The 144,179-nt window shown below is 40.0% G+C and overlaps 1 protein-coding gene across 1 annotated transcript; it reads right to left on the reverse strand.

Moving 5' to 3' along the window:
* Nucleotides 1-15,524: 15,524 nt before the first annotated feature.
* On the reverse strand, nt 15,525-102,092 carry PREP (prolyl endopeptidase). The gene is made up of 15 exons (XM_036380008.2): nt 101,907-102,092; nt 100,555-100,629; nt 96,584-96,717; nt 93,635-93,765; nt 89,981-90,190; nt 88,628-88,749; nt 80,088-80,193; nt 64,176-64,367; nt 55,532-55,729; nt 51,895-51,998; nt 31,566-31,702; nt 25,826-25,920; nt 22,637-22,768; nt 18,156-18,312; nt 15,525-17,381 (listed from the first exon to the last, which is right to left on the reverse strand). The coding sequence occupies exons 1-15, from the start codon at nt 101,949-101,951 to the stop codon at nt 17,087-17,089; spliced, it is 2,133 nt and encodes a 710-aa protein (XP_036235901.2). The 5' UTR covers nt 101,952-102,092; the 3' UTR covers nt 15,525-17,086.
* Between the last annotated feature and the right edge of the window lie 42,087 nt (nt 102,093-144,179).

Here is a 144,179-nt window from a genome sequence, read left to right on the forward strand (position 1 = left end):
ACTTCTTGATGTGGGTGACTTGTTCTGGAAATGAGTTCTGGACAATAAGTCATGTGGAAAATAATCTGTTTCCTCAGTGATAGATTCCCTGCATTGTCATTTCACCAAAGAAATTTTCTTGGCTGGAATAACAGCAATCCCTTTTGCTAGAGAATAATTGTTATAGCTTTTATAGATGAGCATCACCTTCTCAGACCTTCGTTCTTTGAAAATGTCAACAACAATTGAATAAGAAAAGGCTGGCTGTGCTGTCTACTGTAATTTCCAAAAGCTTTCAGCAAGGTCTTTCACCAGAAGCTTTTAAGGAAGCAAAGCAGCTGTGGGGCAAAAGGGAAAGTTCATGTGTGAATAAATAATTTATTAGAAGAAAGAAACCAAAGGGTGAGAGGAAATGGTCATTCTTCATGGTGAAGTGAGATTGTAAGGGGAGTCCTGCAAGAAATTCTTACTGGCACTTGTGCTTTTCAACACTGTCATACAGGACATGGAAGCAGGGTGAGGAGCAGGATTTGCTGAGAATATGAAGTTAATAATTTATTCTGGACAGCAAAGATGATTATGCAGACTTGCAGAAGGAGCCTGCTAGATTGAGTGGGCAATAAAATGACAGATGAAATTTGATGTAGACAAATATGAAGGTGGGGGAAAACCAATCCTGTTTTCAAATATAAAAAGATGGGTTGACTGCATCCCTCAACAGCAAAAGCTCTGGGCTGTGACAGATAATGGCACTAAAACTATTCATGCTTGTTATCAGTATGCAATCTAAGAAAAAGCAAGTATTAACAACTGACAGAAAAGAAAGAAAGAGAAAACTGGACATCATCATTACGCCATTTCATATGTCCATGATTTTTCATTCCTTCTATTCTGCATGCAGTTCTGATTTTTCTTCCTCAAAAGGGTGTAGAGATGCTGAAAAAGTTTCTGAAAAGAGCAACAAGGATGATCAAAAGTATGAAACTGCTTCTGTATGAGAAACAACAAGAGGAAGGGAGCAAAACAGTCTGAAAAAGAGTCAATGAAATAGCATGGAAGGGAGCCAGCTCAGAAGTTAATGAAGTCATGAAAAGCACTGAAGAGAGGATCAACAGAACACTCCTGGTAGAGGAATGGGGCACTGGCAGATGGAAGTAGTGGGAAACAGGTGCAGCTGACAGCACCAGAGGTTGTTCCACCCTCTGGTGTGTCCCTGGGCTCTGAGCTCCTGCTTTGGACATGGATGTCCAAGTTTGCATCTACTCAAGGGGCACAGACAAACTCATGGAAAAGAGCTTTTCTGAAGCTTACAGCATATTAGGAGTCACTTGCAGTCACAGCTAGAGACAAGGCACCACCTTAAGAACCTTTCTGGTCTTATGTTGCAATCAGCAGCTTTAAATGCTGAAAAAACAAAAAAGAAAAACAGATTTTTTTTAAGTTTTTTTTTTTTTTTTGCCTAGGTGAAGTGATTCCTGATCTGAAATTTGGAAACAGAAACCTTCAGTAAAAAGACAAATGCTGTTTGACCCTTAACATTTGAGCCTGCTGTTGCACCCTTCCAACTTATTTTCCTTCCTTGTCTGCACCAGATGTGAGCACTCATGGGGAATCCCTTATTTGAGTAAAAGCCATTTTTGTGGCCACTGTGTTCCCTGAACTTGTTTCTACCACTTGACTGTAGTACAATGCAATGTTACTAAAAGCATTCAGTTTTTCAATAAAGGTGGGATTCCTTTGGCCAAAGCCACATTAAACATGACACTGAATCAGCCTGGGAGCTACCAAAATATCACTATCACTTCAGCATTCCTGCCCAGCTCAGTGCACAGTGCTACCTATCCTTAAGAAATTAGCCAAGAAAATACAATTGTGTAAAAACTACTGAGCATGATTTCAAGCTGCACAGGAAAACAGAGAACACCATGAATAGCCACGAATTGGAGTAAAGCCATGCTTTTACTTAGAACTAAAGGCAACCTAGAGCTAACCATGAGTTGGTTAGACTAATTGCTAGGCTGTGTTTAACATTGTGTTTTAGCTGCCATTTGTTAGCCCCCTGCATTTCCTTTGTGAAGGAGAAGCTCCGGTCTGATCAATTCCTTTGCTGCTGACGATGGACGAGGGATTTTAGAAAGCGTCCCCAGGGTGCAGAGAGCCCTGCTGGGCTGTTTGCCTTCCTCCCAGAGGTTTCCTGTGGAAGGGTACAGTATAATTCTTTGGTTTTAGCAGTTAATTTGCATCTGCTGCTGTCTCTCATTTGTTATTCCTACTCCCCACGCCTGAGACTGTCATACTCTGTCCTTGGCATAATGGGTTTCAGTCAGTATGAAGTGTATGAAGTCATGAAGAGGATAATTAGCTTCTAAATTATGACAAGTGGGAGCAAATGAAGACTTAAAGCAAAGATATCAGTTCTCTGAGAAAAATACTAGAATGATATTAAATCAGATAAGAAATTACAGAAATTTGGAATAGGAGATAGAGACAAAATTGTTTATAATTAGCTTGTTGGGGTTTTTTTCTGTATAGACTCCACGTACTTTACACTATTTATTAAATAGACTAATGACTCCTCTGTGAAACAATCTCTTTGAAAACAGTCAGAAAACAGATCTCTTTGAAAACAGATCCCTTTTTGGGATCACTGCTGTATATACCATGCTGGGAATCCTGGCATGCTGCCTGGGAAGCTGCCCTCACCCGTGTTACACCTGGGATGACGCAGGTGTCCTCTCTGGTACCACACCCCAGGTGTGTTTTCCTGCAAGGGTTTGTGTGTCAGGTTTGTAAGACACGGCTGTTTAGGTATGGGCTAAACTCAGAACCTGCATTTGCATGTCCAAAAGATGACATTTAAGAAATTTGTACATTTAAATCTAGATGCTTGTATGATAGAATTAGAAATAATCCAAGTGAAGATTTCCAGTCTACCCTGAGCATTGCACGTGGGGGGTCTGCAGAGACAAAGCTTGGTGCCCAAATCCCTTTTGTGGAGCTCTGAGGCACATCAAAGCAGGTGTGGAGTACACAAGGCTTTTAACCAGGTGTAGGATAAGATCTCTAGTTCTGATCCAGTGAAATATATTTTCTCTATTCAACAGATCAATGCAGAAAACATGAGTTCAAAAACTCGAGCCACTTACCCACTTACCACTTGGAAGCCAATATATAGCAACTTCAGTTTTCAGGTCTTCAAAGCATTCGTGGATGGTTTGTACTGAAAAATGGGCGTATGAAATAAACTCTGACAGCAGAGGCAGCATCTGAATAGTTGAACTAAGCTGCCAATCTCTGAAGTAACTCCTAAACCACCATGAAGTCCTTACTCACACCAGTAGCCAGAAAGCTTTGCCCTAACAAAGTTTCAGATGCTGAGATCTTGCCCTTGAAAAGAGTTAAGTTGGTATCTCACTTTAATTCATTGTCATCTTGGGAGAAAAAACATTTGAAAATAACAAAATGCCGCCTGATAAAGACTGTATTCATATTTGTAGTTGCTGGACAGTTTCTATTTTTGAAGTTGAGTGAGTATAAATTCTGTATTTGTGGCAGCACAGTAGTACCAAAGCATATTTAAACACTTGGGCTGTAAAGTTATGAGTAATCTCCTCAGAACAGGGATATTGGTGTCAGAGATGTGGCTGGGCATCCTCTTTCTGCCCTGCTCTGGCAGAGAAGGTAAAAATAACTAAGTTTTTTTTTGGAGTGTGGCTAGTTCTTGGATGACTCAAGACTTTCCTTCAGAAGTGTATCAGCCTTACTGTCCATGTTGTGGACATAAAATGCACTGAAATGAGCTTAGGTAAGACTCCCATTATGGTCCTGATGGAAGAAGGTTGTTCAGTTTGGGATGCCCAAGGGCTCTCTCTGATGTCTCAGCAGGGCTGGCACACACCTCCCAAGGCCTGGGAAACCTGTAGGCTGAGGGAATGCTCAGGAGCATCTCAAGTGCCACCAGACATGTGTGGGCAACTGAACTGCTCCACTGGTGACACCCCATTGATCAGGCACTTCTTAGCAGTCACACATGAGCTCATCTGACACAAGGGCTATGCCAGACTTAATAGGCTACTTTTGCAGTGATCTTTTAAAGACATGTATATTTGTTGAGTTTTTTGTTTCTCTTTTTTTTTTCCTTAATTTTTTTTGTGCATCACAGAACTATAAGGCACACACACTTGCTAGCTGAATTACATTTTAACAGGGTTCCCTAGCAGACTTCATGAAGTCTCCATTCTCTGATTTGTTTATCTATAATCCTACCTTTTACTATTCCCATTCCCCCTGTTCTATTTATGAAAGAAAGTGTGCTGAAAACACTCTGGAGAAGTGTGAATCATTGTAGCTTGCTTGAATTTAATGAAGTTAGAAGAATTTTTATTAGGGAAGGATTTTGCCTTTTCATCTTCAGTTGTCATGGGTTTCTCCAGCTATCTCTGCTGTAAAACCCGAGGGGTGCAAACTTATATGATGAAACAGTATTGTGTAGTTCATTCAGATGGTTATGATTTATCTGTTCATTAGAAATCACAGATTTCTGTTCAGAATTGATTATGTTTAAAGATTCTGAGAAAAAGAAATTCTTTGTGATATTTTGATTAATTCTGCTATGATATGAAAGTCATCATGTGTCTTCCATAGAACACACTCCCATATTAGATGAAATAAAGACTTGGAGAGCAGTAATGGATGTGTGGTCCAAGAGTAACTGTACTGAAGTGGAAAAATATTCTTTGTGTAACAGAGGCATCACAGCCTTTAAGACATCATTTATCTGGGTACGTAAAATTGAAGAAAACTTTTTCCTTTCAGCATAATGGATTCTTGTCAGGAATTATGAAACACAATTTTTCTTTTTCAGGTTTTAACACATTGCTAAAGAATTGGAATTTTTTGCTTTTGACAGAGACAATAGGTAATAATTCACTGTGCATGAAAATAATACCAAGATTGGACAAATCTGCAAAAGACATTGTTAACAGAGCTGACAATAGCTGTTCATCTTTTTTTTTTTTTTTGCAGCTGGCAAACTAAAATATATTTTCCATTTCCCTCTGAAGATGTGTCTGTGAGATTCATTGCAGCACTATGATAAGCAGGCAAGAAGAAACTGAAAATGGGATGGTATAACCTGAATTGTCTGAAGGGCTTAAGACAAACCTTCCAGTAAGCTCCTCATACCTTTCTCTTGAGCACCTTTAAACTGAGCTCAGTGCACATGTGGCTCCCACTAAAGTTACTGGGAAACACAGCAGGAACAGCATCCCACAGTCCACTTTACTGCTGGAATCATTCCTGCCTTTCCCTGCACGTTCATGGCACCTGCAGCATCCCCAGAGCTCCTGACAGGAAAGGCAGCCCCTGATGGATGAGGTTGGGTGGGCACTGTTGGAAGGGAAGGGAAGGGAAGGGAAGGGAAGGGAAGGGAAGGGAAGGGAAGGGAAGGGAAGGGAAGGGAAGGGAAGGGAAGGGAAGGGAAGGGAAGGGAAGGAAGGGAAGGGAAGGGAAGGGAAGGGAAGGGAAGGGAAGGGAAGGGAAGGGAAGGGAAGGGAAGGGAAGGGAAGGGAAGGGAAGGGAAGGGAAGGGAAGGGAAGGGAAGGGAAGGGAAGGGAAGGGACCCAGGCCAGGAGGGTGCCTGGGCAGGCAGAGCCCTGGGGATGCTGCTGCTCCTGCCCTGCTCCTGCTGTGTCACTGAGAGCCAGGCTTCGTTTCCTGAACAATGGAAACCATGAAGGAGGTTGAAACCCACAGTTTCCCACCACTGTTTCAGACTTGTCCTCGAGGATCAGAGTTTTCCCCCCTGCCTCTGTCTGAGACTGTCAGAGTAACCAAAGCACAACACAGAAAGCAGAAAAGAAGAAAGCCCTTTCACTGGGCAGAAGCATTTAAAGATGAGATTTAAACCAAGGCAAAATCTTGCACCCAAATATGAATTTCTGAATACTAGAATGTAACTGCTGCAAAACCAATGGAGGACACATGGGGAAGTCTCTCTATCCAGCAGAACTGTCACTGCAGTTAAAGTAATAAGCAAGAGTCATTGATTTTGAATCAAGGCTGAGAAATAATCCCCCAAGTGCTGTTTTGAACTGGCAAGAATTTGGCAGGAGGCACTGATTAATGCTATTGTGCTCTAGCTCCTGTTGAGAGCTTATATGTTTTCAGCAACAATCTGGCAAAAAAAACCCAGAGGAGCAGCAGCAGACCTGTTCTTTGAAGAAACCTTATAAAAGTAAAGGTGGAACCACACCAAAAATCTCTCCAGACATATAACTGCTTTGGGGTAATGTAGGATTATTTAGAGCATGAAGGGCGGTGAACAACAATATGCTCAAACAGGACTCCATATTTTAGGACCACACAGTGATGTGTTCATGACACATTCAGTGAAGTGTTGGAAAAGAGTCTCACAAAATGTTGGTAAAATCAAGTAATTTCATTTTCTAATTTCCTCCCTTTTATAATAGATGTGCTTTTTCGCTTTTTTGCCTTTTTTTTTTTTCCTGGACAAATGACAATTTTTCTGGAATTAAATAAGAATTTCAGGACATGCGTTTCAGTGAGGAAAAAAACCAAACAGCAAGACATTGAACCCATTATATGTGAGTTTGACCAGAAAACTGAAAACCACATTTGCATAAATAGCAGAGGTGGAAAAGGGAAGTGAAAAGGCAGAGACTGCTGGCATCAATGTCAGTATCTACAGCACAGTCAGTTAAGTTAGAAGAGAGAAGGAAAAAGAATGATAGGATATCAGGTTAATTGTCAGTTGTCAAGCCAGTTTAAAATTAAATGTGAGTAGAACAAAGGATGTGTAGGTATTTAAAGGCATTGCTAGTAAGGAGCTGGCACCAGAAGCTTTGTTTTGTTTTGATTAGAAAGCAAAGAGCTCAGGAAACTCCTTGATAGCCCTTGCATGAATCCAAGTAGTAAGGGAGTAGTAGTAATGATCAGGTACATACATATTCCTTTGCATAAAACCATCTCTGAGCATTTTACCTGTGTCTCTCTTTCAAAACACTCATGGGCCAGCAAAGTCACCTCAGATCATCACAGGGGATGAAGACACAAGGACTGAGTACAGAAGGGCATTCCCTCGGCTGAAAAATCCCAGCAGTGGTAGGGTGTCACTTTCAGAGAACATGTGATCTTAATCTTTATAATCTTATTCCTTTTTAAATCTTAAATGGCTTCAGACTGCAGAGCTGGAAAGGGTGTAAGAATGAAGGGAAATATTTCCTTTTTACAACCACTTCCTCACTTGTCTCCCACCATCTTTCTAGTGTGAACAATCTTCAGGATGTGTCATGGAGACTTGAGAACCATGATGTTTGGAGGTTTTTTTCCCTTTGATTTAAACAGTAAATCGTACATGAAAGTGATTCGCTCCGGTTCAGAGAGGATTGTCCACACTTTTGTGGTAAGGCTCAGACTTCCCAGGACTTGAAGCGAGCAGGTGCAGCAGGGTCTCAGGCTGCCACCTCTCTGCTGCTCTCAGCAGGGCTGTGAGGAATGCCTGCAGGGCTCCCTAGGGTGTGCTGATGGCTTGGAGCCAGGTGGGGACTTCCTGGGGATGGGGCACAGCTCCCTGGCCTTGTCCCTTTGCCTCGTCCCTAACGTGTGTTCTGACCCACCCTGTCACTGAGGGTGGCTGAAGCAGTCCAGCTGGAGAAGGATTGTCCTTCTGGGATGTCCCTGCTGGCTATCCAGCACCGCTAGCAGTACGGGGGCACTGTCCCAGTCTCCGTGGTTCGGGACAGCACCTGAGGCAAAGCACTCTGTGCTATGACAGCAGCGTGACCTTGTGGCAGGACGTGGCTTGGCTTGTGGCTACAGTCAGCAGAAATAAGAGAGCGCTCTCCAGCTGTGGCGAATCCAGGTTTATTGGGTCCCAAGGGAAACCGACAGCCAAAGAGGACGAGGCAGGAGTTGCAACAGCTTATAAGGAGGGAGGGACACAGGGGAGGAGTCAGTCCTTGGACGAATAAGGTTTCAGAGGGGAGTGGGATACAAAAGATTGACTTAGGGAGAACACCAATGGGGATAACTTGAGGGTGGGGCCCCGGCCCCTGAGCCAATCACTCGACGCTCTAGCTGGAAGTTTCTAGAGAGTTCTAGAGAGAAGGGTGGGAGCACCGAGTGACGGACAGGGCATGGGGGAGGGATTTGAGAAAGGGTACATTGATCTCCAAGGCAACTGGGGAGGAGTTGGGATAACTGGCAGCACAAAGGAGGAAGGGAGAAGCAAGGCAGAACCATTACATGATAGGGGGAACAGAACAGTCCGACTTATACTGACACAACACAACATGTGGCTGTGATAATTAATGACCTGCAGTTCCCAGATTGCTCAAGGACTCAGTTAAATATAGGCGCAAAATTAGCAGTGGCAGAAGTACCCAAGTAAGGTATACTGAAATATCTCAACAGGTATTTGAGGGCTCTTTCATAGCATCTATGCTGCAACTTCACAATTACTCTAGTGTGAAAATTTCCCTGCTGTTTTTGGATCTGATCTGAAAGTTCATTGCCAAAATGGGAAGATTCACACAGATTGTTGTGCTTTGGATGAGGACTGCCTTCTGCTGCCAGTCATTTTTCAGCTTCCAGTACTGAAAGCCTTGTGTTGGGGGGATGGTGTTTCACTTTGAGGAATCCCCAGACTCCTCCGTTCTGTTGGATTTCGTTTGATTTAGATCTTGCTGGCTGTGTTTTCCTGAAATGAGAATAGGGAAATGCCAGACATACTATCTGTGTGCCTGCAGGAGATGCTGTAATGAAAACAGCACGGAATTTGCAGGAGGAGAAGCCCTGCATTGTCTTGGGGGCCCTGTGTCTCTGAGAGACAATTAGTGGGACAAGTGGCTGCTGTAGAGGTGAAATCACCATCAAGGCTGAAAGCTCTGCAAGCTTCCCATCTTCCAGTGTGGAAAGCATGCACAGGCAACATCTTTTCATTAGCAATTTCAAGGAATGAGATGGAGGAGATGCACAAGAGGTGGCAGCAGTCTGTGGGGACAGCTTGCCCTGGTGAAATAATGAGGGAAAGGAAAAAACAACAGAAGCTAAACCACAGCTAGTTCCAGCTAGAGGAGCTGATTAAACAGACCAGGAGGAAGTTCAGAGCAGCAGTATGTCTTGGGCATTACTTGTTTGTTAAGTAAGGACATCCAATTATCACAGAAGCAACTGGAGAGGTTTTTTCAGAGCCACAACTTATGTTCCAAAAGTGTTTCTTTAAAAATCAACAGCTGGAGTTTGCAACAGATGGTGAAAGCACAATGAAAGCAGGGATTACAACCAGAGGACAAAATAGGAATTTTAATGCTAGTACCAAACATTCCTGATGGGGGAGATTCAGTGGTCTGTGGATAATAAGCATCCTGTCACAGTCCCTGCTGCATCCCAGAACTGCCATTTGAGTGAAACAGTCCTTAGGAGGGCCATGTCTGTGGCAACCATATGTCACCCAAGGAGAACAGCTAGTCCTCAGAAACTGGCCCAAGGGATTTCTAAATTTCTAAAAAGTGATCTGGAACAGAAAGAAGAGAGAAAATGAAGCAAAACCCCAAGGAAAGGTCTCTCTCTGCATATGTGTGTGTGTTAGCCTGCAGCTTGTTTGTTTTGCCATAAGCTTTGTAGACATTCTCATATGCTGAAGCTCTGGGTAATTCAGAGTAGATAAAGTTAAAAGCAAGAAGGTGGAAGAGTGAAAAATTATCAGGTGCAATGTGATTAGGAAATATGAGAACACCTTTTGGAGCTCAAAGGTAAAGAAAAATAGGTATTCCTGTAACATGCAAAACAGTGTAGAGAGAATGGGATGGGAGAATGAGAAGGACAAAGCTGTGGCTGTAAGATATGGGCTCAGAGTCAATAGGAGGATCTGTGTCAGATAGGCTTTAGGTTTTTAAGTCTAAAGCTGTCATTCAGAAAACCCTGTCAGTTCATTGCTTCCCTCCAAAAATATCTCTCCTGCAGGCCAGAAATCGCTCTTGGTAGCCGGAGGTTTCTGCTCTGGCAAAGGCCTGACCTGAGCAGGACTTCTCCTCTGCACGGAATGGCAGGATGACAGGCCAGGCTTAGTTTCCTGCCAGCTTCATGCTTTACAGGACAGCAGGACAGCTGAAACAAATGAGCCAGTGGCAGAATTTTGGTAAGCTCTGTAGAACGTGGGGCTCCCCAGCTTTCCTTGCCTTGGCTGCTCCTGCTGGTCCAAGAGGTCTCCTTACTTGTGGCACCTCCCTTATCTATAGGTCTGTGTGTGTCCTGGGTTGGCAAGGCAGGGAGATCAGCTCCATGCTTCTCTTTCAGGGAGGAAAACCCCTGGGAAGCTGGTTTCTAAGCTAAACTGGTGCTTTCATCAAAATCTGTGCTGGAGATAAAGATGACATGTTCTCCCAAAAGGCTTGTGCAGCCTTTGAGGGCCTGACAGAAGAGTAATTAGCTCCCCTAGATGTCTGCTGTCATCCTGAACAGTGGAGAAAACCCACAAACAAGATGAGCAGGCTAAAAAACTTGGAAAAAAATAACTTTGAGTGCAGATGTTTAAAGGAAGAGAAAGTTAGCCTCTGTAATTTGGCAGTGATCAGGCACTCTGCTGAGGCAGGGCAGGTGATCCTGGACACCTCAAATTCCAAATTTATTTCCTGAGTCCCTATGTAAGCCCATTTTTCTCCACAGACAAGACCCAGGTCACAGAATCAAGCATCCAGAATCACTTAGGTTGGAAAAGACCTCTAATCTTTGACTGTTCACTACCTTGCCAACTACACCATAGCACTGAGTCCAGCTGTTTCTTGAACACCTCCAGGGATGGTGACTCCAACACTCCCCTGGGCAGTCCATTCCAATTCTTAACAACCCTTTTTGTGAAGAAATTGTTTCCCATGTCCAGTTTGAACCTCCCCTGGCACAGACTGAGGTAACAACCTCTGAGTTTTACCATGGCACCCATAGTAAAATGATTAATACCAGACTTCTTTCTTGAACCTTAATTCAGGAGAGGCATCTCCCACTAATCAGATCCTAACATGGAACAAGTATCAAAGATAATGAAAACAATCCAAATTCTCCAATGAAATGTTCTCAATAACTGTCTAACTCATTAGCTGGAAGCAATTTTGTGAATTTGGTACCCCTCCCCCTCATTTGACTTCCTCTGGCAATCACAGTGGCCCTGGAAGGCTCCACCAGGCAGGAAGAATGGGCAGCAGGCCCATGGCAGCAAACTATTTAATGACTGGGTTGTTGTGCAAGTGACTGTCATCTGTGAGAGGAGGATGTTTTCCAGTTTGTCCTTGGCAGCCAGAGCTTTGCTGAAGGATAACCATGTTGCAAAGACAGGGAATTTCAAGAACTGCTTTTGCTTTTCGGCATTTTGAGTGATGTGTGCTCTTATGAAGTTCAGATTTGGAGCCATACTTCTTGAAGCTCAAGGAGAGCTGAGCATCTCTAATTAGGAAAAGTAATCCCTTTAATTTCAAATAACAGCTGGAGGCTTGTTTACATACAGTCAACACAGAGGTTTCTCAAGATCTTAAATTTACAGGCAGTGATCATCTACTTTCACTCATTTCACTGTTTTGCTGTTATGTGAAGTTTTTCTAGTTCAGTCTGGGGAAAAGCAGCTTTGGGCTGACCTAATTGTGGCCTTTCAGTACCCTACAGGTAGGAAGCCTACAAGAAAGATGAAGAGAGACTTGTACAAGGGCATGTAGTGAGAGGACAAGGGGGAATGGCTTCAAAACAAAAGAGGGTAGGTTTAGATTAGATATTAGGAATAAACTCTTCATATGAGGGTCGTGAGGCACTGGAACAGGTCATCCAGAGAAGCTGTGAATGCCTCATTCTTTAGTGTTCAAGACCATGTTGGATGGGATCCTGAGCACCCTGGTCTAGAGTGGGAAGTGTCCCTGCCCAGAGCAGGGTAGCTGGAACTGGATGATCTTTAAGGTCCCTTCCAAACAAAACCATTCTGATTCTACCTGTGTCTACTCAGTGAAACACAAAAGGAAAGGTAACCCATTCAGGAGCTGAAGCTGGGGTCCCCTATCAGTGGTCTTAGGTCTATAGCTTTACACCACTTACAATGAAAACATGGTTTTAATGCTGAGAAGCTTTAACTAACCAAAAAGCAGTTTCAGCAGCAGAATGTTAATTCTGGACACTAAATACATGAAGTAGGAAGTATTTAACAGCTTGGCTCAACTACTGAAAGAAGTATCTGCACATACCTACATCACAAAGTTTGTTCTACTACAGCAGATCTTCCTCTGAAACAGCAGTCCTACCAGAAAACAACATATTTTGTTGTTTTGAAATGACACTGTTTCATTTGAAACAATCACAAGACAATAAGTATTGTTTATCTGCTTCTGTTACTCTTCCAAAGGATTCTGAAGAGTGAAATGCCCAAGCCCTTTATTCAGTTTCTTCCTCAGGAAGGAAACAACAGTCCAAGTCACAGCATTTTGTCACTTTGTGCATGACATACTCTTGTTGCACACTAGAAATGGCCTAAAATAATAAATCAGCATGGGTAACAGTTTTTCACCAGCTAAGCACTCCCCAAACTTGTAAAAATTTGCCTTAACTGGTATAAAACTAACTAATGAATAAACTCTCTGTTATTTAGTATGTTCATGGTAGTTAGCACTACCAAATACCTACTTAGGACACATCTTGCTTAAAACAGCATGTGTTCCCCCACCTTAGGAGCTTCAAGAATAGCAGCTCCTTCCTTTTTACACACAGAAGGCCTGGGAGGCATTGAAAGCAGTGCACAAACACAAATACCAGTTTTCTGAGCAGCATGTGGCCAGCTGGAAATGTTTAGTGAAGTCACCACACACTGACTCTTGCTATTCAGACTTTCAGCATTAAACTTCCACTGCAATGGGTAAGGGCATGAGCACCAAGTTTGTTCCTTGCCTCCCTTACTCCTGGTAACAAGGCAGAGGGATCAACAGAAAAGAGATTCTCACAAACACATTATTGCTTAGCTTTGGTTTTCAATGCTGAGTTTTCAGTTATTCTTATGGAAAATTAGGAGAAACAGTCAAATCACAGTCCTCCTATCCTAGTCCAGAATTTCAGTAAATTTCTGTGCCAGTAGCTAGTCCAGCTTCCATTGAGACTCTGTCACTAGGATTGCTCTCCCATGAATAAACTGAAGACATGAGCTTATTCAGAATTTTCTATTCATGGATAATGTTATCTTGAGGACACACTATAGTTATCTTCAGGGACATGAGAACTGGAAGGCTACCCCACATCACTCTCCTGCAAGAGCAAGCTAAAAAAAGCCTGAGCAATGCTTTTTTTTTTTTCTCCTTCTCTCCTGGCTTGTCTGAAGGCAGAAGTAATTAACACAAGGAAAAATGAACAAAGTCACCAAACCTGGCTGTTCAAACCAGTAGGACCTATCCAAATTCTGAGAGGTCTGTACAAAGAGACAATTACACAAAAGTGGTCTGCTAAAGATTTTTGAAGTAGAAGGGCTTGGCAGAAAATTGTCTGGTTGTTTATTAGCCTGGCTTCCAAGCCCCTCCCTTGGCCTTCCCCCTAAATCCTACTCAGCTTGGAAAACCCCTTTCACAGGAGAGACTGTCAGGAAGTCTATAAGCAGATCTTTAGGCAATCCTGAGGGGCAACCTCAGGCTAAAAATAAATAAATGACCTGGCAACATTGATCTTTGAAAGCTGCTGCTGGCTGTACTGAATCCAGAAGTGCTGCTGCTCATCTTTCTGCCTTCCTACAGACAGATGGCAAAGCAGAGCCAAGTCAAGAAAATCCTGCTCCAGAAGCCCTAGGTGCCAGGGACAGGTATCTATCTCCAAACTCCCTCTTCAGCACCCTTTATTCTTCCATACCCACAGGCCAGCTGCCCTCTTCCATCCCTAGACTACAGAGTGCAGCTCCCAGCTGAAATCAGTACATACACACACACACACACACACACACACATATATATATAAATATCTATATCTATCTGTCTTTTTTGCAGTTACCAAAATGTAAATCAACTCCAATGCAAAGGAATTCAAATCTCTCTCTCTCTGTAAAGAATATGAAGACTCTCAGCTTTTAAAAATACTTCTGACTTTTTTCACATAAATCAACTCTAATGCAAATGTACATTCATGGGAGGAAAGACAACTAAGATATCTTTACATCAGTTGTGAAGACTATTAGGAGAATTATGTAAAAAGTTCATTTATTTCTACATAAAACCAGATTTTTTTTTCATGCAACATAAGCCTCTTACAGGGCTTTTTGGGGGGGTTGGATCTTGGTGCAAAACATCAGTATTTATTTTTCTAAGGTGGTTTTGAAAAAGCAGATATTTGGGAGGTTACTTTGCCCAGCCTCTGAATTTTGCTTCACATACTGGAAATAGACACCATAAAACAAGATACAAGAGTATCTTCATAAAATAGTGTTTCCACTATAGAGAGAATAACCTTGAAACTAGACTAATAGAAATTTCATTATGTTTTATATAGCAGGAATGGTTTGGCTCTAGGTCTATTTAATCAAAACCCTGAAGGTTTAAATCCCACTATATTACAAGAGCATTACTTGCTCAGAGTTAATTACAGATTCCAGTTGAGTATGACCCTCTCTGCCTCAAAAGCAGCAACTCAGGTAACAGGACAGCTTTGCAACATCATTTTTTTGGCACCTGAATCCTGAATGTGGCACAGCTGATTAAGATCAAATAAATGTTGACATGATGACCCTGTTACAGAAACACAATGCCTTTCCAGTACTCTGGAACATTTACTTTGTGAGTGGTGTCTCCAGCAAGCAGCTCCACTTTCAGTACTTCTGATTGCCACTCAGAGATATGTTTGTTTTCAAAGTCCCCTGATTATGGGTCATCTGTCATGACACTGAGTCATTCAGGGAACTCAGCTTCAACAGAAAGCTTCAGAAGGAAAAGGAATTACTTTTAACCTGTGCCAGAAGTTTTGTGCTTGAGCAACCGGAGAACAAGGAAAAGCATTTTTAGGAACAGACCTAGAGATGACTGAGCTGGCTGTACTCAGGTATTTGCAATTCAATGCATGGACACAGTTCAGCTCTATTTCTTGAATGTCTGAGGACCATGTTTCCACACAGCCTATCCTGCAAAGCTCTGTATCAGAGGTGAACTGGGTCCTGCCCTCTTGACAGAAACCGTACATTCAATAGAAGGCTACATGCCACAACTATGAATATTTCCAATGGAGATGGCACAGCTTTATGTGCTTTGTTTCTGCCATGTGGGAAAGCTGTTGACAATTTCTAGATGATCAAAGAAAGCAGTTAATATACCTCTGGGAAAAGGGGGTGCTGAATCTGTACCCTGTCTTCACAGCCTGGAAGGAAAAACAATCAACCCTCCCTCAACTCTCTACTCTGATTGTTTAATTCATTGCTGTTTAATTCAATGCTGTGATCAGAGTGCAGAAGTTTACAGAGTATCTTGTAAACAACTCTAATGCCTGCGGATCCTAAATAAACCCCAGATCACATACAGGTTCTACATGTGGTATTTCATATGAAAGCAGAAATAATTTTTTATTTTCTCCTAAAATCAAATTAGCCATACCTAATAAGAGCCTGGAGAGGATGATCTTTCCTGGACTCCAGAGAGAATCAAAAGAAGTCAAGATCATGAGGGAAACACAGAGTGACTCTGGTACAAATTTATTTTAATTTTACTGCCCTTTAGACCATCGCCCTCTCTTTTCAATACCACTCCTTCCTCTTCCTGCACCAAGACATTGTTTGTTTAGAGATAAAACTCCTGAGCCCAAGGAGTAAGACAGTAAAAATACTGTCCTTAGGGTCTAAGTATGAATGTAATGACAAGCATGACTCTTGAAGATTACATCAGTTCATCCAGAAATGAGAAACACTTATGTTTTGTGGAGGGGCAGCAAGACTAATAATAGTTGATAGAATACTTTTTTTTTTCCCTGCAAAATCACACAGTAATTCCTGCAGTGCATCAGAGATTAAACAGCAGGCAAATACTCACATCTACACAGCTCTACAGCCTAGATAGGAAAAATGGCAGTTCAAATAATGTGCCTGTGTCAAATCATAGGGGAGTCTGACTATGAGCTCTTGCTGTTTTGCAGCCAAAATTAGGTTATATATGCATGTTCAGATTTTGCCTTGTTAGAGAATGTCCTGTGAGAATCATCAGAAAAAAATCTGAATAATCTGGACAAAGCTGTGGCTTTTGGTTGGAGTGGGGTTTTTTATTTTGTTTTGTGTTGGTTTATATTTTGTTCATTTATTTAAATCAGTGCCTGGCCTGGTCTACTCTTCTGTAGAAAGAGAAGACCAGGCACTGATTTAAATAAATGAATCAGTTAAGGAAATAATTTCATATGGGTTGTTGGAGAGTATCTGTATAGCTTGACTTAGATTACAGTGAGAATCTAAGATTTCATCAAGTTTTTCAGCCTCCAGTCTTCTCTTCTGTGCGGAAATAAATGGCAGAAGAGAATACTGGTGACATTTTGAAGTCTCTTTGGAAAGAAAGAACAATTTAGTAAAATCATTATTATAGACTGTAACACGTTTATGAACAGAATGTAATATAAGCTTTTTAATAATATTTGACGTAACTGGATTACCGTCTCTTCAGTTTTTCATGGTTATCACTGAACACCTTCAATTTACATTCTTAAATAAATTACTGAGTAAATAAAATATGCTCAGAGATCTTGTATGTGAACAGTACTTACATTTAATTACAAATGATCTGGATATGTTTATAGGTGAAATACATTAAAACTGTTTACAGGAAAGAAGCTCAAATAGCACTAATTTTGAAATCTAAATTTTCACAACAGTACTGAGAGTAGCTCAGCTATTTTTTTGAACATGCTTTTCAAAATGGAATTTGGAATGCAGTAGAAAAAAAAATCAAAGAAATGCCAAAAAGAGGGAAGCACAGAAGATGAAAACTCCATAGCAGGTTGGATCAATAAAATATTAAACTGTAGTTCTTAAATGTAAGTACTACACCATATTGTAGTGTGGCTGTTCTTAAATGTTAAAGCCCTTGTTTTCTAAAGGAGACAGTAATAAACATTTTTCCTATTCAATCCACTCAAGATTTAGACATCGTGCTACAAAGGCAAACATATCTGACACTTCTTCTATAACTTTAGCAGTTGGCTTTCCTGCTCCATGGCCAGCCTTGGTGTCAACATGGATGAGAAGTGGATTGGTTTGTTTACTGCTGCGGCCCACAATGTACTGCAGGGTAGCGATGAACTTCAGAGAATGCAGAGGGACCACACGGTCATCATGGTCTGCTGTGAGCAGCAGCGTGGAGGGATACTGGATGCCATCTTCTTCTGGCAGTTTGACATTGTGAAGTGGAGAGTACCTGAGAAAAACACACAAATGTTTCCATATCTTTTTCCTCAAGACCCAACAAGAAGGCCCTTTCCTACTGAAACCATCACAGTGGCGTTTGTTAGCACTCAGAATAGAAAAGTTCTCAGTTACATTAATCAGAATTGTGCTAGTGGCAACTGACATGCAATAGGGGCCACAGATCTCTGGCTCTGAAATGTGAAGAGAGTACATTTCTTTATTTCCAAGAGAGACACATCACAGCAATGTCCAAAATATCAGGAGAAGCCAGCAGGGAAACTGCAGGGAAACCTGTCAAGTCCATAGCAGGATCCATCCTGCCGGAAACAGGGAAATTGCAACACTCAACAGAAGCTGAGAAATTAATTAAGATCCTATTATGGTCTAGTGCCATTCAACTCCTACAAATAAATCCAACCCACATTGTATAATACAATTCACAATGGTGACTGCCTCTCCCTCATGGTAAAAAATACAATTTATGTAGTGGTCCACTTGAGAATATTCTGTTCTAATAGCCTAAAAGAGTCATTATTCAGAAAGAAAACCTTACAAACTGTTAAAAGCTGCTAGGAGAACAAGGTCTTTGAAAACAGGACCACTTGATTCAACAGGACTTTGAAGACAGTCTGGTTCAAAACCGACTTGTAAGGAAATGCTCAACTCCCCAAATCCAGTGTGGGAAATGAAGTAACCACTAGAACAGATATTGATCATGACAACTGGAAAGTGTTGAGCAGACCGTGCATTTTAACAACCACAGAAAGGATCTGAAGGCACTCACTTGCGCAGCCATTCGAACTGCTCCTTACAGTCGGAGCAGCCGTAGTCAGTGGTCCAGGCATGGCCGATGGTGTACTTGTGGAATTTGAGCATGTCCATCACTCCCACTTGGGCAATAGCACAGCCAAACAGGTCAGGGCGCTGATTGGCACAGGCAGCTTCAGTGGGAGAACAATTCCATTAGTATTCAGGTCTTAAAGAATCAAGTTCAACAGTAAAAGGTTCACTACTAGGTCATACTGGGAGTAGGCTGTCAGTGAATATGAAGCCAAATACAGTTTCAAGCAAAACCGTAAGCAAATGTACAAATAGATAAAAAACGTAACTCTGAAAAATGGTACGTTCAAAAGAACTTAAGAGCCATTTCTGTGCTCTTCAGACACCAAACATGTTGTTCTATGAAAAATGCCTTTCAAACCACCAAATTAGGACTGAAGGAGAAATGAACTTTTAAAGCAAGTGAGATTTTGAACTACTGAACTGAAGGTACCTAAACCATTCACTGTTTAAACTTTTAATATTAGTTTCAAGAAAGAAAAGGGCATAAAGGATCAAAAGCCCTCCATTTACTGATGAAAGTTGTCTTCCATAATTACTATGTAAACCCATAAGAAAAGAGTTTTGTTAAAAGCAGACTGTTACAAAATCAGTGCAACAATCTCAAATTAACAAAGTAAATTGCTGCTGTATTTTCTTGTTTTACGATTTTTATCTTCCTACAACTGGAAGGGACAATTTCTTTAAGCATAATGCTTGCCTTATATATTTTAAAAACAACTGCAGTAGGCCCATCAAGCTGAGTATTCAAGGTATAAGAGTGGCAAGTGGGAGATCTCTCCTGTAAATTATTATCTGATGTCATCTAGTTATGTCAGTTTTCTCTGAGCTGGAGTTAAGCCATCCTATAAAAAAGCCATCAAAACACACATCTCCTGTAAATACAACTGTTTCCTCTCTTACTGTTTATTCATTCAGTGTTTATCATAGCCTGTAAGTTCTTCAATTCCAATTCCTGTTTCTTGATTTAAACCTTTTCCTTGGTGATGTTACAAATTCCCCTGCCTTTTTTGAATTTTAAGAAACAAGAGCACTGAAATTTTCACTACTGCAAGGGATCCCAGAATCCCTTAATTAATTCAGAACTATTCACTGTGCATCCACATGTAGGTACGATCTTTCTGAAATTATTCTTATCTCGTTTTTGTCAATTGTGAAAATGGATTGATTATTGCCACTCTTTGCCTCCTGCTAACCATGACATTGCTGTGACATGACTTTGCGTCCAGCTCAGCAAGGACTTTCTTTCACAGCTTTTAAAAATCCAAGAATAGCTCCTCACCTAGATCACTGTTACAAGCCCCATATACAGCCTGACTCCTTCAGATAGCTCTAATACATTTGAAAGCTGCAACTTCAGCCTGCAGAATTCTTTCATTTATGTCAGCTATTATTTACTGGTATTCATTTATTAGCTTGCCCATTAGAGAAGTCAGATTTACTCATCTGCAGCTTGTGGATCACCATGAACCATTTAAAACTTGGCATTACACTTGCCCCCTTCTGTTCCTCAGATATTCAGGCTTAGTAGCCTGCAATTTCATATCAGAGTTCACTTAGGATCCTGCATGTGCACCATCTGGTCCTGGCAACAAACCACTTTTCATTGGATTGATTCATTCCAAAGCCTTTCCTGCTGATGCTTCAGCTGGAGTCAGCTCCCCAGAATATTCCCCATGAAGAGAGACCCGTGCAGGGAACACCCTCTCCTCAGGAGGGAACATCAATACAAACAGACCATTTAGTTGTTCTGCTTTGCAATTAATTTCCTTTAATGCTCCTTTTACATCTCACTAACCTGCAAGTCCCAGAGATCGTCTGGCCAGCTTCCTGCCTCTGATGAGCATAGAAAAATGTCATTGCTAATCTTAATACTGGAACCAATTTGCTCATCAGTCTCCTGTGGTCTGTCTGTCCCTGCCAAGAGCTTATACTACACCCTAGTTTCTTCATTTAAACATGATTTTTACTTTCTGAAAAATGAAATTTTACTTCTGGTCATCTCTGATATGTAACTATGCTAGATTTATGAGTAATTTCCATAGGTACATATAGTGCCTTAAAGAGATGCTATGTAAAAGATCTTTAGGTTTTAACCTAAAGATCAGATCCCTCCTCTTGAAGCTACTTTCTTTTATGAACATAAATTGTATTGCAGTAGGAACAAAAGCCAAAACAACTATCATAACATTTTATTTTAATACTCTTTATTTCAGAGTGTCTCTTGAAGCACTCTGTTGCTCAGGATTTTGGAAGAAATTGCTCCTTGCTAGTTCCTTACGTAGTTACTTCAGTGAGAAATCACCTATGGAGACACTCATCCATGCACACTACACCTTTTCAATTAGCCATAATAATAATTATATGCATTAATAAAGTGTAATCTGGAACACCAATTAATTTGTGAATTTTATGCCCCTGTACATAACTTTGAGTTTTAAAATTCACTATGAAAATAAGCCCTCAAAATGTCAGAACTGGTTTTGTCTAGGCAAACATGAGAGGTCAAACACTGCATTTGCAGGGAGGTTTTCAGCTCACAGCTGTGCTGCTCTGCTCAGCTTGGGGATCACACTGCAGGACAAGGAAGTCTTGTTTTGCAGTTGAATGAGGCAAGAGAAGCTCAGGGCTCTGCAGTCCTCAGAGTCACCTCCTGTTAGCCTGACTGAATGCAAACAGTATTTTGGAAGAGTGACAATACTCTCCCTTGTCAGCTTTTTCTTCAATCAACAAGAAGGTAGAAAATGTGGCAGTGGGTCTTTGAACCTACAGGATGAGTTATGATCTCTAATGTTGCATCAATAACTACTGCAAAATTTATTTTCGCTTTGATAAAAAAAGACCTTATAAGAATTTCCTGAATTCACCTAATTCTACTCAGTCAAGGAAAATCCCTATCTGGCTCATCAAGAGCATGGAAATCCTGCTTGACAGTAATCTACCAGTCAATTCAAGGGAAGGATTCTAACAAGATTTTTTAGAGGAGGGAGGCCTAGATTCCTGTCTCCCACCAGAATGATGTACTTCCTGCAGTTGCCACTTGCTTCCCCTTATTGACACAGGAGCCCAGCTGAATAGTTCAGCCAGTAACCCAGGGAGCTTTATTACTGAAGCTGGGTAGGATGAGTCTCATCCTGACTGAGCTGAAGTCCACATAACAATAAAGAAGTATTTATATATATATGTGTATAAATATATAGAATATATGTTCTATACATATAGAATATGTATAGAATATATATATATATATATAAATATATATATATATATATATATATATATAGAATATGTATAGAATATATATATATGCAATATATCAGAAGTTTAACTGCACTTCCAACTATGTATTTAGGCCCAACATAAAACTGACTTGTGCAATGTTTGCATTCCCAAATGGAGTACAAAGCCTCTAATCCTTTATCATATTCACCCATTTCTATTTTAAATGCACAAACACCTTCTGCCACTTGTTATTGAGAAGCATATAAGCAAAAACCAAAATACAACTTTACAAGTACTTGTTAATCAATCTTTAAAACAATCGCTTTTTAAAAATAATAATGCAGGTCTAGCCAAGATGGCTTAGACCAAAGATCCATATAATTCCAAATTCTGTTTCTCATGCTGGATGCTAATTCACTGAAAAATAGAATAAAATCAATAGAGTCAGGATACAGCAGCTAATAAATACAAAAAGAAGAGTGGGCCTAGGAAAACTGCTCATCTTCTATAATTCAGTGGTTTATGAACTTGAGGTGCCTTTTTTACCCCCTTCTCACATAAGTAGCTCAAATCTGTCATATGGTCACCTTTCATACTGCTTAAAAAAACGGCAAACAGACCCTGATACTATTACTTTGTGTCTCATTTTCCTTTCAAAATTGCACAAAAAATCACCTTCTTTTTTCTTCTGTTACTTTCAGATAAGGATCTTATTAGAAATAGATTTTGTAGCTCCTAGACTGCTCAGAATATGAGATCTGTGACAAGACTTCTGTTTAAGAGGCTATTAATTTTCTTGAATTTAAGAACACAGCAGTGAATTTTAAGTGAAAAAGTTGCATTTGTAACAGACCACACACAGTTTCCCAATGCTACATAAATTAATAGTTCAGTGGTTATTTTGTAATGGTTAACCTGAAGAAAGAAAGATAAAAATATGTTTTTTAAACTATTCTTACTTTCTGTGTGATTCTACCACAGGGTTAGCTCTTACCACACAAAACTGTGGGGCTTTTCCAGAGACTGCAGAATTCCAATGTCCTATGCAAACAGCAAATGAAGTAGTACTACTGTACATATTTATCACCTGGTATACATTACATTGACATTCTGACAACTTTTGACAAGAAGATCTCATCAATTTTGTTTGATTACTTTAATAAGCCCAGCACCAAATGTGGGAGATAGACAAGCAGTTCTTACCAACTAAGAGGCCCCCATTTGAGCCTCCATTAATAGTCAGCTTCTTTGGGGATGTGTAGCCTTCCTTGATGAGGTATTTGGCAGCACACTGAAAGTCATCAAAGCAATTTTGTTTGTTGGCCAAGATACCACCTAGCAAGGAAACAAAACAAGTAAGTTGATACCATAAAATCCTTTTGATACCATCTCTTCAGAAAAACACGTGTCCAAAAATACCTGGGAACAATTCCAGTTTCATGAACATTTTAATAATTGATGCTGCTCAGAAAAACAGCAAAAATGAAAGATTCTGTCAACACAGAGAGGCTATAAGATGGTTCTGTCAATACCTCTGATGCTTTCAGAAACCCTGAATAATACATACCTATACTGTGGAGTGAGTGCCAGGTAATGTTCCTAACCAGTGAAAGGAAAGCTAAAAGCTTTGCACAGCAAAATATATACAAAATGACCACAATACAACACACTTGAGGTTTAAGCTAATGGGACTTTTAACATCATTAAACTCAGTGACAGTTTCTTAAGGCAATAAAGATTCAGCTTATAAAATAGGCTATATAAAATAAGCACTTCTAATTTCCTGGATATATAATATGTGGATGGTAATTTACTTTTTTTTCCTATTAGCTGTTTTCAAACCAGATGATATAAAGCTATGGTCAAAAAGAGACTTCAGAGTTCCATCTTGCTTTGAAAATTTGTTAATTAATTTTCAATATGGAAATGCTCAAGATACTGCATCATGTTGAATGAAATTCCAAATATCATCATATGTATAAGGGAACAAATAATGACAGAAATTGTTGCTTCTTTTGACATCACTGATAAGACTTCTAGGTCTGAAAAAAAAAATTTGCAGGGTGGAATAGGGAAGGAAAAGGATGGTTTTCCCTACAATCTTTGAATTATTTTAATAGAAGAGTATCAGCTTAGAGAACTCACAGTTGTCCAAATCTTGCTTCTTTGGCAAGACACTAAAACTAGATCCTCCTCAAACATTATCATACCTAAAGACCATGGTAATCTCAGCCAATTAAATACTAGTAAGAATGGGAACTAGGAAGAAAATCCTTGCATTCCTGTGGCAAAGGCAGTGGCCCAGCCAGGCAAGTGGGGCTTATAGGATGCAGAAATGGAATCCAGTTTCTTCTACTTCCTTTAAAAGCTGGATGTTTATTCCAAGCTATTACCTAAGGTTCCCCCTATGGTCCAGAAACAGGACAATTAATTTTACCCTAAATTAAGTTAGATGAGCTATAGTCTTCAGATGTCTCTTTATCTCCATTCTCCATCAAGTGATCCTTAGACAACCAGTTTACAATGGTTTTGTAAAACCATTTAAAAAACCAAGAGTTTTGTAAAACCCTTGTTTCTATGTCACAGAAGTTTAGCAAAGTAAGTCTGACATTTAGTCATAAAGATCTGGTAGAACTGGAACCAGTACATTTGTAAGTTTTTGTGGTTTTGGTTTTTTTTAACAAATAAACAGACATACTGGGACAACAAAACTTACTCCTTGCTCAAAACACCAGGCTGGTGTAAGGTCAGAATCATATTTATAAAATTAAACCTAAGCAAAAAAAACTTCCTGTAATTGCTTCTGGAATTAAAAAAGAACAGATACATATTTTATTTCAAACTGCAATAAAAGACTTGGGTCAAAATCGAGCAGGAAATAGGTGCATCAAAGAAGCATTATCATATTAAAATGAATTTTATTAATATCTACTACAAATCAATCTCCAAATTAAAATTAATGAAGGATACTTCATCTTTAGCAATGATATCCTGTATCTGCAAGCACATACAGCTTCTATTTATGAAACTATTACATAATTAACTCAATTGTGAGGAAATGACCCAGACAAATAGTTACCACAGATGAAATAGTAAAATCAAGATGCAATGATCTGGAAATACCATTTTGTCTGATAAAAAGATATTATGGCTTACTGCCATGGCAAATTGCTAGATCACAAGCACCATTGTTTTGGTACATTTGCCTTGCTGACAACATTCCCAGCAACTTATGCACTAGATTCTTGGAATATGAGTAAAGTGTCACCATTAAATAAGGATAGGTATGTTCCTGAAATAAGAAGGACTTTTCCAAGCTTTTTCCCCTGCTGGAGGAATGTGGACAGTTGTCAACAATAAGGCAAGTGGACAAAGACAATTAAATAATTAAGACAAGATGGGAAAAACATGGACTGAAATACATCCAAACTGTTCAGAAAAGGGGAAAAGAGACTGACAGCTTTTCAGTGTTTGACTGGGTTTCCCTGTGGCATGACAGTCAGCTTAAAGAAAACCCTAAAAGGTCAAATGATTGCCTACAAGTTGGATCCCCCAAGAGTTTGGAGGGGATGATCTGAATGCGCTTCTGGAGCTGACGGTTTTCATATGAACTTCAATCACAGAACCATTTAGGCTGGAAAAGACCTTTAAGATCAAGTTCAACTGTTAACTCAGCACTGCCATGTCCCTAAGACACATCTATGTGTCTTTTAAATACCTCCAGGGATGGTGACTCAACCACTTCCATGGGCAGCCTGTTCTACTGCTTGAAAATCCTTTTGGTGAAGACATTTTTCCAGTCATATTCATCAAATATTTAAAAAAAAAGGTCTATTCATAAATGATGCAAAAACAATACAGAAGAGTTTATACTCTGAACTCAAGAGTTCACACCTTCCATAAAGTTCTGCAAATTTTTTTGTGTGTGCATGTTTGATAACAAGAGAGTCTAAATAGTCAGTGTTGTTGTCTTGGGGATTTAGAATTGGGAACCTGCAATAATGAAAGAGGTATGTGAAAGCAAGCCAGATCTTTTGCAATAGGCAGACTTTTTTATAAGATCAATTCAATATAAATAGCTGCATTTTCCTGTGTTTAACTCCAGGGAACTTGATATTGCTTAAAAAACCTCAATGATTTTGTTGGAAAATACTGTCTTTATAAAAACTGTTTTTAAGTAGGCTGCAAAAATAAAAATAATCTAATGAAAACTATCAAATTAACACTGGACAAAGTACAGATCTAACATGTAAGTACGGAAAAAAAATTAATTTTTTGCAGAATAAGTAAAATGCAAAAGGAGATGTGAACATGGGAGAAGGAGTGAAAAGAAAATGTTGCAATTTTCATTGCTAAGCCTGCAGTTTTGTTCCTGTGCTTTGACTGACTCACCTTTGTGCCAGGTCTCTCCATATTCGCCCCCGCCCCTGATGTTCGCCACTGCTAGAACTCCTCCCAGGTGTCGCACAAAAATAAGTCTTGACACGCTGAAAAAGCAAACAGATAAGAGGATTATTTTTATTTTCCAATTTTTATACACCTACCACTTCTCCAAAAATACTTTGAGGGAAAGATCTCTCCCAAAGTCAATGATGAATCTGTGAATTAAGTCCCTCTTGATGGCGAACCTGAGTAGTTAGAGGCTTTTTTGATGGTTATCCATGGAAATGAAACTCCCAGCAGCTTTGGGAGAAGAAGGAACCAGTGCTGGGCTGTTCTTCCTCCCTTAGTTCTGCTCTTTGAAGGAGAGTGGCCCGTGGTTTGGCCTAACAGATGACAACTCAGAATGTGTCACCATTTACAAAAATTATCTTCAAAGCCTGCAGTCTAGTCCAGTCTAGTCTGCAGACTAAAGTTATGCAGTACCTCTGGACCTCCAGAGCTTTCTGAATTGTTCCTCCTTTATGGGACCTCCACTTCTACAGAGAGGAAAGGAAGATTTAACCCAAAGGAAGAAATCAAAGAATTAAGACTTAAGATCAGCACTTGATTTTTGTTTATGAGCAGGCTAATTTCTGCTTAATTTACTTCTTTTGGACCTTTGCAATACTGTATTTGCAAAGAAAAATTCTGTATCTACCATTCCTTTGTGCCAGCAGTCAAGTCAGCAGCTGGACAATCCCATTCTTATTCATTTTCCTCTCACATTGCTAAATACAAAACAAATAGTATAACATAAAATTACAGGTTCTGCCTCCCCTACTATCTCCTGAAACTGTCTGAAAGCTAAAATAGCATATTTGTTTAAAATGCCAAATTGCAAAAGTATCAAACACATTACTATATTTTTTTTAATGGACTGAAGTAATCAAATTATATTTAACAATTTTAAAATGTTAACTGTTGATCTGTTGAGGCAGTATCTTAACATAGCAGAAGCTGCAGAAGGCCATCCACCCATCGCAAAGGAGACAAGTAAAATATTAACATTTAACCTCAACAAGTATTTTTCCCCCTCTAGTAGGTTTAAATTTCTTATTTACTTGAACTCTTTGCTCACCCAGAAACCACTGTCTGCAGAAAACAAATTTGTTCAACCACAAGGGCAAGGGCTGTGTCTTTTTACCTTTAAGTCCCATTGCTGTTTATCAGAAATGGTTTGAAAAATGGCAGTCTTACAGTGTGTCTCCTGTGGATGTAGTATCACAACAGGTGGAGTTTTCATACCTCCCAAAGCAATTACCTGTGTACTGGCACATGTTCTTGAGAGTATATATCAAGGAGGATGGAAATGAAAAGGAAAGCACAAAGATAACTGGTAAGAGATTTCTGCATTTTCATAACCATCAAAGGAAAAGCTTCCACCTAGGCTGGTTATCTGACCCATCATGTGGCTCAGGAGTCGTGAATTATCTCAGCTTCTGTAAAATGAATTCTTGAGACCATTCTGTGAACTGCATTTTCCTTAGACTGCTGTGACATGCTGATCAAATGCAAGATTGATATTCTATCAGCACATTGTGCAAAGGTCAGAGAGTATTACTGTGTCAAACTCCAGGCCTCTTAATTTCAACAGGTTGCTATGCAGCTAATGTGGTGTAACCTGACAGGAGGTTGCCTCATGAGACTGTGGCTTCTTAATGCTTCTTAATTTTTGTTATGTAGAGTCACAAAACCTCCCAAAATATTCTGCACTTCTTTTCCATGTCTACCTCAAACTTTGGAACTCTTGGTCCAAATTTACTTGATTCCCTAATAACCAGAAGTAGCAAGTAAGAATTAAAGGTAAGGTAAGAGCTTGCTTCCCAAACATACTGCCTGAGAATACTTAAAAAAAGAAAATATTCCACAACAGAGTCCATCCTCTTCCATCTGCTGAAAGAAACTGTGCCCATCTGAAGAATCATGGTGAGTCAGGACCCTAACTTGACCAATATTTTGAGTATTTGTAACAAACCTTCTCAAAGTTTTTCTCTTGAACTTTAAGTTCAAGGAACCAGGTTTTATAAGTATAAAATCCAAACTTACTATTTTTTAAAAAGTGAAAATTCCAAGTAATCAGACAGCACAAAGCTCAAGTTTCACACACAACCCTATTACTGCCTGCTGTGTTTTTCCAGGTGGATTCTTGCTTCCAGATTTGATTTCAAGTCAGCTTGGTGTCTGAGTCACAGCAAACTGCCCAGTCAGCCTGCATGGCTATGGAATGTCTCATTCTGCAAAACAAAGGCTGGCTTCCTGCCCTTCCCAACAGTCTCTGTAGCCTTTTGCTCATTATCCTTGCTCTTCCTTCTCTCCTGGAAACAGGGTAAAGGAAAGGGCAACAGGGTCAAGATGGAGTCAGTGGAGGAATCAGAAGACAGTTCCCACCATGGAGAGCTCCTTCCAGACCCTCTAATCACTCTTATGGAGCATAAAACAAGAAATAATAAATCAGATATTGTTTTTTTTTTTACAGTAGAGAACAATGTGAAGAGCAGTGCTTCACAGACCAAGAGCACCTCCCCAGAATTACCATCTGCTGTGAGGTATTAGAGTTGACAGAAAAATGCAGGCTAGTGCACAGGTGATGGGGAAGAAGTGCTGAGCCACTGGACTTGGTTGCTTTTTAAGCTTTTGTGGAGCTGAAGAGAGCAATAACAGAATAAGCAAAAGGAGTAATCCTCCACTCTGCACTGAGGGCTCACAGTCTCTCTTCCCTGCACCACCTCTTTGCTTAAAGGCTGGGAACAACCTGGCAGTGACAAGCAATTTCACAGTCTGCTGCACAGCCAGCTGTATTCCAGGATGACTTAGAAATTGCTTCTCCTGTACCCACGCGGGCACACGCACAACAGTGAAGGGAAACATGTTGGTTCCTACAGTGTAGTTAGCCAAATCTGAGGCATCAGTGGTGGGTTTGTGATGGCATTTCCCCAGCAGCTCTGCCAAGCCACTGGTATCAGCTCCATCAGCCTTCACTTGCACTTGCTATGTGGGCTGTATAATTAATGACAGTGCTCTAGCAAGCACCATCTCAAAATGCCACCAAATGCAGCTCCCCAGTCCAGAAAGGCATATGAAAAATGCATGCTTGCATTCAAAAATAAACCACTACTGTAACTGACTTAATGACTTTGGCCTAGCATTCCTGCAGTTATTTCTGGATCCTGTAACCTGTTGGTTTGTTTCTATTGCTTTCAGTGAAAAAGATTTTTTAAATTTTTGATATGAAAAGGAACACCAGTTTGTGAAGTAAGCAGAAATAAGTTCCCCAAACCAGAGAGCTGGCTCATGCTCATGGGTGTGAAATACCAGTAAGAAAATACTGTACAGGCTGGAAGACATACAGGACAGAATTGAACCACTGGAAAGAAGATGGAAGGCTTTGTGGAAAGTTTTAAGTAAAAAAGCCTAGGAGTATTTAGCCAGGAATTTTTTGTTTGTCTTTCTTTAAAGGTAAGCTGGCTCCTACTGGTTACATTTCCATGGCTACATCTCAGCTCAGAATCAGGTGAGTGATGTAGCAAGCCTCAGCCTTGGCCATCCTCTGGCTGCTTTCTAGCACTCATGCCTGTGGTCATAAAATAAAACAAAAACCAACCAACCAACCAAAAAAAAAAAACCGACAAAAAAAAACAACCCAAAAAACCCAAAAGCAAACAAAAAAATCCACCACCAAATCGTGGTGTTGGGCTGTGGATAGAACAGCACTTGGATTTGGGAACTCCTTGTGGAGTGCTGCAGAATGTAGTAACAGAGATGGAGTAAAACATTAGTGGAATCTGCCAGGTAAAGGTTGAACTGGACATCCTGCCTTTCTGACATAAATTCCCTCTTACAATTTCCTTTCCCTGATTTTTCCTCCCTACTTTCGGAACACATTTCCTCACCAAGTACTCAACTCTCAGGTTACTAGTCATAAACATGTATTTGAAGGCTTTGGCTTTTCTTTTTTTTCTTTTAGAAAGAGAAAGCTGAGAACTTTTATCTTGATATTACAAGGAAAGAGTAAGGAGGGAGGTGTGGCCAATCATGTTTTATTTACATTGGCAGTGGGATAATATATTTTGATTTGGAGGTCACTGATAGTTCTCTGTGCATTTACTTTTAAGGGACTGTTACAGATTCATATTCTTAATTTATGAACTGTATAATGAAGGTTTCACAGGGTTCAGGAAAATATAGGTCACTGCTCCTACCTCCCATCTTCCTCTCTTCTAAATGTCAGCTGCACCCTTTTGCTGCTGTTTGCTGGACTCCTACGAGAATCAATTTTTAGCTTGCCAAAATGGCAGAAACCCACCCACTCCGTTTTGCTGGGATAGTTTTCTGTCATTCTTGTGAGGTAAATCAGCTTAGCAAAGGATGCAGCAATCACCAGGGCCAATGGATGGGAGGTGGAAGTAGGGACTGTAAAATACCTTCTCCTTCTGCCAGCAACCAGCTCTCCAGTATGTGAAATTTTACCTTAAATCAATAGATATGTAATAGTCATTTTACATTCTTTAAAAATGAAAACATGGTAAGTTTTGTAACAGTTCTCAGCATCTACAATAAACTGTAATAAATCAGTGGTTAAACCTAAGTAAAAAAGAATTTTGAAACTATGCTAGTTATATAATTGTGTCTCTCAAGAACCACTGGAAATTAGAAGTGTAGCTTTACGAGGCAGACAAAAAGCTTACAAATAATCACAGAGTACAAGATGGGAGGTCCATTGTTAGACAATGTATTTGCTAAAAAGGACAAGAGAGTGTAAATGCTATTCAGAAATACAATCACAGGAAATAAGAAAGGCAAGCACTATAAAGGATTTCTTGAAATGTGCTAACTCTAAAGCAAGACTGGTAGCAGCTAAAGTTAATAGTATTGTTTTATAATAGATTATTTTTCTGTAGTGAGCTGCTCTTCTGCTTCCTGAAAAAACTGTTCTCTATTCAGCCCTTTCCATTTCTGCTTTCCTCTGCCTCATCTAGGAGCATTTCTTAAGTATTCAAGCACTGCCTCTTGGCAAGTCTATTCAAATTGCCTTGCTTAAGAAATCAGCCTTTTCTTTAAAGAGATCATCTATGCAATAAAGCTTATGGCTTTTGAGAGCTACAAAGCCTGATCTGAACACAGCATTTTTGGTTTACAATGTGTTGCTTTGCATTTGTGAGGACAGTATCATTCGTGTCTCAAGACACAATCCTCTTTCCTGATCATATGGGCCACAGAAGGATTTTGTTTCTGATGTAATCTCAAAAGAATAATATGAAAATGCAGCCAAATTTTAATTATTTATTTTAAGTTAGTCAAACACTTGATTTTCCATAATATTTAGACATAGGTAATTGTTTCACTTGGAATAAAGAAAATTTCCTATGGTATTAGTTCAGCAATGAGCTCAAATATTTCCTTAATATATTTGTCCATGTTTTTCTCTTGAACTCAGTGACAGAGCAAGAAGAGGTTAAGGTGTAACCCTAAGGGCAGGGTGACTGCTGTAAACCTCAGGACAGCAGAGCACTCCTCTGCTCTGACATAATTTCTTCTGTGAGCCTGGGTAAAACCCTCGAATTCTGAACTAACAAAGCAGACAAATGATGCCTGGTCAGCCCTTATGGCCCTCATCTTGCTTCTTAGGAACCTGAAATGCATCCTGTCAGATTCATGGTGACAGCTGCTAATACCAGATACTTCAGAAGAAGGTGTGGATCACCCTGCTTACCTGTAGCTTGGTGTAATCGATATGTTGAAGCCTCCATATCCATACAAGAAGGCAGGGTGAGAACCATCTAATTTAATTCCTTTCTTGTGAATAATAAACATTGGGATCTTAGTGCCATCTTTGCTAGGGTAGAAAACCTAAGACAATAGAAAAAGAAATACAAAATGCTCTTAGTGCTGTAACTTTCCACAAGTGCTGTTAACAACAATCAGAGGTGACCATTTCTATGGGGTTTGAGGGTAGAACCTTCCAAGCAACTTGCAGCAATTGCCCAGGTCAGGTTCAGTACTGGGCACCACCTGCTTGGTTGCTTAGCAGCTCTGGAAAATGTATCAAAAAGAGACAATACAAAGGGTGTGATGGTATCACCTTTAGGCACCTTATCCTTCAATTCTACACACAAGAGGGTTTAAGAAAATGTTACAAAAAGAATACAGCTCTCTTCAAGGGAAGACTGTCAAAACACAAGGGCTGCATGGTCCATCACATGTGAAAGGAGCAAAGACTGAGCTGGCACAGAGAACAAACAGAACTGAAACCAGATTTCCTGCACAGATGAATTTACCAAGGCAAGTCTGTATCCAGCAAAAGTGGACTAAGCATTGCCCACTCTTTCAGGTTGTCTCAGGGACACTTCAACCTTGTCAGGGTGGTAAGACAAGCCATGACAGAAACTTCTGTAGCACTTTGGTGCATTTTCAGACATTACTAGGCAACTAGAACCTTGCAGAATGCCCAGTCCATCAAATAAGATAACTGAACTGCTCACTGGCTTTCTTCCTGAAAGGAAACTAGCTCCCAAAACACAAAGTATCCACACAGCACACGCTTTCATACATCCTTCTATTGCTGCCACAGCACTGTGTGAAGTTGAAAGCTGAACCCCACGTACACAAACATACACTGCAATTGTTTAACACAGTTCCCACATCTTGTTTTGATGCATGTCTCTGCCTGCATACTCTAATTTGGGATCCACTGTGTTATATTGTGCCAATCAAGAAAAACACTGTGGCTGTGAATGCAGTTTGTTGCTTGTCCTAAAATTCTGGCTGATTCCTTTTCACTGCCTTGCTTTAACATCGCTGCAGCTTCGACTCAAATTAGAACAAAAATGTAGTAAATGAAGAATGACACATAATTTAGTTTCATGTTTACAATCTCTGCTTTTAAAGGAAATAGTCCTACAGTGATTTGTAAAGCACATGATCAACAGGTTCTATTTTTACAGCACAAGAACCTCATCAGTAATATGAACCTATGCAATGCATTTATTCTGAGCATTGCCTGTAATGTGAAACATGTAAATCCACATGGCTGAAAACAAAGTAATCTTATTTAATTTTAATTTAATCATTGCTAAAGAAATGTGAGAAATTTCAAATGAAATCACATCTCCAAAGGCTTTACCAAAATGTAATATAGACATATTACAGATAAAAATTCAGTATTTCACAGCACCCACAGTGGATGAAAAAAAAACAACAAAAAAACCAAATGCCTAAGGGTGTTTCTACACAGATAAAATCACTGTTGCCAACTGCCATAACTGTATCTTAACTGACAAAGTGCTTTTCAGAACAGTAGAGTATAATGGATTTTTACTTTAAATAGTTACTTGAACACTATAAACGAATAAAATAACTGATGAACAGAACTGCTGAGGCTGATGATGAGGATGTCCAGAGACTCTTCCCTAAAACATCATCTGTCAACTCCAGCCGTTGCTGGAAATTCTCAGGAAGCAAGCACCCAGCCCTTCTATATTTCCAGAAACTTACTGCAGCTGGCCAGTCCTTTCCTGATGATTAAAGTATGCCACTAATCTTACTGCTGGTTTCTGAATGAGGACTTTATCTTTTATATAACAACTCCCTGAAAACTGACTGCTGTAGGACTTTTACTGTCATCAGTTAAGATAAAATAACATACCATTAAATGAAATCTCAACAGAAAAAAAAAAGATACATGTCAAGCTCCATGGCATTGCTTAAATTTGCAATTTAAGGGTTTTTAGTACTATCTTTGCTAAAATAATTATTACCTCTTCCTCCAAGAACACAAGAGAGGGGGGACAGAAATCAATCCAGTGAGACACTAAGATATGTGAAGGCATTTAAGCTTCTCCAAATAGACTATTTTCAACAACTGATTCAATCTCACCTTTAAATTAGCTGTCATCTCTGAAGCAAGTCCAATGGTTTATTCATGTAACCAATAAAGGGATGTGCTTCTATCTCAAAGATTAAGGTAAACTGCAAAGGGCAAGCCCTAAAAAGGATTTCCCAAGATGGTGTTTCATGCCTAACTTTAGATGCTGTCAGCTTTTACAGTGCTAAATGCTCATAAAAGGGTACTACCTTTTCCTGTGTTATCACAGACAGGAGAGATCCACTTGTGCCAATCACATTATATTACTCATCGTTCATATAATTTCCAATAAGGTCTTAAGTCACTAAGGTCAGCATATATAAGAAGAGGACAAGTTAGGAAAATTAATTTGAAGGGAAAAGGATGGAGAAAAAAACTTCAGAAAGATTATTATGAATGCTGAAACTCACCATTCAAAGAGGGACATGCTAAAAATAAGTACCTTCAGCCTTTAGGAATGCAAGAGCAATGCTGTGTGGTTGACAGGGCACTCCTGCTGTGTGCAGCCCTTGGTGCTATTCCAGGACCACAGTGCTGGAGCAGCAGAGCAGCCCTGGAATAGTTGTAATTATCTGTCTCACATTAATGTCTCTGTGTCACATGGCAGAGGGGTCTCAGGGCCAGAAACACCTTCAAATTCAGATGGCAGAGCCTGAAGTATACATTCATAACTCCTAGTCTACTTATTGTGATGGAAGGAGAAAGCAACACTGTTTGCACAGTTACTCATTGCTACAAATTACATTAAAATTAAGCTGTATAAGCAAAATAGAGCCCAATCTTAATCATTCTTCTTTAGTGCATACATATGTATTTATAGAGTGGTGTGTTACTTTCTTTTGATTTTTAAACTTAGCATTTGAAAGCAATTTAGCTTTCGTATTCACCAGAAAAAGACAATGCATGTTTAGTCAAAGACAGTTCACAGAGTAAGCTTTACAAGCAAATGCAGTTAATAGCTCTGTGCTCTGGCTTGTAAATTTACTTAGGGGTTAAGCAGGATGAAGAAGTTCAATACATTCATTCCTGGGGAGGTCTTTGTCCTCCTAATAATCATCTGCTATAAATGTGCAGTATTTATATTAGGTGAATCTTCACTTAGGGAAGAGGGGAACTACCAGCAGGCATTGTAGACACAGACCTAAATTCAGAAAGGCTCAGTATTTATCCACCTCTGCCTCTGCAATGACAAGAAGCATCCTCTCCATCTCATGTCACCAGAGGCAAAACAAAGTATTTTAGAAAACCAAAAGGTCTGAAAAACAGATGCTGCAGATGAAGTTTTTCTTTCATTTATTTACAGAGGTAACATAGCCAGACACAGAAAGAAAAATAATTTTGGCAATCATCCAATATGCACTTCTCTTGTAAATATGAAATCAGTACCTTAGCATTTTAAAGAAATTGACACAATCATCCCAATAAATAAATAAAACTAATCTGCTGCACACTCACATTGTGCCACATAACTAAAAATACCTAAAATTACTGACATTGAATAGAAACTTCAATTTTTAAAAATTAAAAACCTCAGCAACTTCTGAGTATTTAGTTTTACATTTTCTCCCTTTCAGAACTATTTTATGTGTTTATATAATGGAGAGATCAAAAGATGTCTGTAATTATAATTGTTTGGGTAAGAAAAGCGCACCTGAACTCATCTTGCTTTTACAAAACCTAAAATCCTTCTACACAAAAACCAACCCCAAAAAATTCACCTTCTAAGGTAAGATTCAACACAGATTTTGAAATGCAGCTGTAAAACACAAATCCAGAATACTTTTGTTCATTTGGGTCTAATGTATATTTTTTTTGAACTGTGAACAGTATCTGAATGTTTACAAATCTTTTATTATTTGCCTGACTTTCTCATTAATGGCAAAGCATTAAAATCCAGTTAAAAAGTGATTAATTTGTCTTGTCAAGAAAGAGCTATGTCCTGTAGATAAAACATGAATTTTACACACTAGTAGAAACTTTAATTTCTGAGACTTGAAAACACCCCCTAAGTCACAGAAGGCTAATTATTCACAGGAAGCCAGTAGTTATTTTAATAATAGCTCTCCCAAATTCTCTTTCAAGATTAGGTATTACATACCAGGAAGAGCAATTGTTTCCATATCTGTGTGCGCTTGATTAAAAACAGGTAAGAATCACACTTGTCATGAATTGACATCCATTGTGTGAAATGCCAAAAAATTTTACAAAGAGCAACTAAAATGGCATATAAATCAAGCTGGAATGCTCCTTATTAAAAATTCATGTTCAATAATTTAGGTTGATTAACGCCACAACAATGCCTTTAAAATAATTTTTTTCCAATATGTCCTATACAGTTTTTCAGAGATAATTCCTTTTCATTTGAAACAAACACAGGATTTAGCAGTTTTGTGGGATTTAGCAATATTTTTCTACTTCTAGGTAAGAGCAGCTGCTCTCACACACTGCTGCAGCCACCACAAAACACACTGTTCAGTCCCAGCAACCCCTGGCACAGGGGCTACAAGGAAGGACTACTTGGAACTGAGTTTCAAACATCCAGTCTCACATAAAGTATTCCCCTTGTTAAGTAAAGATTTCTCATCAGACACCAACATTTATGTTTTGAGATTTGGGGAAGAAAAGTATAAGGAATTCATAGCAAATCACATAACATTGCTCACATTTTGCCAAATATCACAAATGCTTTGTTAAATGTTCACTGTTTTAAAAATCCCACACCAGTATCTTTGAAAGGTGACTGGGAACAGTAAACTTAGAGGAATAGTCCCTAGAGAAAGCCTTCCTTCACAGATGGTGGCATCCAAGTTTTCAAACCTATGTTTAGGTACAGAGATAACAGAGCCAGAACAATGCCACATAGCAACATCCCCCACTGACAAGGGCTAACACTGGCTGCTTCAGGAGGGCAAGTCACAAAGAGCAAGTCTGAACATGCAGTGCTGGCAGGCAGGGAAAAATCCTCTCTTGAGATGCCAGGGCAGAAAACTCTCTGATTCAAGCAGAATCATGTGCTGCCTTCCCCACCATCTGTCCACAGCCCATTCCATCCCTCATCACCTCTGATCTTACAAAACAGACACTAGTCTGGGGTTAAAGATCATTGTACATCACAAGCAAAACTCCCCATTTATTGCAGCAGTGGCATGGACCCAAGTGTAAGATCTGCAGTGGCCCCATAGGCAGCTCTGGCAGCCAGCCAATGGCCACACAAAACCAGCTCTTACTAAACACCAGTTTTTGTGTTCTTATATAGAACATGAATCACAAGTCAGGAAAAATAACAAAGAACTGTTACCACTACAGAGCAAATCCACAGGACCTGAGGTTTCCTTTCTTTAGAGGGGAATCCTCATCAATCTTCTTTAAGCCTCTTAAATTAGCTTCAAAGCAATTCTGTGTGGGTTGCAAAGCTTGCTTAACACTGAGCTGGAGAGGGGCCAAAGTAACTCAGTACAGTAAAAATTCATGCAGGTAAAACCCAAAAAGAAGGACACCCACCACAGACATTTGCAAAAGCACTATGAAAATAATCAAGAAACTGCTCAGAAGAAATTGTTTCACCACCCACCCACCCACCAGCACAAAAAGCAGACTCATGCTGACAGAGGCAAAGTGCCAGGAGATGGTCTCTTACAGGAAATGTCTCCTTGCTACTAGGTTCAGCTGCCTAACTGCAGGGAGGTATCTCACAGGGTGGTGGGAGGATGCAGAGGAAGACAAGAGAAAAATACAGGTGAAAGATGGGAAATCCTGCAAGACTGTCATGACAGAAACTGCTTTTAAATCACTCTTCTATATAAGTTAAAGCCCCTTACATAAAGCATTAGTTGTAATGGGATCCAGTGAGACCCCCACACACCCTGTACCTCTGTAGAGAGGCTTCTTGCCTCTTCTGTTTATCCTCTGCCCCTTTCAGTGCAATCTCAGAGCTTCCTGCAGCAGAATAATTTAAATCTGCCAAGTACAGTTATTCCTCTTCTTTCATCAATGTGTCTTGAAGATGACTTAGTGTACAGTGAAGAGACAGACAGATATGAGACAGATAAATTTACCTTTTCATTTGAATATACACTCTTGTCATGTTAAACAGAAAAATGTCCCAGGGGTCTTTGTAAGTTACAGTCTCTTTTCTGAATTACCTCTGTGCTCATGCATTCAGGAAATGTACTACTGTGAAGTAGTATAGCATGAGACAAACCAAGGGGTGTCTTGATGGAAGTAGCACACCATTATGAATAAAATCATAAGTAACAGCTGCTGGCTAGTCCATTTTCTTTCATTAAATCAAGCTTTACTTCACTCAGTAAACTGCTCTGACAAGAGACAACTCACTGCAGTACTGTGTAGGCATTAGAAAATAAACACTACTCATTTTTACCATGCTGGAAATCAGTTCAAATTGTAATGAGAAACACTCCAAGAACAAAAACATAGATGCAACTTACCATGGGGTAAGCAAGAGGAAGAACTGACTTTTTGCAAGCTACTTCACAATAACTATTTTGATTTATGGTTTTCTGATGTGCTGACACACCTAATCTGACACACTGTGAGATGAGAGAGATGCATTCACTCAGAGTAGCCAGTAACTAGCTAACTAACTAACATTCACTAGTAACTAGTAACTAGAATTAGTAACTAATTCACCTTCCCTGGTTTTGACTCCATCTTGCTTCAAACTTTCTTGGCCATCTCAACATAGCCTCACTGCTGAGTGTTTACAAGCTTCAGGAAAATGACACCACTACTGCTGGATTTTCTCCCTAATGTTGGAGCATCTGCACAGTTCAGGTGCTCAAATTTCACCTGTAAGCTCATACCCAAAAAATTCTTGCACAGAGAAAATTCAATCTTAAAAATGGAGATGTCAAGTGTCAGCTTGTATCAAAGCCTCAAGAGGATCCATGCATTTGCTTACATGGCCAAGAAGCTTTGTTCATGACTTTCAATGGCCAGGCAACTTCAGAGGGCTCTTCTCTCTCTTCCTTAGAGAACCATACCAAGGTTTAATGATGTCAAGTTGGGTACCCAAAATCAGAAGCACTATCAATCACTAAACACCTACAAAAATTCTGCATGTGGCTAGTAGAATATTAAAAAAAATCATTAATGCTTTTTAGTTTGAAAGAAAAGAGAAATCTTCTACACCAGACAATGCATGTTTCAAAATCAGTTCCAAATCACTTTCCTGTGAATATTTATTCTGAAGTACCAACTGAAATAAACAGGTCATTAAAAGTACTGTGAAGCAGTTCCATATGCATTTTCTCACTCAAGTTACAGCTACAATAATTTACTTTCTGAGATAAACTTGAATTTCAAGTTACTCATTTGCACCCCTACATGAATAAAAAACCCCAAAATGGCAGAAGGGGAAAAAAAAATCCCTTGAGAATGGTCAGGGAAAAACTAAAGTCCTGTAAAATACTTGAGGTGCTATCTTAGAAAAAATAATTCTAAGGTTCAGATGGTATTGATTTCAAGCTTCCTGTGGAGACAGTACTATTGTTTTCAGATTTGTAGCAGTCATTTGTACAATGAAGAAAAATCACTCTGTGAGTAGCAAGAAGCAGAAGAGAAGCATGAGTTTTCATTCATTGTTGTAATAATGCTTAGGGAAAAAATGATTCCAAGTCTAATATAAAGCAACCCAGCAAAAATTCCAACTGATGGTATAGTTTCCAGACAGATGTCAGAACTAAGACTTTGAAGGGACTTCATACCAGGAACACCAAGGAGTGTGATGAAGCACCCTTGTAGTACTCTTGGAGCAGGGCAGAGAAAAACAAGCAACAAAAGAGGAACATTTTTTTTAAGCCCTAAGACTAAGGACAGTTTGCAGCAATCTTTTGTTTCTTAGGTAAAACATGAACAAGACAGCAAAAGCCAATAAACTTGTATCATAATCCACAACTAATATTCAACTCTCAATAATCAACAGATCAAATTTCTAATGACACCAGATCAACTAGAATGAGCACTATCAGTTCAAAAACCACCACTAAGCAGAAAGAAAAAGTCAGGGATGTCCTTACTGGTGAAATATGACTCTGTGATTTCAGGCATTATGCTTTGAAGCATTTCTGCATCCAGACTATTTTTAGCTGTTAGCAGGGATCTCTGTACACTGGTTCTTTCAAGAATAATTGACAAATTTGATGAAGAGCAAGCAGTTCAGGGAGTTGCCAGGGAGAATTTATGTAGCAATTTTTCCCTGTCTGTGAGAATAGAAGCTGGAACTAAGGAAATCATCTCTTTCTTTATACCCTTCATCTACACAGTTGAAACACTAGTTACTGTGAACAATAATAGTTCTTAGAGGCTCCCCATGTCCCATAAATCTCCTGTGAGATAACTCAAGGACAGAGAAGAAATAATTAATCTAAGGGAAGATAATATTTTATCAGTACCTCTGAGCAGTGTTGATAAAATAAAATCAACTGCTAAATGAAGATGCAAACTAGCTTATCATTAATAAAATTGCACACTGATGAATTTGTGCTGCATCATAAGCAGACAAAAGCCCAGAGAAAATGAGTGATTTAAATGTTTTTTGGGGAGAAAGTGAACTGAAAAAGAACTATCTACCTTTATTTTCCTTTAAAAAATGTTCTTTCAGAATTCACCAAGATTTTGTGATTTTAAGTTTTTACTACTTCAGTTCTTATACTGAGGACAAATAAGAGAGGTCTGCAGAACAATTCCACTCATGTGTTCCACTTAACACCATTTTGCAACTTTGCATCTCTGGATACTTATCAAAGCACTTCTATGTTTAGCTTGCCTTTTCAGGAGTGATTCCAATTTAAGAAAAAACAACCCACCAAATCTGTTGACAAAGCATTGACTAAGCTTTTTAAGCTCTGCCTTGTTGTTACTAGTGCAATTTTTTTCTGTGTTTGGTATAAATGGAGTAAATGGAGACTCTGCCCTTCAAAGTGGTCAGCAACACCAGTGCATTACTAAGAGGTGTGATTGTGCCATCTAATACTGAGTAGAGGTTCTCCAAAATCTCCTCATTGATATTAAGCAGAAATTATTTTCCCAGTATAAACTGAACTGCTCCTAATATTATATGATCATCCTGGTTCATATGCATCCTTTTCTAAGGTAATCATGCTCACAGTGAATGCAAGAGCTGTAACTTTAGGTTACAAGACTCACTATAATTTGCTTTCTTCTTCCCCTTCCAATAGCAGAGTCTGCTCCAAGTAGTGGCCACACAGAATAATTTTTCAGAGGTTTTCATCTTCCATATGTCTATGTAAGGTCTCACCAACATCTGACATTCTTGTTTTCCACTCTCAACTCTGTTAACCTGCTTTCCACCATGATGATGAATGTTAATTAACTACAAGAAAAACCCTAATCTACCAAGCAGTTTTGACCCTGGATGAAGACAGCAAGTATAATTTTATTGGGCTGCAGTGATTATGTGTGTCCATATATATCAAGAGTTTATCTGCATTTTTAGCAGTTCTAATTTGGTTTTGTCTCCTTTAGGTAGGTAATGCATAGCTATCATTATCAATCTTCCAAATGTAATTTATTTCTCTGTTCTGCTTCAAGCTGTGGCTGGTAAGGGCCCTGTGCTGCATTTCCATGCTGCCCAGCACACTGTTGAATGTGGCCTATGATTAAGACTCTTAAGTCCTGCAATAACCAAGCAAATAAAGGAGCAACAACCTTCTCATTTGTTCTCTGCCAGCTGCCCTACCTCCTTAAACCTCTTTGTAACAGTTGCATGCCAAACCCAATAAATAACTGCATAAACTAGTTATGAACTTGTGTGTGCCTGGAGGCCTGCAACTCTGAAACACAAACCTGCCAGCTCTGCCAGAGCCACTGCTATTCTGAAAACACTCCAGTTCCCCAGCTGCCTACAGAGACACTATTGAGAATGAGAGATGCATCCACTGTAAAGTATTTAAATGGGAGTATGGAGCTGTGGTGAAGCTTAACTGCTAACAGGAAACACGGAGACACTGCAGAAAAGACGGGACAAGGGAGTCCTTTTTGGAAGGAGCAACAAAGAAGCCAAAACTACCCTGAAATAGTAAAATGCAATCCAGCAAGGCCAGAAATACAACATACTATATAACCTGACAGATGCAATCACATAAAGAACAGTGAACAACTCACTAAAAAGTAATTTAGAAAAGTATCTTGGAGATGTAGACATGCCAAACTGAACCTGAACAATGAATTGTTAGGGAAAAGGCAAACCCTACATGAGGACATATAAACCAAAGTCTCACTCCCAAGGTGTAATGAAGTAACCCCTCCTGTTGCATTCACATTTGCAAAGCCTCAGCTGGAGTGCTGTGTCCAGCTGAAACCATGGCACACCATATGCTGAGCATCTAAACAGATTCCAGGAAGAGGATGCAGAGTGATAGGAGGCCAGGAAATACAATCCACTAGAGAAACTGAACAGAGTGCAGATTTTTCTTCTGTTTGATTGTTTTTAGTCAAAAGGAAAATAAAATTGAGGGACACAGTGACAGTCTCTAAATCTGCAGAAGTTGGCTGTAACCTGAAGAGAACCAATTGCCTTCCATGGCAGTGAGGGACACAAAGCAATGCATTTCAAGCTCAAGAAGGAATTCAGGCAGAGACCTTTAGATGGTGTACCCCTATTCCCTGCAAAAGCTTTTTAACAGGAGAACCTGGGACAGATTGCCTAGGGAGTGTGAAGGCTTTTAAACACAAGGCAGACAGAAACCAGGCAGGAACTGGTACAGGCAGAAGTGACCTGCCACAGTGCCCATGACAGCTCAGTCATGCCCATGTCACCACCACATCCAAACACATTCAGGCATGGTCGTTTCTTCTTTTTCCCAGTCTTTTTGCCCCTTGTTTATTACAGCAGCTCTGCTACAGGTTTTTCTGTTCAGCACAGCTGTTGGGCAGTAGAAGTTGGTTCCTCTCTTCTTGCAGGTAAAGCCAGTATCCTACCTCCTGGGACTCCAACAGATGAGCTCTGAGATTGTTCTTACACAGATTTTATGTGATTTCAAGAAGAGAACCTTCAAAAGCAGAACAGACTCTAAAACAGAACAAGTGCCTCCCTTCTCACAGCCTTTTGCCTTTTCATATAACTATGAAACTGAGAAATGTGAAGGCCATCCAGGGAGTTTATACACTTAACAAAATTGACAGGAACAGCTGGTGAGAAGAGAGATATTCAAAAATCCACCACTTGCATTACAGATCTTGAGAAAATGGTTAAAAAATTTAAGTATTAAACATTTACATGTTAAAACCAAAGAAAACATTTTTAAAACTTGCCCATATGTATAACACAGATGTGCAAACACCTATTAACAGAGTGCCCAACATTTTATTTTCAAGTAATATGAGCCTCACTAACAAATAAATTACTATAGTTGCTACTGTTCTGGAAATTTGTTCAAATTTAAACACTGTCCTGTGGCACAGACAGATACATACCTGGGTATGTAACTCCTACTAAGAATAAATCCCCTTCCTAGGAAACCTAATGACTATTAAATGCACTTACATGACACTACTAGTACAGGACTGAAAAATACAACCAGAAAAGTCTGGTTTTCCAGGAGGCCTACTAAAGGCAGCCAGTGTGCCTCCCTGCTAGGGCAGTGGCTCGAATGCTGACCTATGCCAGTGATGACTGACAACTGCAATCATCTAATGATCTTTTGCCAGCTGAATAAAACTAATGATTGTGGTCCCAGAGCAATCTGTCCTCAATACAGCATTATCATCACAATTAAACCCCACCCCACCAGCCAGGCTCCATGAGGCAAAATGATGGGTGGGCAGATGGATAGAAATATTCCCATTCTGCAGAGGAGCATTCCCATTCTGCAGAGGAGCATTCTCATTCTGAACAATGCTGGCATGCCAAAGTCTGACATTTATCTTCTTAGTGAGAAAAGGGGCAGCTATCACTTTTTTCTTTCAGTAGAGGACTATTTCCCATTTTTATGACTACTTGGTTTAAGCAGGAATTAAACAGCTATAAAGAGGCTTTAGAGCATTTTTTTCTGTGGAACTATTCTGTGTTTGACCCTCTATCATGGATGGTATTGGCCATTCAATCTGCACTATACAAGACACACAAACACTGTCATGATCAAGACTGTGTGCTGTCAGCCTTTATTACTATTAGACATATCAAGAGGGGGGCTTTTTATTGATGTTGAAGTTCTCTGAACTATTTGTGCAAGATTTTAATAACCACCTTGATTAGGTTTTCAATCCACATCTGAAAACTCAACTCTGAGGATCAGCAAACCACTGCCATTAGAACAGCAAACCATATCCCGAGAGCAACACCTCATCACTGTGAAGCCATGGACAAATTTCATCCTGAATGTTCCTGTTCCTGTAGAATGAAGTTAATAATATTCACTACCTTTGAGAAATAACACTGATAAGCCTATACAAATGGGAGAAGAAAAGTTGGAAGTAGATTCCCACTGAGGAACATTAAACAGAATTCTTACTTACCCTGTGAGTAAGAGAGTTAATTAAAATAGCAATGTGTTCATGCTTAATTAGTGGAGGTGAGTTCAATCAGAGAAGTGAATATGAAAGTTCCAGGAACAACAAAAGGGAAGAAATTCTTCAGTCACTTTTTAGAAGGAAGACAAACCCCAAGTATTTTTACTACAACATTATCATTTTAATATCTCTGTATCAGCAAAGAATCTACCTACTGAGGTTCCTGAAGACCTCAACACATGTGTTTATTTAAGGTGTCGGAGTGAATGACTTTTTAAATCTTTTTGATGGCAAAGGTATTTTCTTATTTACTGTAAAAATCAAAACTATTTTTTATTTACAATCAACAGTGCAATCATTTGAGACATGTGAGGCAATCCTTTAAGCTCCACAACAATTCCTTAAGTTCTTGTTTAAAACTCCTGGGTGCAAAGAGGAATTCAATTCACCATAAACACTATGTTTAACGCTTACAGGTCTGTCAGTCTGTGCTATTTCACCTCATGTTTTGGGGAATTCTGAGAGAGTGTGGAATGCAGCTTGGGATTAAGTAAGCCAACTAACATCTCCCTTCACTAGAAAAGTGGAAAACAAACCACTGCAAGTTCAAATAAAAGTTCTACTGAGTAAGGTGCAGGAATAGTCTTTCATAAGGAGCTTTAGTTCAGCTACTAAGCAATCACTTCTCTTGCATGCTTGAAACAAATGAACATTTTTATAAAGTCTAGAGCATGATGGTTCTACAGATGCTTCCATTTTAAGAAGCTCTCCAGCTCCCTACACACTCAACAGAAAAATCAACAATTTACAATTAAAAGCTTGGAACTATTGAATCTCAAAGCCTATATGACAATACAAATGAACACAGAGAGTATTTAAAAAATATTTTAGTATTATTTTCACATTGTGTAGTTAGTAGTGTACTAATTCTTCCTAAGAGAAGTTTTTCACTTGCCTGCATCCCAAACCACATTTCCATTGTTCTGCATTCTGCTGAACAAAAGCTCCCAACTTCCTAACTATGCATCAATTCCCAGGGTATATAACAAGGGACAGAACAAATCCACACATTAGGACCTCAAAATAGGATTTGAACTGGATTGGTGAAGAAAGCAATGCAAAGTCTATCACTTCATCCTCTTATTTGGAATAGAGAGATGTGGTTCCTACTCTAGATACCTGAGGAATATCTGAACTGCATTTGATGGAGCTACTTAAATTATAATGGATGTAGAGCCAACTGCTATTCTGCTACTCCAGCATATGGATTTCAAAGCTCGAGAGCATTTAAGGTCATCATGAAATCATATCTTGATACTCTATCTAGATGTAAAGTCCTAAATTCTGACAATTTCCTTCCTTAAAAAGGAGTGTAATGTGGCTGCAAATATTTGACATATTTAATATACAATCTCTTGGCTTTCAAGAACTACCAGGGCCTTTAAACTAGAGCACTACATTTTCAGTGTTTCAGTGTTTCTTCACTGACCTCCAATTAGAAGAGGTAATGGCAGACTAATGTGGTGTTTGTAACAATCACATGCCAAGGCTCTAAGATACTATATTCCACTATATTCCACTGGCAACTGGCCAGTGCTGTCACAGTTGTCACTGTGATTTTGTTGATGTCCTCCAGAGTGAGACTGGTGCCTTGGTGCCAAAGCACTAAGTGAGATCAGAGCCAAAGCCTTCAATCTCCTTCCTGGGAGCTCTGAAAGAAGTGGCTCAAAGCTTATTGCCCCTCTGCAAGAGAGCAGGTGTCTGCCATACTGTGGCAAGCACTAAAACTGTGGTGTTTGTCACATTCCTTCTTCCCACCAATATTTCACAGAATCACAGAATATGCTCAGTTGGAAAGGACCCACAAGCATCAAGTCCAGCTCCTAGCCCTGCAGAGGACAATCCCCAAGAGCCACACCACGTGCCTGAAAGTATTGTCCAAAGCTTCTTGAACTCATTTTCTTCCTTACTGCAATACAAAACCTCAAGGAAATAAAAGGAATAAATAGAAACAAACAACAATAAGCAACTTGTTTTCCCCAAGCATTAATTCTATCCTCCCATCCCATGAGATCAAGGCAGGATTCAAACCCCAAATACTGTGAGAAAAAAGAAAGTCCAACTCTTCAAAAATCAACCCCTTTTTGGTTGTGATGGATTCTTAGGAGAGGGATGAAAATTCTGCCAAAATTACTTATTCCTCTGTAGAAAAGGGGAAACTTATTTGTCTCTGCTCAGAATCAGTTGCAAGTACATGCCTTCAGTTCTCTGGTATGAGAGTGCTTTGTCTCAGCAGATAAATTTAAATGATCTTATAACTTACAATGATCTATTAATATAGAAAGCCACACTTGGGTTGTGGTCAGTGGGGCTGGCATTAGGGCTGGTGCTGCCTAACACCTTTGTCAGCAAAATGAACAGCAGATTGAGAGTATCCTCAGCAAGTTTGCTGGCACCAAGCTGTGGACGTGCTGGAAGGAAGGGTTGTTAACTAGAGGGACCTTGGCAGGCTTGAGAGGTGGGACTGTGTGAACCCCCTGAAGTTCAACAAGGCCAAGTGCAAATTCCTGCACTTGGACTGACACAATCCCAAGCACAAATACAGGCTCGGTAGAAGTGGACTGAGAGCAGCCCTGAGGAGAAATACTTGGGGTGTTGGCTGACCAGACACTCCATGTGTCCCAGGCAATGTGCACTCACAGCTCAGAAAGCCAATTGTGTCCAGGGCTGCATCCAAAGAAGCACGGCCAGCAGGTCACCCCTCTGCTGAGGCCCCACCTGGAGCACTGCATCCAGCTCTGGGGTGCCCAGCACAGGGACACTGCCATGTCAGAGAAGGCCAGAGGGGACACACAAAGATGATCAGAGGGCTGGAGCACCCCTCCTATGAAGACAGGCTGAGAAAGTTGGGGTTGCTCAGGAGAAGGCTCTGGGGTAGCCTAATTGTGGCTTTCCAGTACCTAAGAGGGACCTATAAAAGAACTGGAGAGGAACTTTTTACAAGGGCATATTGCAATAGAAGAAAGGAAATGGGCTTAAACTGCAGGAGGGAAAGTGTAGATGAGAAATTATGAATAAATCCTTTAGTGTGAGGGTGGTGAGACACTGGAACAGGCTGCCCAGGGCAGATGTGGATGCATGATCCTTGGGGCCAGGATGGATGGGACTTTGAGCAACCTGGTCTAGCAGAAATGTCTCTGCCCATGGCAGTGGGGCTGGAACTAGATGATCTCTGAAATCCCTTTCAACTCAAACCATTCTTTGATTCTATGACATATATGTGGGTAAGGGGGAAAAAACTATGTTAAGACAATCTCTATAACCACACTGAAAAAACCAGAGATAATTATAGTATCAGCTCATGCATTGCTCAGCAGGTTGAGCTTACTACAGTTTTCAGAGGACACTGCCTTCCTCTGTTATTTTTATATTAATGAGGGAATCTAATGCTCATGGAATGATACCACCAGCAACAGCAAGATCCAGGAATAGCATGGGCAGGTGCTGTGCACAAGTTTCTCTGCCAGTCAGTCTCAAGCCTGACTCATCTTCTCTGAGTGTTGTATTTTCCTGAAGCAGAGATTAATCACTGTGCCAAACTGTATGGTGTAAAGTTCCACTTGGAATGAGAATGACTGTAGACAAATATTCCCTATCAATGCCTCATAACTTGAAATCAGTACTGCAATGGCTTGGTGATGGCAGTGAAAGTGAGCAAGAAAAGAATATAGTTCGCATGAAAATTACTTCATCTGCAAAAGTAATTTTTGCAAAAGAAAGGTGGAAATTCCTTCCAGCACAAACAGAAATGTATTTTTTAAGACCTGTGCTTCTTGCATCTGGGCTGCAATATCTAAACCACAGCTGCTTTTTTAATCAAACTAAGTTGTAAAACCAAGCTCTATTATGAATTTCACCTTTTGCAAGAGCTAATCCAAAGTGCATCTGTCAATAGCAACATCTATTTTTGGTTCATCTCAAAGTATTTTAAGTATTGGAGGGTATTCAAAGAATGGTAAAAGGAGCCAATCAACATTTTTATTGCTGCAATTTTAACACTTAAAAGCCTACACATCAGCCTAAAAGTAGGTGTGCTGTGAGCCACACCAGAAGACTGTTTATCCATGATTAAGTGTCACTGTGAGGTGCTAACATGGAGAGGTATATAAGAACATAGTTGGCAACTATACAGAGATAAAATACTTTTATTTAAATAAAATGCTTTTATTTAAAGCAACAGTTGAGTTATTAACACAGTAAACATCTTAGGGCAAGTGCTGTTTTTAAGCTCCTATAAAAGTGTTTTTTCCTTCTGTAAAGCCCATCCCAGGCTACTTCCTGAAAAAGTCTGTCATTGTGATAGATGGAAGTACACAGGGAAGAAAAAACAAATTTAAGAAGTGCTTGGCAGAGAAGGAGTAATTAATACAACCTAATGTATCATTTAACAAAAGCAGCGAGGATAAATGTTTGATGTGTGGCAAGCATTTTAAACAGTTTGACTTTGTTATGAAGGTCACAGAGTCTTTCAAGGTACAATACAACTAGACTGTACTTGCAGGGTGTCACATGGAGCCAATAACTTACAAACATGCTCCCACCCTGGTGCAGAAGTCAGGTGTGTTGAAACAGCTCTCCCTTTAGTGCAAGTTGGCTAATTTGCTCTTAGTTTGGGCTGTAAAAGGATAAGATCTTAGCCCTAGGTACAAAAAAAGCAGCAGCCCTATCACAAATTTTCTTAGTGTAGTGAACTTTATTACTAGTCTACCGTTGCACTTTGCAACATATGCCAAATACTGTAGATTGGATTTGAAAGACCAAAAAACAGGCACTGTGGCAATTTTCCAATTGCCATTAATTCAGGTTTCATATACACATGACACCTTACATTTTAGTTCAAATCTTGACCCTGTTATATTCAAAGACTTTTGAAGAAGAACTCATTACAGTTTCATACATGCTACACAGCAAAGCTGGGAAGACATTTATTAGTAGGTATTTCTTCAGGTATATGAGAATAAAGAAAGAACCTTGGCAGGAGACCTGCCCTTCATTAAGGACATGGATTAGGACAGTCAGCAACATTATCCTCTACTACTTCACAATTCTGATGGAAATTAAAATTAATTAATAGATTCTGAAGCATTGTTTACTCTCCTATAATAATCAGGGTTTGCCTACTTTAGTATATTTCTTGCATTCTTATTTTAGATTTTTTTCACAGTTCCCTGCAATGTTGTCTGTGTTTTGAAATGGCTATGCATTCATTTAGGTTGACAGCCTTTTATACCCTGCTTTGATACCCTTCCATGCCCTTTCTCTCCTACAAGCAGAAGCACCATCAAGGCTCTAAGTGGGACCACACAAATGGAAACAAAGACTGGAGTCCATCTGACCTGTGTAGCACTGACAGGCTCAGTTACTACAAACTTGAGCAGGCAGTCCCAGCCCTGGCCTTGACAAACAGCCTTTTTCACAGCTCAGCTGAGATTTCTCCATGGATCTGAACGAAACATATCAAAAACTAATTTCCAAGAGGTGCCAAATTGAGATCATTGTTGGTATAAGGCAAAACTGGATGACTGGTGAGCCAAGAGTGCTCTTCAGAAGCACTGATCCCAGTGTAACTACACAGGTCACGTCTCCCTAGAGCTGGAACTGAGCAGAAGCCAAGTAAGGAGAAATCCAGAAACAGTGATACTGACTTCCACCACATTACAGCCTAGCAGTGAATCTCTGCCAGTGCTTTACAAAGTGAAGGTTTCCAAGGGCATAGCAACAGCATGCTTCCTCCTTGAAATGATTTGTAGTACTGTTCTACTTTACCTTAATTTAGCATGCTATTGATTTAAGTGTAAAACGAGATTTTATTTTTCCAGACATTTATTATATAAAATTTGATTTACTAGAAGAATACATTATTTCTAATTTACAGCAACTTCTTCTATACCCTTTTTAATTACATGGGTATTCGTGTTTCATTATTATCCTTCTGGGTTGGATGGCAGCATTACAATTGTACCAAGTTCTTTCCTAAGAGAATGCAGTTTTCTTTTTCTGATCCAGCTCACTCTGCCCTAAAGTTATCCTGAGGAAGACCCTTAATGAATTTGAGTGAAGCAGCAGAAATGCATTCTCTGTGGGAACATTTCAGCAAATTGTTCTCTACCACACTCTTACTTCTGTCTGGAGATGCAGAGACAAACAGATGGGGCTGTTTACAACCACCTCATGTACACATACTACTGCCTTTACGCTTTTAGAAAATGTGCCTTGGCATGTGTCAAAATTAACAATAAGATATTAAAAGAAGTATCTAATCTATTTTCAAAGACTCCAAGCCATGCTGTCACATGGCATTATGTTGCTTACCTTCTACACAATTTCACCTTTTTGCAGGCTAAGCTTATTTAAGTTCCACTTTTGGCACTAGACTTTGTTATGCCTTTGTCTATAGAAAGAAAAAGCCTCTATTCCATTCTTACTCTTAGTCAAAAGATGGAAGCATCCTACATATAAAAAAATGAATCCACCCTCCAATATTTATTCTATAAATTGCAGGTCTTAAACATGCTAAACATTCCAATATAATGACTGTTTTTCTAGAGCCCTAATTGTCGTGAACGGCGGAGGAATTGCAGCACACAATATGCGTGGATGACAAATCCTCCCGTTTATTGAAAACTCACACATATTTATATTGGTGTTAATGAAGCTTATACATATTGCAAAAGCTGAGCTCATTATTGGTTAAAGCACACTTAGATCAACCACACCTACTTCTATCTTCTAATGATTATTTTGTTTCTATTTTGCATTCTTCTAGCTTCTCTACCTAAGATATCTACATTTTCTGGCAAGCAATTTTCTCCCCCATCTTCCCGTTTCAGCGAAGGTCACTATGACCTTTGTCAGTGATTAGACACTGGTTGCATAATCCCCAGCTTGTTTCCCCTATCCTTATCCATCGGTATCACATCGAAGTGGCCTTTCTCAGCTAACCAATTATCCAAAAAGCTCTCTACACCTAATGATTTCAGTTGAGTCACTATCACTGGATGTTTTTAAAAGACAAACAGATGGGCACTTAGTGACACGTTTGATGATGGACTTGGCAATATTATGGTTGGATTTGCTCTTAAAAGGTCCTTTTCAACCTAAATAATTCTATGATTTCAACGAATTTCCATGAACTCTCTCTACAAGTTCCATACCTGTCTTAAAAGTCCTGACCAGGGTATAGTACTTTATCAGGGTCTTACCAAAGCTGTGTTTAGTAAAAAGATCATTTACTACTTAAAATATGTATTTTGTATAATCTTTTTAGTAACAATACTTGTTATGAGGTCAAAGCAGTTGTCTATGAAGAACTCTGTATTCTCCTGAACCTGTTCCATATAATCTGTAGTTAACACTGTTTTCCACTGAAGTAATTTCTCTTAACTTTATAAACCTTAAATTTAGCTAATTCTTATACACCTTTATTAGGTGTAATAGGCACCTCCAAAGGAGTCTCCACGCTACGACACTGAGATACTTGTCTGAGCCTTTAGAGCATCTACAGTAGTATCCAGTTCAAAACCAAAGCATAGCTCTAAAGGAAGCCTCCTCTCCAATAGCTAAGTCCAGTTGTCTTGAGCTCTTGCATAGGTGATTAGAGCAAGACAGCAGAGTTCATGCTTATTACCTGAATTGTCTGGTAAACTGAAGGATCAAATCCTTTAACAGTCACTTCTCGGAAAACTCTTGGCTCCAGTTCCTCTTTGGTCAGATCACAGTGATATATAATACCTAAAATACAGAACACAATGCAAGCTTGTCAGTTTAGTATACATCCATCATTAAAAAGATGCCAGTTTAGGCACTGTGATGGAGTCAGGAAAGGGAAAGGTAACTCAGCAGGGTGAAAATCAGTAGTTTTGGACACATTTTTTCATTTATTATACAATTTAACACTTACATATTTATGCATTTCATCTAGGGAGGGTGCAAAGGCTTTCTGTGCAGAAAGAGTAATTCTCACCACTCACACAAAGCTGGGGGGGGGGTTAAGTAAAAGAGGGGAAAAAACCATTCACATCAAGTTAGAAAGGACTTATTAAGAACAATAATGTTAGAAGAAAGAAATGTAAAATCAAATTTAAAATGCTCCCTTTTACATCCACCAGACTGAGAATAAATATATCAAGAATTTCACTCAGGTCAACAATTTTCTCCTTATGGTAAGATATTTGAAATTAAAATTCAAATGGCCCAGATAACAGAAAGAGCTAAACATCCACTTGAAATTGTGGCAGACTAGCACAGGTTACCTATAGAACTGAACAAAATCTGGTCTTGAGTAGCTTTTCTTACATCTTGATTCTGCAAGTTTGAAGAAAACTTCACTTGAGTTGTATGTATGATTTCCAAAGGATTGTGCCCAGGAGAAAACTTATGTCTATAAATAGTATAGAACTTCTAGGTTGCAGCAGAGGCCAAATCACAGGGAATGCAGCTATCTAGACACTACACAGATGTGTAATTAACCAAGAATAATTTTGCATTTAACTATAAAACAGATTTCCTGTCATTCAACCCTTGTAACATTTGAGTATGTGTCATACAACGTGACTATCATGTTTGCACACTGGTTAACATACTAAAAAATCCTAATATTCATGCCTGTACTACAGATACATGTGATGCATAAACTAACTTGAGTGTTAATTATTCTTTGTTTTTCTCCTTTACAACAAGCTGGTCCCTGCAAAATTTGGAACATATATGAGGGAAAATAACACTAAAATGTATGGCAGTAAGCACTGGACTGGGATCCTCAATGTAATAAAATCAACCAAGGTGGACAGGACTTGATTGAAATCCTGATGTATTGTGTGTATTATAGATACATTCAGGAAATAGAAGTAATTACTACAGAGATTTTAACTATAAAATTCATACAGACTAAAGCATGGAATAATGAGGAAACTTGTTTGATACCAAGGAATTGCCTCTTGAAGTTAGTCTTATAGACTGGAAAATCAGGAAGATAGATATTGGTAAACAAATGCAGATGTAAACAAACATTTCTAGCATTTGATAAAGCCTTTTCCTATAACAGCGAATTACCAGGGGACTAAAGTAGGACTATCCTAGTTTGCTGGGATTTTTTTTTATTTATCACAAAATGACATAGCAAATCTAATCAGGTTGATAGGTCCAAACCAGCATTAAGGCAGCATTTTCCTTAAAGATCAGGATCCAGAAAATCATGTGGAAGTGCCCTCCAGGCAGCAACAGCAGAGCAGCTGTTTGACACACAGGCAGCTGCCCAAGCTGGACAAATGTACTGGCAAACACTGCACACAGAGCAGGCAGAATTCCCACATCTTAGCAAACCACATGATGAAGAATAAGCAGTCACAGACTGCACTTCCAGAGCAAATCAACCTAATGTTACACTAACATGCAATTCAACCCTGTGCTACTGCATCTCTTGTTCTGTTGTATTTTTAGTGTCACAGCAGTTAATCTAAAAAACCATTATAGTATTTTTAACTATTTTGCTGGGTACTAAATAAATGTAAAATGCCAGTGGTCACCTAAGCATCAGACCAGACTGGACAGCAGGGATAGCCATATTTCTCAGGGAATAACAGAAATTATTTTATGGTGTGAGCATATATGGGTTTAGAACTCCTTTACTCATTATTTCATATGTATGGTTATTATTACTTTTGTTGTAGGTATTAAACAAGAGTATGTTAATTTGTTTCTCATTTGAAAAAAAAAGAATAGTCCAACCTAATACAGGTGCAAATTATATTGATAGTAAAGTAGGAATATTTAGGTTAACCAAGGATCAGCCCCATACCTTTTGTATGATTATTCCACTGATGAGGTGAAGAGAGGTTGCACACAAACTAAAATAAACCTACCTAAAAATTACCTCTCTGATCTGCTTTTCTCATTCTTTCCTTACCCTCATACGTCTACCCACATTTCTCACCTCCCCTTTTTCTTCCAGATTCCAGGTCACCCTGCCCCAGTTAAGAGAGCTATGCTATAGTGAATTCTTTGTAGATGCTAAGGAAATCAATGAAAAGGAGAAAAATAATCTGCCTAAGCAACCAGCAGGCAGTGAGAGCAGCTATTGGTGGCCAGCTGGAAAGCCACAGGCTAAAACAGGTCTGGGCTCTTCCCCTACAGATTTTTAGCAGCTGCAGAGACTCTACTGGATCAACTGAGACGAATGGTGCAGGCCTGTAAAACTGGCAACTTCTGGCCCACAATGTGGGCAGCTCAACTATGAACCATCAAGCTGGACAAAGTTAGAGATAAATGCAAGAGTGTCCACAAGCTACTCTCCAGCTGCAATGGCTGCAACAATCTGCATGTTGTTTAAAAGAGGAACTGAAAATAGATGGTATTTCTGTTTATGTAAACAGTAAGACAATAGGCAATTCATACACTTCTTATTTGCTACGATCGAAACCTAATTTTGATAATTTGACATAATCCTTTCTAGCAAAACCAGCAAACTTATCTGAACTATTTTACAGCCATTTTGCAATGTAATGTTGCTGTGCTCTGACTGAAACAAGCAAAAACATAGGTCAGATGCTACAAGCACATTTATGATACAAAACCTTGGAAGGAGATAAAGATGCTGAAACCTATCTGCCCTTTCATATTTGAATCCCATCTTGTATTAGGTATTGATTGTTTGGGCCATAAACAAAGAAAAAAAAGAGTGAACAGTAAATACATTTTCTTGTCATGTACTAGGTTGACAATTGTGTAGAAACTCCCTTCCTATGCAAAATCCTAGAATATTTACTGTTTTGCCACACCTGTATTATGTAATGCTTTGGACAGCTCCAGCTTTGCAGGACTGTACAAAGATGATTCCTACAGCAATCCAACAACACCAAATACTGTAAGGACAGACAGTAAGGATGCTCAAATAAGGCTATGCATAAATGAATCATAAAACTATCAGAAACAATTTCTGTGACTTTTATTAATGTTCTTTAAAATTGTGATTAAAAATCACATTAAACACATTAACATTTATCTTTTACTGAGGTGTTCACCTTCTGTCTTGGTGTATGAAGCAAGAACTGTGAGAATACTACAATTTTATCTCCAGTACACGTCAGTCTTTACTCTTAATGAAGGTGTCTCAAATACTAGCAGGCATATTATTTAGGCTTGATGAATCAAAGACTGATACATTTTATGTGCACAATCACTGCTAATATGGGTGGAAACTACAAAAAAATGAGAAAGACACTGTTCTCGGGAAAAGGAACAATAACATGAGACAAAAAAAATCTTACCTGGAGATAAAAAGGAAGTAAACTGGTAGAATATTTCAGTGTCCTTCTTTTGGCCACTATATCCCACAATACTACCAACTTCTAGGGGAAAAGTCTTGAGATGCGCACCAGTGGCTAGGTCATGAAGCTGCAGGATATTCTTCACATCATGCAGGTAGCACAAAACCAGGAAATTGGACTTCACACAAGCAACCCATTCTGCACAGCATGGAAAAGAAAAACAAAGCCACAGAAAATACAATTTAAAAAAGTAAGAAAGAAAACAATCAGACATACTCTGATCCTATGCATTTAGCATACCTAAATGCATGCAGCAAAATTTTTGACACACACTGCCTTTAACTTTTAAATCTTTGTAAATGAACCCAAAGTAAAGTCTGACATTCTCTGGAAATGCATTAACCATGCTGCTTAAAGTTAATTTATGCAGACACAGGAATAAAGAATTGCTTAATCAATATGCTTATGCATTTAGGATATTTATAGATCAATACTGCTCTTAAATATCACAGATTTCAATGCATAACCCAAGCAAAACATTTATCTTTGCCAGCAATACTTATGGAAAGTAATGAAAATCAAAACAATCATTATGATTTATACTCAAACTAAACTCATAAGGAAAAAAGACATGATCCTGTATTGCACATTGAGGTATAGAACCTAGATGTTACTATTGCTCTTGGTTCTATTGCTGAAGTAATCAGGAGACTATTCTTGCAAGCAAGCCCTACTGGGTGCAAGAAAAGGGTTATTCTGGGGTGATAGTCTCATCATGCCATTAAAAAAAGCCCACGTGCTTATTCAAACATAGCAACTAATGTTGCTAAACAGCATTCTTGAGACTGTAAGGTAACAGGAGCAGGATGCAGCACAGTGAATTCAATCCTGAAGGATCCAGGACCAAATCCCTCTGCAGAGGTTCATTGCCTTCATGTCTCTCCTGGCAGTCCTAGTTCTAGTCCCACTGTGTCTGTGCAGCTGTGCAGGAATGAGAGATTCTGCTCACAGAACTTCTCCCATCCTGAGTCTGTTCCTTGGAATAACTACTAGACATATGTGAACCTTTATTTCATGGCATGCCAATTTTTCAATTGGACTAAAAACGACTTAAAATAAAATATCTGGTCTGTCATTTCTAAAAATCTCTGTGGTTCTGACTATCTCACTTCAATCTCCATCTCTATAGCCCATAAAGTGTAGAAACTCTTTGGAGCTCCAGTTCATCCATGATCTATAATGTAACATACTCTTTCCTGTCTCCTGTGTCATTGGCTTTAGATCTCTAGTGACAAGTCTATTTATTTACTCATACAGACAGGAGAAAGATTAAAACATCTTAATCTTGCTCAATATTTCTGCCATTTAAGAAATTATTTTGCAACAAAAGTATTTTAATTTCTCATTAATTCACAAATTGAATACAAGCAAGACAAAATACAAGCAAAGTTAAAAATCAAAGAAAGTATCCTGAAGGAGGTAATGTGGGACATTTTTATTTTAGATGAGGAGGTGATTCTTATTCTCTTCCAAGTATATATACACAACTTCTTCTCTGACAATGCAGACTGGAAATCTAAATCATGGGCAAAATACCAGTGTTGGAAAATGTTTTTTTTTATCTGCTGGAAGCAAAGAATTAGGAGAGGAACCAAATGAGGAAGAAAATTTAGATAGGACAGACAGAGGTACACTGTAATGCCAAAGTAGCACTGTGAGATGGAGAGTTTAATGCAACAACATTGGAGGAAAAAATCTTAGAGCATAAGCATATAAAAATTGATGGAATTTCAGTTTTATGCCATTTTATGTTATTCACATCTTAACAGTTTTTTCTAGTTTCCTCAATGTCCTATAAAACCAAATAATTTGAATTCAAAGAGCTGTAAAGAAGACAGTCTTATAAATGCATCTTTGCATATTCAAATTCCACAATAAAAGTTCCAAGTTGTACGTTGTGCCCCTTCCATTAAGGGTAACAAGTTTTTGGAACTGAAGGTCAAAACTCGTTATTCTGAAAGCATCATTTATGCTTTCATATAGAGTTCAGGTCTCTCATGAACCCCTAGAGCTCAAAGACTTTCAAATCCTCAATCCTTTAGCTTGTTTCTGAAGGACCACTGAAATGTAATACTTGTCTTTCTAGGCATGTGAAATGATGTTTCATAAATACCTAAATAAAGCTTTACTACTCCCCTCTTCCCAACTGCTACCATTCATATTTTTTTTACCCTCAAACTTTCCAACACCCTCATGAGCTTCTAGTCTAAATTTGGGAATTTTCTAACCAAAGCTCCAGAGAGAACACTAACTGAAATTTTAGCCATGACCTGAAATAATAAGGTACAGCATAACATAACACTGTTTATAAATTAGTAATAGATGTGTAATTTTAGCTCTAGGGTGGCTAAAATTTCTTAAGTGAGGCTGGAGAACATAATAAACATTGCAAGTTAATAGTTCTATTCAATTACATATTTTGAAATAGAGAATCACTCTTGGCTGTATACACAAAGAGAATATGTAGTAATTTAAAATATTTTTTACACTGTCACTGCACAAATTTTCCAACATTTTTATGTGGTTTATGAAATTCATACAAAATATGAATTTAAAAGTTAGCATCCCAACAGCAACACACCTTTTTTGCATGCAGAATTATTGTCTCTGCATGCAAAAAAGAATCCCATGAACTCCACTAATATTCTTTACTAGATCAACTTCAAATGTATATAATATATAGATTTGCCTCAAGAAAAATATTTAAGATATTTTTATTTTAAAATTATGTTGTGGTGATGCTTTAATTCCTCACTAATTATTTGATTAAACAATTCAGTTTAATGGATTTTTTCTTTAAGAGCCGATGTTAATTATTACTTTGACTTATATATTTATGAAGAGGTACTACTCTTTTTATTAGAAAGATTCAATTGCTCAGGAGAAAGGCTGCTGGCTTATGTGGGGATTTCTGTTACTAAGGAACTTGCCTAGGAAGCAGCAGTATCAACTCTCCATCACCTCTTTGGTTTACAAATTAGATGCTCTCAGGTGGAGATAACAGATGAGAAGCCAATGCAAAATGTTTTTAAGACATTCCATGAAATTTAGGAACACAGCTTCTGAGTACAGTACCTGTATTATAACTGGGTTTGGTGCATTGCTAACTGCCTCCAAAACTTACAGTAATGGCAGCTACAAAGAAACGCAAAAATCAAAATAGAGCAAAACATTGAACCAGACTTGAAAGACCAGAAGTAAAAGAAGACACTAAGAACCAACACTTATATACACAGCAAGCTAAAACAATACTGAATTATTAACAAGAGCTATTTTTTGACTGCAAGCTCTAAGCTGAGTCTCTGTTATTCCCATGCTCAGCACTGAGAACCACAGATACTGTTGGGTGCATTGCATTAGCAGCCAACGTTTTGGTTTTGCTCGTGCAGTGCAGGATGCATCCTGCATGCCTCTGTATTTCCTAGAAACTTTTAAGACTGTGTGACTTCGAATCTCCTGTCTAAGCCTGACACCATTGCTGTAGGCACCCTTTATAGACAAATGGGGAGAAGAAATAAGCACCTTTAGAGTGCAAATGAACCATTTATTTTGGATACCCCATTCTGGGATACTGTGAGTTGCTTGCTGAGCACTTTCATATACACAAGTGATGGTTTTTAAAAACCTAACTATCCAAAACCTCTCCAATGTATAGGTCAATTTATGTTCAGTTAATACCAATGAACAGAGCAGTTACTCTCTGGGATACACCTAAATTTATCAACCTACCGACTTCCAACATCCATCAGGCACAGGATTTATACTTCTACACAATAAACACTAAGAGGTTGCCTTCTCCAACCTGAGCATCTTGCTTCAGGCATCAGAGAGAGATGAACATAGTTGGAGGCAGTCCTAAGTAGTGAAAGCAGGTGTGAAGAGTTATCCTTGGTACTGGCCAGTTCTCTCTGAAGAGTACAGTGACCACTTTGGTGAGGATAATATGTTACATACAATTCTTCAATAGCTAAATTTGAGCTAGAGGAGATATAATTCTTAACAAGGCCTAGAAAACTGAGCTCAACTGTGTCGAGAACTTCTAGTTCAACCTTCCAGAAATTCACATACTGCTACTTTCCAAAAACTCTTTTTAAAATTTTGACAGCTGTCACTAATCACAAAGCTGCTAGCTGCAATGCTGCTATGAACAATTTTTTGAAACTGTTTCAGTGAAAAAAGGGGTTGAATCCTCACACTAAACATCTGTGCCACTAACCTTAGTGACTTAAAACAGTTTTGACCTTTCCTTTCTGCAGCACTACCACGGCATGTTAAGTGTCTGAATGTACAAACATGCTTTGACAGATGCAGGCTGAAATGCTGATGGAGAACAGCCCACACTAGAGGAGCCAAGCAGCCACAGAGCTTCAGCAGGAATTGCTGAGTTACTCGATAAGGCTGTGCTTATGTGTCCACTCAACACATATATTGTTGAGTGAGAATAATTAATGTATTGCAATGGATGCCAAATCTGTAGCTGCAAGACAGACCTGGAATGTCATGGTGGTTTTTTTGGTCATCACAGACAGTGACCAAAAACTTCAGTATCTCTGCAGATTAACAGATACCAATGCTGACCTCAACTACAATGACCTGTAACCATTACTCAAGGCTACTTACAATTAAACTTGCAGGTAAAGCATGAGCAATTTACAGAATAAAACATGAATAATTCTGAAATGTGTAGGTAAATGTTGACAAGCCCTCACAATATAAAGCATGTATCTTCTCACTGAGACCCCATCCTCAGTGGCAGCCTGCTATGTTAAAGTTAATGGGAAAGCTTCAACCAATTTCGACAAGTCAAGGATTTGGTGCTCCTTCCAGACTTTCCCTCCTGGCTTCACTATGGTACTAAAACACGAATTTCAGCTGCAGTAACTCCCCTCCCCATCTCCCACACATTTATGAATTAGTTAGCAGGTTAAAGGTATAAAGAAAAATACTATTTTCCACTTGGGAATTGTAGCTGAGGCAAGGGAAGCATTTTACTTGCACTGAGTTTAGGTGTGCAGATGTGTACAAGGTACAGGGAGCACTGCTAGCTTTGCCTCTGCTTGTTAAATGGCCAACTGAGATTCAAGGAACTGTTCAAGATCCTCTCCTCATCTACAACACATTCAGGAATTTGTCTTATTCCTCAGCTCTCCTTACACAGGAGAGCTATTTTGTTTTTCATTGCCAGAGGGAAAGGGCTGGAAAGTAACTGCTGCCCTCCAGTTGCCCTGCTCTAGCAGTACTGAGCATCCTGGGTGCAATGAGGGGTGCCACAGTTCTCAAAATAAATCATTTAACCTTCTAAACCCAGCAGGTCTATCCTGTGCCTTAGAACTAGGGTTGCAGGTCTGTTACTGTCAGTCTGCATTTATAGTGTCATAGCTGCCTTTCAATTCTTGCAGCTATGTGGTCATTTAAAGCACAAGTTCAATGTCAGATGTGAATCTCTCCTGTGGTTTGATTTCAGACTCCCTGAAAATTAAAACTAACACTTGATAAACAAACTCCAAAGGGAAGGAAATTAGCCTCATCACACTACAATATGCTCTGAGGTGCCCTCTTCAATTTCCTTTCAAAATAGCTGTCATTTATTTCTTCCCCTCAGCTCACAGAGTAGAGATCTAAATTTACCTCATCCCTGTGTAAAATCCCTGCTGACAGTTGTAAAATGAAGTGCATGTACAACTTCACTGCAGCAACATGCTTGATTTTTCCCCTTATTTCCCAAATTATCTCACTTATAAACAGTTCTTGAAAAAGAAAGGGTCAAAGCCAATAGAAAAGTCTATCTTAAAGAATGTGTTGAGGAAACCAAATGACATTCACACCATCATATAGGCATGTGTCTTTATTTCTTGGTTAGATTGTATTAGCTGTAGCATCTTTCTACGAATACAATAACACTTTGTGGAACATCTCTTTATGCCAGTCATGGACACTGGTAGAGATTCTTAATTCTCAATCATGAATTTATTATTTGTCAATAAATCTATTTCTGTAACTGCAGCTTTCATGAAATTGAATCTAAGTTAAGATGCAGAAATGAATAGGCTATGTCTTCCAGGTAGGTCATACCAGAGCAGGATCCATATATCCCAATAAAACAGATTTGTGACCTAGGGTATCGCTAATTATAATGCTTGTGAAGAAATACTAATACAGCTAAATTACATCTTGTTAAAGTCACTCCCACACATAAGTAAAAAGCAGTAATACCCATTTACCCTCTGAATCACTGCTGCCTTAGCTTTTGCAGAAGGAGCTTCATTACACTGTCATCTCTTTATCAACCAAATCAAAGTCACTTGACTCCAAGGTTTCCAAGAACGAATTATTAACTGTCATCGCTACAATTATGTCTTCCTTAAGAAAACTTGTAATGATTAAAAGAGCCTGACATGGAGACTGGCTTGCTTGCTCGCTATATCAAGTGAAGGAGTGAAGTTTTTTATTTATTCAGGACTACAACTTCTTGAACATGATAGAACTCCTATATCTTGATGCTAAGATAAAACATTAATCTGCAAGTGTCTGTAACAAAGAAGCAACTGAAGAATTTAAATTTACTTTTCTGTAAGATCTACTATAGATTTATTAAGATCTACTTAAAACTCAGACTCTTGCATTTGTTACTTCAATCCAATTTCTTTACATATTGCCCCAAAAAGCTATAGAGGGAAGTAGACATATGATTGCCTGTTCTGGCTTCACATTCAATGACAGTAAAAGATAAATGACACACAACATATTCCTGAAAGTCACCCTGATGGCTTTATATGACAGATTATGTTTGCTTTCAACTATTTAAGAGCTGAATGCCTGTTGGGTTTACAGTCTAAAGGCCAGTGTCCTCAGCAAACGCATTCATCTGAGCTTTCAGCTTTTTTAGTGCAGTTCTTGTTAATTCTGTACTGTCAAGGCTGTCATGTATAAGCCATTAAATGAATGTTGCATGCATTAATTTTTTTTTTGTTTGTGCATGAACATGAACTCATCACGACTCTGCCTTTAGAATGAAACCAAAATGGAGTTGAGCCAAATACCACCGTGTAGGAAAGAGCAGATCTGGCATTTATCTTACTGGAAGGAATAGATAATCAGTGCTTACAGAGCCGCTGGTCAAAGCTCCTTTGGCTGCCTAGACCACTCTCCATGTAAATCCACACATGGCAACCACATTTCATGTCAGTCACAGGTTCCTATCCCATTCTGTTTATACACTCACCACATCAATTCTTCAATTTGGTCCCACTTTATAAACTGCTGTCCCTCATAACTTAAGCATGGCTGAACACACTGCCAGTGAATTTGCACATGACCAAAATAAAGACTTGGAAGCAATTTTTCACTTACATCTATTACAAATTCTCTGCTTAGGACTTGAAACATATTTCATTTAAGATGTAGGTTGCTCCTGATTCAAATAGTTCCCAATCTTAAGAAAAGATTTGTGGCTCACCAAACTCTAATTTGCTACATTTCCATTCACTAAAATTCTCTCAACATTCTAGACCCCAGTCATTTGCAACATCACTACAATTCTGGATATGTTTAGAATAAACATTTATGTCACACTGGGGACATCTAGTCTGGGGCAGAAATCACACAGGACACATTGTGAACTGCAGAGAGAAATAAAGATTTTTTTAAGTGACAAAAGCCTTATGCTCACTTTGAAATGTAGTAAAATAGGTGTGTCTCAGTGAGGAAAGACAGAAGGTACACTATATGTACATATGAAATCAGATACACAAAGAGAATTCTACTCATTCTACAAAGCAGCTCTTCACTGGAAAAGTAGCAAACATGAAGGAATTTGTACAAAAATTGATTAATAAGAAATTCAGAGTATTTTTCAATAACTAATTTGCTAGTCAGATAAATCATAATTATACCTTGTACTGTATGGAGAGCAAACTACATAAATGTACACGAGGTATCTGTCAAAATCAGGTTCTTCTGCATTATCTGAAACTAATTCTAAGCTTTCACAGAACTTTCTGCAAAATGATAGGATTAAAAAATACACCTTTATTTTGATTATATCAAAACCAAACCTTCATGTTTTGAACTTACTTCTATACTTTAAGAATTCCATGCCCTTACACTTTCCTGAGGCTTTTTTTTTTCAAGTATTGTTTACTCCTCTTATTCCAGGAACAAAAGAAATCCTGTCTCAAATTCTGACCAATTCTGTTCAAAGCATGCTGCAGTACTGCCAGATTTGCTCTTTCCCTTCTTTCTGCTTACAAAGTCCCTCTTGTTGTAATCACTGACTATCTAGTAAGCATTTATTTCACTGACATGAAGCAGGAAAATACTTTCCCCTCATTTCCTACAAACACCAAATTAAAACAAGGACAGATGAAGCAACTTCACTAGGGCCACACAGGACGTTGGAGAGAGAGAGAAAGAGATGTTCTGAATCGCTTGTATCTCAGCAAGTCTTTTAAATTGCAAATCCTAACCAAAGTTTAAACACAGAAAAAAAGCAAGAGGGTCTGTAAAAGATCATTCAACAGACTAATTACTGAATTAATTTGGAAAAAGCAGAACCTAATGTCTTTAACTTGACATGAACTCTTACCTAGAACATCTTTTTCATGTTCAGGGACGAGAACTTTCCATTTGGATTCCTCTGGATCACTGAAGTCAATGTTGATTAACCGATAATTTGGAGAGTGGCGGTTTGTCTTGAAAGTGAACACTGTTCCTTCATTGGTCACATACTCGTACTCAGCCTCAAAGTTATCTATCAGCTTCACCCACTGAAGGATTCCTGTCAGATCAAACACAGAATGTCAATTACTCAAACAAAACCTTCCAACGACGGAGGGCAAGGCCTCCCTGACAATTGCTGTGGGCTCTTTCTTGAACAATGGTGGCGACCAGAAGCAGTACAGTTAGGGAAAGGCCAGAATGTGTACCAGGTATTAAGGACTTCCAAAGACTGCTCCAGATCAATAGGCTGCAGTGGAAAAATGCCAGGTCACAGATGTGTTAAGATGACTGGTTTGGAGGATTTCTAGCAAAATACTGACAGAATTATGGCTTATGTTTCACCACTTTCCTAAGGGGCTTCTGGAGAGCTCAGATGTTTGCCAAGCAATGCTCCTACCACAGTGGCTGCTGTGAAGCCAATGCCACAGAGCACATCAGGTTCAAGGGAGTTCACAAGTGCCCCCTTCCACAGTCTTAGAATGAAGGGCTGCAGCTGAGTTGAAAGACTGCACTAAGCTTTCAAGTGCACTTTTATTTTTAACAGCTTTTCTAAAATTACTATTTAATTATAAAGAAATGTTTGGGGATTTTAGTTCCTGCAAAAAAATTTACTTTGAATGGAAAGTTTTCCATTCTCCTTAAAAGCCCAGAACTTCCCGCAGAATAGAAATGATGCTATTGGAACGAGTACAATAAACTTCAACATGAGGAATTTCTCTTTCAACTCAGGAACAACATTCCTGAAATGCTGTTCTGCAGAAATTTGTCACCATCAAAGGACAACTACATTTAGGAAAAACATATGGGTTTCTGAAGAAAGAAACTGCATTCTGCCTATCAATCTCTTAGAATACCACACTCACTAAAAGAAGCAGACTTCTCTCAAAAATGAATTGCCTCAGTTTCAGACTGTGGTACAGAGTGGGTAGTATTGACTCAACCTGAAGATGGGATTTTAAGAATCCACTGCTTTTTATTCACATTTTCCTGTTTTGCAATAGGTTGAGAGGCTAGTAGGAAGAAAAAGCAGCAAGGTTAGGTAAGATATGTGATGTATTTGCTATATGTACAACTCAGCTATCATCCAAACTTACTATTGGCAAGCATCATACATTAGCTATGCTGAAAAATCAGAATCCTTATTGAGATGTGAAACTAAAGCTCTTATATCTTAAAATAACATTTAGTGCACTGTCTGCTCCTTTCCTAAAGCTACAGGTTGGGTTTTTGCTTTTAAGTATAAAGAAATAAACTGTTCATAAATCTGTTTGTGAAACTCTGTAATGCAGTGTTTGTATCAATAAAAAAAGCATTTCAGCTTATTTTATAATATTAAAAACTGAGCAAGGAGATCATAGCCAAGCTGTAATTACTGTAAATTAAAAAAAAAAGAAAAGAATAATTGAGGAAGCAGTGAGATGACCTAGGTCATTTTAAACCCATTAGATGTAATAACAGAGTATAGTCACGGCCTGGTACATTCATAAAGTTTGTATCTCTTAATTGCCATTTTGGTTTAAAGGAAACTTCCCTGTCTCTTCATGCAAAGTGATTAAATTCCACTTTGTGTACTGCTGTAGTATGGACTTTCCACACAATCCAGTCAATTTAGTATCCTGAGTGAATACACTGCCCCTTAAATTTGATTTTTATTGAGATCCAAAGTTTAGCCCTTCCCAAGAGATTTCATGTTGAAGAAAAATCCTGCTAAGTCACTGCAGTTGCTGTGAGTTCCACAGAAAAAACCTGCTTTGATGCCCAGTAAAAACAAAGCAAATCCATCCTGCAGCAAACCCTAATAAACACCATGAAAACATTTCAAGATCCCAAGTCACATGGCATTTTAGTAAATAAAAACTTTAACTGCAGAGTAACACCATAACAATACTGGTATCTGACAGAATGAAACCATCATACCTGAAGTACAAGACTTCATAAAAAGAAATTTCCAGGCTGTTGAAAAAACACACTTTTTTAATGGCAAATGTGAACAATAGTTGTAGTCTCCATGAGTGCAACAGAACTTGGATTCCATGAAAAAAAGGACAATAATGTGACACTAGGGATTTACATTGCTTCCTTGCAACTCATTCATCCACTCCCAAATGAGCAGCTAGTAAATAAGTGAGAGGGTTGATGCTCTGCAGGGGTACACTTAGTTGTCATTATACAAAAACAAGAGCATCCATCTTAGTAAAGTGGCTTTTATGTAGTCCTTAGAAGACAAATATTGCAGTTGAATTACCTCTTAACCACTATCTTACTGAAGTGGTTAAATACACCAACATCTAATCCAGGATCAGAGGCAACTAGAGGCAGCCCTTACATCAGACACATCATTGCTGCACAGGGCATGTGCCACAGTTCTCGGTGAGAGGAACAAATCCTTCGCAATGACACAGGTATCAGCCATAACAGGATGCTTCTTCATGCTTGGTTGCAGGTGACCTAGCTGTGGCTGTGACTGAAAGGGACATTCTAGCATTGCTTCAGATCCTCCTGCTTAGCCTTCTCCTTTGGGCTAGAAATAACCTGATGACAAACACAGGCACTAACATGGCTGAAAAGTGATGGGGACAGAAATCATTTCTCCCCAGGTCATGCCAGTGGTAACACAAAGAAGGGACAGGCCCATACTACAGCCCACTAGAATGGCACTGCCCCCATGTCAAGAACTCTGGCCTTGCCCCTCAGTAACAAAAGAACAGTATGTCTGTAAGTTATCACTTCAAAAAGTACTTGAAAAACAAGGTGAAGGACAGACATTCAGTCCATTCTTCATAAAAAGGAGAGAAGAGTTGAAGAACTGGATCTTGATAAGGCATTCAAACGTTTAACCACCAGCCCACTGAGAACATGTGTCTTTGAGAAGAATCACTGAGAAGTGGCATTTGGATAGTCTAAGGCTACTCTTAACACCTGAAATGCTGAAGACTTCAGTTTAATCCACATAAGCACACAATGAGATAGATTTATTATATACAGGAAAAGCATCACAGTTTCCTGTACACTGCTGCTATACCCTAAATCTTTATCCTGCCAGTCCTTCTATTAAAATACATTGCTGAAAAGATACAGATGGTTTTGCCTGTATGTTTTATACCAATCAGTTATTCATCATCACATAAGTGCATTACAATAGGAACTGCAGGTAGAATTCAGTAGACACTAAAGCCATGCCACACAACAGAAAATCATAATCCTACAGAGCTAGGCTTCTGCAAAAAACAAAAGCCACATTCAGTGTTACAGACAGAATTTTTAAACTAAGTTCTTGATCCATAGAAGATCAAAAGAGAAATTTTTTCAGTAAGCATCACAGAATAAACCCTCAATCTTGTACTGGCCTTGAACATAGTAAAATATTCCATGGTCTGCTGAGAGCTCCGGGTGATGAAGCAGGTCTGTGAATGACAACAACTACAGGAGAAGGAAAAGATAATTTGAACAAATTGGTCAGAGCATGAATTATCACAAGGTCTTGTTACCAACCCTCTTTATACAGAAAGGAGTAGCTGAGAGTCTCTGTCAATCACTTCACAAAATGTTCTTGATACTTCTGTATTTCATCTTTCACAGAAAGGCCAAACAATCAATTAATGGCAAATAACCTCCTGCCTGTGCCTACTGGAGAGACAGGGTTTAATGTTAGGGCTATCTGATACTGGGAAAAAAAGTTTTCAAAAGGCAAACACTTGCATTTGGCTTTTTTCATGTGCTCTAACAGTCAAAATTATCAGGTGAAGATATAAATGCTCATCTCCATAAATCCCATTCTGTCTCGTCATTTTTTGCAAGACAGCTTTTCTACAAATGGGGCAGTGCTGAGAAAGCTCAGGAAATGAACCAGGAGGCTTGGCTCATAACAGCAGGACAGGTTTTCTAACCCAAAGAATGATACCACATTTTATTACAGTACACACATTAAGTAAATAAATTTCTACCTACAGAAAGATCATGATTTTTTAACTCCTAGATTTTCATAGAATCACAGAATGGTTTGGGTTGGAAGGGATCTTAAAAGCCATCTGGTTCCAACCACCCTGCCATGGGGATAGGGTCATGTTCCATTAGACCAGGTGCTTAAAGCCCTGTCCAACCCAGGTTTGAAAACCCCCAGGGATGGGGCATCCACCTCTCTAGGCAGCCTTTTACAGCGTTTCACAGTGCTAATCCACAGTAGGTTTTACATTCAGTAGAAGACAGATAATCTCATGGTGTACAGCATCCATCAGATTGGAAGAGACTATTTCAGGGCCCCTGTGGCATGTTCATAACATATTCTGGGAACTGAATGGCAGAGTCCTTCACTCAGACATCTACTTCCACATCAAAATCTAATTTCTTCTTGAATCATGCAAGACTCAGCTTGCTCCCAAGCCCCTGCTCTGAGCAAGGCAGCTAGGGAAAAGAACTCAAGGTTTTTTCCCTCTTTTTTCTTCAAAGACACAAATATTTAATTGTCTCACTTTGATCTCCAAAGGCCAGAGATATTTTCAAACAATTTGGACTTTCTTTAAAAGCAAGATCTCTCTATGTCTTGGGACCTGACTTCACCTATAAACATCTGAGGGAGGAAATACTGTAAAGGAGATATTAAGATGTTCTTAAAGGAATGCAACTTTTGTATTTGTATTGAGAGGGTACAACTCATCTTGCAGATGATGGATGACAGCTACTCAATGATCATGGAAAGTTAATGTATTTGCCATCTAAAATATAAATAAATGGAAGGGAGCAATCTTCATTCCTTTGAGTTAAAAAGTTCAGACGTGTCAAGTTATATTCAAAGATTAATCCAGAAGAAAGAAATCAAGCACTTTTATGAACAGACATTTCTCAATCACCTTCAAGGCTCCAATTTTACTTCCACTGGGATAATCACTCAAAAGACAGGAGAAGAGAATAGATGATTGATTTTGAGAGAGTTATAGCTCATGCCCTCAGACAGCAGAACACAGCAACTGAAAAGCAGGCATCAAAGCTAATCTCTCTCCTTCACACTACACTTTCTCTAATACAAACAGATGAAAGCACAAATACCTCATCTAAAAAATAACTTCATTATGAATACTATTTACCCTGGTGGTGTTCAAAGCCAGTTTGAATAAAGCTTTGAGTAACCTGGTCTAAAGGGAGCTGCCCCTGCCTATGGCAGGTAGGGTTGGGACTGATGATCTTTAAGGTCCATTCCAACCCCTCAACATTCTATGATTCAGTGATTTAGAAATGTAATGTCCAGGCAGAGAGCAGCAACATGAAGATGTCCTTGCTCAAATTAGCAGCAAGCTATTTAATTTCATAGAATAGCTTGCATTTGAAAGGTCCTTTAAAGTCATCCATGCCAATCCCCATGCAATGAGCAGAGACATCTTCAACTAGATCCAGTTGCTCAAAGCTCCATCCCACCTGAATTTAAATGTTTTCAGGAATGGGGCATCCATCACCTCTTTGTGATGTGGCAACCTGTTCAAATGTTTTAACACATTCCTTGTAAAAATCTCCTTTCTTTTGTCTAACCTAAACCCTTTTTAAAGCTTAAAGCCATTACTATTTTTTGTATGGGAACAAGGCCTGCTAAAAGTTTGTCCCCGCCCTTCTTACAGACTCCCTTGAAGTTGTGAGGCAGCAGCAAGGTTTCCCTGAAGCCTTCTCTTCTCCAGGCTGAACAACCACAGCTCTTTCAGCCTTTCCTCATAGGAGAGGTGCTCCAGTCTTTTGATCTTCATCGTGGTCCTCCTCTGGGCCCACTCCAAGAGGTCAATGTCCTCTCTGTGCTGGGGTCCCCAGAGCTGGATGCAGTGTTCCAGATGTCTCATGAGAGCACAGCTGAGGCACAGAAACCCCTCCCTCATCCTGCTGCCCTTGCTGCTTTGGATGCAGCCTAGCATACAACTGGCTATCTGGGCTGTGAGTGCACATTGCTGGGTCATGTCCAGCCTCTCATCCACCAACACCAAGTCCTTCTCAGACCCAGCAGGGGCTGCTCTCAACCCCTTCATCCTGCAGCTTGCCTTGATAAAGGGGGTTATCCCAACACAGGTGCAGCACCTTGCACTTGACCTGATGGAACTTCATGAGGTTCCCATGAGTCCATTCCTTGAGCTTGTCCAGATCCATCTGTACAATATCCTGTCCTTCAGGAACGAAGCACACTCAGCTTGGTGAGGTCTGCAGGCTGGCTGAAGGTGCACTCGATCCCATTGCTGTCCAGCACTGCTCCCACTCTGGGACCCCTGAGCACCCATTGGACCAGAGACACTCATCACCCCTGACCATTGGGACACTGAGCTGTTGACCCTTGGGATGTGATCATCCACAAATACCTCATCCACCCCAAAATCCACCCATCAAAGTCCTATCTTTCCAATTTAGAGATAATATGGTAGGAGATCACATCAAAGGTCTTACAGAAATTCAAATAGATGACACCCTGTAGTGCTTTTTTTGTCCCTAATTTTATTTATTTTTACTGCCAATAATTTCCCTCCAAAAATAAATACACATAAAGTATGTATTTATACCTATATTTATGCATAATAAATTAAAAAAATACAGTGAAAGCAAAACTCTAAAATTGACATTTAAGGGATATGAAATGTTTTTCTTAAACACTCATTGATCCTTCCACAAATTTTTCAAGACAACTAATTTATTTCTCCCCATTTGTTAGGATACAAGAGCCTTGTTTTGATACTCATTTTTAAAACTTTTTTTTTAAAGTTACTTCAATCACAGAAAAGTTTTTCAAAACATGGAAGAGTATTCTTCCTCTCACCACATTCCACTTTCTAGCTGATGTCTACTGTCTCTTGTTCATTTTCATTACAAAGGTTTTGACCCACTATTTCAGGCTACACAGCACATACTGACTCATCCCTTTGATGTTACTGTATATAGCATTGTTCATTGCTTATTTATTTATTAAGAGAGCCCGATAAATTGCAATACTAAACTAAAACACAAAAGGCCAAACAAGCCTTTTTTCAACACTGAAGTGGACAAACATTAACTTTTTCCACCTGCCCTCAAGTCATATACATGCTTTTTTAGTGTGGGGGAAAAAAAGCCCAGCATTCTAAACACAGAAAGAAAATTTTAAAAAAATTCTGACTGATAGCCTTGCTCTTAAATTCTTTCTTGCAACCCTTCCCTGCCAGTCTAACACAAAGCAATTCCAGCTGACAATGACTAAGCAATTCCAGCTGAAAATGAATAAGCTGTGAACTTCTGTGTTTGCTCCATTTTTATCACATCTTTTCAAGCCAGTGGTTCTCAAGTATTTTTCTAGCTCCTATTCCTGTACATGTGTCCTCTCACCACCTCACACTGTTCCCACCAGACACAAACCACCAACCTCCAAGCAGCCCAGGACCCAAGCACAAGAGCCCCTATCACTGTTCTCTCTCCAGAAAACTCCTGTACCTCCTATTTAAAACAAATCTGTGTTTAGCTTCCTTTCCAATCCAACAACTCAGGTGTGCTTTCCAATTAGCCAACCCTCTCAGCTTTTTGCATTCCAGAAATCACTGCAGGTTTTCATTAAGGCTATGTTTCTACACACCCAAAGGCTATGAGAAGAGCCACCTCTTCTGCTCCCCGTGCTGGTTTATATCCCTTCTTTTTTCCCCTCTGCACTCATGCTTCAGGTCCCCTAGGAAGAGCAAAGTGGGGCTCTGGCCAGAGTTCTGAGTCAGTAACTCATAAAACAGTTCTATAGTGTTCACAAGAGGATCCTGATTTTTTCATTAGGCTTCCCAGCTGCGACCACAATACAAAATAAAGAAAAAGGTCAATACCAAGGACAACTTCAAGAAGACCAATAGACTAGGTCACGCTGGTCTATGTTCATAGCCAAGGGTGATTAAACAGCTTTCATTTATTTCTTGTTTCACACCAACAGATTGGTGCTAAATTCCTTCTTCGTAGCACCAAATCACATATTCAAAAGAGTAAAGAGTCAAGGCTGACAATCTAATAAAAAAGAAACAAACAATCTCATTTCTCAAGAAAAGGGAAAAACAAAATTATTACCAGGCACAGGAGCATGAAGAGACATGCTACATAAATAACTGCACTGTTTTTGTGGTTTGTTTGGTGGTTTTTTTGGTTGGTTGGATGTTTTGGTTTTTGGGATTTTTTTTTGGTAAGGTGTACAACAAAGTTTGCTAATTAATAATTGCTTGATTACTGTGTATCCAGCTGTTTGGCTACTATGAGGCATTTTCAGGTATATCAAGAACAGTTAAGCAAAGTGATTATTGAAAGAAGTTTTCTTGTTTGACTGGTTCAACAACAAACAAACCTGAGTGCTGTCTGTCTTGTGGAAGCCAAGTTTGATAAAATAACTACCAAAAATTGTGTCTTACAGTGCTCAGCTACTGGATAAATATGTGGGTTTTTTAAGAAATACTTAGCATTAGATCACTTTTAACTGTTTGTTACAGGAGCCAAGAGTTGAAAAGCCTATGAGCAGCTTAGCAAGGTAAGTAGGGAAATCTGGAGTACTGAATGAGGGAATAACCTTCTGGTCATGAACCCACAGTGCTGTCCTTCCTGACCCAGCAGGCACTGCACCCCTGCTACTGATTCATAAGGCAAAATTAAACTTTATCAGTTGGCAGACAGAGTGGTCAAATCCAGACAAAAATCCCATAATTTTGTCCCTGATCTTTCTAAACCTCACCCCACAAGGAACTAAAGAGGAAGAACAAAGCACAAAGGGAAGAGTTATCCATATCCACAGTTACTTGAAACAGAGTACAGCAAGGGAGTTACCCCAAAAGCTTAAAGAGCAGCCAGCTGTCTGCTCCCAGGGGGTCTTCTTACAGCACTGTCTTGCCACAATACTGTGAATTATGACCTCAGGTCTTGAGAAATAGAGTATTTGTAAAATACTGATATGAGATAAAAATATTTTTAAAGGTGTGTTTGGTTAAGTTAGTTGTAAATATAAAATTCCAATTGGTAAACCTGGTCATTTCTAACACAAAGAGCTTTGTCACAAAAACTGGACTGGGTTACTCTGGTGGGTTTCACAAAACTCCTATGGTAGTAGGGGAGGAAGGGAAACAATATCTCCCCAAATCTCTTATCTTTTCAGACTAATTTAAAATCTCCATTAAATGAAGCTATTACATATTTGTCATAGCTTACTTAGCACAGTGATTTTCTATTCTAAAAAGGAGCATTCTTGGCACAAGTAGCTCACAATGGCCTCCTTAAAAACCTGAACATTTGAAGAGGAAAATGACTCAGTCTGTATACAGTAGAAACCCTGTGAAGAGGGGGAAGGAAAGCATGAAGAACATTTTAGCTAATCTGGGAGACAGAAAAGATGCTCAGATGCTTCCTGTACCATTCATGGAAAGAAACAGAAACACTGTTGTGTAGATTATCTTCTGAGGACAACAATCTGACAAGGAATATCACAGGAGACTGCACGGCCAATTTGATTGGTCTACAGCTGTTGACAAAAATATCGTGACACAGTAAAGGGGGAAGATTATTGATGCACCTAAATTTTTAGATGCAGAAATAGACAAGTTGAATCCTTTTAAGTCTCCTGAACATTTAGAAATAGTCTACTCTCATTTATTAGATGTGATCTCCATTCAGCGACTAAGATGATTTCCCACACAACACAGGACAAGTTAACATCTGTTGACTCACAGCCTGAGAAATGCATCAACAATCTATGAATGCACAGGACACAACTTCCTTCAGTACAACAAAACTAATATAATGTTCTCTCTTCCAGAGAGTCTTTGATGACATCATTATCATCTCACTTATTATTTAAAATATGCAAAAAGAAGCAACAACTCATGCTGTGCAGGAAGGTAATGAAATGCATTAACTCAAGATTACTAAAGCAATAATTAAGTGGCAAATATCGGACAAACCATGTTTCATAAAAAGATAAATTGTGAGAAAGTTAAACCAGAGGTTTCCTCTTCCTCAAAGCAATTTACTTTAGATTGTTAGCAAAATCATTCTGTTGTATCTCTTGATGATTCTTGTGGAACAATCCCTTTTAGTGTCTTGGATTGAAAAGGTGCAAGTTTACTTTTTTATTTGTATTGTCTAGACAGACAGCAAAAATGGGACAGGCATGTAATTGAGCATAAATATAGAAGAAGTTCACAATTTAAGAAGGCAAAAAAAAAGGGTTGTACAGCTTTGCTTTATCAACTGAATGAGCTTATCTGGTTGGATTAAGATTTTCAAAACAGCCACAAACTGTTGAGTTTAATTTGAAATTTAAAAAGGAAATATTTTCTTGCTATAAAAACGTGCCATATATAAATAAGAGTAAAAATGGAAGATTACACGTTCCTTTCACCTACTGGGGAAAGAAATATCTGAGATCCTGCAAGCTTGTTATGGGCTATATTGTGTTGCTTGATGAATCCCACAGTAGCTGACTCACCCCGAATTCACAGCCATCTTCCAAGTTCTAGTTGGCAGATATTTATTAACCACTTTTTATTTCCACACATGAAACACACTGTTTAATTTTGCACTCCTGTTTCTTCTTTCTTTTCCCAAGATGGATACCCCCCCTTTTCAATCTGCTTCCCCACTCTACCCTGCAAATTTAAGCAAAATAATTCAACCAGCTACCGTGCTCTTTGAGGGAAAAGGCCTCTTTTTGTCTCTCAGACAGACAAAATGAACTTTATTCTGAGCAAGAAAAGTCTCCTAACACATGGGTAGAAATATTTTTTAAAAATTGTGCCACATCTCTTACCTACAGTAAGTTAGAAGCAAAGCCCACAAATCAGCTAGCCAACCTTAATTCTAACAATCCTTAAGTAGAGCACATTTACTTATTCTAAACTATGATCTTACAATACAAATAAACTCAGAAGTATGAGAAAGTTGCTGACACCAGACTTGAAATATTTAATGAGCATATAATTTCATGTCCAGCTGTGTGCAGAAGTAGACTAGTTCAGCTAAATCAAACAAGTCCCCAAAAATGAAAATAATGAAAAACTCTATCAATAAAGTCTATAGATGAAAGAGAAGACTTAATTTTTATTTGATCATATGAAATCTGCCACATACCAACCACTATATATCCTGTGCAATGTTGCCAGATTGCATGAAGTTTTCAAAATCTTTTTCTTCAGTCTCAGTGAAATGAGAAAATTATAAAAAACAATCACTGTTTCTAAATAAGCTGTACATCATACTATCAAAAGGATCCAAACTATGAATCACTTCATGGAAACACAAATGGCTTTCACTGAATCCAAGAGCCTCAACTTAGAAACCACAATATTGCTATCGAGTACAAGAAGAGCCAGTACCAGGTAACTAGCCTATAAAATACCTATACAGGAATAGTTTATTATTGTGATTCCTTCATAGTTGAGGGAAGTCCTAATCTTTGTTTTGCTCCATCCAGACAAGGGAAGTCAGGTCTGCCTATTTATCCTCGCTGCTACAGCCAGGATGCTGCTACAGAGTGATACAGTCAGTACATTGAGCACAGGAGCTTCTATGAGCATTGTGTGCCTTTAGTCCATAAATACATACATGTGCATTTATCTTGACCTGCTGCTCAAACAGGACTTAATTCTGATGTATCATAGAAATTAAACAGTATAAAGGACACTTCTATAACCAGCCTCTGTGGGATTTTCAAGGACAAGTCCAAACACTGGAAGTGATATAAGGACCATGGATATAAGAGGTCTATTACAGAAGGAAGGATAAAAAAGAAGAGGGAGACAGAACAACCTAAGTGCAAAATTACTACAAGACTGTTTGTAGTACCAGCTCTGTCCTTTCATTTCTGAGCTACATTCCATATATTAGGTCCTTTCCCTTGATTACTAGCTCTGTTACTTTTTTCCTCGCCATTACAAAACCATAGTCCTGCCTCTTAACAGAACTTTTCCTTGGTCAATTAATTTCAACAATTCAGGAAGCAGTGTAGTCAATATCACTTTAATAAGGTGCTAAAAACAAAAGTAACTAAGAATTCAATTGTCATTTCCAGCTTTCAGTTGCAAAATCAGACTTATTTGCACCTCTGCCTACAGCAAGCATCTCCAGGATGCAAAAGCATTTTGACTGAATTAAGCAGAGCCTCTCCAATATTATTTCACTTTTTCTTTATGGTTACTAAATTGAAGCTTCACTGTAAAATCACTCTGTCCTTAAAACATCATCTATATCAGATGTGTTATCTGCTAGATCCTAGACTACCTATAATATCATCCATTTTCTTTCATTTTTCAGCTTCCCTCATTCCCCCTTTGCCAGTCAGTACAATTTCTGAAATAACCAATACTCACTCAGATAGTCCTGAAACTAGTTCTCTTTTTTCTGACAGCTTCTTCACAAACATCTGTGTCTTAATCAGTTAATTTTCTCCCTCCCCTCAACTTTGTACATTTTTTTCAGATTTCCTGCTTTAATTTTTTCAAGTTGCTTTCAGTTTTGAGGTATTTCTCTTTTCTTTTTCTCCCTTTAATCTTAGAAGCATGTGAGCCACAAGCCACTTTTTGCAACCAGCAAAGGGGTCCAAATCTGTCCAGAGATACTTGTATTTCACATGGACTGAATCATCCTGAGGGAGCACAGGAGAGCAGGAGCCTCAGCTAATGGTCCAAACAGGTACATTCAGTCCATCACCTTATCACACTTACAGTCTGGAGGTGATTCTCACTTTACCTCCAACACAGAATTTGGCAGCAAGAAGAGTCCTTCACTACAGCACAAGGTAAGAAAATTCATTAATCATCTCATCCACTTTAGATCTCAAGCCAGTCAGTGATGTAACAGCTGATGGATGAACATGTGGCTTAGACTAACTTAGCCTTATTATTACATACCCAATAGCCCATTCAAGAAGATGGGTTTACAAATTTAAAACCTAACAGAATTACTCCACTTGTCCACCCTATGGGTCCTTTAAATCATACACCTCCCTATCAGCCAACATTACTTGCCTACAATATTACAATGCATTTCCCTATTTATTTAACACTCTTCCCTGTTAGACTTTATTTCAACTCTGAGAGCACACTTGTCTAACACACTGTGAATTGATCTATGACTTAGAGATGGCACTTCTGAGAAAAATCAGAATAAAAACAGGTTGTTTAAGGAACTCTATAGAAATGTAGCTATGCTTGTAACTGTTCCTTTTAATCCACAGATGGGTTCTGAAACTTCATCATCTCAGGTCACCACAACCTCCCAGTGATGACAAAGCCCTGCTGAACACCATAATGATCCAAATAAACAGATGTACAGGAAGGGTGCATCTTAAAAGTCCTCTTAAGTGAGTACACAGAGTCTTGTATGCAACAAAGAGACACAAGTCTCTGAACACTGGAAACAGCAGAACCTAGTGGTGTATGGGTTTGTATAAAGTCATTTGACATTCTAACTTAATTATATCAAGATTCAGCATAAACAGAGTGTCATCCAAGAATTCACACAGGAGAGAGCTGTTATGAATATCAAAGTTGGAAGACAAATCTTCATTGGCTTTCTTATCTCTGAGAATCCACAAGGGAGAGAACTTTGCCTGAAAGTGGCTCAAGTCTAAGATGATAAAAATTTCTTCTGAAGCATTCTCCACATCTGAGGAATCCATAAGGGTGTCCATTTGAGTGAGTCTTCAAGGTATAACAAGATGAAATTTATGCCACAAGCTTATGGTCTCACGTCTGCCTGGCCAGCTGACCTTGCACACACTCTTGTTAGGCTTGGACCACTGGGACTCCTGCTTTTCCATTACCACTGATTGCATTTGGGAGCCAATGCTTCCAAAAGCAAAGTGGGATTAAGCATCTCTTATTTCCACAGAAAGCAGGCCACAAATAAGGAACAGGAGACATACACATTCTTATCCATACACATCCAAGAGAAAAATCAATGATTTGGCAGCAATTATAGGTTACCCCATTCTGTTGTCCACTGGATTAAGCAAGGCAAAGGGATCCTTGCAGGTTAGACAACCCAGTAAGCAGAGCTTTAAACTAGAAAAAACAGGAGAAAGTGATTTCCTCAACAAGTAAGGAAGACGTGGCTGGGGTAGGCAAGCCAAGGGCCTGGGTGGTAAGAATGAAAGAACACAGCAATCCACAAAACAGAGCTGAAGTGGAGTCTCTCCAAGCATGGCCATGTAAAGAAGGAAGTGCCAGCAGAACAGCCTCATGGAGAAAGCTCTCAAAATTGTACTGAGGAACCAGCACACTTGGGTGCCTGCCTGAACTGTCTCTACACTGATGCACACAACATGGGAACAAACAGGAGGAGTTAGAAGTCCACGTGCAGTTTCTGGACTATGACCTCAATGGGAAAATGGAGACATGGTGGGATAGCTCACAGGAATGCTGTGCTACCAAGGACAGGTAAAGGTTGTTTAGTAAGGATAGGTTGGCAAGGTGAGGAGGTGAGTTCTCTTTTATGTGAAAGAACAGCTGGAGTTTGTGGAGTTCTGCCTTGGGACAGTTCAGGAGATGGTAAGTAGCTCATAGGTTAATCTTAACAGGCAGACTAGCATGGGTACTACTGCAGTGGTAAATACTACTATGTGCTATAGAGCACATAGTAGTCTACTGTATGTAGTAGTACATGCTATCAACTTCCTGAGTAGGAAGAAGTAGATGATGCCTTCTTCAGACAGCTGGAAGATGACTCATGTTCACAGGCCATGCTCCTTACAGTGGAAGTTCTAGCCACTGTGATGCCTTCTGTGTGGAAGGACAATGTAATCTAGGGCTCAAGCAATCTAGAATGGAGCCAAAGAAAGAAAGGTGCCCTGCCTGACCGGGTATGTACAAATAACGAAGAATTGGCTGTGCAATTCTGTGGAAGTTGCTGGCAGCCTTGGCTGATGTTTGGCTGTAGACAAGTCAGTAATAGTGTCCCCTCCTTAGCCTGAAATATGCTGTTAATAAACAAGAGAACAAGTTTCTTGAGATCCAATATTCAACAAAGAGCACCTGCAGTGTTTATTCTGTTTCTGAAGTTTCCGAAGAGAGAAGCTGCAAGAATCAAAAAAGCTAAGTTGTGTTCTATGCAAAACACACATTGAGGAATACCCTTCCATAATCCAATACTCTGGAAATACAAAACTACCAATCAGTAAACCAGCTAACTATGCCAACAATTAACAACAGCCATATGGTGGAAAGTGCCATACTTTCAGCTCACACCATTGTGACTACAAAGCCTAATACACAAAAGCCAAAGGCTACTCCAACTAGAAGGCAAGAAAGAGCATTTCAGGAGAGCACATTTGAAATATGAGTTGATACTTCTACTGTAACAACAATGGTGCTACCAAATCACACTGGAGGATTTTTATTTCCTAGCACTATACATAGAAAAAAAATGTTATCTATAAGTTAGTCACTTTTTGTAAAAAAGTGCTATCAGTGCTTGAAGGGAGATACATGAAATTTTTAAAATACAAAACAAGTTTTTAAATGGAAAAGTATTAGTGGTGTAGAATGAAATTGAACATACACTGGTACAGCTGCTTATACTATACCAACTTTTCCTTGTGACCTTTTAAACAAACTACAGAATGAAGAATGGAGTTTTTCATCTATTGATACATAACAGAAAATGGAATGCTAGCAGTGCTTATTTTATCTAATTTCTGCATGAAGGTGGTTAAGCAATACATGTATTTCAATATATATATGTATTTCAATATATATATATTTTTTTCATTCAAACATAAAGTATTTCAAATTTTATATTGCCTTAAAAGGAAGCAAGCTTACAAAGCAACACATACCTGATATACCCTGAGACTCCTTCTGTAGATCACAGTACCACAGTCTGTTCACTGGATCACAGCCTTCCCTGATAGACAGCAAGACATATCGACCATCATCCGACACCTGGAAGAAGTAACAGAAAAATCAAAGACAATTCACCCTCTGGAAAAGAGAATTCCAACTTGAAAAAGTTCACACATGCAGAAAAATCTAGTGCTGCTGTTAAAAGAACACTACAAGCTATAACCACATTATAAATTATCTGATGAAGCTTCTTGGTTCGCTTTTGCACATGCATGTACACACACAACAGAATTTCTGAAATGGTGTCTGCTAGTACAGAAAGTCATCAATTAATCCTTCTTGCTACTCAGGCTTTGCAAACATATATTTCTTGACAAAGCTTTTGAAATTGCAAATCCAACAAGAAAAGGCAGAAAGTAACAAGAAGTCTTAAAGTCTCCTTCTCCTGACTGAGCTGTTTCGACTATATTCCAAAATTACCAAATTTTGATGTTTTATTAACAGAGCTGACAGAGAAGGCTGTCTACTGTCCACATTCTTATATGACCATATCTAATGGGAATTTAAGGTCACAAAATACAAATCTGGGTTCTGGACATTTTCCACTTGGTACTAAATGCAGCTTCAAAACAATTCTTATATTGTAATTACTTCTTAGATACATTTCAGTTTATATTTGTAAAATTGGTTATGCAAAATATCTATAGAATGAGTTGTGCAAAATAAATTTCAAAATAATTAAGTTTTAATTATACTGCTATTCCAATAGAGCCACAATCTTAAGGACACAAGAAAGGGACCTAGTAGAATAGAAACAAATCTCAGTGTATGAAAATTAATTAAAAAAACCCAACAACCAAACACTCCTTGAAACAAAAACAATCCCCAAATGCAGGTTTCCAAATCGTATTTTTACAGGCATTTTGTTATGATCTAATTATACCACAAAAAAAAGCCCGTACAGCCTAAAGCTCACAAGACAAATAGAAAAGAACACCTTTTCTAGAAAAGATTCCTACTGTAGCCAAAAACCCACTCCCTTATATGAAACAGCAAAGCCATCTTTTACAGGGCACCCTGCACCTAGAAACAAGTATATCTAAAAATGGAAACTAAGATTAGGTGATCTTTCTTGAAAGATACATCTTCAGTGGTTTTAGGTAAGCAATAATTGCAGGTGTAAATTTTAATTAAGACAATGATTGCAATATACTGCTTAAACATCTGTCCATACTTGTGAAAGTACCAAGTTCCCTTCACTTCCTCACCAACTGAAAAAACATAACAAATAATTTTAAGTTATATTTAAACATAGAGATTTCAGTTATATTCAAGAGTATGTCACACAAAACTCTTTTAGTCACGGTCAGAACCCACATAAATTTATTCTTTGACTCTGTGAGTGAAACAGTTAAGAGAAGACTGATAACTTTACCCAAGAAAGAACAGAGATGTGCAAATTTCTGATGTTGCAAGGGCAATTCAGGATCTCTGATGACAGCAAATCTGAGTACATCTAATTTTTCCTTCCATATTCCCAGCTGGACTAGTTAAGAGTTGATAGCAGTTTATGTTTAATTTGAAGTAAGAACTCCCAAAGCATCTTGCTTGTGGGATACCAATTAAGTGTGTCTCTATCACTAAAGCTATTCTTATACCAGTGAGTTCTACAACCCAAAGGATTTTGACAGAAACAGGACAAGATGGTTGACTGCAGCATGCTAAAATGTTCAGTATTATACTGCAGATTTAGATATCTACACTGCAAAGTTACAGTTTGATGAGCAATCTTGGCAGCAGCATCACCTTATGCAGTCTCCACCTCTAGCTCTTCCTACTGCTATCATTGCTTGTGTCCATGTAAATTCAATCCCCATGTCATGCCAGTACAAGCATCCACCATTTGTGGATCAGTTCAAGGAACTGATCCAACTGATAAAATGGCATGTTCAACAACAACAAAAAAATTTAAACCTACAAGAACCAGAAAAGAAGAAAGAATCCAAAAGAACAAAACATCCAAACAAACAAAACAAAGAATCCAGGAGGGGAAGGAGAAAGAAAGAGGAAAAATACTTAAACAATCCACAATAAAAAAACCAAAGAAGAATAAAAGAAGCCCCTCTGCCAGATTAGTATCTCAATCAGTTCACTGTTCAGTTGCACAAATGGCCAAGCTAACACACAGCACCAAACAGCTGGAAACATGAATAACAGGGGTAGAGATTGCTTAAGGCAGCTCAGATTGCAGCACTGATGAATCACAGCCCAAATGCCACTGACCCTACACTGTAAACAGACAAGAGTCTGGGTTTCAGGACAGCAAAAGGAAATAGGATTTACCAACTATCATTTGAATTATTCTTACACTGCTACATCATCTTCATGAGCTGAGCTGCAATCCCTGCTCTTGGCTCACAAATTTATGAACTGAAATTTCATGCTAGTACCTCACTCAAATCTCAGAATGCATTCATGGTTCAGCATAAGGGGGACAGCTGCAATGTCAGACCTGATTTCCCACATTTAGGATGAAAAGGAAACATCTCAAAAATTTCTGAGAGAGATCTGGAATGCCAGTCAGTGCACATTTCCCTCATTAAAATAATTACTATCATTTCAAACAACACCCACTGGTAGAAGGTAAGTAGGCTATAAAGCAATTGCACCTCTTAAAACAACATTTAGTATCTGTCAAAACAGGACAGAAGAAATCCTGTAGCCTTGCAACTGGAGCTTTTGAAAACCTTCAGCATAACAATGATTTTACTGGCATAACACAGCACTAATCCCTAACACAGCACCAGTAAAGGAAGGATTATTTCAAAGAACTGATGTTGGCATGTAGCTCTTAGTTTCATTACTACTGTCATTCAGTCAGTTGGCAATTTTGAGTTTGTTAGACCTACTATTTCTCAAATATTTATTGTGACCATCATTACACCATACAAACATAAACAACACTATCACTAAGACAGCTGTACTCCTAAGTACTATTTTATCTAGTCTTTCAGGCATCAAAACCTTCACATTCTCCTTTATAGTATAGTTCTGGTTTATACTGGAGTGTTTTCTCTGGGCTGTTTCTCTGCCTAGTGGTTTCAATGCTACCTGTTCTCTCCATTTTGATGAACAGTAACCACTGCTAAGACAAACATTAAGAGAAGAACCTGTAACTTCAATATATCAATGAACACCAAAATAAAAAAATCATATGAAGTCTAATCAGTAAAAACAGTCTAACTACTCAAATCTCATCTTTGTTACAAAATACAACTAATTCATTATACAAGCCATATAAAGAACTGCAAAGGGTTATGAGAATCCACAGCAAAAACAAAGTGAAATATTTTGTCTAGCAGCAGCAGATTTCAGACCAAAAACTCATACATAATTGAACAAACAACAACAAAAAAGAATAACCATGAGAAAGCTGTTGAGTTTTTAGACTTCCTGGCTTTATGTATTACTCAACTAAAATGTCAATATGAGAGATAGTAGAGTGCTCTACTTTCAAGTCATGTGCATAATAACAGTGAATATTAATGCAAGTTCTGTGAATGCTACCTGAACAGTCACAATTGCCAGGTTCAGGATAAGGAAGAGCTCTCTATATTCAGTTCACAAAGAGGGGCCCTTAGAGTACATTGTATTCTATTAAGGCAACTATATACACACATCATTCCTTTATAGATAATAAAAGTTTTACTACCTTTGCCCTTTTTTATTATCAAAGTGGAAAAAATCTAATCACTGTGTCATTTGTTTCTGCGTAACAAGGTACTGAAAATAAAATAAATAAAATTCCGTTATTAGATCCTATGCCTGTGTTGAGAAAAAGAAAAACTCTCTTCTTAACTGCAGGCATTAACACTATGGTAATCTACAACCTGATCTGCATCTGCAGTTATTTCAAAAACTACAGCTCCTCATGCACTGGTGCCCTTTGCGTATGAAACTGAACAATTGTCACTGCTATCTAATGCATTTCCAATGAAGCACAGCAAATGAATCACGTACCAAAAAAAAAAAAAAGCAAAGCTCAAAAAAATCACAGACAGAATCAAAGCTTTCCAACAGTGCTAAAAGGTCAAATTACTAACTGTAATGTATCCAGCCATGAAAGATCAGATCATCCAGAAAAAGAAAGATGTGCGGCAATAAAGATGCAACTGTGCAATGCATGGAACTAAAAACTCACTGCATCAATAAGCTGGATTTTAACACTGCTAGAATTTTCACTATATACTATGGATGTAACAGCTTAAAACCACCCAGAGAGACTGAATAGATTTTTTTTAAAATACTTATTTAGGAATGTACCCAGTCACCACAATAAAACAGATTAATGACAGCAGTTACTTCCTTAACTTTAGATATATGCTGCACAAAGACTTTTGCATAACACCACTAACCCTGGATATGACTCTACTAAGAATTTACATGCAAGAAACCTTTCACTTGCTGCAGAAATGACCTCTTTTGTTATTTATGAGTATTTTTAAGCTTTTAATCAGATGAACAAACAAAAATATTAAGCACAAAAATCCACAAAGCATGTTGGTTCTACAGAGAGAAAAAAAAATTACTGTAAAATTTGCTAAAATATTTGGCAAGTAAAGAGCAATCACACTGAACAGCCTCAAGTGTTCTACAGATGTGCACATGTGCCTGTGCTGCAAGGATCTGCCTGCATGATGACAAAGAACTCCCACAGTAGTCCCCTAGCCTTTCAAATTCCACTTTTATTATCTGACATTTATTAGAAAAATCAAAGCTATTTTCTTTCCTAGAATAGGAAACTCTTTTGTAAAGAGTTGTGGGTTTTTGTGGGGTTTTTATGGAGTTGTGGGGTGTTGTACTGGCTTGTTGTTTTTTTAATGAAGGGAACATACAGCTATGTTCTGATATTATCTTTGCAGCGGTGCCAGAAAATCACTGAAGCTTGCAAATAGCTCATATCACATTTTATGTTCTTGCAGTCTTTTGAGATGCTGAGGATTGGGGCACAAACTCCCTCTCACAAAGCAACCTCCAGGGACTGCCTGCACAATCCAGGCCACCTGAAGCTGCTACTCTCAGGCTGTAAAGGTGCTGCTTTGTTTTCTGTTTGCAGAGTACCGCTTTCAGAATCAAGCAGATTTCAGAAGCCCTAATGATGAGTGATCACAGGAAAGCAAAATTTCAGGATGAGGTCCAGCAGAATCTCCTTCCTACATTCTGAGGCAAAGGCCTGACACTTTATGCAGGATGTGGACACGGTTATATGCAAACAACATTCTGATGTGGTCTGTCCACCCACTCCCCAGGTTAGAAAACTTGCTCTGGGCATTAATTCAAATCTCTTATTCCAGCTGGGTTTTTGTTCCTGGATTTTAGATACAATGTGCTGGTAAAACCAGCACTTCTATTCTCATCATATCCTTTTGAGCCTCTGCGACCTTTGGGGTTGAAGGAGCCACACCAACGGCAGAGAAAGGGATTTTGACCCTAGATCATCACAGCAATATGCACACACATATTTACATGCATTCTCTTTCCTAAGTCTAGCACAGAACAGAATCAGTAGCCTTTTGGGGTGACAAACATCACACAGAATATTTACTGCAGCTTTCAGCTTGCTTTTGAGCAATGAAAGCACCAAAGCATCTGGAACCTGGCTATGTAAGAAATTATCAGCCCCCACAGTCCCACATGCAGCCATGATTACCTGCCTCTTTCTTACAAGTAAAATTCTCTGGGCCTACTGCCAAGGCTGCAGGAAGACATTCATACTAGTCTTCTATTCAAGATTCATTCTTGATTAAGACAGTGTAAGGCTTTAGAACAATTCCCACAGCCCTGTTTTACCCAGCAGTGTGTCTCACTTGAGTGAACTGGCAATGTTTTCAGCCCTCCATGCTGCTCACTCTTCCCTAGTGGATGCTTCTATGTTGCTGCAGTGAAACCACTATAGCCAGCACACATCTGGCACAGCCTGCTCCTCTGTGCTCTCAATTTCATGTGCAAGATCATCTGCCTGGTTTAGAACCACTGATGTTAACTAATAGCTCTAAATATAAAATGAAGAATTAAAAAAAAAATTGTAAATTCAGAGACAGTAGACAGTGTTTGTTAGAAAACATGAAAAATTGTACTTATTTTACTGCTGGCAGAATTGGGATAGGAGGGTTCCTCTCACCCACTCCTTTCTGTTCTGTTTACTTTCCTGCTGGTACCACAGGGACTTCTTGCACTACCAACTGTGAAAGACTGTTATATAACTTATTGTTTAACTTTGAGAATAACAGTCTGTCTGTGAAAGAGAGATATGTTCAGTCAGTCTGGAAAAGAAGCAAGAAAATGCCACTTAAAACAGAAAAGCATAGGAAGCTCCCGTTTTCCCAGAATACCTATGACATTGCCAAGGCTTTAAAAATCTTCATACCAGACTGCCCTCTGCTGGGCTGTTATTCAATTAAATTCTATCCCTGCTCTTCACAAATCTCCCAGAAATGCTTATGCTTTTTCTAGACTAATGAAAAGATTTTCAAAACTTACATATCTGACTAAAAAAAACAGATTTTTTTTTCCCTCAGAAACAATCAATTCAAGTGAAGAGCTGGAAATGCATCTGTATTTCTCTGCCAACACCATTTTCAGCACCACAGATTTTGTTTAAATCGAGCATACTTGGGGTTGGTGTTGAATGTATAATAAGGAAAAGCACCCTGAAGCTATTTGCTTGCATACTGTCTTGTAAAAATATTAAGCTGACAAAATTTTATACAACCCTCTTTTGTCCTTATGAATGACCTAGTTTCCTATCTCCATTGAGAATACACACCACTCTGACTCCCTACAGTGCACCTGAGATTATTTTTTCTGAAATATCATGGCAACATTATTAATTCTGCAGTCTCTGAAGAATTTCCTTGTCAGGTGCTTTTCACTTGCAAGTGAGGTATTTCTCTTCCTTGACTTTGGTTGCAAGACCTGCAAATTCTGTTCAAACCTAGGTATGAAAGTTCAACTCTCCCTCCACCATGGAGAAAGGTTTGGTACTAGAACACCTACACTACAAATCAACTGTTTTCATGGAAGCTTATGTAAAAACATAATGTCTCCAGTTAGCAGCACTAGCAAAGCTGGTAAAATAATTTTTTTTTTATCTGACAAACACATGAAAACATGCATTTTGTAACATGCTGCATTGTGCAAAGTTGTACTTTAAAACCTATAGCAGCATCTTAGTATCAAGGAAATATATTCAGGATAGCACCAAACAGCCATATAATTTGATTTTGACTAACAATATTTTAATTTTTCCCCCACTACTTTGTGGTCTTCCACTTTCTTAGACACTTAGAAAAAGCTGACCAGAAAACTTATTGAAATGGCCTGCAAAGATTTTTGATCCATTGCACAAGGACGAAACAACATTTTGCAATTGCACTGTTTTGGTTTGGGTTTTGTTGTTTGTTTTTTTTTTAACTGCAGAATATTTTTCTCCTGACCATTAAAAGTACCTTTGTTTTCTGTCAGCCTACAGTAAAGACAGCCCTAACATTTCCATGGGTTAATATGTTGAAACGTGACACAAACTGATGATTTTTCAAAAGAGATTCTTGCAGAGGAAAGTATTTGCAGGAACTGATCACCCCAAACCAGGCTAAAACCACTTCATATTCATCAAAAGCATCAGACAAAAAAGAGACCAATATAGAAACAAAATGTACTCATCAAACATAGTAGGCAAGAGAGTACAAATTATTACAAGTATTCATCCACAGAGAAAACGTCTGTTCCCTGATAAATAGAATGACCATTACTACATTCCAGCAGCACTTCAAATAAGGGCACTCAACTGCACATTGCCAAATCTAATATGGGGAATAAAACACATTCATTACAAAAGGTTTACTGGGATTTTGCACCATTAGTAGTTCAATAAAATAAGCTAAGGAAATAAATTCCATTTCCAACAACACAGTCTGTACCATATGTGTGCTGATAAAACTCATAGGGAAATTTAGAGTTCCCCAATTATACACAGAGTATTAACAGATTTTCTTAATCTGTGTATCTCTGTTCCTCAATTAAGCAGAACAGATAAATTTATTTTTCAGGGAAGACATTGCAAAATTAAATATAACCAAATAAACATAAGGCAAGGAATGAACAGACACTGGATATTAGAATAAGCTTTTTGTGCCAGAAGTACAAGCTGGGGCTAGACACTGACCAAGAAGAAACAAGAACAGTTACACACTGTCCATCAAATTATCTTCTCTGTCTTGGAATTTGTATCAGGAAGAATGACCTCAGTGTCAATAATCAGGCTGGAGGAGTAATTTCTTATTGTCATTGCAGGCTGAAGGCAGTCTTATTTTCAGGAATTCTTAATCAATGATTCTTAGTTCAATTGTCAACTCTACAACACTAATAAAAAGTGTTCTTTTAACAAAATGTTTTGAAATTAATATCCACTATCAGCTGTTAGAATCTGAAAAACAGAATATGATAATGGTAAGGTGCAGGATATTTACCATACCTCAGCTCCACCCATCCATTTTGGTTCATCAGGAAATTCAGCACATAGGATATCGTCTGACTGGTTAGTTCCTAATACGTGATAATACAGCTTTTGATGCAGATTAGTGGAGGTCTCAGTACCTAGTGAAATGCAGATATTTAAACCAGTAAGTTCTCAAAGAAATGCAACAATCATATGAAACCCTTAGAAATTTGTGTATCCCTTTGTATATGAAAGAGAAATTCAGAAGAGAGGACTAGGAATGGTTCCAAGCTACAACCACTCCCCTCCAAACAAACACCATCCTACTAAACAAGATAAAACTTCATGCTGGAAACCTGTTTCAAAAGTAACCCTTTCCTTTTATTGTTGATAATAAATCTTCACCTTTGAAGAAGGTATAATTTCAAGCTTTGCTTTCTAGAAATAAAAGCAAGCAAAGAGGAGAAAACCAAGAATCCTTGCCACTCTCTAATGACATTTTCCTTTCCATTTCACCCAGTGCAATTAAGGGGAGATTTACTGCTAATTACACTCTAGAAACTTTCATGCTTCCATTTGCTGAAAATATAAAAGTGATGTATTTTAAAGCACTGTATGAGGTGCCACTTGATTTAATTTTTTTAAAAATTTCATTCTTGCAATATTTTCCAACACTTCAGCTTTTGAACTACAAACAGGAGGTAAAAAAAACCTCAACACAACAAGGTTGGTGTCTATATTGCCAGTCTGGCAAAATTATAGCCTTCAAAAGCAAATACAGAGGTAAAATTCAGGCTCTCTCCAGTTTAATGAAGAGCACATCTCCAGAAGAAACTTTCAGTAGCTCTGCCTTATAATAAAAGCTGCTAAATTCCTTCCCCAATGATGCTCCTCTGCAATTTATTCCACTTTGTGTGGTGCTCCTTGAATTTTGCTAGCATAAACATTTTGTTTTGCTTTGCTGTGAACCACACATGAATTAATCTGTTTGAACAAGAGAAACCTTATGCCTCACATTGCTACTCATCAGGTCAATCTCCCAAAGTAGTTTATCTATGCCCACACAAATCCATTAGGGGAAAGATCTAAGTAAGCTTCCAGCAGGCATCAAATTCTAATCAACACCACCAACAATATGGAACCTAAGTAAATCGTCCCAGAGGAAAAGAAAGGGAGCAGCAAACTTTGAGAAAAAGAGGGGCAGGCAGACAAAACGTGATTCACACTAACTGAACATAGGCTTACATACAAGACATAATTTGATCTCTAATTGCAGAACCAATACAGCCACTTGTTTCAATATAGATTTGTAGAGCTAATTGTTGCACCAATTCACTGCAAAAGTGATTTTGCTTCCACAGAGCATGCAATTAGAATGGTCATACCTACCATCACTTTTCCCATCTTGCTGTGGGTAGCAGTTATAGAACATGCCTTTTCCATCATGGGTCCATGCCATGCAACTGAATTTAACTCTCTCCAGTGTATCTGGGAGATCCTCAGGACCTTCTACTTTCATAAACTTAATAGTAATCCAATCAGAGCCACTAGAACTCAGGCCATATGCAAAGTATTCACCATCTTCACTGAATGCATAACCTAGGAAATCAGAAACAAACAAAATGAAGAGAGATTAAATTGGGATACTAGTTAAAAAAACTGTTCACCAAACACTAAGAGAAGGTTTATTTTCTAAAAACACTGCAAGACACTACATCTGCTATCACTTAGGAGTCACACCACTTTGTCCAACTCTGTGGAATTCTCAATTAATTTGCAGATCCAAGTTTAGGCACAGATACTCAGTAAGTGTATCCATATTCAGTAACGTAAGTTGTGCCAAACCAATTATGGTTTGAATCATATTTCTTCTACTGCTTGCCCTAAGCTTGGCAGGAAGAGCTAGAAAATTAAAATAGGCGGAGAACTTGAGTGAAATTTTAAGAGAAACAGTACCAAAGAAGCTAACAAAGATGCAAGCTGTATATTGAAATAGTGTAAATACCACTTAAAAAATGGAGTCACTGAAAACTAGACCCTTTAAAACCCCGAAAACTGAAGTAACTGGGAAACCACTAGCATGCAAATGGTTAATTACCAGTATTCTCAGCAAAAGACCTGTGATATATATTTCACTTTATCCAAACAGTGATAAGACAATAAGACAATAAAGAGCTTCCATTTTAGTTGATGAAGATCAAATTCATGCTTGCAAATCAAGTCAAGCGAAGAGACTGAATTATCACAGGCCTGTACAGACCTGAAAGCATCTACCAAAAAACAACCTAAGAAAAAGTTGCATTTCACAGACATGGCAGTTTTGAGAGGCACCACTGTGCCAGCCCAATATATTCTCTCCTGTAGGAATTTAAGAGTGGCAATTCTGATTCAGAACACAATTCCATCTAGTTGTCCTCAGGAGTAACCACAATGTGATACCTACACAAGTAAGAACAACCACATAATCATGGAATGGTTTGGTTGGAAGGGATCTTAAAAATCATCTAGTTCCTACCCTCCTGCTGTAGACAGGGACACCTTCCACAAGACAAAGGTTGCTCAAAGCTCTGTCTAACCTGGCTTTGAACACTTTCAGATACGGGACATCGACAACTTCTCCAGGCAACCTGTTCCAGGGCCTCATCACCTTCACAATAAGTAATTTTTTCATAAGATCTAATCTAAACCTATTCTCTTTCAGTTTAAAACCATTCTCCCTTGTCCTATCACTACATGCCCTTGTAAAAAGTCCCTCTCCAGCTTTCTTGTAGGCCCCCTTTGGGTACAGGAAAGCTACTAGAGGGTCATGCCACAGCTTTCTCTTTTTCAGCCTGAATAATCTCAGCTCTCTCAGCCCTTCATCATAGGTGAGGTGCTTCAGGCCTCTAATCTTTTCATGGCCCTCTTCTGGATTCCCTCCAACAGGTCCTAGAGTGGGGGCCTAGATGCAGTGCTCCAGGCAGAGTCTCACAGGAGCCCAGTGGAGGGGCAGAATCCCATCCCTAGCCCTGCTGGCCCCACAGCTTTGGATGCAGCCCAGGATTAAATCACTTTCTGGGCTGCAAGCTCACATTGCTGGCTCATGTCCAGCCTCTCATCCACCAGGACCCCAACTCCTTGGTAGCAAGGATGCTCTCAATCTCTTCATTCCCCAGCCTGTGCTGATACTGTGCAATGCAAGCACAAGAACAAAACGCGGGAACAAATGCAAGAAGAATGCAAGCACATGTAGTATTTCCCTCAAATATTCTTATCACCTCCAACCATATTTAGTTTAGCAGACTCCTTTTCCATGCAGTAGCTGGCTAATACTCCTGAATGTTTCCCTTCTCCTTGATTATGTTCAGTTTGCTTTTTTCCACCAACACCATCCGTTGGTAAGGGGTTCTACAGATCTACTTCATGCAGCATGAACCATCACCTTCTTCTGTTTGCTTGGGACCTGACTCCCACTACTTTCATTTGATATTCCCTTCATTCTTGTAATAGAAAATTGACTAATCAACCCTTATTCCTTCTCTCCATCCTATTGCATGCCACAAATGATTCTGCAGACCTCTAACATCCTTGCTAAACTGTCCCTTTTCCAAGCTGATTAATCCAGGCACACTCAGTTTTTCCTTTGATTGTTCCTATTGCCCTCCTCCAACCTGTATTTCAGAGCGCCTTTCAGGCTGAGGAGACTGGGACTTGTTTTAGTGTTCAATGTATAAACTCCTGGGTTGCTAATGTAATGGTGCCTCCTTGTTCTGTTCTCTATTTCATATAATCACAGAATCATGAAGGCTGGAAAAGACCTCCATGAGATCAACCTTGGACTGATCACCACCTTGTCAACTAAATCTCAGCACTGAGTGCCACACTGAGTTTTTCTTGAATGCTTCCAAGGAGAAATTTCTTCCTGATGAATAAATTGGTATTTGATGTCCTTGTTTGGCTTCTACCAAGAACCAAGTTAACATTTTCATGGAATTATGTGTTACACATTGTTCCCAAGAGATCATCATGAGCTCCAGAGTTCACTCCATCCATTCCTCCATAAATGAAGTTAGGATTGTTTATCCCCTGTGCATCGCTTAATTTATCTGCACAAAGACTTTTACCTGTTAATTTATTGCCCACTTAAATTATTATTAAGGTCTTCCTGCAACTCTTCAGTCATGCTTCAACCAGGAGTAACTTTGTACTGTCACCAAACTATGCTACCTCACTGCTCACTCCTTTTTCTAGTATGTTCAGCAGATGAACACTGCAAATCCTAGCACAGTCCTTGGCAGGACTTTACTTGACAGCCATTCAGTTCTTCCTTTCCTTGCCCTTAAATCAATTATTAATCAACACCGGGAGTTTTCCCTCTTGTTACACAGCTGTTGGTTTTCTAAGTGCATTTGGAAGGAGACTATGCCTTAAGACTTCTAGAAATTCTAGAAGTTCTAGAAAATTCTAGAGATTATATGAATGCAATATACACAGATTAAGGCAGGGCTTCACCATAAAGAAAGTCATATTGATTCTTTTCAGCTAGGTCACTTTTAGAGAAACATTCACTAATTCTGACGGCTGTTTTTATTAACTGTCCTTGAACAGACTTAGAGGACTTCTAGGTCCAAGAGTCTGCTTCTAAAAATGAGCAAGTAGGGAGTGAAAATTGACAGCTAAGAGAAGTTACAGCCTTAGTGAACACAAACAATTTTGTGATCATAGAAGTTAATGCTATGTTCCTTCACAGTCTCTAACTTGTTGGCTTGTGTTAAAGCTTCAAAATACAATTTTAAGAGAACTAATCAATATAAAAACAAACTTTTTTTCCTTGCTATGGACAGCCTCAAGAGCTGCTCATATTTCACTGGAAACCTGTTACAGAGTTGTGAAAAAAAGCATTGGGAAACTGAACCAAGTTAATTGTGGATACAACGTAGATTTAGAAATGTTCTTCTGAAACGCCCTATAAATCCACATAGGGCTACTGTAATTACTTAGAATAAATTTTCAGCTTCTGCTGAAGACTGAGACTTACTCAGCAGGAACTGCTGTCTCACTAACCTCGTAAGGCCACTGTGCCATCATCAGAAAGCTTATTTGGATCAAGAAAAACTTTGGCATCGGCATCCAAGGAATCTTGTACATATAAAACTCGCTGATTCTGGAGCCCGGTATTGTAGAAGTGGAAATACCTAAACAGAACACAAGAGGGAAAAAATAAGTAGGAAGAACTCTGATTTTCAGTTAGGCAAGCACAAAATAACTTGTATGAAGTTGTCATTAAGTGAATAAAAGACAGATCAACAGGTTAGGGAAACACAAGTTTTACAGCAGAGTAGGAGTCATGGCTAGGATGGATCCAAAATATCCTTTAAAAATAAAAGTTGCATTTGCCACAGTGCATTTCAAAGAATTCTAAGTATACTACAAACTCCACATAACTGTCTTTGTTAAACAACTCTGGCAGCTGCAGCATTTCTCTGTTACAAGCACTGGCACAGGTTCCCACCCCTTATGTTCTCAGCTTTTTCATTCATACAGCTGCTTTCAGTCCATGCTAGCTGACAGACTTATGTTCAAATCAAATAGAACCAAAACTGTTTCAATGTCCTTAGAAATGTGTGTTTGAAAAAGTTGTAGGAACAGACAATTAAAGAGCTGTCTTTAGTGAGTGATACTCTTCATCATTCTAAGACACATCCTATGACACCACAGAGCTCACAGAAATCAACACCCATCTTCACAGTACTTTACTATTCAAACACATGTCTTAAAAAACCAGGCAGCAGCTTTGCTGGGGGAACAGGAGAATTTACAGAGCAACATTCAAATCTAAATATAAGTTCATCTATTCCCTAAGACTGACAAGTACTTGGGTACAAACATGGGAACCTGGTAAAGTCAGAAGGGGAAAATATACTCACAAGGGCTTGGTTAACAATATCACCTAGTAATACGTTCAAGTAATAACAATAATGTTCAGCAAGTGCAAAACTGAAAGATTAAAAGAAATAGAAGAAAAAGAAAAGTAATTTTCTATTTGATCAGCCATTTTCTTGCCAATTTCATTTCTGCAATGCTGGGCAACAAGCTGGGAAGCAAAAGTCAAGCAATGAGACAGACACAGCACCTCCCTGGGCACCCTTCCTCTCTGCAGACTCCACAGAACAACTCTTCAGACACTGTCCTTCAGCAGCTATCCTTCATCAGAAAACCAGAGTGGGGAAATTTAAGGATTTCTAAGTGTCATGAGCAGTTCAGAAAATTCTTCAAATATAATAGTTCCTTTCCCCACACCTTACTAACTGTTATTTAAACTGGTAGAGACTTCTTGATCACCTCAAACACCACAACATAGGGCTTTTCTATTATATTTGAACTGCTCTGATTTAAATCCAGCACATGCCAAGAAATAGAGTATCCCTCAGAAAGACTAAAAAAATATCTATTAAAGTTGAAGTAAAGTGTCATGAATTACAAGCACATCAAGCTCTTGGCACAAATGTTCTTCCTGGAGGACAGTCAGTTGCATTAAATTAAGAATTTGTACCTGTTAGCAGAGACTGTATTTATCACTGCCAGCCCTTCTGCAACATTAAGCCTTAATAGCACTGAAGGTAACAACATCCTGACATGCTTGCACTGCACAGGGAGAATGGGTCAGAGAATCCAGAGCAGACACTGACCAGACCTGGTCACCTGCTACATCTGCATGAGCATCACATACAAACTAACAAGCTTTGCCTGACTCACTCAGTTAGGCATGCTTCCCCAGCAGGGAGCTGTTTAGGCAGCACTGTCCTAAGCAGCTCCACTGCCTCTGGGCTTAAACCTCACACTTCTATACACTGACATGTTGTGCCACATCCATGACGATTAAAATTCACATTAAATCCACCAACAGCTTGGGTTCACTCCCCCCCATATACCTTCAACAACCCCCACACAATACAGAATTTGCCTCTCTTGGTAATAAGTATCAGTGCCTTCCTCACAGCACAGATCACTAAAACAAATCCCTCTCAATATCTGTATAGAAATCTTAAGGCAACAAGATATCCTCTCTTTCTCATTATCTGTAGATTATGGTGAACACATGTATGACATACCTGGGTGCCCACTCCACAAGGACAAAACAAATTGAAAATATTGAAAAATATTATCTGTGTTTCCCATGATTAAGAGTGGCTGGTTGTTTGCACTACCTCTTTTTTAACTGCTAGAACAATCTTTAGATGTAGTTAAGTCCCTTTACTCCCTTTCTCTAGAAGCTTGCTAACGTTTCTAAAAGAAGTCACATTAAATTCAGTAGAAGCTGCAGTCTCCAAATCTTGGGTAAGACACAGAAACACCATTTCTTCACCTAGCCACAGATTTAAAACAGGGATATGAGTAGGTAAGGCACTGGAATATAGCAAGATTTCTTTGTTTCTAAGAAAACAGATCTTTTTCCATCAGTTGCTTTAAGTCCTCCAAGTGATTTTTCCTATATACCCTGCAGCTACAGGAGCAGTTTTTCACAAGGGAATTCCTACTGCTTTTCACTGGCTATGACTAAACAAAAAAAGCCTACCAGCTGCTCAATGAATGACCAGTGTAAGAGCAGGGTTCTAGCAAATATGTGGAACAAAACACACATGATGGGCTTATGCTGTTTTTGGACAACATGCCTTTAACTATACTGATAGTGATCAAGCCTTTCTGAAAGGAACTCCTCAAAGCTTTTCTTTTACAATAATTATTCTACAAAATTGTCTGAGTTCTGATAAACTCACAAATTCTTCTTATGAAAGAAAAGACAATAAAAGAAGAAGATAATATGATTGGGAACTGGGGAGAGTGAAGCAACTTTTGCTCTGCATCATGCAACCACACATGCTAACACTGGCTTAGTTTTCTTACTTCGCAACTCTAAGAAAATAAACACAAATATAATTTGTTTTCCTAATTAATAGTTGCTTCTGACTTGCTTCACATTGATCACCACCTCCAAAGACATTCCTCACATACCTTTTTCCTTTCTTGAAGTGGCAGCTGTACTTAGGATAATCATAGAGTTCAGTCATTCGTTCCTTGAACAGTCCTCTAACAGGACACTGCTCGAGAAAGGGTACTGTGAGCTTGTTCTGAGCCTCCACAAATGCCTGAAAGAAAACAACCAAAAAATATAAACTCAAGCAGAAATGCCTATTTTCTACAGAAAACATTTTCAGAAGCAATGCACCACAGATATCTTTCCCCCATATAGATTATGCAGTGTCACACCTGAAGAATCTTACATGCTTATTTGCATTATGCCACAATTCTTTAATAGGGCTCAATTTATATCTTGAATAATGACTCTCAAGGGCATACACTGGAATAACCAGCCAACAGACAAGACAGTCCTGCCTTTCCCCTTAAAAAAACCCAAAACAATTACCAAAGAAAACCTTAGCAAACAAAAACCCAAACAAATACACAAAAAAAATCCCCAAAACTTAAGGTAACAATCTCCAAAAGCACACTATGCATTCAAAAACTCTCATATTTGCCTAAATGACAAATATTGCCCACAGACTGCACTATTATTTCAGGAGCTGGGAAGAGCTTTAAGATGACACAAAATTGCCATCTGCATCATCTGTTCATATTATTAACATAACACACAGAATTAGTCCCAGTCAGTATTTCATGATAAGCCCAAAGTACTGCTCAAAGATCAGTTCTTAGGAAAAAAATACTAATCTCTGCAAACTCTGGGAAGTCTAGTTTCTTTAGAACACTCCAGCTCCCATCATAAACACTTATGGACAGTGATCAAAACCATTACCACTCCAGATGTTTGTTGCATGCATGGAAAACCTGGTGCTCTGTTGGTGTTTCATCATCCCTATTTATAGCATGGTACATTAACCTAAAATTAATACCTAAGCATCTTAAGGTGAATCACAGCTGCCAACAAGCAGACGTGCAGGCTTTTCTGTCTCTAACATGAAAGTTTTTCTGTCTCTAACATGAAGCAGGTAGGAGAGGACACTGTGTGTGGCTGTAACTCACAGCCAAATGTTGCAGTGGCAGCTGCAGTGTCACCCTTGACCTCTAGCTCCTCACCTCCAGCACAAAATCCCATCCACTCATCCCTTGCTTACACGGGGCTCTTTTCCAGGAGAGGGTTTGAAAGAGCCTATTGTTTCTACCTGTTCTGAATCTGTTACAGGCAATCAGATCAATGCATTCTAACATCTGAGTTACACCTTCATTGCAGGGCATGACCCACAGGAACAGCAGGGCTACAATCCACATTGCACAACTTGTGCTCCACAGATCTTCAGAAAAGCCAGTGGCTGTACAGGCAGAGTACCTGGCACACACTTACCAGCTGCTATCAGTGTTTGGTTGTGTATTAATTCTTCAGGTGACATGCACAGCACATCCCATTGGTAAGTCATGCAGCCTCCACATTGTATCACTATAACTGTCCCCCCATCAGATGGTGAAAGAACTTAATCAAATCTACCCAAAATTATGTGTATCTGAATTGGTTTCTCTAAATGGAAACATGTGAATTTCAAAGACTACATGCACAAAAACATGGACTGTGGATCCTATACAAATAAACTAACTTCTCCCAGTCCTGTGACATTTTCAGAGAAACAGTTGATTTTAAAAACATGTGTAAGACCATCTAGTGTACTGGACAGCCAAAAGCACTTTCTAGTTAGATGCAGGGAACAGAAACTGGCACACAGCTTTGTCTCATCCATCTATAACATGACCAAAATGACAACATTGCTGCAAGGGTATACTGGAACTGTGTGTTACCCACTTTTAACTGCACAGACACATCTTACCACATCTGCTTTCATTGGTGATATTTAGAGAAACACAGACTTTTCCTTACAAGCATTTGTTGCCCAAGAGCATGCTTACAGACTAATTATTACGCTCACAACTTATCACTCGTAATTTTGCTTTTATAGGAACTTAATGTATTTTTCTCATTTCCAATTAGTATGCACCAAAGATTCCTACATTATTTGTAAATGGAATGCCACAGCTGCATGAACAAGGAGCAAGGAATTACAGATTTTTCAAAGAGTTTTGTGGAGAAGAATACAGTCCACTTTGGAAACTTTCTGTTTCCACACTTTTGAGCGTGAAGTTACACTCATGTTCAAAAAGCAATACATAATTGAAATATTGCTCTAGATAAAGTACAAGAATGTATGTCAGCAGAAACTCTCACAGTAAACAACTCCACCCACCACGCTGAGCTAAAGAGATGCCCCCCAGGCTACAGGTCTGACAGTAACTGTACACCTTCATGAACCTAGAGAGAAAGATTTTTATTGTACCTGTCGGTATCTGCAATGTATCATAAGCCTTGAACCAGGGCAGACTTTGCTAGCAGCAGAAAGTAAAGAGTAAGGGTCCAAGTAAAGCAACTTCTTATGGCTGCTTTGGAAGCTAAGGTAATTTGAAAAGCAAAACAATTTTTAAAGCATTGTACTACCAGTAGATATGGTCTACTTGAGGCTGAAGTGTCTGGCCATTAAGTAGGCCAACTGTGATTCTAAAACAACAGTCAAACTAAATTCCATCTAAGAAACACATGCCCCAAATTCTTTTTAACCATGCTTTTCTACAACCTATCACCTTTCTACATTCTACTAAGCTACTCTATCAACATAACTGTTCCACTGACAGTATATACTTCCATGCAAAAGCCTCAGAACAGAAACTGTTTAAATGTGTCTTTGTTATTACTCTGCAAAGCATTTACAGTTCATATATATATTCAGCCAAAGGTAGCTCAGTGAACTCCTACAAGAGAGCACATACCTTTCCTAAGTGTTACAAAGAAAATTAATTAGAGTTCTTGTGACTTCCAAGGGCAATTGGAAAATTTATCAAAACATGAACAAAACACTGGTCTATTATCAAATCCATTTAATTGTAGATTTGAGAGCTTCAGTTCTAGTACTAATTCAAATACACACATGTTCAGAACAGTACAACCCAACCCCACATGATCTCTGCTTTTTCATCACTTGTCCATCCCTCATGTCTGGAACAAGCTCAGCATTACTGCCTACACTGTCAGTGAGTTAAGGTACTGTACATGACTAAAATAGCAGCAAAAGGCTTTGCTGTAGTTTAAAAGTGATCTTATTTCCCACAAAGCGTTACAACAAACCAAGAAGTTGAAAGTCCAACTAAGCCAAAGCCAAGACAGCAGTGAAAGTGCGGTGTTGCAGTTGTGGCTTATGTCATTACCAGAAGCATTTCACCAGGGCAGCACATTTCAGCTGTGCCAGGGATGTTTCCTCAATCTGTCTTAGACATCAACGGCCAAACAGCAGCAGACCGTGAACGCACATTCTGCACTTCCTTTCCATAAAGTGAGATAGGAACTTCCCCACCTGACCACAGATTCATTTTTATTACATTATATACCTTACATATCTGGAGGAGGGAGTTTGGTTACCTTCCATATCTGGAGGAGTTGGTTTGTGTGCTTGGGTGCCCTTGACTGGTCCAACCAAGCACACACAGGAGAAAAAAAAGATAATGTTTCTCTTCAGTATGACACCACCACCTTGAACATTCAAACTGGCCAAGAAAAATGGGGGCAAGATAATCATGGGTTTAGTTTTAAAAATTCTGTGATCTAAGTTATACTAAGTATTCCAGACTTTCATAGAACCATAGAATGGTTTGGGTAGGAAAGGACCTTGAAGATCCTTTAGTTCAATGCCATGGGCTGGGACATTTGCCAGTAAACCAGGCTGCTCAAAGCCCCATTCAACCTTTCCTCCATTAAAACACAATAATGGCATTGCTGTTGGTGCCATGAAATACCACATGAACTACACCTTTGTTTACTATGCAAGTTTTCAAAATGTATTGGCAGGTTCTTCAGAAGCAGAGTACCAGTGCATCTGGTCTATAAAAGAGAAGCATGTGAAAGCAGCCATTCCTATGCAAAGAAGGGTTACCTTCGTCTCCTCACTGTCGGGATCTTCGAGCCAGCAGTACGGATCGCTGATTTTACATCCATGGTAATCCGACACCTGAATTTATAAAAGACAGTAATTTAAAAAAATACATGCACACAAGCAGACTCTATCCATCAAGGAGTGATAGTCAGCATGAGGAAGGGCATTTGGAGTTTCACAAAAGCATACACTGCTAAGGAGCAAAGACAGAACCAACACATTGCTCCCAGGTGAGTTACAAGTATTACCACTCTTTGCTGATACACCACAGCAGCAGGTAGTTCTCAGAAAAAAACACAGAGCACCAGAAAAATGGTGAAATGCACATAAATTCCTTCCACAAGATAGATTAATAAGCAAAAAAGAAACCCCACCAATCAAACCGAGACCCTTAAGGTTTTCAAGCCAAACTATAAAACCCGATTACTGGATATACCCAAGGTATGGTTCCTGGTTACACAAACCATCTCTGGTTTAGCCCTCCCTACTACTGTTGTCCACAAATATGTCCATAATGTGTATATATATAAATCGTTATTTTAGAAAAGCAAAAGCCCACCCCCAAAACAACAAACAAAACAAATAAACCACAGAAGATTAATCCACGTGGTTGAATTTACCTGCTTCCTTCCTCCAGTACATAAAAAAGACTAGATACCTGCTACTAGGGCTTGCACAGTTCAGCCTTACAGTCAACTAGGAAAGTAAATACTTTAGGATTTTTTCCAGCTTTGGCTCATACTGGCAAATAATTTGGTTTAAATGCAATGTAAATCCTTCCTGGCCGGTGCACAACGCACAGTGCTTTGAGGAAGGGAAAGAAAATCGATCCCATTTTAGCCAAACTTACACTGTAATCCCTTGTGTATCCACATGCGGTGGAAACACAGGGAGATGAGACTATGTTACAGATGTGCCATCTATATAAACAGACTATTTGTTCCTCTGCTGACGCTGCTGCAGCCCGGGCGGAGGCCTGGCTTTCCCTGACACAAGCACCAGTTCTGAAGCTCCGGGATGCGCCGTGGGGCCGCTGCTCCCGCACCCCGCTCCCGCCGCCCGCCCCGCACCGGCTCCCGGCCCCGCACACGCGGGACGTGCCGGAGGCACCGGCGCAAGGGCCCCAATCCCGCCCTAACGAGCCCTCGGCAGCCGCCGCGGCCCGCGGGCGCGATAAACCCGAGGCTCTGCACGGAGCACGCCCGGGCGTTCCGCGGCCGCACCCGAACAAAGCCCCGAGAGCCGAGGCGACACCGCCGCCCCGAGGCGGCCCCGCCGGCAATGGCGAGCCGGGTGCCCCGGCCCGGCGGCCGCCGCACGCCGGGTGCTGTCCCAGCCAGCGCCCTACTCACGGCGGTCTCGTCGCGGTACACCTCGGGGTACTGGAAGGCCGGCATGGCGGGCTGCGGCGGAGAGGGCCGGGAAGCAGAGGAGGCGGAGGAGGAAGAGGAGGAGGAGGAGGAGGCGAGGCGCGGAAGCGGCCGCGGGGCTGGGGCCGTGTTTTGGGTCGCGGCGGCAGCAGCAGCCGGCAGCAGGCGCGCGGCGCGGCACAGGCGCAGCGCCGCCGCCGCCATACGGCCGCCCCCCGCCAGCGCCGAGCGCCGCGCAGCGCCCCCTGCCGGCTCCTGCCTCGCGGGCGGCAGCGGGGCCGGGCGCCATGGCGGCCGCTGAGGAGCCGGCCCTGGTCGTGCGGCCCCGCCGGCCTTGGTCTCTGCTCCCCGCTCCCGGTGCTCAGGCAGGGTTCCGTACCCGGCTGCACCCGGGTTTCATCCTCCTTATAGTAAACGTTTGCCAAAAAATAAAATCGCAGGTTCTCATTCTTTTCCCGCTCGGCTCCCCAGCCTTGGCACACAGCGAAGGAAGAGGCTCGGGTCTGGCTTGCTGAGGTCCCCTCCGCGCTGGCCCGAAATTAGAGCTGATTCCTAGGTGGGGTTGATTATTTGATTCTGATTCTGTGACTCAGGCAGCTCAAAGCCAGGTCACAGAATCACAGAATCGATTAGGTTGGAAAAGACTTCTGAGATCATCAACCTGTGACAGAACTCTAGCTTGTCTAGTAAACCGTGGCATTAAGTGCCATATCCAGTCTTTCCTTAAACACTTTAGGAATGGTGACTCCACCACCTCTCTGGGCACCCCATTCTGATGTCTAATCATCCCTTCTGTGAAGAAATTCCTCCTGATGTCCAACCTAAACCTACCCTAGTGCAGCTTAATACTGAGTCCTCTCATTCTGTCACTGATTGCCTGGGAGAAGAGATGGACCCTCACCTGGATAGAACCTCCTTTCGGGGAGCTGTAGAGAGCAATAAGATCACCCCTGAGCCTTCTCTTCTCCAGGCTAAACCTGGCTTGGTCCACTCAATCCTCTAGTGCGTTTCCATTGAACATACCCCTACAAGTTTCCAGTGACTCCCCTTCACCCTAAAAGCAAAGGACAAGTTGGCCACCTGGTCCCAGTGAACTCCAGAACACCAGCCTGGCTGGCTGGTGCTTGTCACCCTCGCCCCCAGAGTCATGGTGTGTAGTCCCACACCAGCCCCCACTCTGGCCTGCACAGCCAGGCTGGATGAAAGGGCACCCATAAAGGTGCTTCAAATGAATGGCTTCAGGCTCATCCATGGGTATTTTTTTTACAATAGGGTTTTCTGGGTCAGAAAACTTGCAAACATTTTTCCTCCAGGGAGAGACCAGGCGTACTCCTCCTGCACAATGGACAGACAAGAGGTGGTTTGGCAGCATGGCTGAACCAATTTTCTTCTAAATGAAGCTGCTGCCCACAGCCTTTTCCAAGCTGTTCTGTCAGCCTGGGGAGGACTTCACTGCAGCTCTTCATCCAGGGTAAACTCATGTGTATGTGTGGTTAGTAGCACCAGCTGGAGACATGGAGGTTTGTGTGTGGCCTTAAAAGGTCTGGTAAGCCCAAGAGTGCTCATGGTTGTTAGTAAAATAACCACCTGGAATGACAATCACCTAAAACATTTTGGAAATGGCATCAAACCTTTATAGTTACCAGCTCAGACCTGTGTCTTGATTGCCTTCTCTTAATGGAAAAAGTTACCATCTCTAATTGGACATGCTATGTAGAGACTGAGGGTTGTGTACATATGAAATATGCCAGCCCCGCAATGGCCATTATTACAAAGCGACATAACCATGCTCATCATCTTTGCTTACATCCTAAACAACAGCTATGTGGCTTCTTTTCTCTTATCCCTTCTCTTTTGGCCATTTTTCCTTCTTACCTTGTTTCTTTGTTAATCTTCTCCCTTTGCAAGGCAGCAGGACAGCTGCTGACTACAACTGCACCTTTTGTTCTGGGGCTCAAGAACATGCCACCAGCAAGGAAGTTGATGGCAATGCCTTGACATGCCTGATGCTGATAAAAGCTTGCTAATTGTCTGAGCAACTTGCTTAGGTAGATACTGGCAAGCCAAGGCTGTTTCTGTCTAAAGCTTCCCAGACAGAACTGTATATGCACACAAATTTGCATCATGGGGAGAATTATTAGCTCAATACCTCTGTCAAGCGTTCTGCTTGCCAGTGTGCAACACAAACAAGCTGTATGTCCACAGCTTGTCTGGGAGTTTTGGGCAGCTTACTGTGAATTTATTTTGTAGACAGTAGAGGCCATGCATTTGATTCAGAGCTGCAGTTTGCCTTGTGAAAATGTCTTTCTCAGCCGGGATGAATGTATTTATGTTTATCCAGAACGCCTGATTGTTTAGCAGCTCGGGCACGGTTATCTGTCATATATCTGACTGAACAGCCCTACATCTCAATATCCTGGGCATTTCCACAACGCCTCTGAAGATCAGCTTCATGCTGTAAAAGCAGCCAGCCTGAGTTGCAGTGGAAGTTTTGGGCAGCTGTGCTTCTTCCACACAGCTGGAGCTCCCTGCGCTGGCGGGAGAGGGCAGCCTGTGCACACGGGTGCTCCAAACAGCAGCGCCCGGAGTTCCTCAGGCTCCAGCAGCGCTCTCGGAGCAGGGCATGGCAATTCCTGAATGGGTTGGCAAGCATCCAATAAGCACAGCAGTTATCCATCACAATACCTTTCAATTCGTCCTGGATACAAGACAAAGGTGGGAATATACAAAAAACCCCAAGTACATAGCGGTCCAGGGTAAGATCTTTGGACGTGTAATTTTACGAGATGAGCACCAGGGACTGAAAGTGAATTTTCTCTGTACTGTAAACTCCTCCCCTGTCTTTTTGGGGGGTAGTGAGGGGAGAAGGAAGTAAACAACAGCAGAAGGAGCAAATCTACACTGTTGGATCATTTCTTATCAGGAAAGCAGTTAATGCAGGTTCACATCGTGTCTAAAACACTGCGCAAACATATCTTTTTTTACCAGAGACCATGCACGCCCTGTACAAATGAAAGAGAGTGCAGTGTACAGTCTGATAACAGAAATCCTTACTATGAAAGAGGTAGCACTCTTCTGCCTTTTTTTGTATGTTTGGCTAACACAAAATTATTAAGTTATTCACAGTAGGACTGTGCTATATCTGAAATTTCGAAGCCTATCTTAATTGTATTGTAGCAGAAAGTAAATGTCTACTAAAATTTTACCTTTTCTTGGGCCTAACTAGCAGAGTTCATCTTTGATATTTTGCTGTCTTTTGAAGATAAATTGCTGAGTAAGCAGAATTTTATCTTCCCATATATAAAATAAAAAGTTTGAAAATCTCTCAATAGTGTTTGTCATCTTATCACACTCCCGTGTTAGCGTGATTCTGATCATTTGCAAAACAGATACCGGTCTCTGCTGATATTAATTATAATTCTGCTGATCATCCAGTCATTAGCAAATCTCTTTCAGCTTAGTCAGCATCTCCACAATGACTCACTGCAAGTAGTACATTGACTCAGTAGGAAGTGAACTCATCATCTTGGTCAGGGAAGATCTGACAAAAAAATCTAGCAGCAAAATTTGTTTTTACCTTTCCTTGTCGCCCCTTCCCCAACCTCGCTCGCATTATGACTTGCCAATAACTGGAAACTTTTCTGTTATAGAATGAAGACGCGTCTGTACCTTTACTCCTGTTTTCTATACATGTTTTTTATTTCATTTACTTAATTGTGTGACATCAGTTCTGCTGTTCAGACATTTACCTACAGGTGTCAGCAGAACCTCAGTCTTGTGCTACGATGAGCGTGTGCTGAGGTGTACGAATAACTCCAGTTTCGGAGGAATGTGACTCTCAAATTGTCTGCCCTGATGGGTTTCTATTTTGGAAGCACTGACTCAGGAGCCTAAGTCCTGTTGATTTTCAGTGATCCTTTGATTCCTAAATTATGTTCATCTAGCCTACACATTAATTATGATAATTTTGTATTGTTTCTAGGTAATTAAAGGATTGCTCGGTTTTGAGCTGAATTATGGAGTGGCTTACATAATAAAATATGGTTTTATTATCTCAGTCACAGAAACTTCTACATGTCCTAGGTCTGGCCAATATTTGAACGTACAATCAAACAAAACAATCTTTCATTGTGGCAAACTTCTCTGTACACCATGGGACAGGATGGGTTCATTGAAGTCAGTCACAATGCAGAATCATCCTCTGGCTTGTCCTGGCTATGTGCATTGGTGTGCTTACCTCTGCTTACACGCCTGTGAAGTCAGTTCAGTGATTCCACAAAGCATTAGCGTGGCATTGCAATTACAAAGTAGTATTAAAAGGTATTGCAATCTAAACCAACATATCTAAACTGTTGTAGGAGGATGAACACAGAGATCATAGCATAAGTACACCCAATCCAAAAGCACTTTTCTGTGAAGGAACTTTTTCAGACAGATGAAAGTTAAGGTGTTTTAGGTTCACCTTTTCCTTGTGCAGTGACCTGAGGTGAAGAACAAATACAATTCTAATTGTAGTCAAGACTGATGACTCTTTATTATTATTATTCAATTTTAACATGAAGGATTTGCCAAAAAACAGAGATCACATAGTAAAATCTGTGGCCTTCTGTCATTGTGTCCTTGGGTTGACAGTCAATATTCAGGTCTCACTTCATGTGGTGTGCTTGGGTTGTTTAATAAGTTTTCACAGAGACCTTCGGTGTTTGCAAGATTTGTAGGTCTGGTGCCTAATTATGCACCAATTCACTGTGTTCCTGATACTTAGATTACACTTACTTCAGCATTTCTGGAAATTAATCCTAATCTTATACAAGTTGGCTGGGACTCATGGCTCAAGTATTTTGCCAAATTCTTCTTAAGAAGGCTCTTGCAGAAGAAAAGTTAGAAGGAGTTGAACTTTTCTTGCTGCACAGTATTTTATTGCCACACAGGCACTAGGGTGTGACACAAAGTCCAACAAAGTCGATAGAAGGTTTTGTGTCTGCTTTTTTCCCGCACCTATTTCACTGAATCTTGAATCAGCCCTTCCTCCACCTCCTCCCACCAAACATCACTCTGAAAACAAAATTATCTTTACAAATATATTTTTCTATCTAAAGAAATTATGTTCATTCTTTTGTGTGGAAAGGTAGCAAATCCATATTAGTAAAATGGAAATATAAGTGTTAATTTTCAGTGTTTGCTTTTGCCTTTCCAAAGTATCTTTTGTTGTTGTTGTTATTGTATGCTGCAAAAACACCTTATATGCTAACTCCTGCCTTCAGTGTCAAAAGCAGCTAAGATAATCTTTATATAGAAAAGGATGACAGTGTAAATAATTCTTACATGGCAGTATCTGAAAATGGAGATAAATATGAATTGGAAGAAGGCTTTTCATTCTTTTTCGTTTTGAAAATGTAAGGATAAAAATTTTCTTGCTTTAGATGAAACCTTCTGCCTATTGAAGTCAAAGGAAGTTTTGTCACTGATTTCAAGAGTGTAGGAATGTCACCCCTAATCTTGGCAGTGAGCAAACCAGTAGGCAGCTTCCTGTTAACAGATTATGACATGATGACAGAATTTGAAATACACTAAACATAGGGAATCGGATATATTTTTCTTGGAAAGGAAAACAGTTTTAGCTCTTTTTAAAAGACTCCACGTCTAGAAATATCTTCTGCAGTCATCATCTACCCACGTTTAATATGTTTTGAATGTATGTGTTCGAATGACTTAGAAATAAAACTTTCTGTTATGCCTCAGAAAACATTTGGTTTGGGTTATAAAAATATAGAAACTATAGATCCTTGCAGAAAGAATAAACTTTGGAGTCAGAGCACCAGAAATGTGCTTCCAAGAGAGACTTGCACTTGAGAAGAACCTTTGAGAAGAACCTCGCAATACCTGAGAAAGAAAGAAAACTATATGTAATTCAGTGATCACCAAATCTGAAATTCAAAGTAAACACTGTGCAAGGTTATCCCACAAAGTAGTGCTTTAGCCACCCTGTATAGCAATTAATTTAAAATATTACTTCTACAATTCCTACAATACTTCTTAAAAATAAGAAGAATGAAAAAAATCCAATTCCAGAATTGCTTTTTTAAGAAAGGCACCTGATTTCAGTAGATGCTAAATAATCAAAATAATTATAATTCACCTTTTAAATATTTAGGGATAACTTTAGACTCCTCTCTGAAGGAGTGTGAGTCAAACCTAGTCCTGAAACTGAATAACACATTCCAAAGATGCTGAATATCAAATCTCTGTATTTCTAGTACTGCAGACTCTGTGCAATTCAGATGTGGACTGAGTCATCACTGTGCCATTTTCTACACAGGGCCAGGTGCTAGAGATGCTCCATGCATTTATGATCTACTACTTTCAGTCAAAGTGAAGAACACAAGACAACAGGTAGCTTGCATTCAGAGACACAGAGGAAAATAATGTGATGTTATAGGTCACTGTGCATGTAACACTTGCAGCATGTCCACAATATGGTGTTTTGTTGACTGCGAAAAAGGAAAGCTCCCGGGGAAAGGTTGAAGGTGCATAATGGCAAAGTTCTGTATGTTGTTACAGAGAGCTTCACCTTGACTGGCAGAGCAATGTAGAAAGAGGACATTACTGATGTCAAAGGTTCCTGAATGTGTGATGACAGATGGTGCCACGGATGGGTTGTCCAAGATGGCAGCGTGGCTGCAGTCTGTACACAGGGGAATTGTGTTGTGCTTGATGTCAGGGGAGTGGATGGGAGCATGGGAGGAGAGGGGAAGCCTGCTTATAGCTGTGGGCATGGAGGAATGAGCAGGAAATGGACTCCATCCAAATCAGGGAGAAGCATCTTGTGGTGAAAGGATGAAAGCTGGACTGGTAATTTTAGCTGTGTGGAAGTATGAGGAAGGTCAAAGCTTTGAAGTTTTGTGTGTCAAAATTTACAGAAAGCCTTGAGAGTCCTAGACTGTGGGTGCTGGAAAAGCTCAAGGACCAAGCAACAGTGATGTTAACCAGAGTGAGTGGAAAAAGCAGTAGCAAGGAGAGCTTAGAAGACAGATTAAGAGCTCTGGTGTGCTATCCTGAGCTTGAGCCGATGGCGAGACTTTTAGAGAGAGGCAGACTGAGCGTTGGGCTTGGAGCAGACGGGTGGACTTGAGTCATCAGCGTGAGCAGTTGGGCTTGTGTGCACAGACGACCTTCTCCAGAGAGGAGGTGCCCTCTCCAGGGGGAGGAGGGAAGCTGAGCAAGGACAGAGCCCTCTGGAGCTCACAGAAAGCTGGAGAAAAATGAAGTCATGTTATTCTCCTGCTCCAATATGCAATTTGTTGATAAGAAAAGCTTTTAATAACTAATTTCAAACCATACAACCAAAATTTTTCAAGAGATACATTCTGATGTAGTGTGGGGCTGGTACAGAAACCCTATGTGATTAATTCAGTAAATAGTAACTTTTGTAGAAGAATTGGAAGTTTTTCAAGTTACAATATTACTGAAAATTAATGTCTTTAATTAATTCTGTTATTTCCTTCTCTTGGAGAATTGTGCAGGAATTTCAATGATCCAATGTGTATTAGAATATTTTTCTTCACCTGGAAATTTTAATTCAATTTTTGCAAACTTTTTTTTGGTTTTTTAACCCTATGGTTTCAAATTCTAACAAAATGTGAAGGAGGAGAAATTGAAAGAGATTTCATGGAAATAAATTCCTCTTCTGAATATTTTTATTAGATGTTCTTCCTTTGCATTCAGTCTAGACAGAGAAGATATTTTTCAATGCCTGGAACAGTTCCTGAGTACAGCCAGAAACATGGAGCAAATCAGAGAAATTGCAGAAATAAGTATGACACATTTGAGTAGAAAAAAAATTCCACAAAAAATTCTCACAAACTTCTCTCTAATTCATTGTATATAATTAATCTAATTTATTTTTGCCTCTTGGCAGGTCTCCTGTTCTAAACTCTGCACATGCCTGAGAGTCATCAAAATACACAGGACAGGGCCAAGGTAAAACAAGGCCTCTGCCCTATAATTTCATAGACCGACTATTCCAAAGCACTGCTGAAATTACCCAGGTCAGAAGAGCCCTTTGTGAATCTTGAGAAAAAAATTTAAACAAGCATTTGTACTAAATAACAGTGGTGTTATTTAGCTCCCCTTCTCCCCTGTCCTCTCATATGAAGTGGGATTGTGATGTCAATATTCTTCACCCATTTCTGATGTTTAGTTTCTGTAGAACCAACAGACAACTCCTACAGGTTATCTGATCCTTTACAAGAATTATTTAATTATCTACAGTTAAATATTCCAGAGGAAATAAAAGTACTTGGGAAAGAAACCTAAATGAGAGAAAAGCAAGAATTAAAGACAAGGACACATCTTCTGCAAGAAGGGTCTTGCTTGCCTGCTAGACTTTCTTTGATCTCTAATTATGTTAGATGTTAAGTTGTTGATGTTAGTGCTGTAAATAATCCCTCTGAATTCACTAATTAAATCTTTTAATATTATTCATTCCCTCCTACCAAAACTTACTTTAGTAATTAAAAACATCATGGTAATTTATTCTGACCGTATGACTATTTTGTCAGTTATTTATTTAAATAATTTTATTTTATTACAACCTCACAAAAAAATTCATCCTCATCATTTAATTAAATGATGTATGTGAAAAGCCAAGAGGTATTTGGAGTTAGGCTGTGTTTGTTCACTTTATTTATGCGCTTACTCTTGCGAACTTCAGGGTATTTACAAAGGTATAAAGGGTAACAGTTGTTACCACACCAAGTAAAACTTGCAAAATATCTCCCTTTGCTTCATGATAAGCATGTTATCTAAATCTTGTAAGCACTAAAGAGATCAGAGAAAGAAATGTACCTTTCTCTTGTGTAATGCTACCTGGATTTTCTTTTTGTCTCATGGGAGACTGGCATGTTGCTGTAAACCAGCCTTCTTAATCACTTGTGCACTCACTGCCCTTTTACTGATACCACTCACATGGAGAAAGACACATTTCTGCACAGCTCTTAGGATTTCTCTTTTACCAGAGCTAACTGAAGGTGGCTGCCTATGTAAGATCTTTGCTCACACTGGCAGCTCTGAGCTGGGGGATTTCAGCCAGAGACACATTGGAGCATCAGACAGACTTGCTCCAAGACTCAAACCTTCGGAAAAAGCACAGTAAATTTAGTAACCATGCCCCTACACCTACTAAAGAAACTGAATTTGTCTTCTAGTTTCAGGTTAATAAACCTAACAGCCTCATTTCCTGGAGGATGCTGAAAATAAATTCAGCCAGACCCCTTGTTTTCCAGGGTGTGGAAAAGTTGGCAAGCAGTGTTCTCCAAGGAAAATCACGCTGAACAAGTCCCTTGGTTGGAAATCCAGGGCAGTCTTCCTTTTTCTTTTTGCAGAGCACAGACCTGAAATCATGGTTGTCTGAGTTAACCCTTTTTTACTCCCTGGAGGCAGCCTGATATACAAAATAGACACTGTGCCAACCACCAGCCTGGAGCAGGTGCCTTGCCTGCTGAGCCATCCACTTCCTACGGCCCACCATAGCCAGGGGAGGTCAACTCCCTCTGATTTGCTCCTCTTAACTTCTCCATTTTAGGATTATTTGCTCACCAGTGAGGAGAGGCACTCAGTGATAAGACAGAGCGTCACATCTGAGCCTGACACTTCACAAATCACATTAAAATAATATTTATCTGTGTCTTCCCCACTGCTATTCAACTCCTCCAATCCCTTCATAATCTGTCCCTGAATGGGCAAGATCAGGTTTGGAATGAAAGCAAGGAAATGAGGAGAGCCTTGATTGCCCAGCTCCCTGGAGTCTGCCTTAGAAACCACCCAACCAGCTCATGGCTCATAGCTGCCCAAGTGAAATTGTTGGGATCATGGTTATAGGCAGGTCTTCTGTGGAATCTCATGCTTCTGTCATTCCACAGCATCCTCACCTTTCCTCAAGTACATCAAAGGACATCTTCACCACATGTGAGCAGAAATCTTATGTTTCCTTATGCTGTGTTGATTAAACTACTTGAAGACCCTTCTGGAGCGACTCAGGGAGGACCCCACCTAGTCTGGGAAAATGGAATTCTGGAATGGCACCACGGGAGGACCATCAGCAGGTCTGTGGTCCAGCTTGCACCTACAAAGCAGGTGATGAGTAACTAGCAGGACTGAACGCATAACCATGTTTCTGGCCCATATACCTAAACCTTTCTGCTAACATCCAATTTAACTGTGGAGACATCTTGCATTGTTTTGCTACAAATCTTGCAGAATCCAATGCTGTCCAAAAAGTGTGGTCTGAAAGCTCATTTACCAGTACATACTATGCTGTCTGGTGTGTTAAAAAAATGCCCAATCCAATGAAATCAGGTCCCCTCCTCCTTTCCCCTGCCCTTGCATACCTGCACACTCAGCACTTCCCTCACATCAAGCATGATCTGCCTCTAGGTTTGCTTATCACAGTCTCAGGAGTAAGTGCTATGCAAAGTTAAAATCTGTTGAGCACAAGGGCATTTGACCCTGACCACAACCTGCTGTTCCTTTAACAAACAATTAAGACATTCCATGTGTGACTAAATTTGAAAGCAAACCCAAGAATTAACCAGCTTGTTTTAAATAGGGATATAAATAAGAACCAGCCCAGCCATTGCCTAAGAGATAAGCCAAAACTTTGGGGTTCAATAAAAGTTCAGTCACTTCTGAAGGCTGAATATTTATTTAGGGAACAGGGTCATAATTTAGGGAAAGGGTCTTTATTTAGGGATTCCAGGAAACACAATGTCCCCCTGAATCTCATTTCTATTTGAGTAAGTTTCCTCTGAGTATGAATGATGCTAAAGGAAAATAACAAAGCCAAATCCATTCTTGCCTAGCACAAAAAGTATTTCTGTAGGACTTCTAATTCTAGTGTGAAGTAGCAACAAACAAAATAGTCACAAAGGTATCTGCATAATTCTGCATTATATGTCCATCTCATGGCTTGTGAGAAGAGAATGTAGTAAAAAAAATCTGCATTTAAATCAGGTTTGTCATAGAAGCTTGGCTGGCATAACACAGATTAGCTTTTAAAAAGATGCTAACAAAAATGTTAAAATTAGTGGCACCTTGCTTGATCAATTTCATTAGAATGGCATGTACCATTTCTTATATGAAGTGATGTATCAAATCCTTGAAAAAGCTAATTGAAATACATCTAATTTTTAATATATGTGTTACATATGCGTTATCTGGATCATATAACAGGAAAATCTAAAATAGTTTTCATGCTCTATCTAGGTAAAAAATGCTAGAATAAAACTGCATGTATCAGGAGAATTTGAAAGTAGGTTTTTTAGCATGAAAATTTTCTCTGTGGCAGAAAGATAGATGAGAGAACTTTTGTTCTGCTTAGTAGTGTGAAGTTAAGAAAATCAGTAATTAAGTTATGAGATCATGGAAAGTGACTATATCCACACATTTTTCGAGGTGATATGGAGTGCAGAGAGTTCGTTTTTCAGCGTTTGTAGATTGGAGATTACACATTAACCACAAGCCTAACTGATAACTCTATGGACAGAGTCCGTTCTTCTATGTAACATGGCCTCACTTGTCCCATGCATGATGTTTTATGGGAGCTCTAAAACTTATGCTTGCACTGTTTTCTTGCAAATTGTTTTCCATGTAGGTCAAAAGAGCCTTTCCTAAAGGGTTCAGCAAAATATCTGAGGATTTTCATGTAGATAAGATGAAACCTTACATGAAAACTATTGGAAGGAGGACTTTTACTTCAGAATATGAAAGTGATCAATTATTCCTATTCCTGTTGAATTTGGAAGAGCACTGCTGTTTGTCTAAGAATTGCACACTACAGCCTATCACTGCTTGGAAGTATTTAAGTACCTAACAAGTATTGTGATTTCAAAGAGACTGGGTACATGAGCATCTTTGAAATCTTAGTACCTTCTACATAAAATCAAGGGCAGTAGCAAGGTCAAAGGGTTTTTGTGATGCTTCTGACACTTCTTTTTGTGAGAGATTTTCTCTGAGTAGCAGAGAAATTGTTAATATGTCCGAAGTTGCTGGTTTAATATTCTGTTTTAACAGCAGAGAAAGGTAAGCACATTGTTACAGCAATTAGTACAATGTTAGGATTTGCTTTGAAAAGAAGGAAGTTTCCATGCAATATTTTAAAGAGATGTTTCATGGCAGTATCAGGGGTCAGATGAAAGTCAAAAGATCCATTTGTTCTGTTAAACACAGGATGATGTATAAGCACATCACGGTGTAATTATCTTCCTAATTAAAATCTTTAGTGTCTCATACTACAAGTGAACTAAACTTGTGCAGCCAATATGGTAAGTTTACACTCAGATACAACACAGTGGTATCAATATTGAATTTTATCACCCTGTAGATCCTTTGTGATAGTTTTTTCTTTCAACCTTACGTAAATAAAGTGAACGCATACCATTCATTAACTACTACATATTTTTCTGTGTGCATTTATAGCTTTAGCAAAACATTAATTTTCAACCACATAATTTTTTACATCTCTTTTTTCACAGACATGCTGCAAAAGTGTTTCAGTGACCATGATGTTGAGGTTGTCTATTATTGGTAAAAAGAAATTATAGATATTTTGTTGAAATCAAAGGGATTCAGAGCATTTCAATGTCCATATTTCCAAGATGAAAGTTGTACTGAATATTTTGACTCACTCATTTGCTCCTATTTCACCATCCTAATCAATTTTCACTACATGGCACATTTTATTAATCATACATTTAATATGTGCCTACTATTTCAAATCTACTAACTAATACTATGATATTTCAGCAGGATTTTCAAAACAAATCAGCCCAAATAATTTGATTGCTTTCCCCCAAATTTCCACTTTTCCAAGAAATTTCAAATTAGCAGCTTTTCCACCATAAAAGACTGAATATCAAAATGTAAAGAAAAACTTGTCTTTAAAAAGTTTTCTTTTAAAACTATGGTAATTTTCATTTGGAATAATTTAAAATGAATTTCTTCTCTGTAACATGCAACAAATAGATTAAGTTTTCACTCAACTGTGACAATAATTGCCTTTTTGAAAGGCTTCAAACCCAAAAATTTTTACAATGTTTTAATTAACTTCAGAGAAATCATGTATTTTTGATTTCCTGGAAACTCATGTTAAAAGGCAGATAGTACTTTCTTGTTTGATTTATGCCTCTTTTGAGGAGCTTCTTAAAGATCAGAAAGTTTAGAGGTCAGCGAGATGATCTGACCCTTAGTAAGTGACCCCCTAATTATTCCAAAAGACTGAGGCACTGGGGATCTGGGATCTTCATTATTCTCCAAAATGCAGTGTTTCCACTGAGCTCTGTTGAGAGATCCCTTTCCTCAATCAGCTCTTTGCCTCCCCAGCAATTCTATACTTTACATTCTTGTTTTGCAGATAACAGAAAATCTGTCAAATGAGATATATACTTGATCTTTCTTATCATATTGTTTTACCACAAATGATGCAGTGCATGGTATACAATTCTAAAATAGCACCAGAAACTATTATATTCTGCTTCCAAAAGTGAGGCTGTCTGAAGTCCACAGATGCTGGCAATGTCTTTTGAAAACCTTCAGAAGCTTGATCCAAAACCAGCTCAAGCTAATGAGACATTTTCCACTGACTTAAGAATGACTCAGTGAAACATGTTATGAGTTATAAAGAAATAGGTGCATTTTACTTTCAGGCTTTTTAGGGTGTTGTGGTGTGGAGTATTTTTAAACAATCAGCTTAAAGGCTAGTTCCAAAGTGCACTGAACTCAGAAGGCTGAATCAAGCTGAAAATTCTGTTCTGTGAGCATTAATATTTCACTAAGGCAAAATTAGCTCATAAATGCACCCATCACTTACCCAGCTGACTAGATCCTTCCTCATGCTGCTTTGCCTTTCTATTGAAAATAAGTTGACTGGTGCCCATGTTTGCAAAGAAACACCCTTGTACTGGGGCAATTTATTCATTGTTAGATTTAGTGACCTGTGCTCCTAAGCTGTAATAGTAAATGAAACAATAATGCAAATGTTTCAGGCTCTAGACCCCCTTTTCTTTGGGTCTTTTATGAACAAAATGACAAAGTATTTTCTGAACCATACTCTGAGAGATGCCCATTTTTAAAAGGAATTTTATATAACACACATGAACCTAGTTAAAATGAATGAGAACTGGGGAATTAATTCAGTAAAAATAGTGACTGGCCAGGAGTGAGCTCCAGTTAGGAGTTCTGCATGAGTTAAATACGATATTTTACTTCACCACTCTACACCTCAGTGAAATGGGTTAGGCTTATAAAGAAACAGCCAGATTTTTGTCTTTCACCTGTTTTTTACTGCAGGTTCCTGTCTTTTAACTTTGATTTGTATAGCTGCACTGTCTGCTGTGTGCTGGTGTCCCCACAGGACACTTTGTTTCCTACCTTTGAAAACATTCAAAACAAACAAGACCCTTTCTCTTCCCATAGACAGTACACATAATATTAATGGTTATCTACCTGTGATAAGCAGAGCAGTATCACTTTACATGACTTGAAAGGGTCATCCATATCGTCAAGCACAATTAACTTGTCTTACTCTCACAAAATGGGCTGGGGGATGCAACTAAGAGGCCATACTTCTTCACATACCTGGCAAACAGTTCCAGGACAAGGAGACACCCAAAAGACACAAAAAGATCCTAAACAACAAGGACAACAGGCTTTCTAGTGAGAAAAGAAGCTGCGTTGCACCTTTTTGATGTGATACTCTCTATTTGTGGTGCCTGTCTGTGTATTTACTGAGGTGAACAGTTGCATGCAAGTTTGAACAAGCCAAGCTGCAGAATTTAACTTCCTGCTTATCCCACTTTTAAAGAAAGCAAACTCTTTGAAATATTTCTGGAAAATGGAGTGAAAGTTGTTTTGCGGCTATATCCAGACTTCAATACAAAGTGTTCTGAAATGTCACAGAACTTGCACTGTTTCTATTCAGGTTTTGGTTTGCAGCCTACCTAGATCAGAAGAGCAAACTAAGAATGAGTGGTAATTCCAGCTCTCTGAAGGAGGCTTTCACACCCTACAGTACCCTTCAATTCTCAAAACTAATGTGAAACGAAGATTTTGCTTAGAGGAGAAAATGTCCAAGTATGTGGAGAACAATGTTTGTAATTCAGCATGTGAGCATATCCCCTCTGAGTCAGCTCTGAATCAGTGTCCCAGCTGATGTTTAGGGTAGTGCCATACTGTTTAATTCAGATGTAATGATGCTGACCACTTGGGCTGTGGAGAATGGCATAGCAGTTGTCACAATAACACAGCTATTAAATGCGTGACGTGACCAAATGCCATATCAAAGTACTGTTCTAGCCACATACATTATTCCTGCAATTAAATTAAATGCATTTCACTTCCTGTCTTAAATAACTGGGGAGTACTGCTGCCAACAAGGTGCTGACTTTCAGTAGAAGAATGATTGACTGTCAACAGCACATCCTTTATCCTTTAGAGTTTTTTCCTACAATGCTTTAGGATCCTTTAGGAGAAAGTGACCGGGTTAACCCAAATTTTTTCTTTATTAATTTAATCAAACTTGTAATTTTATTAATAAAATTAATAAATTTTTATTTTTTATTAATTTTATTTGCCATTTTATTTTTACTACTAATGAAAAAAAGTCTTTAGAATGCCAATCATGTTGTGTCTTTTCTCCATTTAAATATGCCTGTATAGGGAGAGATGGTCAGAATAAAGCTAGCCTTCCTTATCAGATGAAATTTAAAATAGAGAATTAATTGAACAATGCCTATTTCCCGTGTTTTTATTTAAAAAAAAAATCTGTAGTTATTTTTTCAGCAGAAAAAAAATGTCTTGAAAGAAAGCAACAGCATTCCCAAATAATTCTTGTCAATTTAAATTATTCTGTGAATCATTTCTACGTGCGCTTTCACCTTGATAAGAAAAGGAAAGTTGGAAATGCTTCGGACATCCATTTTTATTTCTTTGACAATGATTAAAGCTAAACTGGTATGTTTTGGTAAAGAAATCGCCTTTTACCCTGTAGAGTCCAATTTTTTGCCAGCCCTGTGCTGGGCGAGCGCAGCCTGCATGAAAGCCGGGAGATGCCCAGGGGTTTGGGACGGGCTGGATGGAGAGCGCGGGTTTGGCGCTGCAGGGAGAGCGGAGCCCCCGGCAGGCAGCGAGGACTGGGCTCGGAGCAGCTCTGAGTCCCCGGCAGGTAGCGAGGGCCGGGCTCGGAGCAGCTCTGAGTCCCCGGCAGGCAGCGAGGGCCGGGCTCGGAGCAGCTCTGAGTCCCCGGCACTCAGCGAGGGCCGGGCTCGGAGCAGCTCTGAGTCCCCGGCACGCAGCGAGGGCCGGGCTCGGAGCAGCTCTGAGTCCCCGGCACTCAGCGAGGGCCGGGCTCGGAGCAGCTCTGAGTCCCCGGCACTCAGCGAGGGCCGGGCACGGAGCAGCTCTGAGTCCCCGGCACTCAGCGAGGGCCGGGCTCGGAGCAGCTCTGAGTCCCCGGCAGGCATCGAGGGCCGGGCTCGGAGCAGCTCTGAGTCCCCGGCACTCAGCGAGGGCTGGGCTCGGAGCAGCTCTGAGTCCCCGGCACTCAGCGAGGGCCGGGCTCGGAGCAGCTCTGAGTCCCCGGCAGGCATCGAGGGCCGGGCTCGGAGCAGCTCTGAGTCCCCGGCACTCAGCGAGGGCCGGGCTCGGAGCAGCTCTGAGTCCCCGGCACGCAGCGAGGGCTGGGCTCGGAGCAGCTCTGAGTCCCCGGCAGGCATCAAGGGCCGGGCTCGGAGCAGCTCTGAGTCCCCGGCAGGCAGCGAGGGCTGGGCTCGGAGCAGCTCTGTCGGCGCTGCTGTAACACGAAGCTCGGGAAAGGTCAGCGCCGCGCTCTGCAGTCGGCTCTCTGCCTATCTGTGCCATCTCTTGAAATAACAGCGACTTCCAGGACTCCTTCACCTTCTTCCCTCTCGGGCCCCGGCATCCCTTCCCTCCCCGGTCCTTCTCTGGCACACATCCTTCAGCACCACTCTCTTTTCTTCCTAGAGCTTTTCCTGTTGTCATCACCAAGACCTCTATGTCCTTTATTGTACTGTCTCCTCTCAGGCTCAAAGGCTATCTCTGACTCTGGAGATAAAGTCTCCACTAAGAAGGAGATTTAATTTGGAAAAAAAACACTGTAAAGGGTTAAGAAAAAGAAACATGCTGGTGCCCTGTTTTGGGAACAAATCCACTCTCGCTGTTATTTACTCACATAGGTAAAATCAAAAATTGCTCTTAATTATCTACTCTCTCCTTATCATACCCAAACTTTGTGAATTTCCTGAAAAATCTATTTATGATCTGTACCCTTGAAAACTTGGAAGCAGTTCATTGGAGAAAAGCTTCCATATTACTCTGCCAAGTGGATTACCAAAATAGACCTGCATTGTTATTTTTGAGTATTCGTGACCCTTCATTCATTTGTTTGTTTTAAGGGGATTTTTTTGATTGAAGCTGTTTTGCCTTGATGACAATGAAAGTTGAAAAGGATGTTTTAAGCAATAAAAAAGTAATTGTTTAAGTTTGCAGTGCAAATTTTTTCAGAGGGATCTGTGTATTTGAAAGAAGGAGATTGCTTCTGTAACACACTGTGTTATGTGGTAGATCAGGTACTAAGAAACTTCACTAACCTGAAATAGAAACTTTGGTTTCAGTACTTTACTTTGGAAGAAAAGTAATTTCTAATGTACTTTTAGGTCATAAAGTCTTGATGAAATTTTCTTCAGAAATGAAGAAACCATCCTTGCTGCAACAGCTGTGCTTGGGGCTACGGAGCCACCCGTGTCTCGTTTTCCCACGTGCTTCTCACAGATGTGCCAGCAGTGGGTCTTTTGCTGCTGGCAGTGTTTGTCACTAGCAGGGCCTCCTAAACACCTGCTCAGGTGGGGCACCAGTCTGGTGACTGGCAGAGGAGGGGGAGGCAGGCTGGGCTTTGCTCTTCACAGACACCAATCCTGTGCAAATTAAATGGCTGTCTGCAGAGGTACATTGGTGAGTAGCTGAGTCCCTTCTCTCAATGGTACCTGTGGCAGAGAAAGCGCCCTGTGCACTGTCACACCACAGCACTGATGGCACTGGGGAGGAACAGCAACCTCTTCTCTTCCTTGCATTGCTAAATTGTTTTGCTGCAATACAGCATAAACACAAGGAAAAATCTGTGGCATCCAAATCATGTTCCTACCTGAAGAATGTTTCACATTAGAAAAAAAGCAAGCAAACAAAATGAAAATTCTTAACCTAATAGAAATATGATGAGCAGTGCACAGAATTTAACAGACTTTGTAATTAACTGTTCCCCAGTTCCTGCTGAAATATTTGACCAGACTCTCCAAGAAAATTCAGTCATGATTAACTAAAAAAGAGAGTAGGGCCTATTTAAAAGGAAGGCATTTGTAGTAAAATACCTTAAAAATGTTCCTAGGAGATAAGAGACAGATAATCTCTAAAAACTTCCATTCACTTTGCCACAATGCTGTACCTGACTTCAAAAAGATATCAGCTTGTACAGACAGAGGAATCAAAATAAACTCTGATTGCTGAAGCTATGTTACAATTTAGGAGCATCCTTATAGCCACTCTACTGAAGATAAAATCTCTTCCTCAGCCCCGAGTATCTGCAGCCTTTCAGGAATGGGCATAGAAGCTCTGAACACATATATAAGTGTATTTGTAAATAATTCTGTACACATACATGTTGCCTTCTCAAACATCATGGTACCTATTTGTCAGTGGTTTGTCTGCATTGCGTGCTCTTTAATTTACTTTTGAAGGTCCTAACACCCAAGGCAGATCTGAGCTCAAGAATTACAGACACGGTGTGTCCTTCGTGAAAATTTTACTGGGAGACCTCTGAAAGGAAATTGTCAATTTTCACGCAGAGAAAAAGTATTCCTTGCCCTTAACTAATGCATAGATGTCTGACTCTAGCATTGTAAAATGCCATTAGATAAACACCCCTCTCCTAAATATGGTGGAAGAATATGCCATTTGCAAGAACATCTACTGAAAAACAATATTTTAGGTCCAGAAAGAACTGCTTTTTCAAATAGTAATTTCTTAAAATTATGGATTATTCCATAACTCCAGTGAATAGACATACTTATAGGAATATGCATGCATTTCTGTACCCCAAATCCTGTTTATCTTATAAACATGATGACCAAGACATTGTTGTCTCCAACAAAGATAAGTGGTAGGATTTCAGGACAATAAATTAAACTAATATCTCACTGGAGGAAGTCCAAATCTTAACATCTCATCCACTTTTCTTTTACACTATTTCTACCAGAATAGTCCCCTTATTTGAGAGGTAAAATCATAGTAAGGAGTCATTGATTTGACATAAAGTCATGCCAAAAAATGTGTAAATTAATTGTAGAAGTATTTAATGGCTTTGTGGCCATAGTGAATAATTCTCTTGGCTTTGATAGCTTGATTTAGACTGCAACCTAGAAATATTGTTATAAGTCCAGCTCACCCTACATGGCATCACAGCTGCCACTTTTCTGTCATCTCTTTCCAGTGAGGAGTTTCCATCTAATCTCAGCAGATGATGACCTAGCTTTGCTTATCTATGTCCTTTTGCTGGGGTACAGCAATGTGATGTACACAGGATTTTGAAGCATCAGATGGCATGGGACACTGCAGCATATAAATTATCTAAAGCAATTGGAAAACTTTTCTTTTTCAGGTTCTACAAACCATTACATGCACAAACCAAGAGATTCCCATGTCATGTAAAAACCATGGGCAGCCAACCCTTCCCCTGCTCTAATGAAACTAAATGTAATAAGGATGATGGTCTTTGAGGAAGACAAATGATCAGATCCATGAGTGAACTCCAGTCTAAAGAGTTCCACCAACTTCCCTTCCAACGGCCTAGCACCTTGGGGCCCATTTTTTGGACTTACTTGCCTTACCTAGTCATATTTGGAACAAATATTAGAATATATTTTTCAACCATTGAAACAACAGGTTCTGAAACAGCTGCCAGAGTTGATGGAGAAAGAATAAAAAATTACCCCTAAGATAAATTTATCAATGGGATTAAACAGCAAGAGATTATGATGATGATGATCTCCAAACATGGACATTAATATTTAAGCCATTAGGCTTTGTTAGTTTCATGTCTGGACCTTCTGATCAGCACTAAAATAAATGTGATCTCTGTTCATTAAATGAATTGTGTCACCTTAAGGAAAGGCTTTACTTTTCTGCTGGCCACTAGTAGAGACCAAAGATTTTTTTCGTCTTGATATTAAACATGACTGCAAATTTATTTTGTGTTTGAAGATAATTTCTTCCTGCTCCTTTTTGCAGCAACAACCTACCTACAGTAAGAAAGGATATCACATAGGATGTGCTGGGGGTCCTATCTGCTCTTGGGTGCATACGTAACCACCAGATTTGGGATCAGGAACACATTTTCCCTCATGCCCAGTTGGTGAGGCCCATAGGTGTCTGGAGAGAGTGAGGGCTTCCCTACAGAGGCACACATAAATAAATTCCTGCAGCCCTGTGAGCAAACCAAACAGCAAACATAAACAGAACATGGCCAGTGATCTTGAGTTACCTTGCTCCCTTCTTGTGGCACTACATGGTCCTGCAAGAATCTTCACAAAACTTTTTTCTGTGGTATGCTGGGAATTTTATGGGTTGTGGTAGATGGAGACGTGGAATATGTGTGCTCAGCATCCTTTTAGGCCTTTTGTCTGGACCCCAGTCTGTGTGATAGTCTTAGATCTCACAGTATATTAAAAAGGAAAAAGTCCCACATGCTGTAAACAGAAAATCCAAACAATGCACTGTGTGCCTCTCCTCTTGGAGGAGAAGAGGACAAGAAAACATTTTGTGCATATATGATGAACACTACCTGTGCTACTTAATGCATTAATGACAATTACTTGCAAACTTCTAGTGATTGAGCTGTAAGACTCTAAAGCACAGACTAGAATAAAGTAAGGGAAAATAGCACAGAGAAACAGAGATTTCACTGTATAACACCCTCAGTATTTTTAGAATGCTAAGCATAAATTTCCTTCAATTACATAAATAGAGGGACTCAAAGGTAAATGTAATTGTTAATATTCCCAGCATGTGTATCTAAATCATGTTATTTATTGACCATTTGTACTATGAATAAGTGTACTTAAAGACACTTTAGTGTAAAGTGTTACTGTCTGCTAAAGATCTCTTCACTAAATGTTTGTAGAGTCCTGAGTGGTTTTCAAGTCAATTAAACCACTGATGGAACAGAGATAAACACTTCCTATTGAGAAATGTCACATCAGTCTTTCTGCTTCATTTCATTGTGTCATTTAATGCTCTGAATGGCATTCAAGTGACACAGCACCAGCTATGATATCATGGCACGGGCTGTACAACGTGCTGAGCCACGTGCAGATGGATAAACAGTACTCTAGTTGTACCAGCTTGCACAGAGACTAGAGACAAGCTGTCATGTATTTTTTCTTAGGGCACACAAACATGCAACTGGAGTTTTGATAAATGGATTTTCTTCCATGCATTACTCTCTAAGTAGCAGCATGCAGGCATGTGCAATTTAACACCTGCTAGCTCTCCCTTCCTTGAAAATTAAGAAGTGTGGCAACCAGTGTTGTCAGGATCTTTTTAGGATTAGGTTTCCTCTTGCTTTCTACTAATGGGAATGTCAGCAAACACTGTCACTCTGTTCTACCTGATACATCACTCACATTGTTCAGGTTAATAGATAAGGCACTGGAGTTTCAGGCGTGCAATTTGTTAGTGCTTGCAATTTTTCAAACAGATGAAGTACCTACCTATTATAAACTATCTTTATAAAGAGCTTAAGAGGTCATGATTTCTTCAGAGCTATGTAGTTACAAGGAAGGTAGAAGCATTCTTGGTGAGCAGAGAAACCATATGTCCCTATTTTAATATAAGGCCTCATGAATGCAGTTTTAAAATACTTGAAAGCTTCCAGATTTTTATTGCATTGTTTAGATGTCTGATATGGTGGATAGCATGTTCTTTAATAACAGCAAAATATATGTCAGAGTTGACTTAGAATTCATTGTTATATTGAGTACTATGTTTCATTCAAATCTAAATTGTGGAGGAAGTACACAGTAGTATTTAGAAATATTTGGTAAGATAAACACAGAAAAAAGAGAAGATAGCTCAATGCACTTGGGAGCTATTAGATTTGTTCTTGTACTTCAAATTAATGTTGGTGTCATATGATTCATATTTTATGATAAACTAATGTAGCACCCTGAAATAGAAATAAACATTTCTCAGAAATGTGTTTGCATTGCTGTCGAATCAGAGCTTGGCATCAATACCAATGGAACACATGAAAGAAGTATCCTTCTTTTCTTCTACAGGAATATTTTTGGAACCATGTTTTGCAAATACTGAAGAGCTTGTAGCTGCAGCAGACCAAAGTGAGCTAGGTAGCCAAGATAACCAGGAATGGAACTTGCTGCATTTCCTAATCAGAGCAGTGACACAATATTTTCTCTGCTCCTCTTGCCAGCTAACGGTGCTCAGCCTCCTTCCCACTGCCCCTGAACCATGCTTCCAGCACTGGGTGTGTCACATGGAAGAGAGACCTGTCCCTCTTTTCCATCCGTGCCTTTGCTCACAGAGTGCACCCCAATTTGACCTTGATTATTTTTATACATTTCTGGCCCCTTTTTTTTTTTTTGCGATGCATTTTAAAAACAAAATTAGAAATTAAATTGGAATCAGAAAAATGAGATGGAAAAGACCTGGAGGCTTCACTTTCTGGTTTTGGGAAAGCAAAAAGACATGAAATTATAAAAGTAGAAATATGCATGGAAAACCAAGTCAGGGGTTTGTGTATATTTCTTGTCACCCTACTGTACACAAAAGGAAAGTCATTAAGGTTACTAGTCATGAGAATTCTTCTTGATAGTTAAATTGCTTTGTCAACAAAAGGGCTAAGTATGTTAATGTATCATATTTCATCTCCTGCTCTTGCTGTCTATATATTATATGCTTGCTCGTTTGAGTATAATAAACCCCTAAAATTTACAGCTTCTTCTAGGATTTTTATGTGAAGTTAACTGAAAACAGATTTTACTCAGGGAAAGAAAACAAAACCCACTACAATTTTTGCAACTGAAATGCTTCTGCTTTGGAATCAGTCCTCTGATCAGAGAAGGTTCTCAGTGAACCACTGCTTCTAGGTCTCTGTGCTGTGGGACCCTGCACACAAGGCTCTTTGGCAGATGGGAACACCCCCTCTCACCTGTGTGTGTCCTCCTCAAGGGAGTACAGCATCAGCTGTTTGCTCATTTGCTCTCCTTTTGGACCTTTGGCTTGACCAGTCATTGCTCATCTCCAGTGGGAAGGGTGAAGGTTTTTCTGTCCCAGAAGGATTGATCTGGTGGTTACAGGGTTCTTCTGGGATGTGGGAATTTTTGAGTCAAATTCTCTGAAGCTGAAGATACTAGCCAGATTTCCTACTTCCTGGATGAAGGGACTATGGCATCATGCACAATGTAAGCACAGCTACTTTCTTCTTCATTCAAGCTTAATAGAGGCCATAACATTTCTTCCCTGAGCACAGAAAATCATTTGAAGCTCTGAAGCTGTTACAAAAGGGTGCTATACACAAGCAAGAGAAAAATATTATTGACACCTCTTTTTTTCAGTGCTCATTGTAGTTTGTTTAGAAAGTCCTATCATGCTGAGTAGAGCACTCAGACAGGAATTTTTGGGTGCTTACCTCTCTCCAGTCAGCCTGCTAGATACCTCACCCAGAAATCCCCCTCCACAGCCAGGTGTTCCAGCCTGTAGTGTGGGTTATTATTATTAAAGGCTGAAATTCCTTCTGGTGCCTTGGCCTCAACAAGGTTCTTCTTAAGTAATAGACACTCAGCACTGGTGTGAGCCAGCTGCTTCAGTGCATTCCCATTCTGTCATGGACAACATGTGCCATCAAGTGCTGAAGGTCACCACGAGGTCGCCTAGAAGGGTATGGATGATTCCAGGTTTGGATGCAGCTGGACACAGAGCTCTTGCAAGAAAAAAACCTCACATCTGCAGTAACCAGAATCCAACCCAAAGCCTGTAGGAGTCAAAACAGATATTGCTGTCTTCAGTGTGAAGGAGCCATTCCATTAGCCACAGGGAAAAAAATCTTCAGGACAGGCTTGCTGTGCAAAAGCAACATTAAGCCACTTCACAGTCAAAACTTTAGAACAGACTAATATGAAGATTATTGGGAAATCAAAAGAAAGTATTTTAAATTGACTACACTACATTAGGGGTAAGAATACACCTTAAAGGAAATTTTAAGATAGCTTGAATAAAATATTAAATTATAACATTTTGAAATAGGCAGCGTCTTCCAAGAATTTCACCAGGTGCCTGGATTTTTTTGTCCTGGGGAAAAAGGGAGTGTGAAATAAAACCAGAGCAGACTGATAAATCTGTAGTATAATGCTGCAGCAAGCAAGTCTTTGGGCATCATCTTGAACTGCAGCTACTGAGACCAGATGGATTGCCCCACAGAATGTGTGACAGAAGTCAACAGGACATGTGGTGAGCTGCCCTTTCATACCTTAAATCCTGCCCATCTTAACCTTCTAAATTGCCACAGTGGTCATGTCACAGCTTAAAATATATTTTTCCTGGTTCCTTATGTTTGCTACCCTGAGAGTTACTCTTGAGGCTAGTGGAAGGCAGGAAGTTAGGTGCTGTTATTTTTTTCCATGTGTATGTAAAGCTTAATAGACTAAACTAGGAGGGTCAACAATAGGCAAAATTAAAACAGTTCTAAAAATGAACTGGACAAGAGGAAACAATTATAGGGCTGCTATTTGGAGGAAACAAGCACTGGGTGGTTCAGTTGCTAACACAATGAAGGAGACAGCCCATGATGGTGCTTCTAAACCCTTCCTGGTCTAATATTCCCAAACTGTCCAGTGTTGTTTAGTTGCCTGGAACACTGCCACAGACACTTCCTGATAGGTCAGGAGCAATCCTCAGCAGTCGCTGTGAGAAATAGGAAGCAGGCAAAGAGGGCAGCAGTCAGTGACATCTGCTCCTTTGAGGAGCAGCGAGCACTTTCCTCTCTCTGGGTTGTCTGAGGCAACGCCTTTGGTCAAAAAATAACTCCAGGAGCTATCATAGATTTCAGAAAACATTGTCAGATAACATTTACAGTTGCCTAGGTCTGCTTTTAGGATGTCAAAGTGCTTGGTAGTATTCTTGCTACCATAACCCCAAATCACTAAAGCAATATTAATTGGTGGGGAGCAGAAGACATGTGACCTTAAGCCACGTGCACTGACTGGGAACTTAGAAGACTTGTCCTGGATTTTGTGTTGATACAGAATTACACTGACTGCATCCTTGGAATGCTCAGCTTTCCACTTGTGACCAGAATTCTTGCTTTCTCCTTGTCCTTTAAATGATACATTCAGCTGCAAGAGGTTTGTGGCACTGTCTCACATTGGGTGTTAATACTCCACATGGCACAGCAATGCTGGGTCTCACACTGCCATAACAATAACAGAGACAGACTCTTACATCCATCTGCCTTACTGCTAATTAATGCACTTACCTATCAAACCCTAGATCTGAAAAATAATCAGTTTCATTTTTAGTGGCAGACTTTTGCCAGGCCCTCTGATGTCTAATTGAAAGTTAATGATTAAAAAACAAAGGTCTTTGTTGAACACAGAGGAATGTCAGAAAGGGAAAGTGCTAGGAGCCAAACACATATATTACCCAAATATCCATTGATAAGTGAGATGAAGATAAGAGAGAGTTTCTCTAGTATCATTTTTTTTGTGCCTCCTAAAATGTTTTTAGTAGGTGAAGGTAATCTGGAAATTTTCATTCAAAAGGCTAAATAAAAAACCAATGAAGTGCTTTCAAACCTCTGTTCTGGAGAATGTATGGAAGACATCGTGCACAGATTTCTTGTCTGTCAGGTTTTATGATGTGAGGTGAGAGTGGTGCTTTTTTTTAATCCAGAAAACAATGCAGACCACAACTATATCATCAGAAATTTACCACATGGTTATTCCTTTTTTCTCTGCAACATTTTAATTGCAGCTGCGAGAGACTGAAAAATCTTGCCTGATAAGATTGCTTTTCTCCTTTGAAAATACAATGGAAAGCTACGATGCACACACAAAAGCTCATTAAATTAAATGCTAGGGATTATCTCTGAAGGTAAGGGAACATAGAAGGCAGGTGGAGATAATGAAAGCAGGACATTATCCCATTAACATTTGTTGTCAGTTTGCACTGACACTTTGCTGTCAGTTCTCATTAGCATCCTACCAGAAAGCTACAGACTAGCTGGTAACTCCAGCACCTCTGCATACCGGCCACTCCTGCAGAGTGAGGAAAGGTGCTGATGGCTGCATGTCAGGCAGGGCACTCACATGCCAGGGAAAAGTGCAGGCTGCAGGTGAGGCTGCAGAGAGGTGCCTGATCCGCCCTTCTCAGCACAGCCAAGTGCTGCTGGTGATGCAAGAGCTCTGCTCAGGTCTTACCAGAGAAGTGTATGCTCTTTCAGTGTTCCATGGCCTCACAGCACCCATGCAGCTGTGAATGGTGCTCCTTTTACTGGAAAGTGATTCAGCGTGATGCACTTGTCCCAGAGCACACTCAGCACCCACAGACCCCTCTCTAGTACCGAGGAACTCAATGTACTCTTTAAACAGGCTGGCAACGAGGGTGGTGTGGGGCTCTGCTGGCCCTGGGGCAGCTCAGGGGAAGGAGGCAGCAGAGTGAGGATCCTCCTCTGGTCATTCCCAGCTGCCAGGGCGACCTGGCAGGGTCTGCAGCCCCATTCCTCACTCACTGCACGGCTCTTCCAGAGCAGGAAAGCCAAAGGGGAAGACGACAATAGGACAGCTCTGCTGTGTCCCTGGCTCTGCCCTCCGGAGTTCCCCGGAAACAGGAGAAAGGCATTTGCCTGCATTCCAAGGTTTTGTTTGTTTGTTTGTTTGTTTTCTGGAGAATCACAGTCATGGCAGTGGGAAAGCAAGAGCCACTGGGAGCTGGTTCTTTAGGCTTGCTCAGGAGACTGATTTAGAGCTTTCCTTTCCCAGAATTTGAAACTATTTCTGCAAGCACAGATTGACCTTGTTTGTTCATCTGATTAAGCATAGACTTTCATTCCTCCTGCAGAAGATGAGGAAGAAGATATAGAGTAAAAAAGCATCCATGGAGGAGTCCTTATGATGCCCCCAAACTGGTAGCAATCATTACATGACAGTAGAATTTGCAGAAATGGGGACACTGTAATTAGCTGGCAGTCAATTCATTGCTAGTCCAGCTCATTGCCAATTCATTGCCAGTCTGGGTAATCCACTTTCAGTCAGTGCCCTCACTATTTTTACCTTCTTATTCCCTCCTATTCTTTCCCTTGCCTTTGGAGTTTCTCCTCTGATTTCACTCCCTTCCTTTTCTTTCTGTGTAACTAATCTCTTCCTAATTAAACCCTATCCCAAGAACCAGACTCCCAAATCCATTAATCATTGCTCTCCCTGGCTTTATGCTTTAGTTTTCCCTTACCCCATCTCTAGTTTGTTTACATACACTAAAAACCCTAATCTGTTGAGGTGGGGAAAGCCCATTATTCCCTGTTTCTATTCTAAACCTCTTTTACCTCTCTTCTTTCTCCCTCTCACCCCCTAACTGCCCCTAAGGCTCCAAGGCTTATAAACATTAATATAATTGCATTTGGCTTTGAAGCACATATCAGCCCCACACAATAAGATGCCATACACAGGATACCTATAGGCTATGCTTCATTTTTTAAACTGTTTTCCTTCCTCTTTTCTTCTCCTGTTTTCATTATCTCTCTGTTTTTGTTTGTCTTCTCTGCCCCATTTTTCATCCAGGACCTCTCTCTGCTTCACCCCACCCTTGCAGCCTCACCTCAGAGGAATGCAAACCAAATAACCATTCAAGACTGGTGAACTTTGAAACCCATGACATTCAAGTGGGTTGGAAATTAGACAAAACAATTTCACCCATCCCTTGTTTAGGACCCTGATGAACAGCTTGCTGTAGCCTCCTGGGTTAGTGTGCAGAAGGATGTGCTGCTGCACGTCTCCCTTTCATAAGGGAAACACTGGAATGTGGCTGGGTACCAAAAAGCCTGTTGCAACATGGTTTGTTAGAAGGACAGCCTGGATTCCCCACACACATCTCATGCACAGGGTTTTTCAGCTCACCTTCTTTGATAGTGAGCACATGGAAATGGCAGGATGAGTCTTGTTGATTGCTTAAGTGGAGTAATTTTTTTAGGGTAATGAATAGACTAGTTGGCAAATCTGCTTGGCCCAAGCTGAAAATCTAACCCAAACAACCAAATAGAGCTTTGTTTTCTTGAGTGAGAAAACAAAATTAAAAGGGCTCCCCAGTTTTCATTCTCTTGCTTTTTATAAACAATTTCTTAAGGCTGCCCAAGAAAGTCACGTGCCATCCTTCATTGTCTTCAAAAATCACATCCAAGCTGAGGCCAAAATGTATTTTATTTAGTTAGAAAGTAGTTTAAACAGTGTCAGAGTGAGCAAAGCCAGGGTGCTGGAGCCTGAGACATCAGGGGGAGATATTTTCCACTGTGCCCCCAGCATGTCGGGGCTGCAGGCAGCAGCCAGAGTCCCTTGATGTGGGGGCTCCCAGAGAGCGGGGGGTCCCCAGAGCAGAGGGGTCCCTGCCCATGGCACAGCAAGGGACAGGGTCTCAGACACAGGTGCCAGAAGGGCCAGTGCTGTGCCACTGTGCACAGGAGCAGCAAAAGCCCACCCCTGCCCATTGTTTGCTCAGCTCTCTCCCTTCCCTCTCCTCACACACAAAACCAGGCTTGCAATTATCACAGTAACAAAGCTGGAATTGAATTTGTTTTCTGGAAAACCTTTAATATCAGTTCTGGTTTTGGCTCTTATAGGATGAAGCTGTTCTTTTTACAGGAAGGGGTGGAGATACTTTCTTGAAAATGAGCAAACAAAGTGAAAATAAAATATTGTAAACTACAGGAAAATGCTTGAATCCAGATTCAAGCAATAACAAATCTTTAAGGGACATAAATCTAATTTTCCATGCAATTTGTTTCAAATCATGATAAGTGACAGATGCTTTCATTTATTTGGCTGAATTGTGACAACATTTTTTTTTTCTATAGCCATCCAAGCCTGATCCAAAATCTACTAATGCCAGTGGAAGACTCCCATTGTCCTGAAATGGGCTTTGGATCAGGCCCTAATTAGTCTAGGACAAACCAATAAACTCAAATACTTGGATTGTTTTACATTGAATCTCAAACTATACTTGGTTTTCATTCTACGTTTACTAGAACAGCTATGAATAACTTAGATCCCTTCATTTAGGAAAATTTAACTGAATTAGTTTCTATGAAAAGCCCCCAACAAGTTAAAAACCTGCCCTGGAAACACTATACCTACATCATGTTAAGAAAAAATAGGAAAAGCATACAGTTTTTCCATAGACACAATGCACACATTTCAAACATGGCAAAAAGCATACCCAGGAATCTTCCTTCAGCAGAACCTTAGTGTTCCCTAATGACACTGTGCTGTATGCCTGCCTATACCACAGCAGCTGATGTATGTATGCTATATAAAAGAGTGTGTACACAAGGATGCATATTAAGTACACCTATAAGCAACCATCGTTTTTATTGACGTAAATAAACTACACTCGCTGAAGGATATTTTTTTGTTGATATAATTATATCTACATTAGAGTCCTTTTGGCATGACTATTTGCTTCAGGTGAATTTTTCACACATCATAACAAAGCTGGCAAGACTTTTAAGGGTTATTAAGTCGTAGGCTGGATAACATTTTAGTTGGCAAGGTGTAAGCTTCTTGACTTGCTCTGCACTAAATGATACAGTAGAATTTACCTAATGAGCACACTGGAGAAGGTGCGTGGTTCAGATGCTTAAATCAAAATCTTACATTCATAACACATCCAGTGCCAATCACAAGTTTTTATAAAGAATAAAAAATGCAGAAAAGGTACACAAACAAGTGCAGACAGCTGCCTTTTCCTTCTGTTTATAATTAGAGCAGACAGCACCCTACCTAGCTCACTCTGTTCCAGAAGACAGGTAGCCACTTTATTATTGCCACATACTCTTCCAGCAATGTGGTTTATTAGGCTGGGCTTGCTGCCATGATAGCACAGCCCCATGACTTTCAAAGCAGACCTGGTGTATGCCTGGCTAGCTCAGAACGGAGCCACGTAGGAATCAGCTGCATTGCAACACTGGGTGGAACTTCTGGTCCAAAGTTAGAGGTACACAATGTAGGCATCTATGTCTGAGTTAGGTCTCAAGGCTCTTTTTAGAGGCAGTGAAGAGACATGGGCACATCTGGGGTTCAGCTCTTTTCATTTGCAGGTGTGTGTCTACAGTCAGAGGAATTACATGTGCAGGTGTCTAAACTTGGGTGGGGTGATCTTCAACCACCTTCATAAAGGCTGCAGCTTGGGCTTGATAACATGGAAGCTGCACTGGTTTAAGTTAAAGAGAGATGCTACAGCCACATGGAGCCATGGCCATGGTACAAAGTGAGGATGTGTGCCTGTGGATAGTATAGATAAGTATCTTCAAGGACACTTCAGCAAAATTCTCTTTTGGAGACACATCAAATCATTGTACTTGTGCTGTGACTACTTCCCTGTGGAGCCTGTGCCAGTGCTCAATCACTCTCTGCATGAAAAACTTTTTACTGATATCCAATCTAAACCTCCTCTGATTCAGCTTCATGATGTTTCCTTAGGTCCTGTCACTGGTCCTGAGAGAAAAGAGTGGGAGTAATGGCAAAAGCAAATTATGTTCTTAGTGATGAAGAGGTCCCAGATGCTAAGGTCTTCTCCCTGCATGGAGTTCCAGTGAAATGGAGGATGGCTGTGTCAGCAGGCAATATGTCTTACTTAATTAGGTCATTTACAGGAAAATAGCCAGCACAACCTTAGGCTAAAAAACATTTGCAGATTTTCAGCAGCTATCCAGTATGAGATGTAAACCTTCAAAATGAATAAGCTGATTGTGGTGTGTCAGACACTCCTGACCATGTTTGAAAGAAAAACATTTTAAAGGCCTGTTCACACTGCATAGTTCCTTATGTCCTTTCTGGTAATTAGCACATCTCTTCAGTGAAACAACCTGTTAAATAAATGCATTTGATCTACAGTAGTTTTTGTCAATGGTTCAGACAAATTCACCTAGTGCATCTTTAAGAACTAAATCTGCTGAAAGAGGGGTTTATTTTATTCTGAGGCAATATTTTTAACAGACCTCAGCTGTGTGGGAATGAACAAATGGGTGGCTTTAGAAGGTGCCAGCAACAGCTTCTGATGTGTATTTGATGTTTAGAAATACCTTCATGTTGTAAAGGCATCTCCTATTTCCCTTTACATAGAAAACAGAGTATTTGGGTGGAATCTTTCGTGCTCACTGGTGACCAGATAATCCTAATACCTGGCACGTTTCAAAGCTGGGGTTCTTTTAATCTGCCCGTATTAAAGTCTGCTTCACAAATTTATCTCATTACAATATATAGTGGTCAAAGAAGGTTATTCATATAAATTTGAATGAGGTGTGTTATTCAACAGTCTCTCCTCTCTTGTTTGGCTTCCTGAATAACCACCACCAGAGCATGTGCACATAAAAGAAATTGAATCCAAATCAGCAGCCTGCCTACCTCTGTGATTTGCTTCATTCATCTGTGGAAAGATTTTTCAAAGCTCTCACAATTCAGTCTTTTAATGGCAACAGCAGATTATTTTCCTGGTGAAGAGGGAAAGCATTTTTATGAACACCCCAGGCTTTTCAGATTGACAATGCATAATAAGAAGAACTCTAAGTACTACATGCAACTTCTACACTTTAACCAAAGGCTACTTAACAGAAACTGTTTCCTCTTCTGTGTAGGAGACATTTTTTCCCTTCATTGATTCTTTCTTCTAAGGTAATTTTACATACCCTGGATATGCCCAACTTTTTTGTCTTGCAGGTTTTGAGCAACTCTCCATCAGTAAAGCAAGTAAATGTCACTAGGGATCACTAAGGTAGGGTTACATAAGTCAAAGAGTACAATTTCATGTCATTTAAAATAGTGTAACTCTCCACACTGTTCATCTTGCCTTCAGACATTTGTTCTCCCAGCTTTGAAAGGACAGTAAGGAACACAGCCCTGGGGGCTCAACTAACAAATCTTTGATCCAGCCATGAACAAATAAGCAAGTGTTTACTCTCTGTCTGACAGCTTGGCAACAAATTTCACCCCTGATTTCACCAAATCCTTCAGAAGAAATTGCATTTATTTTGACAGCCGCTGTTTAGCCAGGTATAGTATGTCCTACCAGATCAACCCCAAGTTTCTTCAGGTAAATGCATGCTGCAAGGTGAGAGGCAGGTCAGGGGATGATTAAAGGCTGTGTCTGGCCCTGGGATGCCAAGGTGTGGGTGTCATGCACCCACCTTGCTCTCAGGGCAGCTCAGCATGCAGACACCCTTCCCTCCCCAGAGGAGCTGCCTGCCTGCCACACAGGCCTGTTCCCCAGGAGTCTGTGCTGCTGTGTGACACTGCTCCAGGAAGGGCTGTGTGACACTGACACTGCTCCAGGCAGGGCTGTGTGACACTGACACTGCTCCAGGCAGGGCTGTGTGACACTGACACTGCTCCAGGCCTGGTTCTGTGACACTGACACTGCTCCAGGCATGGCTGTGTGACACTGACACTGCTCCAGGCAGGGCTGTGTGACACTGACACTGCTCCAGGCAGGGCTGTGACACTGACACTGCTCCAGGCATGGCTGTGTGACACTGACACTGCTCCAGGCAGGGCTGTGTGACACTGACACTGCTCCAGGCAGGGCTGTGACACTGACACTGCTCCAGGCAGGGCTGTGTGACATTGACACTGCTCCAGGCATGGCTGTGACACTGCTCCAGGCAGGGCTGTGTGACACTGGCACTGCTCCAGGCCGGGTTCTGTGACACTGACACTGCTCCAGGCAGGGCTGTGTGACACTGACACTGCTCCAGGTTGGGCTGTGTGACACTGACACTGCTCCAGGCCGGGCTGTGACACTGACACTGCTCCAGGCCGGGTTCTGTGACAGTGACACTGCTCCAGGCAGGGCTGTGTGACAGTGACACTGCTCCAGGCAGGGCTGTGACACTGACACTGCTCCAGGCAGGGCTGTGTGACAGTGACACTGCTCCAGGCCGGGTTCTGTGACACTGACACTGCTCCAGGCAGGGCTGTGACACTGACACTGCTCCAGGCCGGGTTCTGTGACAGTGACACTGCTCCAGGCAGGGCTGTGTGACAGTGACACTGCTCTGAGGCCCTCCAGGGCTGGCATGGCAAACCCACCCTGAGCCAGCCTGGCCTCTTTGTGCTGCCATGCAGTGGCAGTGATGGGGGCATGTGGGGCCAGCCTCCTCTGCCTCCCAGAGTGGGTTTGCTCTGGGCTCTCACAGGGAATCCCCTGTTGCCATCAAAATGCTCGGACTGCTGTTCAAAAGGCCTTCTAAGGGCTCAAATCAGAGTAAGGTCAACATGAAGCACTGCTGGTCAATTATTTTGTAACTTTAGCCTTATTTTTTTTCTCCAGAATGCTGGAAACCATTTGCTTGATCTCTGGTCAAAGGCAGGCTCCCCACTACCCCTCAGCTGTCACTAGAGGGGTAGTGGAGAGCTCTGGTGGATGGACAGTGGTTTTCCTAACTTTGGTACATCCACATGAAAATGAAACAGCGCTGTTACGCTTGGATCTACTATTTCCAGAACCTGATGTCAGTGAGCAATTAGTCACTGGAGAATGAGACAAATATTTGCCTGGAAAAGGGATCTCATGAGATGAGTCAGCAGATCAGCCTCTGCTCTCTCCCCTAACAGGCAAATCCTTACTCAAATGCTAGTCATCAGAGCAATCAGAATATTCTATAAACTGGTAATCCAGGCAGAAGTTAATGGTGTGAAGTAAGGAGAAGGGATATTCCTAAATGTTTTACCCATTCACTCATCCCTAGCGTGACGAGCTAAATTTAAGCGCTCCAGCAGATGTGTGCCAAAGTTCACATAATGTTGTGTTGGTGTTCATCAGTTGTATTCATAAGTTAAACTTATGGCACATTTCTTATTAGAATTTGAAATAATGAATGAAGCAATGTTTTCCCTGTGGAAATTTCTTGGCACAAGTTCTTGGGTACTTTCAAATATGATTTTTGAAACATCTTTATAAAAAACAGAAAGTCATTGCATATTTACTTGGCCTTACCATGGATAGATTTTCATCCTCTGGCCTAAAACAAAAGAGCTTCTCACCTGAGTGAAAGGAGATTTATTTATTGTGAATTCATGGGCAAGATACTGTTGAGTTCTTGTCCACCATTGGCTACTTTCAGAGTTTGTCCCTGTTGTTGTGTACCAGGGTCACTGTCAGCACCCCAAAAACCACTATCACCCTGACAGCCCACTTTACTTCTTGCTGCCCCAGTCTCATTGCAAAAGCAGTCCATGCATCAGAGCAGGGCTCTCCTCAGCCCCACTAGCATGCAGTGCGACCCACACAGCCAGAAAGCCCACTCCCCTCCTGGACCCTGGTTTGCAAAGACTCCCTGACACCCTTCTGCACCAGTCCCAGGCCTTCCACGTTTGATGAGCCACTGACCACACGAGGATGGAGATGAGGATGACTCTTGCAGGGTGCAGCTGTGCATTGGTGCAGCTCCACTGGCATGGGTTAGTCAAGAACACTCCTCCATCCCCTGCTCAGGCCCAGCAGAAGCTGCTCCCATCAGGCTGGTGTTGTGAATATGCAAAAGCACTGCCTGCAGCCACCATGTGCAAGCAGGCAGGCAGCAAACAAAATATATAAAAGGGTCTGCTTTTTCAATGGATGCAAAATACACCCCATGAGGTAAGGATTTTGGGACATGGTGTTCTGACATGCTGGTTACTTTCTCTCCAGCTCACCCCCAGAGCAGCAGCAAGAATGGTATGGAGAGGAGTGAGACAACTTTTGCCCACACTATGTGCTTCAGCCTGATTGTCCAGCTCCTGGGGACACTTGTCATGAGCACATGCCAGAGCACCCTAACAGGACACCATCACTCCTTGCCAGACAGCACAGGACTCATCCTTGATGAGACCTTTGGACTCATGCTTTTCCCCCAGGTCCTGCCAAACACTCCTAGGCAGAGGTTCCACTTTCTGCCTCCCGTGTCCTCCACCAGCCAGCCAAGCCCAGATGTCTTGGTCCAGACAGATTCCTCTGCTTTGGGAAAAGCAGGCTCTGAAGCTGTCTGTGCTGTAGAGAGACAGGGAGCTGGCCAGGAGGACAGAGAGCTGGCCAGAACATCTTCCAAGGAGTGGGGCAGGGTGCTGGCCTGGCTCCTGGCTTGCACTGCTTGCACCTGGGTAGTCATAGTGTTGGCATCAGCCTTTCCAAGGCTGGAAGGTATTGAAGAGGCAAAAGTGATGCTGGTGTTTCTGAAAAGGCCCTGCTGGGGCTTAATTAGGTGTGAGTCTCATCCCAGAGAGGTGAACCACAAGCCAGCTGGCCTCCTGCTGCCAGCATGGTGGGGCTAGGCTCAGTTCCTCCTAAAACCCCCAGGACTAGCATGCTGGGGCACACATCTGGTGATCAGAGGGTGGGAAGAACCTAAAAAGACTGAGAATTACCCTCTAGAAGTGCTCTGACCTTTGTCAACAGTTGGTCTGGACCTATTTTGTGCTCTCTTCCTAGGCTCACCTTTTCCCCCACTTCCTCCACATCTTAAAATTACAGCCAAAACACTCCCTTGATGCCTCTAACTAATACCTTCATCTGGACCGGCCTTTCCCAGGACCTCTAACTTACTCAGGCTGCCGTGTTTGAGAAGGAGTCACACTTCTGTGCTCTTTTGGTTTCTAAGAAATGCCTCTGAGGAGATATCCTAAAAGATGTCTTGGGAAGATGTCTTTGAGAGGGAAAACCTCAGCCCTGGGAGTTGCACCCCTTTTGCCACTGCTCCTTTTATTTGCAAAAATGGTGCTCAGGGTTTTCTGGTAATAATTTAAATGATTACTGGCTTTGTTTTTCAGTGTGTCTGAGATGTTCCCAGAGCTGCCTCAGGCAGCCTGCAAAGTGAATTTCTTTGCACACAGTTCTTTAATGAGCTAGGAGCTTTAGCTAGTCAGGGCAGCAGGTTCAAGAGCATGGGCCATAGGGAGGGCTTGGGGATGCTGTTTTTTGAAAAGGGTCTTTCTATTCAAAGATGCATTTCCTGATGCCTTTTTTCCAGGTCTGTTGGCTGACAGCCAGTCCTGATTTGAGCACTGGCTTGAGCTAGTGCTGGATTCAATGCTGTTGATGTAGTTGGCACATTGCAGCGTAGAAGAACAGTTTCTCTTGCAAATACCTGTCCTCCATGGATCCTGTGACGATCCTGGAAACTGAAGGCAGTTTCCCCCTTTTGGAGCATTTTTGTGAATCTTGGAAGACTACAAAGCATCACTTACAAATGCCCTGACCCATGGGGGCAGGCTACAAAGCTGCCAGTTCATTGCACTACTTGGGAGAACACTTGTGTTTTATCCCAAGTAGCATTAACAGGCTTTGCTTTTGGGTTGGGAAAAGCTATATCACATTACTGACCTTCATCTCATCTTGGAGAGGTGGGAAAAGATGAGTCACAATTCCTCTCACTCCAAGGTGTGGGCAGTACCAGCGAGGGCCACCGCCACTGCTCGCAGATGGCAAAAGAGAGCCCGCGCCAATGCCTGTGCCCAGCCTCCTGCCCTGAAGTCTGGGGAGAAGAAAGAGGAGAAGCCTTTCCCTGTAGGCAACCAGACAGGCCAACCATGTGCAGGTGGAGCCTGGCTGCTGTGTCCTTGTGGGAGGCTGGGCAGAGGCACAGACAGCCCTGGGGAAAGGGAGCAGAAGGTGGCTGGCCCAGAGCTCTCCTTGTCTGGCCCGTGCTTTTCCCTATCCCTGCTTTTGCTGGAAGGTACTGGTGGATAATGTAGTGAGTCAGGCAGTGCTTATGTGGTCTGCTGCATTTCTCCTGGGGACAATAGGTATTTTGATTTTGTGGTTTGGGTTTTTTCTTTTTTCTCCCCCCTTCTGTCAATAATTGAAATGAAAGGTCAGGAGGACTAACCAGAAAGAAGGGGAATAGAAATACTTACAAAGCAAATAAGCTTCTGGCTGGGAATCTTGGCTGATCTCTGTTTTGCACAAAATTCCCTGGTACCTTTTGCTGTCAGGAATGACCAGGGCTCACAATTCAAATACCAAAACCAAGGCAGGGCTAAACTAAGTCCATTCCTGGATGGAGAGCTAGATTCTGGAAAACATAATGAGAACTGGCAATCTCCACAGGTGTTTTAGCAGACACATAATCCAAATCTATGTATTTAACTCAGCATACCCAGTGAATAGCTTTGAATTTCAACTGCACAGTGAAGGCTTAATTAAATTGGTACAAATCTCCCACTGACTAAGGAAGGTCTCAAGGCAGCATCAGTTTGAGCCTGCTTCATGAGGCAGGCCAGAAGTTCTGCCTACTTCTCCATCTGCTTTCTAGCAACCTGACAACACATCTGTCACCTCTGTTGCTGATTTGAACTCTAACCAGTCATTTCCAGGTAGCATTAAGGAAGCTTTGCATACTTACAAATTAGCTTCTCAGTTATCCATTTATTTGTTGGTGTGTCCTGTCAATGCATTTTAGGTAATTTGAAACAGGCAAAGGTAAAGGTCCAGAAGATCCACAAGGAGAGAATCCTAGTAATGATGGTGGAAAACAGTCTGGGCTTGTGAAAAGTTTTCTCCATGAGCACAGGAAATAATAATTTAAAGAGGCTGTAGAGCTAACATATATTTGGGTTAGTAACTACATCTATGGGTGAAAAGAATACTCTAGTCTCTGAACTGAGTAGAAAAGGACAAGTAATTCAACAAGTTTTCTGCCCTTTTTAGCTTTTCTTCTCTTTCAGTGCTCTGTAAAAAGGCATGAGACAGAAAGGAGTAGAGATGACAGGAAGAAAACCTTAAAACAAGTTTTTCGAAAATTTAATCTTGGATGATCAAAAATTCAGAAATTAGTCACCATGTCTTCCCAAAAATTACCATGGATCCTACCATTTTTGGCCAGCTCTTATGGACAAAATGTTAAACATGATTTTTCAAGAACAGAATCACAAGAAAGGACCAAATCAAACTTTTACCATAGGGCACAGACATGTCATTGAAATAATTCCCCTCTCTGCTTACTGAAACTACATTCTGTAATTGGATTAAACTACAAGAAAAAGGATGTGTCATTTGAAGGAATTAATTTATGAGAGAAGATTTAGATAGGAGGTGTTAAGTGTATTTTTAAAAACAAGACCTTTTCTAATAATTGAGACCTTTATGTAGTGCAGATATATACATCCAAGAAAGGAAAGAAATTTGCAGGAAAATCTCTTTATAGCAGGATGCACAGTTACTTGGAATTGTCTTCCAAAATAACTGGTGAAAAAATAGTTATTTTCATTAGATCTGACCAAATACCACCAGGGCAACCCTGCATACCAAATACCCCAGGGCAGCCCTGCATAATATTCATTGTTTCCTTCTTTCATGATTTTCCTCTCATAAAGATCTCATTTTCTTTTCAAAATGAAGCAGGGGAACTAGCATGGCACATCTGACACAGACAGGTTAGAAATAGGTGAAAACAAAGCCTATCAGGACCTTTCCTAAACTGCAGGGGTGCAGCCTGATCAGTAGGCTTACCAGTCCTGACACCTCTGCAGGAGTTACCATGTTTCATTATGCAAGAGCAGAAAATAATCTGATCACCTGGTTCTTTTTCACTCATCTACTGCATTAGACATGAGTGAACCACCAGATCTTATCAAAGAGTAAAAAGAAATGAGTAGGTTTGTGAACAGCAGAGCCAATGCAGCCTGGTCTGTGGGGAATTGTGTCTTGTGGTTGGGCTCTGATGTCTGTTAAGGTGTGAGCTTTACTTGAAGCTTTACACACAAGAGAAGCACTTGTTCACCATTGCTGTGTCCCATGTGAATTCTCTCATTCACAAAGGGAGAACCGATGACACACTGATTCCTTGGAACTGGATTTCTTGGAAATAGTCTTTCTTTTCTTTTATCTCTCCTCCCCATCCTTTGAGACTGCTCTACAGCTAACAAATTTAGTTAACATTGGTTGTGTGAATTGCCAAGTGATTCCTTCCCACTCAATAGTCTCTGCTCCCTGGAGGCTTTCATGGGACCAGAGCAGAAAGCTGAGTTCAGAAAAACTGAATTAATAAAGCCAATGGGTCAGTTCAACAGAGTGGGCCAGATCATCAACAACATGTTCTGGCTCCCTGAACTAGGTTTCCCCCAAATGCTCGAGCCAACAGAAGGCAGGGGACAGCCCAGGTCATGAATGGTGGTTTGGGGCAGGATGGCAGCTCAGCAGCTTTCTCCAGCAGCTCTCTTCTGGCAGCAGGTGATGAGCCTGTGGTACAAAAAAACATGCCTGGAAGTGTTAAACAGTAGTCTCTGAACAAAGTTCACTGGATGAATCCAGACAGTGTGTGTTCACACCTACTCATGGGCAAGCCTGTGGCCACCTATCAGGTACAAGGCCTGGGCTGGGCCAGTGGTTGTTTCCCCAAGAGAAAGTATGTCCTTGCCAAAGCTGGATTAGAACAAGCTCAGAGGACAAGCTCAGAGGCATTGCTTTGTTCTCAGATAAAGACAGTTTTAAGCAAATGGAAATCTGGATAGGAAGAGTTGCAAAAAGAGTGTAAGTATTAAAAGGGAGCTGTCAGGTTTTTCACCAGCTGCTGGTCCCTCTCCTCTCTCAGTTCCATGCACTTCATTCCCAGGACAGGATGTAAGGCCTGGCAGCTACAGTGAAGTGGTGGGAACAGAGAGAGTTTCAGAACAAAATCCCTGAAATATTGAGTTTCCTAAGTTGTCAAACTTCTGTGTGCTCAAGACTGTGGGCAAAACATTAAGATGAAAAAGAAACTGATGCCTATTTCTGCTTATCTGAGTCCATGTGGCAGAAATGGATAGCTGATGGTGGAGATTTCTTTTTGTGGATTAAAGCTGACTGCATGTGGTGCTCTGGTCAGAAATGAAATGGCCACCACAGAGGAACTATAAACACAGCAAAATTTTGGCAAGCTAAGTAAACCCAGGTAAACCATCTATTTAGATGAGTATCATTCTCATACATAGCATCTTTCTCAGTCCACACAATTCCTGGTAAATCCAAATGCTGTTTCACAATAAATCCCATTGCTTCTAAAGGTCTTAGTTTCAGTGCTGCTTCCTATAGTTATCTTATCAGGCATAATTTTAATACTGCCCTGGTAGTGTGAGTGCATTCACTTTAGCAACTTTGTGTATTGGTGCCCATTTTTAAACCTCCTCTACTTTTCTTCCTTTGCTGTAGTGGATGTGGCAAGCATGCCCCAATTGATTAAGCTTTGCCTCCTTGTCTAGTCAGTGAGGTCTGGAAAAATTACATTCACACAGAAATGCTGAGTTCATAATGATGAGGTGCTGAAAAAGTTTTGGGCCGTTTCCAAGTCTGTGTTTCTGAAAATGAGACCCAATGCAAGAAGCACAGACTCAGAAAAATATGAAAATCAGATTCACTTTTTAACCTTACAAGGGGCTTTTTCTTCATCGCAAAGGAAATTCTGTTCAGTTACGCACATGAAACTTCAACAATTTGAGGATGTAATCCTGTAATTCTTTGTCAGACAAGTCTCCCATTGACTCAGTGATTTCAAAGGCACTGGTGCCTGTGTATGAATGGCAGGATATGGTGCAAATTAATAATCATGAAGAACTTTACTCTGTACTTTCACATTATTTTTTTTAATTCACTTTATGGGAACACGAAGGGAAAGAGATCCTGGCCTCAATTCATACAACTGGAGCTCTGCCACCCACTTCCGCAGAGCCAGGCTTCCACCCGTTCTGCTTTTTGCTAGATAAACAACTTGTGGACAGCATCCCTAGAGTGAACCTTGAAACAGCATCCAAAATCATCAGAGAGCAAGTGACTGGCTTTAAGCAAATACACAAATTGTTTGTTAGGAGAAGGAGAATCAAGGGTGTGTGGCATAATGGCACTGTGACAAGTTCACTCTGCAGAAGAGATCTCACACTGCAGTGACTGTACCTGACAGAGACAGCTTATGGCAAACATCCTAACTTCCTTATCCTCCCAACCTCCTTTCTTAATATGAACTGCCTTGATAGGAGGTGAAGGATAAGATGGATTAATAAAACAGCCTTTCTCCACACCTAAATCATGTACAAAGTAAGATTTATGGCACAGTTGGTGTCATAAAATAGAGATGTGATATCATTGCTGTGACATTATCTCCCTTGCTACCCTTGAACTCGAGAGACTTAATGGCCTTCAAGTAAATGATATTTAAACAAACCACTTCTCAAATGATCTTGTGGAACCTATTTAATCATTACCAGGAAAAAGTGGTCATTTGCTAAGAACTGGATTTTCCTGGCTGCACAAGTGATAGCCAGTGAGCTCAGTCCCTAGGGATCAGAAGTTTGTTTAGCTACTTTTCTGAGTGCAACTGCATCCTTTAACCAATTTGGGACATGATGACACAGATTTAGAAGCCTCCAATCACATTTTTGTTATTATGAGTGGTCTTCAAACTGCCAATCTTAAAATATGAGCTCCTACCGGTTAAATATGTATATTTTTATATCTTCCACTCCATGTACAATATATAGATAAATGTATTCTTAACCTTCAATTTCATCATTTTTACAAAGGGGCCAACGAGCGCATTGCTTATTCAGTCTTGGAACTGAATTCAGTGATGGCTAATCACCATGCTTCATGTGCTGGAAATAAGATTCCCAATTTTTTTCCAAATATGCAATTAGTCATAATGGTTGCTGTAAAAACAGAGTAAAACTGAGAAGATGCATCTGCTTAGACAGAAAAAATGGATCTGCAAGCGCTTTCTTTCTCATGTAATTTCACTAGTGTAGCAACAACCAAGTTCTCTGAGCACGCGTTTTTCTCTTTAATCATATCCATGGAGCACAGCAGTGGGTGAGTGCACGTGCTTTATATATATCAACCCTTTGAATAGTAAATGATACTTCCTGTCTATTCTCATTTTCCCACTCTATGTTTCAGTCTGTTTCAACTTTATGTCCCACA

This window comes from Molothrus ater, chromosome 3 (assembly GCF_012460135.2).
Source record: "Molothrus ater isolate BHLD 08-10-18 breed brown headed cowbird chromosome 3, BPBGC_Mater_1.1, whole genome shotgun sequence".
NCBI lineage: Eukaryota > Metazoa > Chordata > Aves > Passeriformes > Icteridae > Molothrus > Molothrus ater.

Excerpts from the sequence above, each read along its gene's own strand:
- PREP (XM_036380008.2), bottom strand. The coding sequence starts at position 101,951 with ATGCCGGCCTTCCAGTACCCCGAGGTGTACCGCGACGAGACCGCC. Across the intron at positions 100,630-101,906 it reads TGTACCGCGACGAGACCGCC|GTGTCGGATTACCATGGATG; the intron begins GTGAGTAGGGCG and ends TTATAAATTCAG. Across the intron at positions 90,191-93,634 it reads TGGCACAGTGGCCTTACGAG|GTTATGCATTCAGTGAAGAT; the intron begins GTTAGTGAGACA and ends CTGATTTCCTAG.